The 124,407-nt window shown below is 45.4% G+C and overlaps 7 protein-coding genes and 1 pseudogene across 9 annotated transcripts; 1 reads left to right on the top strand and 7 right to left on the bottom strand.

The window, feature by feature from the left end:
* Positions 1 to 7,560: 7,560 nt before the first annotated feature.
* On the bottom strand, positions 7,561 to 24,167 carry LOC311109518 (neurobeachin-like protein 1; the record flags this gene model as incomplete). Its single annotated transcript, XM_084152437.1, has 5 exons — positions 23,924 to 24,167; positions 23,123 to 23,538; positions 13,783 to 13,874; positions 7,793 to 7,977; positions 7,561 to 7,565 (listed from the first exon to the last, which is right to left on the bottom strand). The coding sequence occupies exons 2-5, from the start codon at positions 23,171 to 23,173 to the stop codon at positions 7,561 to 7,563; spliced, it is 333 nt and encodes a 110-aa protein (XP_084008563.1). The 5' UTR covers positions 23,174 to 23,538; positions 23,924 to 24,167.
* A 1,597-nt stretch (positions 24,168 to 25,764) lies between these two features.
* On the bottom strand, positions 25,765 to 32,830 carry LOC311109519 (cyclic nucleotide-binding domain-containing protein 2-like; the record flags this gene model as incomplete). The annotated part of the gene is made up of 11 exons (XM_084152438.1): positions 25,765 to 25,987; positions 26,304 to 26,467; positions 26,769 to 26,886; positions 27,020 to 27,083; positions 27,372 to 27,453; positions 27,541 to 27,679; positions 27,926 to 28,077; positions 28,387 to 28,543; positions 31,250 to 31,413; positions 32,428 to 32,472; positions 32,648 to 32,830. The coding sequence occupies 11 exons, from the start codon at positions 32,828 to 32,830 to the stop codon at positions 25,828 to 25,830; spliced, it is 1,428 nt and encodes a 475-aa protein (XP_084008564.1). The 3' UTR covers positions 25,765 to 25,827.
* Positions 32,831 to 33,959: 1,129 nt separating this feature from the next.
* stradb (STE20 related adaptor beta) lies at positions 33,960 to 44,730 on the bottom strand (the record flags this gene model as incomplete). Its single annotated transcript, XM_084152828.1, is given in 11 exon segments — positions 33,960 to 35,529; positions 35,634 to 35,676; positions 35,979 to 36,226; positions 36,826 to 37,102; positions 37,516 to 37,639; positions 37,860 to 37,968; positions 38,972 to 39,093; positions 39,510 to 39,615; positions 42,854 to 42,934; positions 44,679 to 44,709; positions 44,711 to 44,730. Coding segments are annotated over 11 exon segments (1,332 nt in total). The 3' UTR covers positions 33,960 to 35,358.
* A 1,999-nt stretch (positions 44,731 to 46,729) lies between these two features.
* On the top strand, positions 46,730 to 111,426 carry trak2 (trafficking protein, kinesin binding 2). 2 transcript variants are annotated; one of them, XM_084152817.1, is made up of 18 exons: positions 46,730 to 46,842; positions 52,022 to 52,270; positions 54,580 to 54,771; positions 93,934 to 93,981; positions 94,482 to 94,558; positions 94,669 to 94,785; positions 95,572 to 95,781; positions 96,583 to 96,661; positions 96,799 to 96,929; positions 97,021 to 97,095; positions 99,484 to 99,621; positions 101,729 to 101,808; positions 102,196 to 102,369; positions 105,075 to 105,376; positions 106,359 to 106,553; positions 106,731 to 107,111; positions 107,516 to 107,615; positions 107,725 to 111,426. In XM_084152817.1, exons 2-18 carry the CDS (start codon positions 52,216 to 52,218, stop codon positions 108,554 to 108,556), a joined length of 3,186 nt encoding a protein of 1,061 aa, XP_084008943.1. In that variant the 5' UTR covers positions 46,730 to 46,842; positions 52,022 to 52,215; the 3' UTR covers positions 108,557 to 111,426. The 2 variants fall into 2 exon arrangements, with proteins under 2 accessions (XP_084008943.1, XP_084008944.1); XM_084152818.1 differs by lacking the exon at positions 93,934 to 93,981.
* LOC311109829 (E3 ubiquitin-protein ligase TRIM39-like) lies at positions 62,525 to 74,342 on the bottom strand. Its single transcript, XM_084152830.1, has 2 exons — positions 73,695 to 74,342; positions 62,525 to 63,419 (listed from the first exon to the last, which is right to left on the bottom strand). The coding sequence occupies exons 1-2, from the start codon at positions 74,103 to 74,105 to the stop codon at positions 62,550 to 62,552; spliced, it is 1,281 nt and encodes a 426-aa protein (XP_084008956.1). The 5' UTR covers positions 74,106 to 74,342; the 3' UTR covers positions 62,525 to 62,549.
* LOC311109828 (E3 ubiquitin-protein ligase TRIM39-like) lies at positions 86,345 to 87,653 on the bottom strand. The gene has a single exon (XM_084152829.1). It carries the CDS (start codon positions 87,624 to 87,626, stop codon positions 86,346 to 86,348), a length of 1,281 nt encoding a protein of 426 aa, XP_084008955.1. The 5' UTR covers positions 87,627 to 87,653; the 3' UTR covers position 86,345.
* On the bottom strand, positions 89,670 to 90,922 carry LOC311109772 (E3 ubiquitin-protein ligase TRIM39-like; annotated as a pseudogene). The gene has a single exon. The product of its transcript is annotated as an E3 ubiquitin-protein ligase TRIM39-like (transcript).
* On the bottom strand, positions 111,391 to 121,418 carry trim25l (tripartite motif containing 25, like). The gene is made up of 13 exons (XM_084152820.1): positions 120,651 to 121,418; positions 119,866 to 119,961; positions 119,432 to 119,665; positions 119,000 to 119,159; positions 118,646 to 118,681; positions 118,386 to 118,427; positions 117,936 to 117,986; positions 117,797 to 117,844; positions 117,631 to 117,678; positions 113,740 to 114,234; positions 113,218 to 113,325; positions 112,528 to 112,593; positions 111,391 to 112,230 (listed from the first exon to the last, which is right to left on the bottom strand). The coding sequence occupies exons 1-13, from the start codon at positions 121,311 to 121,313 to the stop codon at positions 111,656 to 111,658; spliced, it is 2,622 nt and encodes an 873-aa protein (XP_084008946.1). The 5' UTR covers positions 121,314 to 121,418; the 3' UTR covers positions 111,391 to 111,655.
* Positions 121,419 to 124,407: the final 2,989 nt, after the last annotated feature.

A 124,407-nucleotide genomic window follows, 5' to 3' on the forward strand; every position in this document is an offset into this window, starting at 1 on the left:
AGAGAGAGTCATGTCTGTCATAGTAGTGACAGATTCCAACAGAGAGAGAGAGAGAGTCATGTCTGTTATAGTAGTGACAGGTTCCAACAGAGAGAGAGAGAGAGTCATATCTGTTATAGTAGTGACAGGTTCCAACAGAGAGAGAGAGAGAGTCATGTCTGTTATAGTAGTGACAGCTTCCAACAGAGAGAGAGAGTCATGTCTGTCATAGTAGTGACAGATTCCAACAGAGAGAGAGAGAGAGTCATATCTGTTATAGTAGTGACAGGTTCCAACAGAGAGAGAGAGAGAGAGTCATGTCTGTTATAGTAGTGACAGGTTCCAACAGAGAGAGAGAGTCATGTCTGTCATAGTAGTGACAGGTTCCAACAGAGAGAGAGAGTCATGTCTGTTATAGTAGTGACAGGTTCCAACAGAGAGTCATGTCTGTTATAGTAGTGACAGGTTCCAACAGAGAGAGAGAGAGAGTCATGTCTGTTATAGTAGTGACAGGTTCCAACAGAGAGAGAGAGTCATGTCTGTCATAGTAGTGACAGGTTCCAACAGAGAGAGAGAGTCATGTATGTTATAGTAGTGACAGGTTCCAACAGAGAGAGAGAGAGAGTCATGTCTGTTATAGTAGTGACAGGTTCCAACAGAGAGAGAGAGAGTCATGTCTGTTATAGTAGTGACAGGTTCCAACAGAGAGAGAGAGAGTCATGTCTGTTATAGTAGTGACAGGTTCCAACAGAGATAGAAAGAGTCATATCTGTTATAGTAGTGACAGGTTCCAACAGAGAGAGAGAGAGAGTCATATCTGTTATAGTAGTGACAGGTTCCAACAGAGAGAGAGAGTCATATCTGTTATAGTAGTGACAGGTTCCAACAAAGAGAGAGTCATATCTGTTATAGTAGTGACAGGTTCCAACAGAGAGAGTCATGTCTGTTATAGTAGTGACAGGTTCCAACAAAGAGAGAGTCATGTCTGTTATAGTAGTGACAGGTTCCAACAGAGAGAGAGTCATATATGTTATAGTAGTGACAGGTTCCAACAGAGAGAGAGAGAGTCATATCTGTTATAGTAGTGACAGGTTCCAACAAAGAGAGTCATATATGTTATAGTAGTGACAGGTTCCAACAGAGAGAGAGAGTCATATCTGTTATAGTAGTGACAGGTTCCAACAGAGAGAGTCATGTCTGTTATAGTAGTGACAGGTTCCAACAAAGAGAGAGTCATATCTGTTATAGTAGTGACAGGTTCCAACAGAGAGAGAGAGAGTCATATCTGTTATAGTAGTGACAGGTTCCAACAGAGAGAGAGAGTCATGTCTGTTATAGTAGTGACAGGTTCCAACAAAGAGAGAGTCATGTCTGTTATAGTAGTGACAGGTTCCAACAGAGAGAGAGTCATGTCTGTTATAGTAGTGACAGGTTCCAACAGAGAGAGAGAGAGAGTCATGTCTGTTATAGTAGTGACAGGTTCCAACAAAGAGAGAGTCATATCTGTTATAGTAGTGACAGGTTCCAACAGAGAGAGAGAGTCATGTCTGTTATAGTAGTGACAGGTTCCAACAGAGAGAGAGAGAGAGTCATATCTGTTATAGTAGTGACAGGTTCCAACAAAGAGAGAGTCATATCTGTTATAGTAGTGACAGGTTCCAACAGAGAGAGAGTCATGTCTGTTATAGTAGTGACAGGTTCCAACAGAGAGAGAGAGAGAATCATGTCTGTTATAGTAGTGACAGGTTCCAACAAAGAGAGAGTCATATCTGTTATAGTAGTGACAGGTTCCAACAGAGAGAGAGAGAGAGTCATATCTGTTATAGTAGTGACAGGTTCCAACAAAGAGAGAGTCATATCTGTTATAGTAGTGACAGGTTCCAACAGAGAGAGAGAGAGAGTCATGTACGTTATAGTAGTGACAGGTTCCAACAGAGAGAGAGAGAGAGTCATATCTGTTATAGTAGTGACAGGTTCCAACAAAGAGAGAGTCATATCTGTTATAGTAGTGACAGGTTCCAACAGAGGGAGAGAGAGTCATGTCTGTTATAGTAGGGACAGGTTCCAACAGAGAGAGAGAGAGAGAGTCATATCTGTTATAGTAGTGACAGGTTCCAACAGAGAGAGAGAGAGTCATGTCTGTTATAGTATTGACAGGTTCCAACAGAGAGAGAGTCATATCTGTTATAGTAGTGACAGGTTCCAACAAAGAGAGAGTCATATCTGTTATAGTAGTGACAGGTTCCAACAGAGAGAGAGTCATGTCTGTTATAGTAGTGACAGGTTCCAACACAGAGAGAGAGAGAGTCATGTCTGTTATAGTAGTGACAGGTTCCAACAAAGAGAGAGTCATATCTGTTATAGTAGTGACAGGTTCCAACAGAGGGAGAGAGAGTCATGTCTGTTATAGTAGTGACAGGTTCCAACAGAGAGTCATATATGTTAGAGTAGTGACAGGTTCCAACAGAGAGAGAGAGAGAGTCATGTCTGTTATAGTAGTGACAGGTTCCAACAGAGGGAGAGAGTCATATCTGTTATAGTAGTGACAGGTTCCAACAGAGAGAGAGATAGTCATATTTGTTATAGTAGTGAAAGGTTCCAACAGAGAGAGAGAGAGTCATGTCTGTTATAGTAGTGACAGGTTCCAACAGAGAGTCATATCTGTTATAGTAGTGACAGGTTCCAACAGAGAGAGAGAGAGAGTCATGTCTGTTATAGTAGTGACAGGTTCCAACAGAGGGAGAGAGTCATATCTGTTATAGTAGTGACAGGTTCCAACAGAGAGAGAGATAGTCATATCTGTTATAGTAGTGACAGGTTCCAACAGAGAGAAAGAGAGTCATATCTGTTATAGTAGTGACAGGTTCCAACAGAGAGAGAGTCATATCTGTTATAGTAGTGACAGGATCCAACAGAGAGAGAGAGAGAGTCATATCTGTTATAGTAGTGACAGGTTCCAACAAAGAGAGAGTCATATCTGTTATAGTAGTGACAGGTTCCAACAGAGAGAGTCATATCTGTTATAGTAGTGACAGGTTTCAACAGAGAGAGAGTCATATCTGTTATAGTAGTGACAGGTTCCAACAGAGAGAGAGAGAGTCATATCTGTTATAGTAGTGACAGGTTCCAACAGAGAGAGAGAGAGAGTCATGTCTGTTATAGTAGTGACAGGTTCCAACAGAGAGAGTCATATCTGTTATAGTAGTGACAGGTTCTAACAGAGAGAGTCATATCTGTTATAGTAGTGACAGGTTCCAACAGAGAGAGAGAGAGTCATATCTGTTATAGTAGTGACAGGTTCCAACAGAGAGAGAGAGTCATGTCTGTTATAGTAGTGACAGGTTCCAACAGAGAGAGAGAGAGTCATATCTGTTAAAGTAGTGACAGGTTCCAACAGAGAGAGTCATATATGTTATAGTAGTGGCAGGTTCCAACAGAGAGAGAGTCATATCTGTTATAGTAGTGACAGGTTCCAACAGAGAGAGAGAGAGTCATATCTGTAATAGTAGTGACAGGTTCCAACAGAGAGAGAGAGTCATATATGTTATAGTAGTGACAGGATCCAACAGAGAGTCATATCTGTTATAGTAGTGACAGGTTCCAGCAGAGAGAGAGAGTCATGTCTGTTATAGTAGTGACAGGTTCCAACAGAGAGAGAGAGTCATGTCTGTTATAGTAGTGACAGGTTCCAACAAAGAGAGAGTCATATCTGTTATAGTAGTGATAGGTTCCAACAGAGAGAGAGAGAGTCATGTATGTTATAGTAGTGACAGGTTCCAACAGAGAGAGAGAGAGTCATATATGTTATAGTAGTGACAGGTTCCAACAAAGAGAGAGTCATATCTGTTATAGTAGTGACAGGTTCCAACAGAGGGAGAGAGAGTCATGTCTGTTATAGTAGTGACAGGTTCCAACAGAGAGAGAGAGAGAGTCATATCTGTTATAGTAGTGACAGGTTCCAACAGAGAGAGAGAGAGTCATGTCTGTTATAGTAGTGACAGGTTCCAACAGAGAGAGAGAGAGTCATATCTGTCATAGTAGTGACAGGTTCCAACAAAGAGAGAGTCATATCTGTTATAGTAGTGACAGGTTCCAACAGAGAGAGAGTCATGTCTGTTATAGTAGTGACAGGTTCCAACAGAGAGAGAGAGAGAGTCATGTCTGTTATAGTAGTGACAGGTTCCAACAAAGAGAGAGTCATATCTGTTATAGTAGTGACAAGTTCCAACAGAGAGAGAGAGAGTCATGTCTGTTATAGTAGTGACAGGTTCCAACAAAGAGAGAGTCATATCTGTTATAGTAGTGACAGGTTCCAACAGAGGGAGAGAGAGTCATGTCTGTTATAGTAGTGACAGGTTCCAACAGAGAGAGAGAGAGTCATGTCTGTTATAGTAGTGACAGGTTCCAACAGAGAGTCATATCTGTTATAGTAGTGACAGGTTCCAACATAGAGAGAGAGAGAGTCATGTCTGTTATAGTAGTGACAGGTTGCAACAGAGGGAGAGAGTCATATCTGTCATAGTAGTGACAGGTTCCAACAGAGAGAGAGAGTCATATCTGTTATAGTAGTGACAGGTTCCAACAGAGAGAGAGTCATATCTGTTATAGTAGTGACAGGATCCAACAGAGAGAGAGAGAGAGTCATATCTGTTATAGTAGTGACAGGTTCCAACAGAGAGAGTCATATCTGTTATAGTAGTGACAGGTTCCAACAGAGAGAGAGTCATATCTGTTATAGTAGTGACAGGTTCCAACAGAGAGAGAGAGAGAGAGAGTAATATCTGTTATAGTAGTGACAGGTTCAAACAGAGAGAGAGAGAGTCATGTCTGTTATAGTAGTGACAGGTTCCAACAGAGAGAGTCATATCTGTTATAGTAGTGACAGGTTCCAACAGAGAGAGAGTCATGTCTGTTATAGTAGTGACAGGTTCCAACAGAGAGAGTCATATCTGTTATAGTAGTGACAGGTTCCAACAGAGAGAGAGTCATGTCTGTTATAGTTGTGACAGGTTCCAACAGAGAGAGAGAGAGTCATATCTGTTATAGTAGTGACAGGTTCCAACAGAGAGAGTCATATCTGTTATAGTAGTGACAGGTTCCAACAGAGAGAGAGTCATATCTGTTATAGTAGTGACAGGTTCCAACAGAGAGAGAGAGAGTCATATCTGTAATAGTAGTGACAGGTTCCAACAGAGAGAGAGAGTCATATCTGTTATAGTAGTGACAGGATCCAACAGAGAGAGTCATATCTGTTATAGTAGTGACAGGTTCCAACACAGAGAGAGAGTCATGTCTGTTATAGTAGTGACAGGTTCCAACAGAGAGATTCATATCTGTTATAGTAGTGACAGGTTCCAACAGAGAGATAGAGAGTCATATCTGTTATAGTAGTGACAGGTTCCAACAGAGAGAGAGAGAGTCATATCTGTTATAGTAGTGACAGATTCCAACAGAGAGAGAGAGAGTCATATCTGTTATAGTAGTGACAGGTTCCAACAGAGAGAGAGAGAGTCATATCTGTTATAGTAGTGACAGGTTCCAACACAGAGAGAGAGAGTCATATCTGTTATAGTAGTGACAGGTTCCAACAGAGAGAGAGAGAGTCATATCTGTTATAGTAGTGACAGATTCCAACAGAGAGAGAGAGAGTCATATCTGTTATAGTAGTGACAGGTTCCAACAGAGAGAGAGAGAGTCATATCTGTTATAGTAGTGACAGGTTCCAACACAGAGAGAGTCATATCTGTTATAGTAGTGACAGGTTCCAACAGAGAGAGAGAGAGTCATATCTGTTATAGTAGTGACAGGTTCCAACAGAGAGAGAGAGAGAGTCATATCTGTTATAGTAGTGACAGGTTCCAACAGAGAGAGAGAGAGTCATATCTGTTATAGTAGTGACAGGTTCCAACAGAGAGAGAGAGTCATATCTGTTATAGTAGTGACAGGTTCCAACAGAGAGAGAGTCATATCTGTTATAGTAGTGACAGGTTCCAACAGAGAGAGAGAGTCATATCTGTTATAGTAGTGACAGGTTCCAACAGAGAGAGAGAGAGTAATGTCTGTTATAGTAGTGACAGGTTCCAACAGAGAGAGAGTCATATCTGTTATAGTAGTGACAGGTTCCAACAGAGAGAGAGAGTCATGTCTGTTATAGTAGTGACAGGTTCCAACAGAGAGAGAGAGTCATGTCTGTTATAGTAGTGACAGGTTCCAGAGAGAGAGAGTCATATCTGTTATAGTAGTGACAGGTTCCAACAGAGAGAGAGAGTCATGTATGTTATAGTAGTGACAGGTTCCAACAGAGAGTCATATCTGTTATAGTAGTGACAGGTTCCAACAGAGAGAGAGAGAGTCATTTCTGTTATAGTAGTGACAGGTTCCAACAGAGAGAGAGAGAGAGTCATATCTGTTATAGTAGTGACAGGTTCCAACAGAGAGTCATATCTGTTATAGTAGTGACAGGTTCCAACAGAGAGAGAGGGAGTCATATCTGTTATAGTAGTGACAGGTTCCAACAGAGAGAGAGAGAGTCATATCTGTAATAGTAGTGACAGGTTCCAACAGAGAGAGAGAGTCATGTCTGTTATAGTAGTGACAGGTTCCAACAGAGAGTCATATCTGTTATAGTAGTGACAGGTTCCAACAGAGAGAGAGAGAGTCATATCTGTTATAGTAGTGACAGGTTCCAACAGAGAGAGAGAGAGTCATATCTGTTATAGTAGTGACAGGTTCCAACAGAGAGAGAGAGAGTCATATATGTTATAGTAGTGACAGGTTCCAACAGAGAGAGAGAGAGTAATGTCTGTCATAGTAGTGACAGGTTCCAACAGAGAGAGAGAGTCATATCTGTTATAGTAGTGACAGGTTCCAACAGAGAGAGAGTCATATCTGTTATAGTAGTGACAGGTTCCAACAGAGAGAGAGAGAGTCATATCTGTTATAGTAGTGACAGGTTCCAACAGAGAGAGAGAGAGTCATGTCTGTTATAGTAGTGACAGGTTCCAACAGAGAGAGAGAGTCATATCTGTTATAGTAGTGACAGGTTCCAACAGAGAGAGAGAGAGAGTCATATCTGTTATAGTAGTGACAGGTTCCAACAGAGAGAGAGAGAGTCATATCTGTTATAGTAGTGACAGGTTCCAACAGAGAGAGTCATATCTGTTATAGTAGTGACAGGTTCCAACAGAGAGAGAGTCATGTCTGTTATAGTAGCTCATCATCCATCACTACAAAGCTGGATAAATGAGCTACATTTGACATTTAGACATCACTATTGATTTTCTGGTTCATTAAGAAAGCTAAACTAAGATATCTGTTTTTGGTTGTTGAGTCAATTAGACCATGCCCATTTCAAGGTTATCTTTTTTTAAATAAAAAGTTATTTCAGAATATGAAGGCAAGATAGCTCTCTAACTCATTGGTCCTGCTTTGTTGCATACCCCTAAGGGTCATGTTCATGACGGCACCATATAGAAGACTACAGACTGAAGCAGCCAGGGAGATACTTTCACTTGTTTTCGCTTTCTGTTGCAAATAACGTTCTATTGCGTGCCATCCTGAACCACCTGCCTACTCCTACTGCTAGGCTGCAGAAGGCCGTTTAAAACCAGGGGCACTAAGACCTGTCAACCTAGGCTAGAGTGGTTCCTATCCATAGACATTACCTATAAAAGTGGTCCAACCCACAGAATTACAAATGATTCAAATTCTGTGGTCCAACCACACACTCAACCACCTTAATATGGACAGACCGGGTTCACACAACCAGGCCTTGGTAGGTGGAGGGGCCAGACTCTGCTGTTCCTGGTCGTACAGACACACCACACACAGACCAACCTGCAGGCCACGATGAGGAACTTGACCAGCAGGAGGGCCAGGTTCTGCTGCTCCTGCTCCAGGCCGTCCGAGGCCTTCTGGACACACTGGAGCAGCTGGTGACGCAACACCTGCAGGATGTTGTCTGGCAGCAGGGTCATCACTGGAGGCACCTCCTCCAACCTGGGAGGGAGGGAGAGGGAGACACAGACAGACAGAGAATGAGAGAGAGACAGACAGAGACAGAGACAGAGACAGAGAGACAGAGAGAGACACAGAGAGACACAGAGAGACAAGAGAGAGACACAGAAAGAGAGACACAGAGAGAGAGACACAGAGAGACAGAGACCGAGAGAGAGAGACCGAGAGAGACCGAGAGAGAGAGAGACCGAGAGAGAGAGAGACCGAGAGAGAGAGAGACCGAGAGAGAGCGAGACCAGGAGAGAGAGAGACCGAGAGAGAGAGAGACCGAGAGAGACAGAGTTAGTGATGGTGGTGAAATAAGGGGAACACCAAAACATGCTCACCTCTCACCTGCATTCACACAAATACTATGCAAGCACACACAGGCAAATAAACCACCCAAACCTCTAAGGCATTCAGGTACATTACACACATCTACACTACATTCACACACATCTACCTCAGCAACACACCATGATGCCCTTAATACTAGTGTTTGCTAATAGGCTAATGTCATGAAACCTTCCACTGCACTGCTAACATCAGCGAACCTAGCTCTGTCTCTGTCCCCCTCTGTAGACTGAGCTCATCCTAGAGGAATGGGTTATTTTCCCAAGCAGAGCCCAGATGAGCATTCCCAAATCGGGGTAAGAGCGTATCGCTGGGAAAGCAGGACAGCTGCGGCAGAGGGGGGAGGTGGAGTGGGAAAGAGAGAGGGAGAGGTTGGAGTGGGAAAGAGAGAGAGAGAGAGGTTAGAGTGGGAAAGAGAGAGGTTGGAGTGGGAGAGAGAGAGAGAGAGGAGGGAGAGAAAGAGGCACAGGACCGAACAAACAAACAACCGTACTGGCGGATCTAATGGAAAGTAATCTGCTTTCACATTGGTCCGCACTACACGCTCTCCAATCCCACACACCACACAGCCTTACGTAACCATCATCTGACAGGACTGACTAGGCATGTCACTGGTCATGTGACCAGACCACAGCTGGGAGAGCAGTGTCTTTCTCTCTCTCTCAGATTCCGGAGCTGGTTATGCTTTTCTGTCATGCCTCTCATTTGCATCCAACATACTGTACATGTAGGTCCAGTTAGATTTGGCTGACATTGCAGTAAGTGTGTGTACAGCACACTCCAACACACACACACACTCCAGTGGCACAAATATCCTGGATTTGGTAGAGGGCCATACAGAGGTGTGGACTCAAATTTGATGACTTGAGAATCAACTTGATGGAAAATAAAATAACTTGAGACTTGACTTGGAGCATCAAGACTTGGGACTCGACTTTGACACTGATAACCGGGTTTAATGTTTTGTCACTCATTTTGTGGCACAGAGTCTCCGTGAATTACTCTCCACACAGCCCGAGACAGTATCCCACTTGCAAAAAAAACTGTTTGGCTAGTGAAACGCTCACTCGGACCTCTGATTGGATCAGCAAACTGTCAATCAACACAGGTCAGATGAGCTAGCGCAGTGAGAAGGTTTTGGGGGGGTTGCGAGAGTGAAACTGATAGGGAAAAATATATATTTTTCATACATATCTTAATAGGCTGCATACACCGAGTACACCAAACATTAGGAACACCTTCCTAATATTGAGCTGCACCCCCTTTTGCCCTCAGAACAGCCTCAATTCGTTGGGGCGTAGACTTTACAAGGTGTCGAAAGCGTTCCACAGGGATGCTGGCCCATGTTGACTCCAATACTTCCCACAGTTGTGTCAAATTGGCTGGATGTCCATTCTTGAAACACACAGGAAACTGTTGAGCGTGAAAAACCCAGCAGCGTTGCAGTTCTTGACACATTCAACCGGTGCACCCGGCACCTACTACCATACCCCGTTCAAAGGCACTTAAATATTTTGTCTTGCCCATTCACCCTCTGAATGGCACACATACACAATCCATGTCTCAATTGTCTCAAGGCTTAAAAATCCTTCTTTAACCTGTCTCCTCCCCTTTATTTACACTGATTGAAGTGGGATCATAGCTTTCACCTGGATTCACCTGGTCAGTCTGTCATGGAAAGAGGTGTTCCTAATGTTTTGTACACTCTGTGTTAACTACCGTTAAGCAATCTACATTGTAGAATAATAGTGAAGACATCAAAACTATGAAATAACATATGGAATCATGTAGTAACCAAAATAGTGTTAAACAAATCAAAATATATTTTATATTTGAGATTCTTCAAAGTAGCCACCCTTTGCCTTGATGACAGCTTTGCACACTCTTGGCATTCTCTCAACCAGCTTCATGAGGTAGTCACCAGGAATGCATTTCAATTAACAGGTGTGCCTTGTTAAAAGTTAATTTGTGGAATTTATTTCCTTCTTAATGCTTTTGAGCCAATCAGTTATGTTTTGACAAGGTACACAGAAGATAGCCCTATTTGGTAAAAGACCAAGTCCATATTATGGCAAGAACAGCTCAAATAAGCAAAGAGAAACGACAGTCCATCATTACTTTAAGACATGAAGGTCAGTCAATACGGTAAATGTCAAGAACTTTGAACGTTTCTTCAAGTGCAGTCGCAAAACCATCAAGCGCTATGATGAAACTAGCTCTCATGAGGACCGCCACAGGAAAGGAAGACCCAGAGTTACCTCTGCTGCAGAGGATAAGTTCATTAGAGTTACCAGCCTCAGAAATCGCAGCCCAAATAAAGGATTACTTTATACTATTCCAGGTATTCCTTAAAGAGGTAGGGTTTCAAGTGTCTCCGGAAGGTGGTCAGTGACTCCGCTGTCCTGGCGTCGTGGGGGAGCTTGTTCCACCATTGGGGTGCCAGATCAGCGAATAGCTTTGACTGGGCTGAGCGGGAACTGTGCTTCCGTAGAGGTAGGGGAGCTAGCAGGCCAGAGGTGGATGAACGTAGTGCCCTCGTTTGGGTGTAGGGTCTGATCAGAGCCTGAAGGTAAGGAGGTGCTGTTCCCCTCACAGCTCCGTAGGCAAGCACCATGGTCTTGTAGTAGATGCGAGCCTCAACTGGAAGCCAGTGGAGTGTGCGGAGGAGCGGGGTGACATGAGAGAACTTGGGAAGGTCGAACACCAGACGGGCTGCAGCGTTCTGGATAACTTGTAGGGGTTTAATGGCACAGGCAGGGAGCCCAGCCAACAGCGAGTTGCAGTAATCCAGACGGGAGATGACAAGTGCCTGGATTAGGACCTGTGCCGTTTTCTGTGTAAGGTAGGGTCGTACTCTCCACATCAACTGTTCAGAGGAGACTGCGTGAACCAGGCCTTCATGGTCGAATTGCTGCAAAGAAACCACTACTAAAGGACACCAATAAGAAAAAGAGACTTGCTTGGGCCAAGAAACACGAGCAATGGACATTAGACTGGTGGAAATATGTCCTTTGGTCTGATGAGTCCAAATTTGAGATTTTTGGTTCCAACCGCCGTGTCTTTGTGAGACGCAGAGTAGGTGAAAGGATTATCTCTGCATGTGTGGCTCCCACCGTGAAGCATGGAGGAGGAGGTGTGATGGTGTGGGGGTGCTTTACTAGTGACACTGTCTGTGATTTATTTTGAATTCATGGCACACTTAACCAGCATGGCTACCACAGTATTCTGCAGCGATACGCCGTCTGGTTTGCGCTTAGTGGGACTATCATTTGTTTTTCAACAGGACAATGACCCAACACACCTCCAGGCTGTGTAAGGGCTATTTGACCAAGGAGAGTGATGGAGTGCTGCATCAGATGACCTGGCCTCCACAATCACCCAACCTCAACCCAATTGAGATGGTTTGGGATGACTTGGACCGCAGAGTGAAGGAAAAGCAGCCAACAAGTGCTCAGCATATGTTGCAACTCCTTCAAGCCTGTTGGAAAAGCATTCCAGGTGAAGCTGGTTGAGAGAATTCCAAGAGTGTGCAAAGTAGTCATCAAGGCAAAGGGTGGCTACTTTGAAGAAACAAAGAAAATAGAGTTAAACAAATCAAAATATTTGTTGGTTACTACATGATTCCATATGTGTTATTTCATAGTTTTGATATCTTCACTATTATTCTACAATGTAGAAAATTGTAAAAATAAAGAAAAACCCTTGAATGGGTAGGTGTGTCCAAACGTTTGACTGGTACTGTATATATTTCAGTTAGGCCTAGTTTGTGTGGGTTATAATGCTATACCTCAGTGGTGGTATTGGCTATATGTTTAAAGTTAGCTCTAACATCACACTAACTTCAATACCTATGGGATGAAGATGTAACATATTCTAGCCAATTAATATTGATATTTGTGAGGAAGAAAAAGGTTACAGACAGATCATGCTTTCCATCCGATGCTGCAACCTCCGCTACATACAAGTAGGCCGTATGATCCTGCTGCATACAGGTAGGCCGTATGATCCTGCTGCATACAGGTAGGCCGTATGATCCTGCTTCATACACGTAGGCCATATGATCCTGCTGCATACAGGTAGGCCGTATGATCCTGCTGCATACAGGTAGGCCGTATGATCCTGCTGCATACAGGTAGGCCGTATGATCCTGCTTCATACAGGAAGGCCGTATGATCCTGCTTCATACACGTAGGCCGTATGATCCTGCTGCATACAGGTAGGCCGTATGATCCTGCTGCATACAGGTAGGCCGTATGATCCTGCTTCATACACGTAGGCCGTATGATCCTGCTTCATACACGTAGGCCGTATGATCCTGCTGCATACAGGTAGGCCGTATGATCCTGCTTCATACAGGTAGGCTGTATGATCCTGCTTCATACACATAGGCCGTATGATCCTGCTGCATACACGTAGGCCGTATGATCCTGCTGCATACAGGTAGGCCGTATGATCCTGCTTCATACACGTAGGCCGTATGATCCTGCTGCATACACGTAGGCCGTATGATCCTGCTACATACAGGTAGGTAGTATGATCATGCTACATACAGGTAGGCCGTATGATCCTGCTGCATACAGGTAGGCCGTATGATCCTGCTACATACAGGTAGGCCGTATGATACTGCTTCATACAGGTGGGCCGTATGATCCTGCTTCATACAGGTAGGCCGTATGATCCTGCTACATACAGGTGGGCCGTATGATCCTGCTTGCTCTGGACTCCAGAGAGGTGACAATGTGGCATATCATCCCTAGTTGATATTGACTGCTAACATTAATGACTTTCAGCTCAAAATGAAGGTGCAAAACGCAGTTTATTTATGTATCTTGCGTTTTGAATACACATCATCGTTTATTGCTGTAATGACAGGCTACATTTGTGCAGCGATTGTGCGTGCTTGCACGTGTGTGTGCGGGGGGGTCGCAAGCTTAGAACCACTACATTTTAGGGGTCACGTGTCAAAAAGTTTGAAAAGCACTGAGCTAGAGAACAGACTGTTGATATGCCGTACAGATCTAGGATCAGGTGCAGGGAGAGAGGATTGGCATTAATATGCAGCTCCAACAATGGTTTGGTGAATAGGAACCATTTACTCTGCAAGCTCACCAGCAATGGGGCTTCAAGCAACAGCTACTAGCATAGTCCTACTGCTCTTTTGGTATGTCAAAATCCACTGAAATTAATCATTAACATTTGGAATGTATTGTTCAAATGAATTATTACATCATCAAAATGTGTTCTAGACAAAATAATAAAAAGGTCTGTCTGGTAGCCTCAATAAATAGACGACGATTTGTAGTTGAACAAGTCATTGCATGTATAGAATGTTTTTATTTTACTTGACTTCAAAAAACGTGTGACTCGACATGACTTGCTCTTAGAATGCACGACTTGGACTCGACTTGAGACTTGGACCTTGTGACTTGGTCCCACCTCTGGGGCTATGCTTACCTGGAGGGTGGCTTCTCAAAGTCCACATCTAGACATCTCTCATAGGAGCCAATGAAGATCTCCAGCCACAGCTTCAGGTAGTCTGGGTCCCTCTGTCAGAGAGAGGGATGGAAGGACGGAATGAAGGAGGATGGAGAAGAGAGGAAAGGATGAGAAAGAAAGAAAACAATGAATGTAATCTTTGTTATTCAGTGGTTGTCATGTGAGAAGAGAGAGAGAGAACGATTCCACTAACTGTAGTATGTCAGGAGGGCCAGATACAGTAAACTCAGGTGTGTGTGTGTGTGTGTGTGTGTGTGTGTAATGAGGAGAGCACCTGTCTGGGAGAAATAAAAAAACAGGCTTCGCCACATTCTCTACTCCCGAGGGGAGTCACGAGCAGCTGCCATTCATACATTTCCTACATTCCTGGGAACAATGCAGAGAGCGAGAGGGCAGCAGCACTGTTCACAGACGACAGACAGCCAACATGTCACCCTCCCACTCTGAGAATGCCAGTCATCTCCACACCCTAGCTAGCCTAATCGCTTTATCTCTGCCCAGGGTGGGGAGGTAGAGAGGGAGGGAGGGAGGGAGGTAGAGAGGGAGGGAGGGAGGGAGGTAGGTAGGGAGGGAGGGAGGTAGGGCAGGGGAGTTCCGAGGCTTGCCTGACTGACACGGATTCAGGTCAAGGAGGACTGATATGAAAAAAGGCCCCAAGTATTATTGTTGAACCAGTAGGAGTGGTACTAATTAATACTGTTCTGTCAGACTAAGTGTTGTTCAATAAGGCAGTAGGCTATATTGTTTGGTAGGGCAGTACAGTGCTTAGTAGCATTTGTTTGGCAAAGCAGTGTTTCAACACTCCTGGGGTGAAGGCTATTCACCAGGAACCAAACGGTTTGGCAAAGCGGTGTTTTAACACGCCTGGGGTGAAGGCTATTCACCAGGAACCAAACGGTTTGGCAAAGCGGTGTTTCAACACGCCTGGGGTGAAGGCTATTCACCAGAAACCAAAAGGAAGCAAAACGGACCGAAACCAGAAGGGATTACCTGAACTTGTCCAATAATAAACTCTGGTTTTCATTGCCAAACGTGTTGTTACAGTGTGCACTAATGAATACTACCCCTGGCCCGTGGCATGTGCCTGGTCAGTCTGTCAGAGAGTAACACCCGTTTAAGGAGAAAACTCACCAGACAGATTGTCGGTCTGCACAGTACACAGTGTTCATTCGTTTGATGTCACTGCGGTGTGTTATAGTGACCACCCGCCGTTGGCGACTGACGGACGTCATTTTAGCCGGTTTCTACATGTAGAATCGGTTTGCAAATTACGGACGGCACTCTGTTCAGGGGTGCTAAGTACTCTCATTCGACAGACATTCAACAATCCTTCCAGTCTTTCCGTGCCTTTAGTCGATTTTCAAGTGACACTTTTGATGAAGTGGTTTTCCTGAGGAGGACGCCCAAAAGGGTGAGAGAAATCAGAAGGATGATGATATTCAGTTATAAAAAATATGGTAATTTACATGTATCTAGCCAATACTATTTAGAGCCCTATAAAATATACAGTAAGTTTGGTTAAGACACTAGAGCAGGATAGGATACGTCTAGGGAAGCCTCAGCCTGCTGCTTCTGTCTGCGTGTCACAATGGGAATGGTCCAGAACAGGAAAGTAAGCTCTCTGGAATTCCAAACGTGAGGTCATCAGAACAGCCAGTGACTTGACGGAGCGTTTGAGAGGGACTTGGATACAGAGTTCAGTACAAATGTCTGTTTGGGTGGGTGTATGTGTGTGTGCATATACTGGAATCAACATGGATGTACAACAAAAACATATGACGATCTTGTTCATTCTACTCTCACTGTGTGTGTGTGTGTGTGTGTGTGTGTTCGTGTTCCCTCCCTTTGAGTGTGTGAGCCAGAGCTTGTATGTGAACTAGCCCCAGTGTGCTCGGTCTCAGGGAGTGTGTGAGTGGTTAGAGAGAATGCCCTCTTTCACTGGGCAGCCGGGGAGTACAGATGTCCATTGAGGGCTCAGGGCTGGGCCAGGGAGGGCAGGGAGGGAGAGAGGGACACACCCTGGGCCTGCTTGCTGTGGCTCTGTTTATTTTAGGCACCACTGCTGACCCAACACCAAGCAACACTGGCTGGATGGAGTCAGATTAGAGTTCAACTTAACATCTGGGTAACAGCCGATTTAGTTATATATTTGAAACTGACAGACTTTTTAATGGTTTATGATATATTTCCTATTAGTGTGTTTTCTAATGGTCAGCTGGTTTGAGGGGATGGGTAATCTGGGTATCCTGTGCCGAACATGTGACCATCCATCATGATATCATGACCACCCCCTCAATTACTCTTAATAACACACAGCCCCATGGGACCTTCCCAACAGGGTGAATTGTGGGGTTTTATTAGTCAGCTGGTTTGTCAGGGGGTTAGACTATAACTTATGTAGTACCAAGCATGTGACCATTCCTCATGAAATCATGACCACCCCCTCGCTGACTCTTAATAACACACGACCCCGTAGGACCTCACTAGCCTGAGCCTACAGGGTTATCAACACGGACCGGTCAGCCAACAGCAAGCTTTTCTCAAGGAGATCCCATCGAGAGGTGAAGAGGGCGTTACGAGGGAGTTATATTGGTTCCTTTACGACCGACCCGGCACTGCCCTCCTCACCCTACCCCCACAAACGGCGTGGTTGGCATAGTGACCGAGTATGACTGCTAGAGGAAATGGTGAAGGCAGACTCAAAACCACAATATCTACTGTAGATGTCCCCTTCCTAACAGTTCATTGGTTTTACCACAATGTCTACTGTAGATGTCCCCTCCCTAACAGTTTCTGTTTTACCAAAATGTATATTGTAGATGTCCCCTCCCTAACAGTTTCTCTGTTTTACCACAATGTCTACTGTAGATGTCCCCTCCCTAACAGTTTTTCTGTTTTACCACAATGTCTACTGTAGATGTCCCCTCCCTAACAGTTTTTCTGTTTTACCACAACGTCTATTGTAGATGTCCCCTCCCTAACAGTTTTTCTGTTTTACCAATGTATTTTATGCCTTCATGGTCCGTCTACAGTCACCTTCTCCTCCCCATCAATCGCCACTATTCACTATCCTGGGATTGACTGTGATGTCACGGCACCAGTAGTATTTATAGTGCACACATGAAAGGGGATAAACCGTGAGGTGTGGTCGATATATAAACACTATGACATCACTGTTGTTGCTGGTGATATTTATAGCAGACAGTGAGAAAGGAGAGAGGAGAGAGAGCCTAGAGAGAGAGGAGAGAGCCGAGAGAGAGGAGAGAGCCTAGAGAGAGAGGAGAGAGCCTAGAGAGAGAGGAGAGCCGAGAGAGAAGAGAGCCGAGAGAGAGGAGAGAGGAGAGAGCCGAGAGAGAGGAGAGAGCCGAGAGAGAGGAGAGAGCCGAGAGAGAGGAGAGAGCCGAGAGAGAGAAGAGAGCCGAGAGAGAAGAGAGCCGAGAGAGGAGAGAGCCGAGAGAGCCGAGAGAGAGGAGAGAGCCGAGAGAGAGGAGAGAGCCGAGAGAGAGGAGAGAGCCGAGAGAGAGGAGAGAGGAGAGAGCTGAGAGAGGAGAGAGTCGAGAGAGAGGAGAGAGCCGAGAGAGGAGAGAGTCGAGAGAGAGGAGAGAGCCGAGAGAGAAGAGAGAGCCGAGAGAGAAGAGAGCCGAGAGAGAAGAGAGCCGAGAGAGAAGAGAGCCGAGAGAGGAGAGAGCCGAGAGAGGAGAGAGCCGAGAGAGAAGAGAGCCGAGAGAGAGAGGAGAGAGCTGAGAGAGAGAGGAGAGAGCAGAGAGAGAGGAGAGAGCCGAGAGAGAGGAGAGAGAGGAGAGAGCCGAGAGAGAGGAGAGAGGAGAGAGCCGAGAGAGAGGAGAGAGCCGAGAGAGAGGAGAGAGCCGAGAGAGAGGAGAGAGCAGAGAGAGAAGAGAGCCGAGAGAGAAGAGAGCCGAGAGAGAAGAGAGCCGAGAGAGAGGAGAGAGCTGAGAGCCGAGAGAGAGGAGAGAGCCGAGAGAGAGGAGAGAGCCGAGAGAGAGGAGAGAGCCGAGAGAGAGAAGAGAGGAGAGAGCCGAGAGAGAGAGGAGAGGAGAGAGCCGAGAGAGAGAGGAGAGAGAGAGGAGAAAGCCGAGAGAGAAGAAAGCCGAGAGAGAGCGGAGAGCCGAGAGAGAAGAGAGCCGAGAGAGAAGAGAGCCGAGAGAGAAGAGAGCCGAGAGAGAAGAGAGCCGAGAGAGAAGAGAGCCGAGAGAGAAGAGAGCCGAGAGAGAGGAGAGAGAGCCGAGAGAGAGGAGAGAGAGCCGAGAGAGAGGAGAGAGAGCCGAGAGAGAGGAGAGAGAGGAGAGAGAGCCGAGAGAGAGGAGAGAGAGCCGAGAGAGAGGAGAGAGCCGAGAGAGAGGAGAGAGAGCCGAGAGAGAGGAGAGAGCCGAGAGAGAGGAGAGAGAGCCGAGAGAGAGGAGAGAGCCGAGAGAGAGGAAAGCCGAGAGAGGAGAGAGCCGAAAATTAGACCCAACCAAATCATGAGAAAACAAAAAGAGAATTACTTGACACATTGGAAAGAATTAACAAAAAAACTGAGCAAACTAGAATGCTATTTGGCCCTAAACAGAGAGTACACAGTGGCAGAATACCTGACCACTGTGACTGACCCAAACTTAAGGAAAGCTTTGACTATGTACAGACTCAGTGAGCATAGCCTTGCTATTGAGAAAGGCCGCCGTAGGCAGACCTGGCTCTCAAGAGAAGAGAGGCTATGTGCACACTGCCCACAAAATGAGGTGGAAACTGAGCTGCACTTCCTGACAAATGTATGACCATATTAGAGACACATATTTCCCTCGGATTACAATTCGAAAAAAAAAAAAAAAAATTGATAAACTCCCATATCTATTGGGTGAAATACCACAGTGTGCCATCACAGCCGCAAGATTTGTGACCTGTTGCCACAAGAACAGGGCAACCAGTGAAGATCAAACACCATTGTAAATACAACCCATATTTATGTTTATTTATTTTCCCATTTGTACTTTAACTATTTGCACATTATTACAAACACTGTATATAGACATAATATGACATTTGAAATGTCTTTATTCTTTTGGAACTTCTGAGTGTAATGTTTACTGTTAATATTTATTGTTTATTTCACTTTTGTTTACTATTTACTTCACTTGCTTTGGCAATGTTAACATACGTTTCCCATGCCAATAAAGCCCTTAAATTGAATTGAAATTGAATTGAGAGAGGAGAGAGCAGAGAGAGAGAGAGAGAGAGGAGAGACGAGGTTTTGCATGGTAGTGTTTGGTGCCTCGCTGCCATTGTGGTGTTAACAATGCTGCTAACTCTACCAACTCTGGGACGATACTCCAGGCTGATGACAGTGACACACCACATAGACTGCTGGGTAAGAGGATCGTTATGTGACCGCCTCAGTGGTTGTCTGCTACATTTACATTTTAGTCATTTAGCAGACGCTCTTATCCAGAGCGACTTACAGTTAGTGCATACATTACTTATTATATATATATATATATATATATATATATATATATATATTATTTTTTTTCATACTGGCCCCCCATGGGAATCGAACCCACAACCCTGGCGTTGCAAACGCCATGCTCTATCAACTGAGCTACATCCCTGCCGGCCATTCCCTCCCCTACCCTAGACACTGGGCCAATTGTGCGCCGCCCCATGGGTCTCCCGGTCGCGGCCGGCTACGACAGAGCCTGGATTCGAACCAGGATCTCTAGTGGCACAGCTAGCACTGCGATGCAGTGCCTTAGACCACTGCGCCACTGCTACCTTTTAGCCGCACCATGAGCTGGAGTTAGAAGACTGGTGCTTTCCCAGTTAGGCCTAGTTAGCCTACACACAGAATTACAATAGCCAACACTTATGTATGGAGTGGGCTAGGCTAGTTAACTTTGGAGGAAAGAAACTCACAGGGGGTTGTGTTCATTATGCACCAAACAGATGAAAACTGACAAACAGGGAGGCAGGGACATCATGGATTCATCCAATAAGACCCCTCATTTTCGTTTTCCATTTTAAAACATTTTCGGTTATGTACCATAATGAACACGGCCCAGGTTTAGGCTTATTGCATATCTGACAGGGCTGTATTTAAGGATCACACATTCACCGACACTGAATTGAGCTGGAGGTGAATTAATAACTGTCAAAGCCTTGGATGTTTTACCATGACCTACAGCTACAGGAGAAACTAGTTCCTGACCGCAGCGCCACTACCCTCTTTAATTAGGCTGCTCAACCGTCAACAGTAGTAGGTAGGTGTGACTCCACCCCAGGGACCAGGGTGACTTACTGTGATGTCTTTGTCTGTCAACCTCTGGACCCGTAGTGTTGACAGCCCTGCCTGGGTTAATCATTATAGAGGTGAGTAACAGTTCAGTCACACTGATCGAACGGAAGTTAGAGAGACCACAGTGGTACTGGATATTTTAGCTAGGTAGCCTTGCCCGAGCCAGAACGGCCCACAGGGTAGGGGCCTATCATCTGTTTCTGTAGCGTGAGACAGCTTTAGGATTGAGCACCCAACCTTCCAATCTCAGGGCGGGACACTAAACACAAGGCCACGGAGTTGGTCATTTTAACTTAACTAAGCTCCTACTATTGTCCATATGCCATGCTGTGTTGGAGGTCAGTTATCTTTGGTACAATAGGGCATAATGAGTCTATCACTTAATGAGGTGTGACATCATTAACCTGCGACACTGAAGTTTATGGGGTCTTGAGGGCAAGTGAAGACAATGGGCAGCCTCACACAACAAACATTCCGGAGCCAATTTCGCTTACGTGACGGACTACAAGTTCCCCTTGCTCCTGATGTATCCTGGCAACCCTGACACACACAAGCACGCAAGCACACACTGAAGAGCCCCTGTGCCAGTGCTGACATTGCGGCTGCTCTGGGGGAGGTAAAGGTCCTTACAAATTATTTAAGCAATTTAGGCAAAGCCTCACGGGGTCTGTGGCCACATGCAGAGTGAAATATAGGCCTGCTGCTGTAGGAGATTGGGTCAGACAGTAGGCTATACATTCAATGCAAACACACTCCCCTAACAGAACAAAGACAATGTGTGTACTCTCCACAACGCCTGCCATTTAACAAGAGACTGAGAAGTGAGAGCAAGCAAGTGTGTGTTTACATACCACTTAAGGCGCCCGGATGCTTCCCAGAAGAAACAGTTCGGAAGAGTTCGTGGATCATTGTTTTTGTTTGTTTTGGACTTCGATAAGGTATTTTTTCGGTTGTTCAGGCACACTAAATGTTTTCTTGAGGCAAGCCGAAGTCAGTAGCCGAAGTCTACGCCCCTTTGTCGGTGATCGGTCAAGTCTGTTGTCATTCAACAAGAGACGACTCATTTTCATGCACAGTTTTCCATTGAGAAATACTGCACCAAACATCTTAGCTAGATGTATAATTAAGCGACTAATATCTCCTCTGCAAAATGTAAAAAATTAATGACAGATTTCTTGAGTTATTCTTAGATTAATTCTCACTACGGCGTCTCAAAATGGACAAACAGTACTATTTCCGCTTTTTTTCTCATTTTTCAAGTGTAGGTCCTTTAAAGGAGTATTGGAGCACACTCGTTCAGTTGGCCTAGCCGACCTCGGCTAGCCTCCAGCCAAACTGAAGCATGCTGATGCATTTACACACTGCTATGGAGTGAATATGAATTGATTTGTATTCAATGGCAATCTTAAAATTATGCCTCGCATGAGACCATGGGCATACTACAAAGGCATACATTTTACTCTCTGCGTTGTCGTAAGTAAGCATTTCACTGTTAGTCTACACTGAGTATACAAAACATTAGGAACACCTGCTCTTTCCATGACAGACTGACCAGGTGAAAACTATGAACCCTTATTGATGTATCTTGTTAAATCCACTTCAAATCAGTGTAGATGAAGGGGTGGAGACAGGTTAAAGAAGGATTTTTAAGCCTTGAGACATGGATTGTGTACGTGTGCCATTCTGAGGGTGAATGGGCAAGACAAAAGATTGAAGGGCCTTTGAACAGGGTATGGTAGTAGGTGCACCGGTGTGAGTGTGTCAAGAACTGCAACACTGCCGGGTTTTTCACACTCAACAGTTTCCCGAGTGTATCAAGAATGGTCCACCACTCAAAGGACATCCAGACAACTTGACAATTGTGGGAAGCATTGGAGTCAACATGGGCCAGCATCCCTGTGGAATGCTTTCGACACCTTGTAGTCCGTGCCCCGACAAATTGAGTCTGTTCTGAGGGCAAAAGGGGGTGCAACTCAATATTAGGAAAGTGTTCTTAATGTTTTGTACGCTCAGTGTACACCTGTTGTTTACGAAGCATGTGACAAACAAAATCTGCTTTGATACTAAACTAGCCTGGTCCCAGATCCTTTTGTGCTCTTGTCAACTCATGTTTGGCACCGCAATGAGTGAAAGGGAGTTGGCATGACAACACAAACAGACTGGCACTCAGGCAGGATAATACTACACTTGTGCCATAGCATTTCCTGCCCTGTGTTGTGTGAGAGAACAGGCTGGATCAAAAAGCTAATGCTTATGAGAGAGTTGTGCTTTTGAGAGGGATTAAAAAGGGAATGTGTTGACTGCAGCTGAGACTCACATGAGGAGAGGCTCAGGCACCAAGTTGCGATTAGTCACCCAGTGCAATGACAAACAGCTAAGCCAAGGCACTGTGGTCCTCTGTAGCTCAGCTGGTAGAGCACGGCGCTTGTAACGCCAGGGTAGTGGGTTCGATCCCCGGGACCACCCATACACAAAAATGTATGCACGCATGACTGTAAGTCGCTTTGGACAAAAGCGTCTGCTAAGTGGCATATTATTATTATTATTATTTATTATTATATTATTATATATTATTATAGTAGTGACTTGTGGGATGGTAACTCTGTAGCTACTACAGTCAATCAAGGGGGAAATAGGCCTAGCTAGGTTGCAATACGAAACAGAGTACCTATTGAATTGTATTATACCCTTGTACATACCACTAGACGTCACTCAACTAAAATCTAAATACCAGGAGACAGACTTTACATAATGCAGGACAGTCCAGCAGCTGTTACTGAGAATAGTGGAGGAAAAACAGGATGGCTTATAAATTCAAGCCCCATTACGTTTCATCATCACCCATTACGTCATCTCAATATACCCCAGCTATTGTAATAGCTTGGTTACTGTACAGTCCTGTCTTACTGACAGGACACCGAGTTCATGTTCAGAGATGGTCACAGATTCTAATGCATGTTTTATGTGACAAACAGATCAAGATAACGTTTTTTGTTGTTTTTTTTTTACCTTGTTGCAATATAGCATCCAGACCTCGTACAATCTTTCATTGGATGCCATTCTCCACGGCGCGTGGTGGGCTTCCAAACAGAGGTCACTTCTCCGGATTCCTCATATTGAGTAGCTAGCTAGATCTCCCCAGTCGGGTATTGCTCGTATACATTTGAGATGTTAAGTGAAATGTCACAATGAAAGACAACTTCCAAAAGAGTGAAAATACCTTCCTGTTTAGAAAGGAAAAACAAAATATTCAAATGTAATTCCAGTGGGGGTGTTTGTTGATATTGGAACTTCGTAAATCATTATTCCATTGTGAATTATGGATTCCCAAGGGTTCGCGTTTCCTGCTGTGGTGAGATTTCCACCGTCAAAGTCGCACTTCGTCCACTTCTCGGCTTGAGTCATATGCCACTGACTCTCCCCTTCTGTGGAAACCCACAAACAAGGTTAGCATGCAAAATACACAAGTTCGGTGGCGCCAGTTTATAAATAGCTAACAGCACTTGTTTATCAATACAACACCAGTAGGCTATGCCAGTGGTAACGTTAGCTGACTGTTTGATAGCTAGTTTAGCTTGCTGTAAACAAACCCTATCAATCAGCCATCATCAGCCCAGGCAAGTTCTGTTCAATTAGATCTCTGCCCTTCCTTGGTAAGAGAAGGACACAGCTGACGAAATAAAACACAACAAAGCTAGCTAACTTGCAAGCTAACTTGAGGTTTCAATATGCAGAAAAACGCTCGAGTTAGCTAACAAGTTGTAATTGTGAAGCAAGGTGGCTAAAATTAACTAGCATTATAGTTCTTACCTGATGTGTCAAAACATCGAAGCCTTTTTTTTCCTGTCTACTTCTCATTAGGTACAAACGACGAAACGAGTTTGTGAATTTGCTTGACCCAGCCCTAAAATGAAGACATTTAGAAATGTCGCCACATAAACAATGCAAACGCACGCATTACTAACGAAAAGGACTAAATGTTACAACCAGCCCATTCCTGTACACTGGGACAACTACAAACAACACTTGCGTTTAGTGCTGTGGTACTGCCGCTCGTGAAGCTGTCTAGAATGTGCGAAACGCGACCAACTACTTCCTGATGTCAACTTCTTCCATTTTCAAAGTAAACGTTCTCATTTATATATATATATATATATATATATATATATATATATAAACAAAACATAGGTAGAAGTGTATACTGATCAATAATAATGCTGGCAAAATAACTCACAAAACAAACAGATTAACACAAATGAATTTCTCTAAATAAAAAAGAACTGAACTGAATCCAAAATGGATTTGGCCTAAGTTAGCCTACTGTTTAGACAAAATACAGCCTACCAACATATGGGGATACTCTCCCATCAGAGCTTACAGACGACTGGCAAAGCCAGTAATAATAAAAACATATTGCTTGGGCTAAACCAGCTCCACATATAAGCAGGGGTGCACATAACTGAGTAGGCCCTATAACTCGGATCGCCTGAATTTAGTTTGGGGAAAAAACTTTTTATAAATGGGAAAAGTTAAACAATAAGTGATTTTCATAAAAACGGTGCTTTTATTTTGACATGTAAATCCGGAAGTCGAGATATTTGTATATCTTGATGTCGTCAATTGCCTTGCTAGCATAGGCTGAGTAAGGGGAGCCTCGAATATAATTCGATTTATTTGCCGGGCACAATATATATTTCGGAGGCAGAAGACATTCAGTTATACATGTATGTCTATGAAAGGAATTATTTCTGTATTTTTCTTAGGATGCAGAGTTTGCGACAGTCATCAACCCCTTTACGTTGCCGATGTGGAGCTCCTGGGTCGTTAGGGGTGGGTCTTGGTTGCGAGGGACCCGAGTTTACGTTTGGCTGTGATTGGTTTCTTTCAGCTGATCACCATGTTGTTATGCAGTTACCGCCTACTAGGGTAAAATTATAGGAGTTCCTCGGTCGTACATCATATGTTATAGCAATCTGTCAGGAGATGACGTTGTCGCCGATGTTGCACGAAACCATTGGTTGACGCATGCAACGTCTGAGCAGCGGAACGTGACCAATGATGTGGCTAGCTGATACTTAACATACCTATCCAGGCGTTGTAAGATCTAGCATGCATCAACAACACCTGGGAAGAGGATCACAGCCATAATTATGGCTAAACCCCCTGTCTATTTCTACAATTTCGCTTCTTAAGATCTGATTTTACACCTTACCTTAAGCACACTGCTAACCTTATGCCTAACCCTAACCTTAAATTAAGATGTTAAAAAAGCACATTTTTGTTTTCATGATTTTTTTTACAATATAGCCAATTTCGACTTTGTGGCTGTGTTAACTATTGACAATCGAGTTCCTCCAGCTTTTTCCTCACAGAGAGCAGTGGCAGAACGGTTAAAAGTATGTTTTCTCATGATCCACTCATGAGTAATTATACTTCAAAACCCTTCTACTTGAAAAAAGGTATTATGGTATGCAGATAATTTTATTTCTGCCTGATGTTAACTAAATGTTGCCGTGAAATAGTTTTTTTGTTGCCAGGTAGGCATGAGCCATAAGACTGAAAACAATGAAAAATGCAGCAAATGCTTAAACTTGAAGCATATTGATAAACCATGTCTATGTATTTATTCATCTCCACAGTTATTCCTTTATTTTATTATCTTTTGGCACTACCCTCTGCTTTGTCTGTTTCAGCCTGTTGATCCCGTGTCTGGTCTACTGGAGGGCCTGGCTGGGGCCACAGTGGCCTTGCTGCTTCTGGTTCTTGGGGCTCCTGATTGGGGCGACCCAGTGGGGGAACAGGTCCTGTACCACACTGTGTTTGTAGTCCTTCCAGCGGCTGTGTTCCAGGAACACAGTGCACAGCTCGTCGTCGCTACACAGGAAGACAACACAAAAGCTATCTTAATAATATATGCCATTTAGCAGACGTTCTTATCCAAAGCGACTTCCAGTAATGTGTACATTCCCCCTAGGTAGATCTGAGAGGATTAGATAGGTATAAGCAATACAGTGAAAGTTCCACCTTGCCCTCTGTGGATTGCTTGCCTTACACCTATCTAGTCCTGAGTCCTCTTAGATCTACACAAACACCTAGAGGGTAGGGGCCAGGGGTTGTTTCTGGTCCCCGTCTTTTCAATGAGGTGCATCAGTAAGGTCAGCCCATCTGCACTGGTATCCATAAGTGTCACCTTGGGTAGGTTTTCTGCAGGGCCTCCAGCTTCTTCATGGTGGTGTTGTCCACCAGCTCGTCAAAGCGAGTCTTCTCCACCCGCAGGATCTCCACGCTCTGGCTGACCAGAGTGAACCTGCGACAGTCTCTCTGCTTCGACGGCATCAGGTACTGGTTCAGACCCTGCATCACACCACACAGCAGACAGACACAACCATAGAGTTAGAAAACACTAGAGCAGGTTTTGATTGGTTCAGACCCTGCACCTCACCACACAGCAGATACACCGAACCATAGAGTTATAAATCACTAGAGGAAGAGATGAAGGAAGTGATTACAACTCTATGCACAGAACACAGCATGCCATGGATGTCATACTATCATGTCTTTACATGGTCATCCATGCTGAACACAAGGCATAAGCACCATACAGATTTCTTCCCATGCTTGATGTGGGTAAAGTCTGGACCATAGGGCTACGTACAAATGTGCTGCACTGATGAAGGGTGTCGATCAGGAAACAGGCGCTAGTGGGTAGATCTGCAGGAAGTCCTCTGGGAGGACGTGGAGGATTATTGAGGAGGACTTTGTGTTTTATGACACTGAGGAAGAGTAGAACAGACAGACACAACTTATCACCGGGCACCAAACTAACTGGATGGACACAGCTGAGATGCAGCGACGTCACTGATGTGTGGTACGTCCAGGTAAGTACACTGTGGCCAGTTACACTACCTTCCTGGTTGGTTTGTCAGCTCGCCTTTGAATCCATGTGTTGGCAAACATGTACCTCTGCTTACTGAGAGAGAGTGACAGGGAAAGAGAGAGAGAGAGATATAGAGAGAATGCTTTTAAAAAAATTGTCCTTCAACAAGTCATTGCGCAAATATTATAATCTTACTCAAAACTCAATATAAACAACAGACCATTTTTTAAATTAAAGTAAATTAAGTGTTACTCTGGTTGCTATAGGATACAGGGAAAATTGGGGTTGCCTAGAACTTAATGCTGAAATGTGAACTGTGTATATTGTATGCATATTTTGTGTGTCTTCATGTTACAGTATGATTATATTATGAACACATACCTGAGTCTGCATACTGTTTTAGGAGGCGTTGGTAGGCACTGCAGGAGGTAAGGTCCACCACCCTCAACACATCACATTGGCCCTGTAATGGAAGCATATCACCTCAAACATCTCTGCCTGCAACTACATTACCCATCATGCCCCACATGTACTGTAGGCCTACAGTTACCTTGCCAATGAAAATGATGTTGCCCATGTCGTTGGTGTCCTTGACGACCATGTGGCCGTAGCGAAATTGCTCAGCCTTGGAATGGTCAGCCATCTGTTCAATGAGAGAGTATGGCCAGGAGGACACTAGCTGGAGTGACCTGGGAGGGAAGGGACATGGTGTGAGTACCTGTGACTGAGAGTTACAAACTCCATTTGTAGTGGGAATTCAAGTAGGCTTCCGCGCTTCAGCAAGCAGCTGGGGTGCTCAACGAAGACAGGTTTGTAGCGGAAATTCAGGTAGGCCTTCGCTCTACAGTAGGAAAGTAGGAGCGGTGCTCAACAACAAATACAGGTTTGTAGCGGGTATATTCAGAAAGCGATAGTAAAACATCCTATTATCTCACCGGAAGAACCTGAAGCGATAATCAAACTCCCTCTTGAGCTCTACGTCCATCTTGTTAGCGAAGAAGTCTTCCTTGTCGACCACCATGAGCTCTGTCTCCTCCATGCACACCACAGTGGCATTCCTCCTCAGCGTTTTGATCAAGGCCACATCCTGACAGACACCAGTTACTAACCATTAATCATCAGAACAGTCAACCACACGATTGCTCCAGTAGCCTAGCTACGGTCAGGTTTGCTATTTCATGTGGTTGAAGCTACTCGTCTGCGTTGCCCATCAGGCTTTGAATGTATGTGAGGTATGAAGTTCGCAAGAACCCAGATATCTTTTGCCTAATCACTAAACAATATCACTACTGTTCTCACCACTACTACCTCCGCCATCACTACTTCTACTATTGATAATGATATTGCATCTTTAAAAAATTGCTTCTTACAAAAACGCATAATTGTGAGGCCTCACCCCGAAGCTCATGCCCTTCTTGATGAGGATGGGCTCCTTATCCACGAAGGCACTGCTACCGTCGTTGTCCTTGGTGACGGCCAATAGCCCAGAGAACACAAAGTAGAAGCTGTGTCCCCAGTGGCCCTTCTTAATGACTACTCTGCGACGCTCCAACCTGCAGGCATATCCGCGCCGGGGTGATTGGTAACTCTTTATTTGTTCTTTTATTAGGATCCTCATTAGCTGTTGTAAAAGCAGCAGCTACTCTTTATTAGGATCCTCATTAGCTGTTGTAAAAGCAGCATCTACTCTTCCTGAAGTCCACATAAAACATGAAACATGACATAATACAGAACATTAATAGACAAGAACAAACTTGCAAAGCATTATATTGCCTTATAAACATATTTGTAGCACCTTATGCAGCTGTGATAGGCCCATATTATGGCATTATGGCTTCTTGTGCGTTAATGCTTGTAGGCGACAACATATACTCCTGTGTCCGTGGGAACCAGGGCTATCGATCAACGCAAGCCATTTCGATCTACGGTATCCACAGATCGATTTATAAGCGGCATTGTCGGTCGGAACTGGTACCAGAACCACGCAGGTCCCCTAAACTAAAGGGCACTTCTATGAGGTTAATGCTTTATTGTACAGTTAAGTATAAAGCTCTATGACTGCATCAATGAAGTCCTATGAATGTTTATAAGGCAATATAACACTTCACAAGAAGAGTATTATAGCCTACCAGTAGGTCAATGGCAGCTATACATGCCAGCAAAGCACAGTATAGGCTAGTAAAACAAGTGTTGTGTATATTAGGCACTAAAAGAAACCAAATTGACTGAAACAGGGAGGGACTTCCTAGACATTTTCCGTTGCGTGCAGGGGTTCCCAAACGTTTTCTCTCAGGCCCCCCTTCCAGCATTGGGGAACATCCCCCCCCCCCCCCCCCCCCGTTCGTTGCCCGGGCGGTGTGTTTGGGATCATTGTCATGCTGAAAGACCCAGCCACGTTTCATCTTCAATGCCCTTGCTGATGGAAGGAGGTTTTCACTCAAAATCTCACGATACATGGCCCCATTCATTCTTTCCTTTACACGGATCAGTCGTCCTGGTCCCTTTGCAGAAAAACAGCCCCAAAGCATGATGTTTCCACCCCCATGCTTCACAGTAGGTATGGTGTTCTTTGGATGCAACTCAGCATTCTTTGTCCTCCAAACACGACGAGTTGAGTTTTTACCAAAAAGTTTCATCTGACCATATGACATTCTCCCAATCCTCTTCTGGATCATCCAAATGCACTCTAGCAAACTTCAGACGGGCCTGGACATGTACTGGCTTAAGCAGTGGGACACGTCTGGCACTGCAGGATTTGAGTCCCTGGCGGCGTAGTGTGTTACTGATGGTAGGCTTTGTTACTTTGGTCCCAGCTCTCTGCAGGTCATTCACTAGGTCCCCCCGTGTGGTTCTGGGATTTTTGCTCACCGTTATTGTGATCATTTTGACCCCACGGGGTGAGATCTTGCGTGGAGCCCCAGATCGAGGGAGATTATCAGTGGTCTTGTATGTCTTCCATTTCCTAATAATTGCTCCCACAGTTGATTTCTTCAAACCAAGCTGCTTACCTATTGCAGATTCAGTCTTCCCAGCCTGGTGCAGGTCTACAATTTTGTTTCTGGTGTCCTTTGACAGCTCTTTGGTCTTGGCCATAGTGGAGTTTGGAGTGTGACTGTTTGAGGTTGTGGACAGGTGTCTTTTATACTGATAACAAGTTCAAACAGGTGCCATTAATACAGGTAACGAGTGGAGGACAGAGGAGCCTCTTAAAGAAGAAGTTACAGGTCTGTGAGAGCCAGAAATCTTGCTTGTTTGTAGGTGACCAAATACTTATTTTCCACCATAATTTGCAAATAAATTCATTAAAAATCCTACAATGTGATTTTCTGGATTTTTTTCTCTCAATTTGTCTGTCATAGTTGACGTGTACCTATGATGAAAATTACAGGCCTCTCTCATCTTTTTAAGTGGGATAACTTGCACAATTGGTGGCTGACTAAATACTTTTTTCCCCCACTGTACATGTGGGTAGAGTTAAAGTGACTATGCATAAATAATTAATAGAGTAGCAGCAGCGTAAAAAGATGGGGTGGGGGTGGGGGGGCAGTGCAAATAGTCCGGGTAGCCATGATTAGCTGTTCAGGAGTCTTATGGCTTGGGGGTAGAAGCTGTTGAGAAGCCTTTTGGACCTAGACTTGGCGCTCTGGTACCGCTTACCGTGCGGTAACAGAGAGAACAGTCTATGACTAGGGTGGCTGGAGTCTTTGACAATTTTGAGGGCCTTCCTCTGACACCGCCTAGTATATAGGTCCTGGATGGCAGGAAGCTTGGCCCCAGTGATGTACTGGGCCGTACGCACTACCCTCTGTTCATGACACAAACTGTTCACACCCCTCTTGTTGGCGGAGAGAAATATTTGCAGGTTTAAAGCTTATTTCCTGCAATTCTACACATTTTGTCACGGGGTACAGATAACATTTAGCAGTTTTAAAGCTCATTTATTGTGTATTCATGTGATATTTGAGACTCGAACATTACTACAAAATCTACGGGCTTAAAAACGTTAGCTGACATGGGCTAGTTGATCTGGACATTTCTGAGAAGTTATAAATAGCTCTCTAAGGTATGCAATGACTGACATGACAAGAGGAAAACTGATAATGCACTACCCAATTTCAAAAGTGCACCTTGTGCATTCTACTCTTACAACTTTCAAGAGTAAGTTGAAAGCCGGACTGAGTTCCTTAAAATTGTTTAAATAATTTTGGGAACCACTACCCTAAGGAACCCAAGTAATTGACAGGGGATTGACCTCTAACCTCTGATAGCGAACCACCCTGGCCAGAAGGAGTTGCAGGGTTCCGCTGTAGCGACGGAACATGCTCACAGAGCTCAGCATGTTGTGAATCAGCAACACCTCCGACTCAGAACGCTCCTCCGGGCACTTCCGCATTATCTCCACCAGCAGGACAGGGATCCGGTCCTGGAATATTCCAGACATAACACACATGTATACAAGCACACGTACGCTCACACACATAGCATTCATGCACACAGACAGAGACACACACATAGGCAGACACACACACACACACCAAGGAGAACAACGTTCCTTACAGTCATAAACACAGTATGGTCATACCCAGCATTGGTAATCTAAATTCATACAGTGAATGTGCAAATAGTCAGGAATGATTCGCAAGGAAGGTGGATCTTTTTGAATATGAAAGTGGATGAAAAACAGATTTGGCTCATTAATCTATATGGTCAGGATCAGGATGATCCATCCTTCTAAAATATTTATACCAATTTATTGAACTTACAGGCAATAAATGATCAAATCGTTATGGTGGGAGACTATAACACAGTGTTCAGTACCTCAATGGACCGTAAAGGGAATCACTCTACAAACTACCATCAACGTGCCCTTAAGGAAATCACAAATATTATGGACACATTAGAAATAGTGCCCTGTAGCTCAGTTGGTAGAGCATGGCGCTTGCAATGCCAGGGTTGTGGGTTCGTTTCCCACGTGGGGCCAGTATGAAAATGTATGCACTCACTAACTGTAAGTCGCTCTGGATAAGAGCATCTGCTAAATGACTAAAATGTCAATGTAATATTTGGAGACTAAAACACCCTGACCTAGTGAGATATACATGGAGGAGACTTAATCAAGCTAGTCATCTTGACTACTTTCTTGTCTCTTTCTCTCTTGCAACAAAGGTTAAAAAAGTTTTAATAGGAGACAGAATGTGATCGGATCATCATCTAATTGGCCTTCACATAACTCTTATAGAATTTCCACGTGGACGGGGATATTGGAAATGTAATCAAAGTTTACTAGAGGACAATGCATTTTTAACTAAGACCAAATTATTTATAACTTAATTTTTCCGATACAATATAGGTTCACCAAATCCCCTTATTGTTTGGGATACCTAATATTCAATAAATAAACAAATTAAAAATTAAAAAAATCATACGGTCACGTTACCTCTTTCACTTTGAAGTGGTTCAGATCAAACACCAGATTTTTACCCTGCAAGAACAGAAATCAATGTTTACTTTCCAGTCTTTCTGGACATCAAAACTGTAGCTTCTTTCTAAATCTCCCATCAGGACCACTGCATAAACCCGTAGACCCGTTTGCCCAACAAAACACAGCACCTTATCACTTCCCCTTTACAGTACCATTCTCCTACACACACACACACCGTTCCCCCGGCCGGCTGGTTGGTGATGGTCTCCCGGAAGTTGAACTCCATGAATTGGCGATAGTTGGAACGGGACATGAAGTAGCGGCAAAGACGAGTCATCAGGATGACGCTGCGCACCGCCCACTTAAAGCCCAGCTTGCCCCGGCATGGAGCAGCCTGCACCGGGGCCGAGAATAACATCTCCGCTGCCTGCTGGAAATGTAAAACCGCCGATGGCTAGGGGAGGGAGGGAAGACCGGAGGGAGGGAGGGAGGGAGGGAAGACCGGAGGGAGGGAGGGAGGGAAGACCGGAGGGAGGGAGGGAGAGAAGAACGGAGAGAGAGAGAGAGAGAGAGAGAGGTCAATATATGGACCGTAAGGTCATTGGCATTGTCACTATATCTCCTCCTATACACACATGGTCAGAGGACACAGGTTGGACTGAACTATGAACTAGAGTTGTATACATAACAGTACATGCTGTTGATAAGGGGAGGAGTTTATGTGGCCAGATCTGAAGGCCTAAACGTGAACTAAGAGAGTCTATGGAGAGCCCTGTTACCATGGAGATACAACTAAGATGGTATCTATGCACATTACCACATCCTTGAGGTCCGTCTTGGCCTCCTTCGCAGCTGCTGGAAACAGAATGAGATGCTGATCAAATGAACTAATATCCCTCACCAGGACAAAATGATAGATTTTGTAGATGTAGATGGTCTCTTCTCCCCCCGGGGTGGATGTTTCTAAGCCACATTATTTTTGCAGATGTGAAAGAAGAAAGTATGTGGCTTTACCTTCCTCTGCTTTCTCTCCTGTCTCCATGGTCCAATGGCGTCAGGTGTTGTTTGTTTTTGAAATATGGACTCCACCCACTAGAGAGGTTCCTCTGTGACATCACATGGTGCATTCTATCATAGTCTCAGCCAGGACAGGTGTCTTCTGAATCCCCCTGTAGAAGGGCCAAGTCCCCCCAGTAGTATAGATACCCCAGGTGGACAACCACAACGCTAGTCCATATTCTATAGACTTTAGGCATAGTAGACTATTCAGTGATGTAGTCAGGAGTCAGATATTTGTTCATCCCCCTAAAGGTTAAGTGGATGTGGGGTAGGAGAACCTGATCCTAGATCTGTGGTTGGCGCAACTTCTACCTCAAGCGATGCAGTCCTAAACACATTATCGCCAAAACCAATCCCAACCTGACCTAAACGTTCAATAAGCCCTTATACAGCTTCTGTGTATTTAGGCTTCAACAGAGATTTCAGAAAGACAACCAAACAGAACTTCCAAAGACAATAAAAAAAAAGGGCCATTGTTTTAGAAAATGTATCATGAATATATTTATAACACTTCTATAAGGCTCATACAGCTATAACAGGTTTGATATGCACCAATACATCAAATGTCTCATACACAGAATCATCAATCACAGAATAATCCACATAAATGTATCATAAACAGTTCACAGATTTCATAAAAACGATTAAATTGAGGACCCTCCCATACGTTTATTATTACTACGTGTATAGGTTAGGTTGGCCACAAAGCACAGTATCGGTAGTGTTATAGTTCTTATTTGATCACAGGGATTTCACTGGTAATACAGGGGAGGGATAGCAGCCTGGCCAATCAGACGGACCGCTGAGCTCACGTTTAGCTTCACTTCGGAATGTGAGCTATCGCGAGATCAGGCTGGTATCACAATGCTAGAGGGATAACCATAGAACTTCCTCTAACACACTAGCTATTCTCGTACCTTCTCTCCTCACACACGTGTGTTTTAACACTTATATCCTTTTAAACTCCATAACAAATTATTATCTATTGCCTTCCTCTCCAACTACATAACATATTATTATCTATTGCCTTCCTCTCCAACTCCATAACATATTATTATCTATTGCCTCCCTCTCCAACTCCATAACATATTATTATCTATTGCCTTCCTCTCCAACTCCATAACATATTATTATCTAGTGCTTCCCTCTCCAACTCCATAACATATTATTATCTATTGCCTCCCTCTCCAACTCCATAACATATTATTATCTATTGCCTTCCTCTCCAACTCCATAACATATTATTATCTATTGCTTCCCTCTCCAACTCCATAACATATTATTATCTATTGCCTTCCTCTCCAACTCCATAACATATTATTATCTATTGCTTCCCTCTCCAACTCCATAACATCTTAATTGTATTATCTCCCTCTCCAAACCCTGACACATTATTATGTATGCCCCTTCACAGTCTAATAGCCTAAAATAGTTCACATTACATTTCGTAGTACGGTATTTTTCACTGGCATGGGGGTGTGTCCTGACTGTCCTGCAATGTCATTGGTTGTCATTGTCGTTGATTGGCAGCCACACCCATGGCACAGAGATCCTCATTGGATGATCCAGGCAGAGCAGCTCCATTAATCCCGCCCTCCTATTACAGCAGCTGGCCTATCTAAGGGGAAATGGCTCAGTTCTGCCTCCAGGACAAGAGTCATGACAATAAACATCAACCTGCTCCCTTATTTGAGTTTCAAAACAAACATATAAAAGCCTAGAAAACTAGTAGAAAGGCTCAGAGTGGTGGGTAGGACAAGTCCAATCAAAGCACAGTAGAAAGGTTTGGGCTCGCTGTTTTTGATCATTTTGATTGTCTTGAGTTAGGCTTGGTTGTCAGGTTTTGGGATGTGGGGGGCGGAGGTGGAGGGGGGGCAGGGAGGAGGATTAGGAGAAGTCCCACACCTCCTCTGTGGGGTCAGCGATGGGGGAGGTGGGGTGGTGGCAGGACGGGGTAGGGGAGCAGGAAACAGGGGGGTCATCGGGGCTGGAAGCTCCAAGGGGCACCGCGGGGTACATGAGACTGAGGAAGGAGTCCCGGGTATGATGCCTTTTCACCTGTCATACAGTCCACAGAAAAACACATGAATACGAAGTCAGCCATAACCAAACCCCAGAATGCAATCCAGTCCAAAACACAGCATTTTGATGATGAGACCTACCTGTTTGAAGAAGGCATGGGTCAACAGTGTAGAAGCAGAGGGTCTATGGAACACCACAACAGGACAAAGTCACACCATGCCTTAATGTCCCACAACACTGTCATATCTAGCAGCACTAGTCATCTCACATATTACATGCCTTTCAAAAATGATGGAAATTCAGACGGAACACAAGAACATTTCAAATTGTTCCTTGAATGAAAAACTTCAACTTCAAACGGAGGTGTGTAATGTCTGCTGCTCCTGTGTGTGTCTCCCCTGCGTTCGTTCGTGTGTGTGTTGGTGTGTGTGTGTGTGTGTGTGTGTGTGTTGCATTCGGTGTGTGTGCACGCGTGTACGTGTCACCTGCGGTCGGGCTGCTGTTGCAGACACAGCTGGACCAGGTTGTGCAGGGTGGCCGAGTGGTTCTTGGGGGCGGGGCTCTGAGGTCTCTCTGCAGTGGCGGTGCGAGTCAGGCTACCCGTGGCAACACTCTCCCCGATGCCAGAGTCCACCCCGGAGCGGGACACCTTCAGCCCCCCCAGCTCCCCCAGGGGGGAGGGGGCCACATCCAGCAGGCAGCAGTGGGAGCCACCCAGCTTCTGGAGAAGCATCTGGGTGGAGAGACACAGACATATGGAGCATGGACACAGTCACACACACACACAGTCACACACAGTCACACACAGTCACACACAGTCACACACACAGTCACACACACACACACACAGTCACACACACATAGTCACTCACACACACACACACACAGTCACACACACAGTCACACACAGTCACACACACACACACACACACACACACACACACACACACAGTCACACACACACACAGTCACACACTCACACACAGTCACACACACACACAGTCACACACACAGTCACACACACACACACAGTCACACACAGTCACACACAGTCACACACACACACAGTCACACACACACACAGTCACACACACACACACACAGTCACACACACACACCCACACACAGTCACACACACACACACACAGTCACACACACACACACAGTCACACACACAGTCACACACACACACACACACACACACACACAGTCACACACACACATGGAGAGATAGGGAGAAAAACAAGAGACTCTCACAGACTGAACTATGTTTTGTAATGTATGATAACAGCCCTAGCGTATGACATTGTGATGTATGTATGGCCCCAGTACCTGTGTAGGGGGCATGTCCTGGAAAGGCACCCTGCCACTGACCAGCTCACAGACTACTATCCCCAGACTGTAGATGTCTGACTTCACCCCGTAGCCATGCAGGTCCTGTCGTAGCAGCTCTGGGCTGAGCCAGGGTAGCAGGGCGGGGCTGTGGTGGGGCATGTCGAACACGGTCCTCACCTTCTTCCCATCCCGCATCATACTGTAAACGCTGTGCAGCCCCGAGAGGTAGACACGCCCCTCCCCAGACAGCAGGATGTGACTGGCCTTCACTCCCCTGAGAGAAAGAGGAGAGGAGGAGAGTTGTGGAAAAGAGCGTTCACTCTCGGCAAATCTTCAGGCTTCTACAGTCAACTAACTATTGATGATGCATTAGGTCGTTTTGACCAGCGGTGACCAACTGTCCCTGGCAGATACATGTTGAATCTGCTCCGAGCAACTATGTCCAACGGTGACCAACTGAGACTGCAAACTAGGCTGATTCTTTCAACAAATCAAATGAAATGTTATTGGTCACATGCGCCGAATACAACAGGTGTAGACTTTACCGTGAAATGCTTACTTACGAGCCCTTTCCCAACAATGCAGAGTTAAAAAGGAAGAAAGATGCGCTAAATAGGAAACATATAGTTACAGCCTTAAAACGGTCCATATCTCTCCCTTGTCCCATGGTGTTTTCTCCTCCCTCACCTGTGCACGTAGCCCATGCGGTGCAGGTACTGCAGAGCCTTCAGGACTCCGTGGAGGAGGTAAGCGATCAGGGACTCACTCATCCCATCAGGGAAGTACGTCCTCAGCAGGCTGTCTGCCGAACCTGGGACAGAGAGAGAGAGAGTAGGTAACTACCTGGTACCAAATGGTTCGTAATGTTGCTTACAAACATGCAATTCATGTTATTTCTGTACCGTAAAAAATAAAGTTCAACCAACTTATCTCTGAGAGAAGTAGCATGGACGAAGAGAGATGGGCGAGTAAGTGTGGGAGAGAGATGGTGAGAGGAAACGTGTGTTAGAAGATGCATGCAGTAGACTGACCGTAGCCCATGAGTGGTGTGAGGACCCAGAGCTGGCAGCAGGAGCTGAAGACCAGGCGAGAGGTCAGCAGGTTGGGGTGGCGGAACAGCCTGGAGAGAAGAACCTCATTCTGGGGACACAGCCAGCAAACATTAGGGTCACACAGCCAGGAAACACTGGGGTCACACAGCCAGCAAACATTAGGGTCACACAGCCAGGAAACACTGGGGTCACACAGCCAGGAAACACTGGGGTCACAGCCAGGAAACACTGGGGTCACACAGCCAGGCAACACTGGGGTCACACAGCCAGGAAACACTGGGGTCACACAGCCAGGAAACACTGGGGTCACACAGCCAGGAAACACTGGGGTCACACAGCCAGGAAACACTGGGGTCACACAGCCAGGAAACACTGGGGTCACACAGCCAGGAAACACTGGGGTCACAGCCAGGAAACACTGGGGTCACACAGCCAGGAAACACTGGGATCACAGCCAGGAAACACTGGGGTCACACAGCCAGGAAACACTGGGGTCACAGCCAGGAAACACTGGGGTCACAGCCAGGAAACACTGGGGTCACACAGCCAGGCAACACTGGGGTCACACAGCCAGGAAACACTGGGGTCACACAGCCAGGAAACACTGGGGTCACACAGCCAGGAAACACTGGGGTCACAGCCAGGAAACACTGGGGTCACACAGCCAGGCAACACTGGGGTCACACAGCCAGGCAACACTGGGGTCACACAGCCAGGAAACACTGGGGTCACACAGCCAAGAAACACTGGGGTCACAGCAAGGAAACACTGGGGTCACACAGCCAGGAAACACTGGGGGTCACACAGTCAGCCAGGTGGCTTGTACCACTGCCAAGTGCCAACAATGTTATTATGAACAATGACCTAAATGGTCACCGACCCTGGACCTAGAGAGCGCCAGTGCAGGTTTTTGTTCCAGCCCAACGCTAACTCATCTTATTCAAGTAATCAGCCGACTCAACTAAGAAATGGATTAGTTGAATCAGGTGTTTTGAATCAGTTGTGGCTGGAACAAAATATATATCTTATGACATGAACTTGCATTAAGAGACAAGGTGGGTCGTATCTGGACCTTTAATACAGTACCGCACCATCAGCTGTAGCAGCTCATCCTCAGTACACTCATCCAGGTTGGTGTTCTTGACTGCCACCAGCTGGCGGGAGGGGGTATGGCATGCCATGCGCACCTGGCTCAGGTTGTTGAAGCCCCTCCCTGTGAACATGGTTTGGTAATAAACATTAAGACGCGTAGAAAAACGTTCAACTCTGAAAATGCTTCACACTCAGGTATGGTTAGTATGGTCTTCAATAATACAGGGAGATTGTCAACTAGCCTTTTGAATTGGCCATTTTATTCAGCAGATGTGACAAAAGGCAATAGACTAAGCGTAGCATTAAATGTCCACAATACAAATGCTTTATACTCGGACTATGGGTAGCATGAGGCTTGGTCAGTGAAATTGTAAACTAACCTTTTGGATTAGCCATTCTATTCAACAGTAATGTGCTAAAAGGCAATATGCTTTGTATTTACCAGAGGAGATATTACTCTGCAGGCAAAAACTATGGAGTGAAATGACTTGTCTGGGTTGTAGTGATTGGTTGATTTGTGACCAATGGGATGCTCACCCAGTTCTGACAGCAGCTGGTAGTGGGCGGAGTTAGCAGAGAGCGCTGTGATGTCATCGCTGCCTGCACCACCCCCGGTGAAAGTGCATTCTGAGACATCAGAGCTCTGTGAAGAAACAAACACACACGTACTCACACACAACCCTGAAACGTATCAGCAGCACTTTTCATTAGATCACAGAAAATGTAGTAACAACATGGTAATAGTATGGATAGAGGTTGTAGTAGGTCACAATAATAAACGTATTTACCTAGATAACCCTTTAAGGGATAGTTCACCCAAATGAACTGTTTTCCTTACAATGTAAGCAGTCTACAAGTGCTATAGTATAGTATGGTATTTTTTACTAACATGAAATGGGTCCATATAGCAGAGAAGAGGAAGCAGAATGAGGGTGAGTGAGTGTTGCCTTTGAGCCTGAAGAGGTCAAAGTACTACGATGTTGTGGTGGTGATCTACCAGTGGCTGCCACAGGGGGGCACTGTGGTGTTAAACTACACAGGGTGATGATGGGGGTAGTTTCACTGGGGCCAGTGTTGGGGGAGGGAGAGGCTGTTGAGTACTTTGGTGTGTGTGTGTGTGTTTGAAATTTGATCATTTTACTCCAGTGCTAGCCTCTGGCTTCCTGTTAAGGCTAGGGCTGATTTCAAGGTTTTACTGCTAACCTACAAAGCATTACATGGGCTTGCTCCTACCTTTCTGGTTTGGTCCTGCCGTACATACCTACACGTACGCTACGGTCACAAGATGCAGGCCTCCTTATTGTCCATAGAATTTCTAAGCAAACAGCTGGAGGCAGGGCTTTCTCCTATAGAGCTCAATTTTTATGGAATGGTCTGCCTATCCACGTGAGAGACGCAGACTCGGTCTCGACCTTTAAGTCTTTACTGAAGACTAATCTCTTCAGTAGGTCCTATGATTGAGTGTAGTCTAGCCCAGGGGTGCGAAGGTGAACGGAAAGGCACTGGAGCGACGAACCGCCCTTGCTGTCTCTGCCTGGCCGGTTCCCGTCTCTCCATTTAGATTCTCTGCCTCTGATCCTATTACGGGGGCTGAGTCAAATCAAATCAAATCAAGTCACTGATTTACTGGTGCTTTCCATGCCGTCCCTAGGAGGGGTGCGTCACTTGAGTCACTGATGTGATCTTCCTGTCCGGTTTGTCGCCCCCTCGGGCTCGTGCGGTGGAGGAGATCTTCGTGGGCTATACTCAGCCTTGTCTCAGGGTAGTAGGTTGGTGTCTGTTGATATCCCTCTGGTGGTGTGGGGGCTGTGCTTTGGCAAAGTGGGTGGGGTTATATCCTGCCACAGTGTCTCCCGACCCCCCCTGTCTCAGCCTCCACTATCTATGCTGCAATAGTCTATGTGCCGGGGGGCTAGGGTCAGTCTGTTATATCTGGTGTTATTCTCCTGTCTTATCCGGTGTCCTGTGTGAATTTAAGTATGCTCCCTCTAATTCTCTCTCCCGCTCTCCCTCCCCTCCCGGAGGACCTGAGCCCTAGGACCATGCCTCAGGACTACCTGGCCTGATGACTCCTGGCTGTCTCCAGTCCACCTGGTCGTGCTGCTGCTCCAGTTTCAACTCTTCTGCCTGCGGCTATGGAACCCTGACCTGTTCACCGGACGTGCTACCTTGTCCCAGACCTGCTGTTTTCAACTCTCTCTCACTCTACCGCACCTGCAATTTCAACCTGTAAATGCCTTGCTATGAAAAGCCAAGTGACATTTACTCCTGATGTACTGACCTGTTGCAACCTCTACAACCACTGTGATTATTATATGACCCTGCTGGTCATCTATGAACGTTTGAACATCTTGGGAGAAAAATCTGGCCTTAATGGCCATGTACTGTTATAATCTCCACCTGGCACACCCAGAAGAGGACTGGCCACCCCTCAGAGCCTGGTTCCTCTCTAGGTTTCTTCCTAGGTTTCAGCCTTTCTAGGGAGTTTTTCTTAGCCACCGTGCTTCTACATCTGCATTGCTGCTATTTGGGGTTTTAGGCTGGGTTTCTGTATAGCACTTTGTCAGATGTAAAAATGGATTTATAAATACATTTGATTGATTGAAAATAAATCTGATTCAACGTAATATTTTAAACCTATCCAAAACCTTAACCCTTACCTCAACCATTCAGAATGAGTGCCTAAATAATGTTTTAACCCTATCCAAAACCTTAACCCTTAATCTTCTAAATTTGACGTTTGGAGCAATTTCAAAATTTGATATTTGGAGAAATTGAATGATACTGAGCAGGAGGAGTCAACCCATGGTGTAAAAAGCACTTTGAAATTTGACGTTTGGAGCAACTTCGAAATGTGACGTTTGGGAGAAACGTGGCTAAACGTCTAATTCTGCAGTGAGACTGTGAGAGCTTGTTGCGAGTCTAGACTACCTGTGTTGCTGGATGGAGTTGGGTTGGAGCGAGGGTCGGTTGGAGCGAGGATCGGTTGGAGCGAGGGTCGGTTGGAGCGAGGGTCGGTTGGAGCGAGGGTCGGTTGGAGCGAGGGTCGATGCAGACGCTCCTCTCTCTGTCTTTTTACCTCTTTCTCCTAAGTGTATCAGCCAATCAGACGGAATATTGATGACGATGTAAATCAAGTGTTAATCAAATGTTACACTGCTGTGGCAGTACCGTTGATATTTAAACTAGGTAGCTAGCTGCACACATTCGACCGGTGACCGGATCTCATGCATGTTTGGATACCGGGCACGCGCAATCTCAGTAGAGGGCAGACTGGGGAAAAAGGCGCAACTGGGCGAGCACGAGATCTGTACAGGGCTGACCAACAGGAGCAACCAACAGACGGAGTGGGGGTGGCGAACTCGACAATGTCACGACGACTTGCAGGCAATCGGTTCAGAACAACAATGACCAAAACTTTATACAAAAAAGATATACAGTATATATATACACACCACCACCCAAATGGGTACTTGGCGAGTGGGGTGGCAAAGGGGCATGTGCTGGGCACAGGTTGACTCCCATCTGTTCACGTGCCTGGGCGGGATGCTGTGGCAGTTAGCTCCAGGGTGAGCTGACACAGCAGCTATGAAAAAGGCTTGCTGCTGTGCTATATAGCATGAAGAGCTTTGTTTCACCTATAGGCTATGTAATGTTCTAGTGATCTGGTCAGTGGCTGGCAGCCCTATGATGTGGTAGGTTACACGCAGCTCTACCATCACATAGACAGGACCCGGAACTGTCCTATGTTGTCCTAGTGGTCCCTTTTGACCTCTGACCAGATACAAGAGAACTAGGCTGACCACACCATAAAGACAAGGCCGGGTGGGCTTCAGTTCTCCGATTGGATGCTAGCAGAGTGGACACAGCACTGTACTGACCAGGTATTGGTGGCTGATGTCCTCATACTGGTCCTCTATGCTGATTGGCTGGACCTGAGTGTGGGAGATGCAGGAGCAGTCCTGGGGAAGAGGGGAGGAGGGAGGAGGGGTGAGACATGCCCCCCAAGGAGAATAGAGGAGAGGAGTGAGACAGTCCAATAGGAGAGGAGGGAGGAGAGGAGTGAGACAGTCCAATAGGAGAGGAGGGAGGCGAGGAGTGAGACAGTCCAATAGGAGAGGAGGTAGGAGAGGAGTGAGAGTCCAATAGGAGAGGAGGGAGGAGTGAGACAGTCCAATAGGAGAAGAGGGAGGAGTGAGACAGTCCAATAGGAGAGGAGAGAGGAGTGAGACAGTCCAATAGGAGAGGAGGGAGGAGAGGAGTGAGACAGTCCAATAGGAGAGGAGGGAGGAGAGGAGTGAGACAGTCCAATAGGAGAGGAGGGAGGCGAGGAGTGAGACAGTCCAATAGGAGAGGAGAGAGGAGTGAGACAGTCCAATAGGAGAGGAGGGAGGAGAGGAGTGAGACAGTCCAATAGGAGAGGAGGTAGGAGAGGAGTGAGACAGTCCAATAGGAGAGGAGGGAGGAGTGAGACAGTCCAATAGGAGAGGAGGGAGGAGTGAGACAGTCCAATAGGGAAGGAGAGAGGAAAGGAGTGAGACAGTCCAATAGGCGAGGAGGGAGGAGAGGAGTGAGACAGTCCAATAGGAGAGGAGGTAGGAGAGGAGTGAGACAGTCCAATAGGGAAGGAGAGAGGAGAGGAGTGAGACAGTCCAATAGGAGAGGAGGGAGGAGAGGAGTGAGACAGTCCAATAAAAGAGGAGGTAGGAGAGGAGTGAGACAGTCCAATAGGAGAGGAGGGAGGAGTGAGACAGTCCAATAGGGAAGGAGAGAGGAGAGGAGTGAGACAGTCCAATAGGGAAGGAGAGAGGAGAGGAGTGAGACAGTCCAATAGGAGAAGAGGTAGGAGAGGAGTGAGACAGTCCAATAGGAGAGGAGGTAGGAGAGGAGTGAGACAGTCCAATAGGAGGAGGGAGGAGTGAGACAGTCCAATAGGAGAAGAGGGAGGAGTGAGACAGTCCAATAGGAGAGGAGGGATGAGAGGAGTGAGACAGTCCAATAGGAGAGGAGGTAGGAGAGGAGTGAGACAGTCCAATAAGAGAGGAGGGAGGAGAGGAGTGAGACAGTCCAATAGGAGAGGAGGGAGGAGAGGAGTGAGACAGTCCAATAGGAGAGGAGGGATGAGAGGAGTGAGACCGTCCAATAGGAGAGGAGGGAGGAGAGGAGTGAGACAGTCCAATAGGAGAGGAGGGATGAGAGGAGTGAGACCGTCCAATAGGAGAGGACAGGCATGCCATCATGCCCTTATAATGATAAAAGGAGGGACTTAGGACAACACTGAAGAGATACTTTTGGAGCATCAAGGGGGAGCCAATGTGGAAAACAACAGTGTTTGTTGAGGAAGACATGCAGTGCATGCCCATGAAGTGACTGCTACTTTAGAAAGAGACAGTTGAGATGGATGACAGGGTTAGCAGCAGATTGGTACCCATAATATAACCTACAGGGTAAGATAATGGCAATATGCATGGTTAATGAGATGGGCCTTATGAATGAACCCTGATAAATAAAGAATGAGTTCTAGGATTGGTGCATGGCTAGACCAATATGCTATGAGAGCGACACACTAGACACTTGGCGGAGACACTGGCTCATTAGATCATCATCCTCATCATCTTCCTCGACCCGGATGCGCTCTTTAGATAAATCATAGTCATGATCAGCTAAACATCAAAGCCATGCTGATCGAAATAAAGTATCCCTTACCAAGAAAGACATGGAGTTCTCTTCGTGGGGGTAGCGCTTCACGCGATGGCATTTATCCGCTCCACGACCACAGCACGCGCTGTACAATGAGAGCGAGAGAGAGAGAGAGAGAGAGAGAGAGAGAGAGTGAGAGAGAGAGCGATAGAGAGAGAGCGATAGAGAGAGAGAGAGAGAGAGAGAGAGAGATAGAGAGAGAGCGAGAGAGAGAGAGAATAAATAAATGGTAACATGAGAGGCGTAGTTAGGATTCCCCCTGAGTGACAGCCTCCTCCATGGGGCGCTCTGACCATACAGTTTACCTGGCTGTACTCTACCGGGCTCAGATTCCACTGCATAGGCATCTGACTTCATCACTCCATGCAAAACACTGCTCCACGTTCTTGAAAAACAAAATGATTTACATATTAAATAAGCAATAATAAAGGAAGCAGGGATTGCATTTTAACGGAGGTATCAAAATGTCTCGACAAAAATAACTATGCCAGTCGGTGACCACAAAATACTAAGATTAAAATACGCTTTACGTGACTGTTTGGAGCGCAATAGCCCGATTCACATCAGTATTCGTTACATTTTCGTGATACAGAATCATTGTAGCCACATCCGAATTGAAGCATCTGAAATGCATGTGGTCCATCGCTTTGGCTGTCGCTAAGTGCCTCGATGGATATTTTCTCCCCGTCTCTCTCCTGCCACAGCATGAATTGGAAGGGGACTTTGAGGACAGTGCGTCGTCGTGTCCCATTCTATGAGCGCGCGACCTAATGACGATTCCTTGGCCCCTGACCGTTATTGTTCTTGATGGGTCGTCGCTGCCATATACCCACCATTGTGAAAGCTTTAAGTCTACAACAGCCCTTATATAGTGACAGTTCTTGCCTGTTGTTGTTGGGGAATTATTTTGCTTTTGACCGATAGATATTCTATTGTATTGTATTCCAATCTATTCTGTTCTATTCTAGCTACTGACAGACACCCTACTGGGGGAAAAATGATTGAATCAACGTTGTTTCCACGTCATAAAAAAAAGATGTAATGGCGTTGAATCAGTGTAAAACTGATTGGATTTGCAAAAAGTCATCAACATGAGGCCATTTCTTGTTGATTTCACGTTAGTTGACAAATCAAAACGACGTTGAACTGATGTCTGTGCCCAGTGGGACGGGCCCAACACTGTAGCAGAGCGAGAGGTTGTACTTTTTGATTGTAACCTACACATTTGTTTAGTACATGTTTTCATATAATCATGTAATTTGTGGATGCAGGATTGCATATGACTGCAATGAGTTTCCAGACACTGAAAATCAGTTCATGAAATTGTCATTCCCAAACATAACAAAAGCAGGCTGGGTTTTTTAACCAACTTACTCTAACACTTTGTTCTGAATGCGAAACAAACTTGAACAAACAAAGCATGACATGAGGAAGCTTACAACTGGCAACTTAAACATTTATAATTTGGGAAAGTTAAGAGTTATGACAACGCAAAATATCACGTAATGTACAAGTTGCGCTTCCAGATATTGTTTCGATTGAAGATAATAACATATTTTCAAGATGCAATGGAATGTAAGAGAAATAGAAACAGATTACGATGCGCTAAACACACTGTTAAAACAAATGTATCTTGTTGAGAGTATGAAGTTTGAAATTTATAATTAATGGCAACAACATACTTCACCAATGTTTTTGCTCTCCTCCCAGATGATTTGACGTAATGACGTAGATACTAAACTTGTGGAAACTTGATAAAAGTTGGGATATGATTTTTATATATTTCATTTTCATCTGTGAACCGCACTGATTTATATCAGTACTTTTTTGCTATTTATTCCCTAATTCGTAGTACATTTCAGTCTTAATTCCATGTATATTAACTCTAATTTAAAAAAAATATGAATTGACAAAATAGATTTTAATAACAAATCCTTTTGTATTTAGTGTAAGACTTTTATTTAGAAACACGATTCAATACATATTGTCGCGTTATTCACACGTCACTTTTCATCCGCGCGCTATTTCATGACGTATGTACCCATCAACTCAACCAGTCTGCCCCATAATTTTCTCCCTGTCATCTACTGTTGCCATTATTTGAGATTTAGGATTGACGGGTCCACATGTACTCTGGGATTTTTTTTATGTGTTTAAAATACATCAAAAGGTAGGTTGATGTTAAATTATATATGGGAAAATCTGGATCATAAATTACCACATCGATGGGAGAAATCCTTGCCAAAGCCCGGATGGAAATCACGGATGTGCTACTGTACTACCTAGCTCGCTAGCTTTGCTATGTTAGCTTGTCAATTTAATCAGCTGTAGGCACTTATACTAGTCATCATCACTACCCCCCCCAAAATAAAAATGTCACTCTCCTCGGAACGAAATGATGAAATCGTGAGATTATAAATTTAGCGGGCGAAAACATACTTTTTGGGGATGTGCGCTCGCTATTGTCGGGTTGGTTCATTATGAAACAAGTCATTGCACTGTAGTCTTGTCAAATTGTTGCTTTGGTGCCGAGATCAATGAATATTTTTTTCAGTTGTCACTTCCTCCCATCGCAGTTTATACTTAAATCCATATATTACGCCACGGTTTTAATTATTAACCACATTCAGCGAGATGTTTTGTTGTTGTTGTTTATGACGAACACTCCACCGTGGTTACACTGTAGACCGCGAACACACCGAATATTATTCATACTGTTGATAAACCATCAATGTAGCTATCAATGTTTGACATTGACCTATGTTGACTGCTGCAGATTCCAAAGTCAAGAAGACTATATTAGAATTCCCTGTTTAGGATCACTTAAGTGTTATGACTGGGGATTTAAACATTTAGCTAATATTTCAACTTCACATCCAATCTTTTACTTGTTGGAGTTAAGTAGATAATATTTCCACCAATCATTGGTTAAGTTTGATTTATGAACACATTAATGCACAAATTCGAGACCGAATGACAATTAGCTAATTCCTTCTTCCCTCCTAGATGTGAATGTTTCTAATTTTTGTTGATATTTCAAGTGAAAATAAGACTACAGTTTCAAGTAAATAAGAAATATTCCCCTCAGGGTGAGTGTGCTTATGGACAGTTGTTCCACTAACTACTCAGGAGACCGTCCCAGAGCCGTTGTTATATGGGCCTGGTGTTGTGATGCAACTCCTGCTCAGACAGTCTGGTATTACATGCTCCTCATGACCCTCCTGACACCCAAACAGTCATGTGCAGAAGAGAGTCTGTTAGATGTGGTCTAGCTAATTGGAGATTGTTTCTTGGGAATTACACAGAGTCAGAGGAAGAGAGTTGTAGAAACTCCTTTCACTCTACTGAGCCGAGCTGTACTGCGCTGGCCTGGTTATGCATCCCTCATAGTTGCTAGAAAGGACACAGTGCGGTTCGGGTCGACACGATAGTATGAAAACTGTAAAAGTGGGTGAGAGAGAAAGAGAGGGTTGGGGCTAAGCAGTGGTGGGCTGGAGAGTCTCTTCAAGTCAGGTGGTCATAGAACTGCAGATGAGGCCTTAGTCCGGCCCTGTACACAAGATTAGATCACTTCCTTTTCTTCCCTCCATTCCTTCATAACTACAGGTAGGGGAAAGGATGGGAACAGTCTCAACCATGTTGCTTTGACCTGTCAAGCCCTTGTAGATAATTGACACTGAATGGATGGGAACAGTCTCCACCATGTTGCTTTGACCTGTCAAGCCCTTGTAGATAATTGACACTGAAGTGATGGGAACAGTCTCCACCATGTTGCTTTGACCTGTCAAGCCCTTGTAGATAATTGACACTGAATGGATGGGAACAGTCTCCACCATGTTGCTTTGACCTGTCAAGCCCTTGTAGATAATTGACACTGAAGTGATGGGAACAGTCTCCACCATGTTGCTTTGACCTGTCAAGCCCTTGTAGATCAGTGGTAGTGAATGACAGGATATGAGGAAGGGAAGCCATTGGGAAAGCCATCTCTTGGGAAATGCCTCTATGGTTTGACCTTTCACCTTATCAGGGAGAGGGTGATGGGGCTCTGATTCTTTTCCCTTCTCCCCGAAGTGTTTACTTGTTCACTGTCCCTCAGTTGTTAAAAGTATTGATTGCTTGGTGGTAGCATGGGGTAGAGGGGCTAGAATGAGCACCCAACTTGAAGAGAAGGATTTAGGCTAAACAAGGCCAGAGAATCTGTCTGCAGCCAGGGAGAGAGAAGGAAAGAACATCATGTCTCAGTTAGCTGCCTTGTCTCTTGTGTGTAGACACAAGACAGCATGTAGTGCATTGTACTGTCAACTCCAATTTGGTTTGCTGTTGCCCACTTGCACCTCCACCTTACTGCAACAGGGAAACCTTAGGTTTCATATCAGTACTTGTAGCTAACCACTGAAGTGCTGCTGTTGTGGTGGTGCCGTGGTGTACCAGTCTCACTGCTGGGTCAGCCTCTTGTTCCAACATGGAGGCTTATCCCTACTGACACCACTGAAACTAGGCCTGCTGCAGTACTGTGGGTATGGATGGATGTCATCTGATGATAAGTCCATTTGAAAAGGTTGCGTTAAACAGGCTTGGTTGGGCTGCTTCATCTCACAGCAGGACCTCTGGGTCCTATTCACTGGGAAAGGAAACAAACGGGCCAAAACGGAATTTGTCCAATAAGAAATGCTTGTTTGCAAAACGTTTTGATACGGTGTGCACTAATGAATACGACCCTGGTTGCTGAATGGGACATCTAGGCTATTTTGCATCTAGGCATACGTAGTTGACTCAAGCACATTCTCTATGACCATCACCCCTGAAATTGGAAATAGAGTGAATACAGTGAAAAGGAGAAAGAATGAATGGAAAAGATGAATGTCACTGTAATGATAATTCCCCTGAGGATGAGTGTGCAGAAGTGATGTTTTGGGGGTTTGTGAGGCTGACTGAGTTATCTTATGTAAGGAGTCTGAGCTGCCATTTTGCTGAGGGATACTCTCGCTCTCTTGCTCTGTCTGGGTTTCCCATGCAGAGGAATACTCTTTCTTTCCCATGCAGAGGAATACTCTTTCTCTCTCTCTTTCACATGCAGAGGGATATGCTCTCTTTTACATGCAGAGGGATACGCTTTCTTTCACACGCAGAGGGATATGCTCTCTTTCACATGCAGAGGGATATGCTCTCTTTCACATGCAGAGGGATATGCTCTCTGTCTCTCTCTTTCACATGCAGAGGGATGTGCTCTCTTTCACACGCAGAGGGATATGCTCTCTTTCACACGCAGAGGGATATGCTCTCTTTCACATGCAGAGGGATATGCTCTCTTTCACATGCAGAGGGATATGCTCTCTTTCACATGCAGAGGGATATGCTCTCTTTCACATGCAGAGGGATATGCTCTCTGTCTCTCTCTTTCACATGCAGAGGGATATGCTCTCTGTCTCTCTCTTTCACATGCAGAGGGATATGCTCTCTGTCTCTCTCTTTCACATGCAGAGATGTTACATCATCTTAGAAGACACTGCACTAGCCCTGACCCAGGATGAAGGTCTGGGACACGCTTGCACACAACACAACACAACACAACACAGTCCCTCACTCAGACGGAGATTCCTACTCTATTTTGACCTTGAAATGTTGTGGACAGCACTAGCACTACACTAGCCTCGCCCCGGGCCTAACACACCACACAGGTATGACACACTGGTCACTCTGTACCTTAGCTCTGCCTCCCAACTCCATGACACAGTCAGGAGCATTTTGCCTTTAAGACCGTGCTTGGCTTCTCGTGGGAAGCTGCCCCTTTAAGAACTCACATCCTGTCTTGTGTCATCCATTTAACACTGTAAGGTGTCTCTCAGTGTCAGCCAACAGGAAGGGGCTCCCCCCCCCCCCCCCCCCTCTAATGCTATGTGCCACATTTTTGTACATTCAACGAAAACACGTTTCTGTCTGCAGCTTGCCTGCCCGACAATAGGACTGTGCTTGGCATTTTAGCTGCTGGAGGAGGCTAGAAGTGGTCTCTATAGACTAGTGTTTTCACTAGGGCCCGCAGGAGGCTAGAAGTGGTCTCTATAGACTAGTGTTTTCACTAGGGCCCGCAGGAGGCTAGGAGTGGTCTCTATAGACTAGTGTTTTCACTAGGGCCCGCAGGAGGCTAGAAGTGGTCTCTATAGACTAGTGTTTTCACTAGGGCCCGCAGGAGGCTAGAAGTGGTCTCTATAGACTAGTGTTTTCACTAGGGCCCGCAGGAGGCTAGGAGTGGTCTCTATAAACTAGTGTTTTCACTAGGGCCCGCAGGAGGCTAGAAGTGGTCTCTATAAACTAGTGTTTTCACTAGGGCCTGCAGGAGGCTAGAAGTGGTCTCTATAAACTAGTGTTTTCACTAGGGCCTGCAGGAGGCTAGGAGTGGTCTCTATAGACTAGATTTTTGCCGTCTATGTTCTTATTGGACAGGCTAATATACACTGAGTGTACAAAACACCTCTTTCATTGCCACAGACTGACCAGGTGAATCCAGGTGAAAGCTATATGATCCGTTATTGATGTCACCTGTTAAATCCCCTTCAATCAGTGTAGATGAAGGGGAGGAGACAGGTTAAATAAGGATTTTTAAGCCTTGAGACAATTAAGACATGGATTATGTATGTGTGCCATTCAGAGGGTGAATGGGCAAGACAAAATATTTAAGTGCCTTTGAACAGGGTATGGTAGTATGTGCCAGGCGCACCGGTTTGTGTCAAGAACTGCAACGCTGCTGGGTTTTTCACACTCAACAGTGTTCCGTGTGTATCAAGAATGGTTCACCACCCAAAGGACATCCAGCCAAATTGACACAACTGTGGGAAGCATTGGAGTCAACATGGGCCAGCATCCCTGTGGAACGCTTTCGACACCTTGTAGAGTCCATGCCCCAACGAATTGAGGCTGTTCTGAGGGCAAAAGGGGGAGTGAACCTCAATATTAGGAGAGTGTCCTTAATGTTTTGTACACTCAGTGTATAGCCTACCTACTAGTAGTACCTCCTGTTTCACTTTTCTGGTTTGTTTCACTCTGTTCCAAAACGTTTCTCCCTACTGAACACTTCTCTGGTCTGTTTCACTCTGTTCCAAAACGTTTCTCCCTACTCAACACTCCGCTGGTCTGTTTCACTCTGTTCCAAAACGTTTCCCTACTGAACACTCCACTGGTCTGTTTCACTCTGTTCCAAAACGTTTCTCCCTACTGAACACTCCGCTGGTCTGTTTCACTCTGTTCCAAAACGTTTCTCCCTACTGAACACTCCACTGGTCTGTTTCACTCTGTTCCAAAACGTTTCTCCCTACTGAACACTCCGCTGGTCTGTTTCCTTTGTTTCTGCTAAGGGTTAGGGTGAAGCGGCCGATAGTGGAGAGTGTGTGTGTCTGACACCGCTGTCCTCTAGGCTCCCGGCCGCCTGCCCGCCTCAGGAGGGGGCAGGATGTGATGTCATAGCGGCGCTCCCTTCTTCTTCCTGTCCGGCGGTGTGTGTGTGAGCGTTGGAGGCTCCGCCCACACGGCGAGTGGACAAACAGGAGAGATGTTTGAGGTGAAACCCCGTGGCGTGGAGAAGAAGGGCGGAAGCACAGAGACTGGTGAGTGACGAGGAAGGGAGGAGAGGAGAGGAGGGGGCAGTAGACACTGGGGAGAGGAGGGGGCAGTAGACACTGGGGAGAGGAGGGGGCAGTAGACACTGGGGAGAGGAGGGGGCAGTAGACACGGGAGAGGAGAGGAGAGGAGAGGAGAGGAGAGGGCAGTAGACACTGAGGAGGGAGAGGAGAGGAGAGGAGAGGAGAGGAGGGGGCAGTAGACACTGAGGAGAGAGAGAGAGGAGAGGAGAGGGCAGTAGACACTGAGGAGAGAGAGAGAGGAGAGGAGAGGGCAGTAGACACTGAGGAGAGAGAGAGAGAGAGGAGAGGGGGGCAGTAGACACTAAGGAGAGAGGAGAGGGCAGTAGACACTAAGGAGAGAGGAGAGGAGAGGAGAGGGCAGTAGACACTGGGGAGAGGAGGGGGCAGTAGACACTGAGGAGAGAGAGAGGAGAGGAGGGGGCAGTAGACACTGAGGAGAGAGAGAGAGGAGAGGAGGGGGCAGTAGACACTGAGGAGAGAGAGAGAGGAGAGGAGAGGGCAGTAGACACTGAGGAGAGAGAGAGAGGAGAGGAGAGGGCAGTAGACACTGAGGAGAAGGAGAGAGAGAGGAGAGGAGGGGGCAGTAGACACTGAGGAGAGAGAGAGAGGAGAGGAGAGGGCAGTAGACACTGAGGAGAGAGAGAGAGGAGAGGAGAGGAGAGGGCAGTAGACACTGAGGAGAGAGAGAGGAGAGGGGGGCAGTAGACACTAAGGAGAGAGGAGAGGGCAGTAGACACTGAGGAGAGAGAGAGAGGAGAGGAGAGGAGAGGGCAGTAGACACTGAGGAGAGAGAGAGGAGAGGAGGGGGCAGTAGACACTGAGGAGAGAGAGAGAGGAGAGGAGAGGGCAGTAGACACTGAGGAGAGAGAGAGAGAGAGGAGAGGGCAGTAGACACTGAGGAGAGAGAGAGAGAGAGGAGAGGGCAGTAGACACTAAGGAGAGAGGAGAGGGCAGTAGACACTGAGGAGAGGAGGGGGCAGTAGACACTGGGGAGAGGAGGGGGCAGTAGACACTGGGGAGAGGAGGGGGCAGTAGACACTGGGGAGAGGAGGGGGCAGTAGACACTGGGGAGAGGAGGGGGCAGTAGACACTGGGGAGAGGAGGGGGCAGTAGACTGGGGAGAGGAGGGGGCAGTAGACACTGGGGAGAGGAGGGGAGAGGAGAGGAGAGGAGAGGAGAGGAGAGGAGAGGAGAGGAGAGGAGAGGAGAGGAGAGGAGAGGAGAGGAGAGGAGAGGAGAGGAGAGGAGAGGAGAGGGCAGTAGACACTGAGGAGGGAGGAGGGGGCAGTAGACACTGAGGAGAGAGAGGAGAGGAGAGGAGAGGAGAGGGCAGTAGACACTGAGGAGAGAGAGAGAGGAGAGGGGGGCAGTAGACACTAAGGAGAGAGGAGAGGAGAGGAGAGGGCAGTAGACACTGAGGAGAGAGAGAGAGAGGAGAGGAGAGGGCAGTAGACACTGAGGAGAGAGAGAGAGAGAGGAGAGGGCAGTAGACACTGAGGAGAGAGAGAGAGAGAGGAGAGGGGGGCATTAGACACTAAGGAGAGAGGAGAGGAGAGGAGAGGAGAGGAGAGGAGAGGAGAGGAGAGGAGAGGAGAGGAGAGGAGAGAGCAGTAGACACTAAGGAGAGAGGAGAGGGCAGTAGACACTGAGGAGAGGAGAGGAGAGGAGAGGAGGGGGGAGATGGAGAGAGGACAGGAGACTGCCGGAAAGGAGAGGGAGCCTTGCATGCTTGACTTGGCTCTCCTGAAAAAAACTGCACCCACACACCCTTCAAGGCCTGTTTGAGGATGGTGTGTGTGTGTGTGTGTGTTTTCCTGTCTGTCTACACAGTCATGAGGACTCGAGGCTCCTGCCAGCCCAGCTCAGCACACTAAACCACATAACCACTGAACCTGAAGACATTGTGTTATGCACCACCAGAGCCAAGGGAGCGCTTCAACTCTCTCTCTCTCTCTCTCTCTCTCACACGCACACACACACTCACTCTCCCTGCCGTACATACACATTCATGATTCACACACACACACTCATCCCCACTCTCAATTCAGCACTCAGTCTTCGCTCAGACAGAGGGTGTCTTAAGGCAGTGTTATAGAAATCAGCTTCAGCAATGAGTTGGTTGAGTCTATAGGGGGCGATGTGGGTAGATTCACTGTAGTAGTTACCGTATTCGTATGATGCCCCCCTCTGATCATCACTAGTACTGCACCCACTATTTTTATCATGCTATTTTGTTGCATGGATGATGCCAAGTAACTCCCCCTCTTCCCCAGATGACACCAGTACCAGCAGTAAGCAGTGTGGTGGTGGTAGGGAGTCTGGGTCGATGGGCTCCCAGGGTTCAGAGTCTCTGTACCTGTATGACAGTCAGGACTGGGTGATCTCTCCCAGCTGCTCCCCTGAAGAGGAGCCCTGCCCCACCGCCATCTCCCCCATGCTGGCCCAGGAGACCTTCAGATACATGAGTGAGTCACCGCCGTGTGTGTCAGTCTGTGGTTGTTAGGGTTGGGCAGTATACCGTATACCGGGGTATTTGGAAATACCCACGGGATGGTTTTCATTTACCGTCAATACCGTTGAAACTATTTCTTTGAAGTTTTTCAATATATTTTGAATATGTTGTAGCAAATGAAGTAAATGCCTGCAGTCAACTGGTGCAATACGTTAGGAGATAAAGAAGATTCCGTTCTTCATTTCACCTGTCACATTATTTAACATTATGAAGCTTACCGCAGTTCCCCAGAACAGCAGCTAGTCACGTGTTGGTTGTAAAGAGCACAACGGGACAAATCTATATCTATCGGTGAGTCTCTCTCTGTTGTGCGCACATGAGGTGATGAAGTTACTTGTATGCAATTCACTACTAAATGTTTGCCATCAGATATCTTCTAACTGTCTAAGATGTGCTGTACTCTCCAGCTGGGTAATTTGGTTACTTGTTAGTTCGCTAAGTGAGAGGCTTAATTTAATAAGGAGACGGGGGTGTTCGCTTTCTGACGTTTTTGAGAAGTCAGAGCTCTGGATAAGTTACCTGGACAGCCGCCATTTTGTTTCCCTGTGCCGTTTTCTCCCACTAGTGTTTTTTCCCCCTCGTCTCCGTCCTCCTCCCCCTTCTGCTCCATGTACACATGCTGCTCTTCCTTCAGACAAGCATGCGTCACAACTTTGTTCATTTCGCTCATTCACTTTAGCTTTTCAATGTCCACTCTCACCGAAAAAATGGCTACTAGCTGTACTTCTATAACTTTACGAGCTGAATTTGCCTGTCTTTGCAATTGGTTTGTTCGTTTGCGCATGTTAGCATTTAGCTAAAAGCGTCAATAAGAATTCACTATTACTTGTGCTACTTTTGTTAGCATTCTGGTAATGGACACCCAATGGGCTTTTTTGTGTTTTTAGTACCCCCTTGTGTGCTATGCCGGTAATACAGTAAATCCTGGGATGGCCACCCATTCCTAGTGGTTGTATGTTATTATCATACGAGAAAGAATGGGAATTGTGTTTGTGTGTGGGACTTTCTAGTTTCAGGGAAGAGGAGAAATCGGTGTGTGTGTTTTGTATCTGTGGTAAAAGTACCTTGCTCTCATCACTTCCTATGGTGTATTATCTGGTGGGACTGACAGGATAGTGTTATATTATTATCTGGTGGGACTGACAGGATAGTGTTATATTATCATCTGCTGGGACTGACAGGATAGTGTTATATTATTATCTGCTGGGACTGACAGGATAGTGTTATATTATTATCTGCTGGGACTGACAGGATAGTATTTTATTATTATCTGCTGGGACTGACAGGATAGTGTTATATTATCTGGTGGGACTGACAGGGTAGTATTTTATTATTATCTGCTGGGACTGACAGGATAGTGTTATATTATCTGGTGGGACTGACAGGGTAGTGTTATATGATGATGTGGTGGGACTGACAGGGCAGTGTTATATTATCTGCTGGGACTGACAGGGCAGTGTTATACTGTCCAGGCAGCAGATGGACAGTGGTGCTTGGTGAACGTGGTCATATGACAAGCTGTGTGTTGATCTCAGTGTAGCAGTCGGCTGTGTGTTGATCTCAGTGTAGCAGTCGGCTGTGTGTTGATCTCAGTGTAGCAGTCGGCTGTGTGTTGATCTCAGTGTAGCAGTCGGCTGTGTGTTGATCTCAGTGTAGCAGTCGGCTGTGTGTTGATCTCAGTGTAATAGTCGGCTGTGTGTTGATCTCAGTGTAATAGTCAGCTGTGTGTTGATCTCAGTGTAATAGTCAGCTGTGTGTTGATCTCAGTGTAATAGTCAGCTGTGTGTTGATCTCAGTGTAATAGTCAGCTGTGTGTTGATCTCAGTGTAATAGTCAGCTGTGTGTTGATCTCAGTGTAATAGTCAGCTGTGTGTTGATCTCAGTGTAATAGTCAGCTGTGTGTTGATCTCAGTGTAATAGTCAGCTGTGTGTTGATCTCAGTGTAATAGTCAGCTGTGTGTTGATCTCAGTGTAATCGTCAGCTGTGTGTTGATCTCAGTGTAATCGTCAGCTGTGTGTTGATCTCAGTGTAATCGTCAGCTGTGTGTTGATCTCAGTGTAATAGTCAGCTGTGTGTTGATCTCAGTGTAATAGTCGGCTGTGTGTTGATCTCAGTGTAGTAGTCAGCTGTGTGTTGATCTCAGTGTAGTAGTCAGCTGTGTGTTGATCTCAGTGTAGCAGTCGGCTGTGTGTTGATCTCAGTGTAATAGTCAGCTGTGTGTTGATCTCAGTGTAATAGTCAGCTGTGTGTTGATCTCAGTGTAATAGTCAGCTGTGTGTTGATCTCAGTGTAATCGTCAGCTGTGTGTTGATCTCAGTGTAATCGTCAGCTGTGTGTTGATCTCAGTGTAATCGTCAGCTGTGTGTTGATCTCAGTGTAATAGTCAGCTGTGTGTTGATCTCAGTGTAATAGTCAGCTGTGTGTTGATCTCAGTGTAATAGTCAGCTGTGTGTTGATCTCAGTGTAATAGTCAGCTGTGTGTTGATCTCAGTGTAATAGTCAGCTGTGTGTTGATCTCAGTGTAATAGTCAGCTGTGTGTTGATCTCAGTGTAATAGTCAGCTGTGTGTTGATCTCAGTGTAATAGTCAGCTGTGTGTTGATCTCAGTGTAGTAGTCAGTGTGTTTCTCCACCTCCCCTTGTTCTTTCTCCTGAGGTTTCTTCCATATGAGCGGCACAGAGACGTGTGCGTGCGGTGGCCTCAGTGGCTGTCCCTGGCAAGGACAGGGTGCATCTGAGTGCCAAGCCAGGGCCAGGCAGCGTCACGGGACAGACAGACAGAGAGAGAGGGAGGGACAGACAGAGGGCAAGAGGGGAGGGGAGAGAGCAAGAGGGAGAGCAGAAGGTTGAAAACGGCCATGCCGGTCTTTAACATTCACAATGAAGAGCTCTATGAGAATGTTGCTGTGGAAGGTGAGCCTTAAAGAAATATTTAGATGGTGTGTGTGTATCACTGTGTATCACTGTGTGTGTGTGTGTGTGTGTACGGATGTTTGTAGAACTGTGCAGCCGTTTGTCTTTATGTGTGTGCGGATGTACTCATAACTTTGCAGCAGAGTGTGTGTGTGAGTTGTAGCAGGCAGGAAATAATGTGCATATGTGACTGTTTACATTGAAACGTGTGGTATGTGGTTACGAGGAGACAGTCAAGCAGCTAACAGTACATTGCTACTCATTCTTGAACCCAGGCTGATCCGCTCCATAATGCAGTGATGTCATCTTCAAGTGCCAGTCAGTCTGTCAGCAACAGAGAACTGGCCCAGTACTCCTTCAGGTGCCAGTCAGTCTGTCAGCAACAGAGAGCTTGCTCAGTACTCTCTCTGGTTGTCATGTAATACACTCAGATCACGTATCACCATTGTCTTTGGAGAAATCAGTGAAGGGCATTGAACAACAGCAACGCTGTTATTGCGGATGTTATGGACTCTGAAATAAGAGGAACTGTTGTAGTGACTGTGTGTGCTGAAGTGTGTGTTGACTGTGTGTGCTGAAGTGTGTGTGTGTGAGTGACTGTGTGTTGGCATTGGCATGTACAGTATGTAATCATCCTACTGGGACAGTAAAGGGGTACAGTAAGGTTTAGGCGGTCAGTTTCTCTTGGCACAGCCCACAAAGTGTACTGCCTGGAGGGGGGTTCAGTGGGGCGTTCAGCCCCCGTTCAGATAAGGGCCAGTGGGACACTTGCTTCACTTCTCCCCAAGGGTAAATTAAGACCGCCATGCTATTATTAGAGCCCAGTGCAGCCAGTCAGACAGAAATGGCATGTCATATTTTAATGAGGCTCAATCCGGCGCCCCCTATCCCCACTGAATGGAACGCTCCAGAGACAAAGGGGATGAGAGGAGGGGTTGTGGATTGGAATGGAGTGAAGGAGTGTGTAAAGAGAGATAAAAGGGAGTTTTTAGGATGGGTAAAACAGATATGCCTCATGTGATTGATTCATTTATAGAGGAAGACTTAAGTCGATAGTAAGACTTTAGTTTTTTTTTTAACGTATTCTGTGTGTCTAGCATCAACTGGATGTTCCTAACTATCAGTCTTGATTGTTTTGATATAGCCTAGGCCTAGTTAGCTTTTATAGGCAGCATGATAAAGGGAAATTAGGTCAGTATCAAAGGTTGTTGGCATCCATCCAACATCTTCTGTCACTTAGAAACCCAGCGACCCAGAGCTAACTATGGCCACATGACTGACTCAACTTTTTTTGCGGCATTTCTCCTGCCATGTTCACCACTGAATTAAATGCCTGGTATTTTCATTAGACCCTGTAACAGTTTGAACACAAGCCCTGGTTTTTACAGCAAGTCGCTAGCTAGCCTAATGATATGAAGTTGTCGCACAACAGCAAGCAAGTAACCCTGTTGCTAACGTTACTGTTCGAACAGTGATAACTTCTAGTCCTACTAAATCACGTAACTAGCTAGATAAAGTTACGGCAGGCTGCAGATCTGTTTTCAAAGTTGTAACGTTACGATTAAATAGTCGTGATAGTTTTAAGGAGAACAAAAACTATTTACATTTGAACAACACTGCAGAAGCTGAGCTGTTCGCCATCATCTACGTTGTTTTGTTGTTTACTTGAAGAGATCTATCTATCAAAATTCTTCTAATGCATTAGCTGTGAAATTCCTGTATAGTGTGCAGCGAATTCTACTAGACGAAAAGCCGAAAGCAGTATAACATTCTGGCATTTAAAGCATACTCTGTTTTATATAATTCACATACTATAAAACGTAATATTTTCGCATACTGAGAATGCGTCATGCGCGATTGCGTTGTTTCCCGCTATTCGTTGATTTTGGTAGCACATCCCCATATTTAATTGATCAGCTGTAATGAGTAAGACATCCGGCCATTTAAAGTATACTCAATTTCCAAAATATCACACTATTAAACAGTATTTTTTCGCATACTCCAACGGCCTACTATTTAGGACGCAAGTATGGATATTTGGACACGGCCACTGATTCCCTTCCCTGTGATATTTAATCACCCCAACCCCCAGGAGTTTGCTGTGTTTTATTCACAGCATATGAATCATAAGCCCAATTTGTGCACTCCTTCACTCCTCCTCAAGGATCAAAGGCCGAACACACACTGTTGCACTAATATTGCTCCATAGTAATGGGAGAATCAGATTTGTGCTATTGTCATTCTGTGGGTGATCTATAGGCCTTCACTGGGCCTATCCCAGTCTTGACTGCTGACAGAGTAGTACTAGATTACACGTGGGGTAGGCTTATAGGATTCAGCACTAATACCAGTATGCCCCTCCGAAGACTGGCTTGGATCAGAGGACCTACTATGTAACTCTGAAGACTGGCCTAGATCAGAGGCCCTACTCTGTAACTCTGAAGACTGGCCTAGATCAGAGGACCTACTCTGTAACTCTGAAGACTGGCCTAGATCAGAGGCCCTACTCTGTAACTCTGAAGACTGGCCTAGATCAGAGGACCTACTCTGTAACTCTGAAGACTGGCCTAGATCAGAGGACCTACTCTGTAACTCCGAAGACTGGCTTGGATCAGAGGCCCTACTCTGTAACTCTGAAGACTGGCCTAGATCAGAGGCCCTACCCTGTAACTCTGAAGACTGGCCTAGATCAGAGGCCCTACCCTGTAACTCTGAAGACTGGCCTAGATCAGAGGCCCTACCCTGTAACTCTGAAGACTGGCCTAGATCAGAGGACCTACTCTGTAACTCTGAAGACTGGCCTAGATCAGAGGCCCTGCTCTGTAACTCTGAAGACTGGCCTAGATCAGAGGCCCTACTCTCCCAAGCGCTCTGATTCCCCTCTACTGCTTAGCTTTCGAATGTGAATCTGAAAATAGATTATGATATGATTATGAATAAATAATCAACTATTATGATTTTGAATTAAGAAATTACTCTGTAATACGGTACGTTTTTCAAAGCTAAGGAAAACCAGTTTTGTTTACATAACCTGTGATGACTGATGACCCCCGACCCTTAACCCTTGAACTCTAGACAGGAAGTGTCTGAAACAGAAATCTTAGCCAGAGAGGAAGAGGCGAAGCGAGCGGGTCCACTCCCGTGAAAATCTGTCCGTGCGGGAATACAGCGATAAGCAGACGGCCAGCCTTCCCGCCTTTGGGACGACTCCAATTGTTAGGGCGGAGACAAGACCATCCCGTCATTATATACAGTGTCTTTGCCTTAGCAGAGAGGTCGTCTCAGTCTGGCCACCAGTCTTTTTATTGAAGACAAAGGTTCAGACCGTTAATAAGTCACTGATTGGTCATTGCTCGCTCAGACGCTGTGTGGGTTTATGTGAAAGTGACAGTTGAGGCAAAATGGGGTGAATGCTATACTTAAATCTGAACTGGTTCTCAAGCAGATTAGTCAGAATGGCTCACCCCGTGTTCAAGAATGGCCTTTTTCCCTTTATTCAGATTACAACATCTCACTTTCGGTTATTTGAAAATGAAATCTTCTCCAAAATATCGCTATTTTTAAAACAAGCCATAAAAAGTTGGTTTGCAATTTCAGTTTAATTCACCAGAAAAGACGGAACAAATATTACAAGAAATATTATGGTTAAACTAAAATATACTAATTGATAAAAAAATTAAAAATATAATCTTTGTAAGTGATATAAATCAGACTGGTGGAGTTATGTCACAGCTAACAAAAATATATGGAAATGTCTGCTCTATCCAAAATTACAACCAGCTAATTGCAGCATTACCGAAAAAATGGAAGAGGCAAGTGGAAGGGGGTAAAGGTAAGGAACTTGTCTGTCGGCCCTGCATTAAAGACCATCATTGGTTAAAGAAAATTATGATAAATAAAGAAATACACCAGTTTCATTTCAGGATAAAAAGAAATGGACAACTGTGCCATACAGATTGCAAAATAGTTGGGAAGAGATTTTCGATGTACCGATTCCATGGCACATGGTTTATGAACTGATACACAAAACGACGCCAACTTCAAAACCTTAGAGTTTTTCAATTTAAATTAATAAACAAAATTCTTGCAACCAATAGAATGTTAGATATATGGGGGATACAACCATCCCAGCTCTGCAGAGTTTGCTGCGAAGAGACAGAATCATTAGATCATTTGTTTTGGTACTGTCCATATGTAGCTTGTTTTTGGTAATTGGTAATTGTAACATTTACCTGGAGTTAACTCTGCAAATGGCACTGCTGGGTGATTTGAAAAGTCATAGTCAATCAATCAATAATATAATAATTATCTTAGCAAAAATGTTTCTTTACTTTACAATCTGTAGAAACTATGAGAATAGAAAGGTTCAGAGCTTTTGTGAAACAGCACAGTTGAAAAATATATGGCAAATAGAAATCAAACTGGATGGTGGTCCTCTGTAGCTCAATTGGTAGAGCATGGCGCTTGTAACGCCAGGGTAGTGGGTTCGATCCCCGGGACCACCCAAAAGCGTCTGCTAAATGGCTTATTATTATTATTATATATGGGAGGGGTTGAGGGGAGCTGAAGGGTGGGACTAAAAATAACAAAAAAAACAAGATACATTGCAGTCATGCTTCAGATTACAATATCATATTGATGCGGTTTCTGGCATGATGTTAAACACCTATCCAGGTGTTGTGAAATGTAGTGTATGACTGCTTGGCAGACGCCCTGGAACGTGGCCCATTACTATCAACACTCTTTACAATTGCATGTGTTAGCCTAATTGTTATTTGCTCAATCAGATTGTCATCTGTTGCCTTATTGGACACCAATTCAGTCAGTGTGATTGACAGAAGAGATGACCAATGGGGCTTTGTTGGGACCCTCTGAATTATTACAGGGGTTCAAGTATGGATATAGTTTCTCAGTGAAGGTACAACCAGTGAAAGAGTAGATATGAGACCTGTTTTCTACATCATAAAAGGAGATCTGACCCTTCTCGTAATCCACAAACACCCCGACCTTCTGGGGTTTCTGGCTGAGGGAGAGGGGGATAGGGGGTGTGTCCTTGACCTCATACTTATTCTCACCCTTCATATACAGAGCCCAGAGTCCACCATCTGGGCTTTCAGCTGTTGGGCCCTTCCTGATGATGGACTCTCTGGCCACACCTAACACCCATTCAATTTTCCCCCTAACCTGAACCTCAAAATAGAATCTCCCTGAGGAGAAGCTCTCCTTTCCCAGGACAGCTAGACGTTGATCAAACCTCTTTGGGTTGTCAGGGATATTCCGCCATGTATTTCCATAGCGCACTTGTTTCCTGTCCTCAGACACAATGACCTTGGGGTGCGCTGTATCAGGATGCAAAGTCACATCCATTGACCACTGCTGGATCCTCCTCAGCTCAGCATTGCAGGACTTCTCGGTCTCTTTCAGAAGTGTCTCCTCCAGCTGAGACAGAGCTCTCCTCACAGTTCCTACATGCAGATCCCTGGGAACACTGATCTCAGACCAGTCCTTGATCGGGGATGGCGAGTTCTGGAGGAGGTGGAGGTGGTCCAGCTCAGTGCCTCTCCTCTGTAGCTCAGTGATTTCCTGCTCCAGCTCTTCAATGAGCCCTTCAGCCCGCCTCTCAGCTGCTTTCTGCTTCTCCTCAACCACTTCAATGAGCTCTGCCTGACTTCTCTCAATGGAGCGCACCAGAGCAGTGCAATGACTCCAACCAAATGCTTCCTGTAGTTGTTGATCAGTCTTTCACGTCGCTGTGGAGGAATTTTGGCCCACTCTTCCATGCAGAACTGCTTTAACTCAGTGTCGTGTGGGTTTTCAAGCATGAACTGCTTGTTTCAAGTCCTGCCACAACATCTCAATTGGGATTAGGTCTGGACTTTGACTAGGCCATTCCAAAACTTCCAATTTGTTGCTTTTTAGCAATTTTCATGTAGACTTGATTGTGTGTTTTGGATCATTGTCTTGCTGCATGACCCAGCTGCGCTTCAGCTTCAGCTCACAGACGGATGGTCTGACATTCTCCTGTAGAATTCTCTGATACAGAGCAGAATTCATGGATCCTTCTATTAAGGCAAGTTGTCCAGGTCCTGAGGCAGCAAAGCATCCCCAAACCATCACACCACCACCACCATGCTTGACCTTTGGTATGATGTTCTTACTGTGGAATGCAGAGTTTGGTTTTCGCCAGGCATTACTGGAACCATGTCGTCCAAAAAGTTATACTTTTGAATCATCTGTCCATAGAACGTTCTTCCAAGAGTCTTGATGATCATCCAGGTGCTTTTTGGCGAACTTGAGTCAACTTTTTGGACGAGATGGGTCCCATTTATGCCTGGCGAAAACCATTTCATAGCACTGTATGTGTATGTATATATATATATATAATGTGTGTGTGTGTGTATATGTGTATGTATGTATGTGTGTGTGTGTGTGTGTGTGTGTATATATATATATATATATATATATATATATATATATATATATATATACATACACAGTGGGGAGAACAAGTATTTGATACACTGCCGATTTTGCAGGTTTTCCTACTTACAAAGCATGTAGGATCATAGGTACACTTCAACTGTGAGAGACAGAATCTAAAACAAAAATCCAGAAAATCACATTGTATGATTTTTAAGTAATTTGCATTTTATTGCATGTCATAAGTATTTGATACATCAGAAAAGCAGAACTTAATATTTGGTACAGAAACCTTTGTTTGTAATTACAGTGATCATACGTTTCCTGTAGGTCTTGACCAGGTTTGCACACACTGCAGCAGGGATTTTGGCCCACTCCTCCATACAGACCTTCTCCAGATCCTTCAGGTTTCGGGGCTGTCGCTGGGCAATACGGACTTTCAGCTCCCTCCAAAGATTTTCTATTGGGTTCAGGTCTGGAGACTGGCTAGGCCACTCCAGGACCTTGAGATGCTTCTTACGGAGCCACTCCTTAGTTGCCCTGGCTGTGTGTTTCGGGTCGTTGTCATGCTGGAAGACCCAGCCACGACCCATCTTCAATGCTCTTACTGAGGGAAGGAGGTTGTTGGCCAAGATCTCGCGATACATGGCCCCATCCATCCTCCCCTCAATACGGTGCAGTCGTCCTGTCCCCTTTGCAGAAAAGTATCCCCAAAGAATGATGTTTCCACCTCCATGCTTCACGGTTGGGATGGTGTTATTGGGGTTGTACTCATCCTTCTTCTTCCTCCAACACGGCGAGTGGAGTTTAGACCAAAAAGCTCTATTTTTGTCTCATCAGACCACATGACCTTCTCCCATTCCTCCTCTGGATCATCCAGATGGTCATTGGCAAACTTCAGACGGGCCTGGACATGCGCTGGCTTGAGCAGGGGGGACCTTGCGTGCGCTGCAGGATTTTAATCCATGACGGCGTAGTGTGTTACTAATGGTTTTCTTTGAGACTGTGGTCCCAGCTCTCTTCAGGTCATTGACCAGGTCCTGCCGTGTAGTTCTGGGCTGATCCCTCACCTTCCTCATGATCATTGATGCCCCACGAGGTGAGATCTTGCATGGAGCCCCAGACTGAGGGTGATTGACCGTCATCTTGAACTTCTTCCATTTTCTAATAATTGCGCCAACAGTTGTTGCCTTCTCACCAAGCTGCTTGCCTATTGTCCTGTAGCCCATCCCAGCCTTGTGCACGTCTACAATTTTATCCCTGATGTCCTTACACAGCACTCTGGTCTTGGCCATTGTGGAGAGGTTGGAGTCTGTTTGATTGAGTGTGTGGACAGGTGTCTTTTTATACAGGTAAAGAGTTCAAACAGGTGCAGTTAATACAGATAATGAGTGGAGAACAGGAGGGCTTCTTAAAGAAAAACTAACAGGTCTGTGAGAGCAGGAATTCTTACGGGTTGGTAGGTGATCAAATATTTATGTCATGCAATAAAATGCAAATTAATTACTTAAAATTCATACAATGTGATTTTCTGGATTTTGTTTTAGATTCCGCCTCTCACAGTTGAAGTGTACCTATGATAAAAATTACAGACCTCTACATGCTTTGTAAGTAGGAAAACCTGCAAAATCGACAGTGTATCAAATACTTGTTCTATACACACAGTTGGGAAAAAAAGTATTTAGTCAGCCACCAATTGTGCAAGTTCTCCCACTTAAAAAGATGAGAGAGGCCTGTAATTTTCATCATAGGTACACGTCAACTATGACAGACAAATTGAGAAAAACAATTCCAGAAAATCACATTGTAGGATTTTTAATGAATTTATTTGCAAATTATGGTGGAAAATAAGTATTTGGTCACCTACAAACAAGCAAGATTTCTGGCTCTCACAGACCTGTAACTTATTCTTTAAGAGGCTCCTCTGTCCTCCACTCGTTACCTGTTTTAATGGCACCTGTTTGTACTTGTTATCAGTATATAAGACACCTGTCCACAACCTCAAACAGTCACACTCCAAATTCTACTATGGCCAAGACCAAAGAGCTGTCAAACGACACCAGAAACAAAATTGTAGACCTGCACCAGGCTGGGAAGACTGAATCTGCAATAGGTAAGCAGCTTGGTTTGAAGAAATCAACTGTGGGAGCAATTATTAGGAAATGGAAGACATACAAGACCACTGATAATCTCCCTCGATCTGGGGCTCCACACAAGATCTCACCCCGTGGGGTCAAAATGATCACAATAACGGTGAGCAAAAATCCCAGAACCACACGGGGGGACCTAGTGAATGACCTGCAGAGAGCTGGGACCAAAGTAACAAAGCCTACCATCAGTAACACACTACGCCGCCAGGGACTCAAATCCTGCAGTGCCAGACGTGTCCCCCTGCTTAAGCCAGTACATGTCCAGACCCGTCTGAAGTTTGCTAGAGTGCATTTGGATGATCCAGAAGAGGATTGAGAGAATGTCATATGGTCAGATGAAACCAAAATAGAACTTTTTGGTAAAAACTCAACTCGTCGTGTTTGGAGGACAAAGAATGCTGAGTTGCATCCAAAGAACACCATACCTACTGTGAAGCATGGGGGTGGAAACATTATGCTTTGGGGCTGTTTTTCTGCAAAGGGACCAGGACGACTGATCCGTGTAAAGGGAAGAATGAATTTTGAGATTTTGAGATTTTGAGTGAAAACCTCCTTCCATCAGCAAGGGCATTGAAGATGAAACGTGGCTGGGTCTTTCAGCGGGCAACGAAGGAGTGGCTTCGTAAGAAGCATTTCAAGGTCCTGGAGTGGCCTAGCCAGTCTCCAGATCTCAACCCCATAGAAAATCTTTGGAGAGAGTTGAAAGTCCGTGTTGCCCAGCGACAGCCCCAAAACATCACTGCTCTAGAGGAGATCTGCATGGAGGAATGGGCCAAAATACCAGCAACAGTGTGTGAAAACCTTGTGAAGACTTACAGAAAACATTTGACCTGTGTCATTGCCAACAAAGGGTATATAACAAAATATTGAGAGACTTTTGTTATTGACCAAATACTTATTTTCCACCATAATTTGCAAATAAATTCATTAAAAATCCTACAATGTGATCTTCTGGATTTTTTTTCTCATTTTGTCTGTCATAGTTAACGTGTACCTATGATGAAAATTGCAGGCCTCTCTCATCTTTTTAAGTGGGAGAACTTGCACAATTGGTGGCTGACTAAATACTTTTTTTCCCCACTGTACACTGCTAAAAAAAAAAAGGGAACACTTAAACAACACAATGTAACTCCAAGTCAATCACAATTCTGTGAAATCAAACTGTCCACTAAGGAAGCAACACTGATTGACAATAAATTTCACATGTTGTTGTGCAAATGGAATAGACAACAGGTGGAAATTATAGGCAATTAGCAAGACACCCCCAATAAAGGACTGGTTTTGCAGTTGGTGACCACAGACCACTTCTCAGTTCCTATGCTTCCTGGCTGATGTTTTGGTCACTTTTGAATGCTGGCGGTGCTTTCACTCTAGTGGTAGCATGAGACGGAGTCTACAACCCACACAAGTGGCTCAGGTAGTGCAGCTCATCCAGGATGGCACATCAATGCGAGCTGTGGCAAGAAGGTTTGCTGTGTCTGTCAGCGTAGTGTCCAGAGCATGGAGGCGCTACCAGGAGACAGGCCAGTACATCAGGAGACGTGGAGGAGGCCATAGGAGGGCAACAACCCAGCAGCAGGACTGCTACCTCCGCCTTTGTGTAAGGAGGAGCAGGAGGAGCACTGCCAGAGCCCTGCAAAATGACCTCCAGCAGGCCACAAATGTGCATGTGTCTGCTCAAACGGTCAGAAACAGACGCCATGAGGGTGGTATGAGGGCCCGACGTCCACAGGTGGGGGTTGTGCTTACAGCCAGAGGTAGCCTGACTGCCATTAGGTACCGAGATGAGATCCTCAGACCCCTTGTGAGACCATATGCTGGTGCGGTTGGCCCTGGGTTCCTCCTAATGCAAGACAATGCTAGACCTCATGTGGCTGGAGTGTGTTAGCAGTTCCTGCAAGAGGAAGGCATTGATGCTATGGACTAGCCCGCCCGTTCCCCAGACCTGAATCCAATTGAGCACATCTGGGACATCATGTCTCGCTCCATCCACCAACGCCACATTGCACCACAGACTGTCCAGGAGTTGGCGGATGCTTTAGTCCAGGTCTGGGAGGAGATCCCTCAGGAGACCATCCGCCACCTCATCAGGAGCATGCCCAGGCGTTGTAGGGAGGTCATACAGGCACGTGGAGGCCACACACACTACTGAGCCTCATTTTGACTTGTTTTAAGGACAGTACATCAAAGTTGGATCAGCCTGTAGTGTGGTTTTCCACTTTAATTTTGAGGGTGACTCCAAATCCAGACATCCATGGGTTGATAAATTTGATTTCCATCGATAATTTTTGTGTGATTTTGTTGTCAGCACATTCAACTATGTAAAGAAAAAAGTATTTAATAAGATTATTTCATTCATTCAGATCTAGGATGTGTTATTTAAGTGTTCCCTTTATTTTTTGGAGCAGTGTGTATATATATATATATATATATATATATATATGTGTATGTGTGTGTGTGTGTGTGAGGGGAAAAAAGTATTTGATCCCCTGCTGATTTTGTACGTTTGCCCACTGACAACGAAATGATCAGTCTATAATTTTAATGGTAGGTTTATTTGAACAGTGAGAGACAGAATAACAACAAAAAATCCAGAAAAACGCATGTCAAAAATGTTATAAATTGATTTGCATTTTAATGAGGAAAATAAGTATTTGACCCCCTCAATCAGAAAGATTTCTGGCTCCCAGGTGTATTTTATACAGGTAACGAGTTGCTCCTAATCTCAGCTTGTTACCTGTATAAAAGACACCTGTCCACAGAAGCAATCAATCAATCAGATTCCAAACTCTCCACCATGGCCAAGACCAAAGAGCTCTCCAAGGATGTCAGGGACAACATTGTAGACCTACACAAGGCTGGAATGGGTGACAAGACCATCGTCAAGCAGCTTGGTGAGAAGGTGACAACAGTTGGTGCGATTATTCGCAAATGGAAGAAACACAAAATAACTGTCAATCTCCCTCAGCCTGGGGCTCCATGCAAGATCTCACCTCGTGGAGTTGCAATGATCATGAGAACGGTGAGGAATCAGCCCAGAACTACACAGGAGGATCTTGTCAATGATCTCAAGGCAGCTGGGACCATAGTCACCAAGAAAACAATTGGTAACACACTACGCCGTGAAGGACTGAAATCCTGCAGCGCCCGCAAGGTCCCCCTGCTCAAGAAAGCACATATACAGGGCCGTCTGAAGTTTGCCAATGAACATCTGAATGATTCAGAGGAGAACTGGGTGAAGTGTTGTGGTCAGATGAGACCAAAATGGAGCTCTTTGGCATCAGCTCATCTCGCCGTGTTTGGAGGAGGAGGAATGCTGCCTATGACCCCAAGAACACCATCCCCACCGTCAAACATGGAGGTGGAAACATTTATGCTTTGGGGGTGTTTTTCTGCTAAGGGGACAGGACAACTTCACCGCATCAAAGGGACGATGGATGGGGTCATGTACCGTCAAATCTTGGGTAAGAACCTCTTTCCCTCAGCCAGGGCATTGAAAATGGGTCGTGGATGGGTATTCCAGCATGACAATGACCCAAAACACACGGCCAAGGCAACAAAGGAGTGGCTCAAGAAGAAGCACATTAAGGTCCTGGAGTGGCCTAGCCAGTCTCCAGACCTTAATCCCATAGAACATCTGTGGAGGGAGCTGAAGGTTCGAGTTGCCAAATGTCAGCCTCGAAACCTTAATGACTTGGAGAAGATCTGCAAAGAGGAGTGGAACAAAATCCCTCCTGAGATGTGTGCAAACCTGGTGGCCAACTACAAGAAACGTCTGACCTCTGTGATTGCCAAAAAAGTCGTTGCCACCAAGTACTAAGTCATGTTTTGCAGAGGGGTCAAATACTTATTTCCCTCATTAAAATGCAAATCAATTTATAACATTTTTGACATGCGTTTCTCTGGATTCTTTTGTTGTTATTCTGTCTCTCACTGTTCAAATAAACCTACCATTAAAATTATAGACTGATCATGTCTTTGTCAGTGGGCAAATGTACAAAATCAGCAGGGGATCAAATACTTTTTTCCCTCACTGTGTATATATATATATATACAGTGGGGAAAAAAAGTATTTAGTCAGCCACCAATTGTGCATGTTCTCCCACTTAAAAAGATGAGAGAGGCCTGTAATTTTCGTCATAGGTACACGTCAACTATGACAGACAAATTGAGAAAAACAATTCCAGAAAATCACATTGTAGGATTTTTAATGAATTTATTTGCAAATTATGGGGGAAAATAAGTATTTGGTCACCTAGAAACAAGCAAGATTTCTGGCTCTCACAGACCTGTAACTTCTTCTTTAAGAGGCTCCTCTGTCCTCCACTCGTTACCTGTATTAATGGCACCTGTTTGAACTTGTTATCAGTATAAAAGACACCTGTCCACAACCTCAAACAGTCACACTCCAAACTCCACTATGGCCAAGACCAAAGAGCTGTCAAAGGACACCAGAAACAAAATTGTAGACCTGCACCAGGCTGGGAAGACTGAATCTGCAATAGGTAAGCAGCTTGGTTTGAAGAAATCAACTGTGGGAGCAATTATTAGGAAATGGAAGACATACAAGACCACTGATAATCTCCCTCGATCTGGGGCTCCACGCAAGATCTCACCCCGTGGGGTCAAAATGATCACAAGAACGGTGAGCAAAAATCCCAGAACCACACAGGGGGACCTAGTGAATGACCTGCAGAGAGCTGGGACCAAAGTAACAAAGCCTAACATCAGTAACACACTACGCCGCCAGGGACTCAAATCCTGCAGTGCAAGACGTGTCCCCCTGCTTAAGCCAGTACATGTCCAGGCCCGTCTGAAGTTTGCTAGAGTGCATTTGGATGATCCAGAAGAGGATTGGGAGAATGTCATATGGTCAGATGAAACCAAAATATAACTTTTTGGTAAAAACTCAACTCGTCGTGTTTGGAGGACAAAGAATGCTGAGTTGCATCCAAAGAACACCATACCTACTGTGAAGCATGGGGGTGGAAACATCATGCTTTGGGGCTGTTTTTCTGCAAAGGGACCAGGACGACTGATCCGTGTAAAGGAAAGAATGAATGGGGCCATGTATCGTGAGATTTTGAGTGAAAACCTCCTTCCATCAGCAAGGGCATTGAAGATGAAACGTGGCTGGGTCTTTCAGCATGACAATGATCCCAAACACACCGCCCGGGCAACGAAGGAGTGGCTTCGTAAGAAGCATTTCAAGGTCCTGGAGTGGCCTAGCCAGTCTCCAGATCTCAACCCCATAGAAAATCTTTGGAGGGAGTTGAAAGTCCGTGTTGCCCAGCGACAGCCCCAAAACATCACTGCTCTAGAGGAGATCTGCATGGAGGAATGGGCCAAAATACCAGCAACAGTGTGTGAAAACCTTGTGAAGACTTACAGAAAACGTTTGACCTGTGTCATTGCCAACAAAGGGTATATAACAAAGCATTGACAAAACTTTTGTTATTGACCAAATACTTATTTTCCACCATCATTTGCAAATAAATTCATTAAAAATCCTACAATGTGATTTTCTGGATTTTTTTTTCTCATTTTGTCTGTCATAGTTGACGTGTACCTATGATGAAAATTACAGGCCTCTCTCATCTTTTTAAGTGGGAGAACTTGCACATTTGGTGGCTGACTAAATACTTTTTTCCCCCACTGTATATACATATCCTTTAAAAATAAATATTTCCCTTTATTACTTTCCAACCCCACCACCCCTTCCCTAATTGGAGTAAACTAGTGAACAACAATGCTTAGGCCTCTACTTCCAGTTTATACATACTATATGTATATTTAACCCTGGGTGCTGGAGAGGGAGGGAGAGAGGGAGCAGCCACATCTAGTGGTCAGTGTTGACCTCAGAAGCCACTGCTGCAGTAACTCCTCTGTTCCTCTGCCCTCTGAGAAGCATAACCCTCTACCTCTAACAGGATACTAATCTCCTTTTATACAAAACATTTAGCTGGATATTGTTATTGTCTTTATTGACCAAAACAAACAATAACATATTTATTCATTTGATTTATTACGTTGTATTTGACAGGGTTCACACACAATTAAAACATAAATCTCACAAGGAATTCGATGCATCTTGCTAGATTTAGCTAATTCAGTACAACATACTCCCAAATTAATCCAAACAAGGTCTCAACACTGTATTGAAAAATGAGAAAAATAAATAGGAAATCTGCTTGAAATCTGATGTACTGTAGATCAGATTTCAAGCATAATTCTCTGATTTAAAAGATGCACCAAAACCATATCAAACATCATGGTCCAGACAGGCTGCAAAAGAAGTCACGCTGCACAAATTAACCAATCGTTGAACGCCACATTAGATACATTGCAGTCATGCTTCAGATTACAATATCATATTGATGCGGTTTCTGGCATGATGTTAAACACCTATCCTGGTGTTGTGAAATTTGGTGTATGACTGCTTGGCAGACGCCCTGGAACGTGGCTCATTATTATCAACACTATTATCAACACTCTTTACAATTGCATGTCTTAGCCTAATTGTTATTTGCTCAATCAGATTAAGTAATCTGTTCCCTTATTGGACACCAATTCAGTCAGTGTGATTGACAGGCAAGATGACCAATGGGGCTGTGTTTGGACCCTCAGAATTATTACAGGGGTTCAAGTATGGATATAGTTTCTCAGTGAAGGTACAACCAGTGAAAGAGTAGATATGAGACCTGTTTTCTACATCATAAAAGGAGATCTGACCCTTCTCGTAATCCACAAACACCCCGACCTTACCATACTTATTCTCACCCGTCATATACAGAGCCCAGAGTCCACCATCTGGGCTTTCAGCTGTTGGGCCCTTCCTGATGATGGACTCTCTGGCCACACCTAACTCCCATTGAATTTTCCCCCTAACCTGAACTTCAAAGTAGAATCTCCCTGAGGAGAAGCCTTCCTTTCCCAGGACAGCTAGACGTTGATCAAACCTCTTTGGGTTGTCAGGGATATTCCGCTGTGTGCCTTGAAAGCTCACTTGCTTCCTGTTCTCCGACACAATGAGCATGGGGTGTTCTGTATCAAGATCCAGAGTCACATCCACTGACCACTGTCGTAAACTCCTCAGCTCAGCATTACACAACTTCTCCATCTCTTTCAGAAGTGTCTCCTCCAGCTGAGACAGAGCTCTCCTCACAGTTCCTACATGCAGATCCCTGGGAACACTGATCTCAGACCAGTACTTGATCGGGGATGGGGAGTTCTGGAGGAGGTGGAGGTGGTCCAGCTCAGTGCCTCTCCTCAGCAGCTCAGTGATTTCCTCCTCAACCACTTCAATGAGCCCTTCAGCCCGCCTCTCAGCTGCTTTCTGCTTCTCCTCAACCACTTCAATGAGCTCTGCCTGACTTCTCTCAATGGAGCGCACCAGAGCAGTGAAGATCTCCACACTTTCTGCTATCTCTCTCTCTGCATCTCTCTGGCTGAGCTCTACTGAGTATTTGATCTCCCTAACCTTCTGCAGTCGCTCCTGGATCATCTTCTGCACTTGTGCTACTTCTCCAGGCTTGGAAGATGACTCCTCTCCGTCTGTGACCTTCATCCTCTTAAAATGATCTGCAACATCTCTGAGTGTTGTGTTGGTTTTTGGTTCAGGTCTTCTGTTGAATGTCTCCTTACACAGTGGACACTGGCACAGGGCAGTGCTGTTCCAGTATCCGCTGATACAGGCCTTGCAGAAGTTGTGTCCACATGGAATAGAGACTGGCTCAGTGAACACATCCAGACAGATGGAGCACAGGAACTGTTCTTCAGACAGGACATTGCTGGAGGTGGACATTTCTGAAACATAATCAAAGACCCAAAGTTAGAAATGTAGCCGTCTTCATTTTAGAGTATTTTACTGCCCCCTGCTGTACTGGAATGTTTGTTCAGGAATATGATTTATTGGTGGATCCCTTCCACTGGCTTGGATGGAATTCTGTGATCCCTCCCTAACCCAGAGCAAGTCCCACCCAACTAGACTACTTTAAAATGCTGCATGCTATCACAGCCATTTGTATCTGTGATCAATCTGGGTTTCCCCCATTCTATCTGTGGAGCAACCAGTTCTATAAAAAAAAAAAGACTTCCTGGAATGAGTCAGCGTTGGACAGAAATTCAGTATTTGATTGCTAAATGTATCTTTAGATTGTAAGACGAGTGTTTGTAGCTCTACCAGAATATTATTTATTCAGTGTTCCACAGACAGACCATGCTTTTTACCCAGAGTAGGTAGAGAAACGATATCCAGGAGATGTGTAATTTGACCTACCCTTGCATATTATGGAGCACATGCACTAAATGTATCCACATTTGGAGAAGTAACTTTCAATTCTCACATTTATTCTCAATTCTCACATTTATACCATATATATTTGAACAAAGATCAAATAAATAACAGGTGAGAAACACCAGAAGTAATGTGATTATGGAGTAAAATCATCACCGGTGTCCAGGTTAATATCTTTCTTTCTCTACTCACCTGGGAGTGTTTCCCCTCTTGACAGAAGGTGGACTGAGTGTAGCTGTGTGTAGAGTGATGAGGAGCAGGAGACTTATGCAGTTTATACTTTCACTTTAACTAAATGTTATCTCTCAACTCCTCCCTGTTCTGCCCAGAACCCAACTGTTGCACTTTCTCTGTGCTTGGCTTAGTTTATTTGACCATTTTAAGTTTGTACAGGTAAGTGTAAACTAGCTGTGTGTGTGTGCGCGCACATTTGGTGTGTTCAAATCAAATCAAATCAAATCAAATTGTATTGGTCACATGCGCCGAATACAACAGGTGCAGACATTGCAGTGAAATGCTTACTTACAGCCCTTAACCAACAGTGCATTTATTTTAAACAAAAAAAGTAAGAATAAACAACAACAAAAAAAGTGTTGAGAAAAAAAGAGCAGAAGTAAAATAAAGTGACAGTAGGGAGGCTATATATACAGTAAAATAAAGTGACAGTAGGGAGGCTATATATACAGGGGGGTACCGTTGCAGAGTCAATGTGCGGGGGCACCGGCTAGTTGAGGTAGTTGAGGTAATATGTACATGTGGGTAGAGTTAAAGTGACTATGCATAAATACTTAACAGAGTAGCAGCAGCGTAAAAAGGATGGGGTGGGGGGGCAGTGCAAATAGTCCGGGTAGCCATGATTAGCTGTTCAGGAGTCTTATGGCTTGGGGGTAGAAGCTGTTGAGAAGTCTTTTGGACCTAGACTTGGCACTCCAGTCTATGACTAGGGTGGCTGGAGTCTTTGACAATTTTGAGGGCCTTCCTCTGACACCGCCTGGTATAGAGGTCCTGGATGGCAGGGAGCTTTGCCCCAGTGATGTACTGGGCCGTACGCACTACCCTCTGTAGTGCCTTGCGGTCAGAGGCCAAGCAGTTGCCATACCAGACGGTGATGCAACCAGTCAGGATGCTCTCGATGGTGCAGCTGTAGAATTTTTTGAGGATCTGAGGACCCATGCCAAATCTTTTTAGTCTCCTGAGGGGGAATAGGCTTTGTCGTGCCCTCTTCACGACTGTCTTGGTGTGTTTGGACCATGATAGTTCGTTGGTGATGTGGACACCAAGGAACTTGAAGCTCTCAACCTGTTCCACTACAGCCCCGTCGATGAGAATGGGGGCGTGCTCAGTCCTCTTTTTTTTCCTGTAGTCCACAATCATCTCCTTTGTCTTGATCACGTTGAGGGAGAGGTTGTCCTGGCACCACACGGCCAGATCTGTGACCTCCTCCCTATAGGCTGTCTCATCGTTGTCGGTGATCAGGCCTACCACTGTTGTGTCGTCGGCAAACTTAATGATGGTGTTGGAGTCGTGCCTGGCCATGCAGTCATGGGTGAACAGAGAGTACAGGAGGGGACTGAGCACGCACCCCTGAGGGGCCCCCGTGTTGAGGATCAGTGTGGCAGATGTGTTGTTACCTACCCTTACCACCTGGGGGCGGCCCGTCAGGAAGTCCAGGATCCAGTTGCAGAGGGAGGTGTTTAGTCCCAGGATCCTTAGCTTAGTGATGAGCTTAGAGGGCACTATGGTGTTGAATGCTGAGCTGTAGTCAATGAATAGCATTCTCACGTAGGTGTTCCTCTTGTCCAGGTGGGAAAGGGCAGTGTGGCGTGCGATAGAGATTGCATCATCTGTGGATCTGTTGGGGCGGTATGCAAATTGGAGTGGGTCTAGGGTTTCTGGGATTATGCTGTTGATGTGAGCCATGACCAGTCTTTCAAAGCACTTCATGGCTACAGACGTCAGTGCTACGGGTCGGTAGTCATTTAGGCAGGTTATCTTAGAGTTCTTGGGCACGGGGACTATGGTGGTCTGCTTGAAACATGTTGGTATTACAGACTCAGTCAGGGACATGTTGAAAATTTCATGTGAAGACACTTGCCAGTTGGTCAGCACATGCTCGGAGTACACGTCCTGGTAATCCGTCTGGCCCTGAGGCCTTGTGAATGTTGACCTGCTTAAAAGTCTTACTCACATCGGCCACGGAGAGCGTGATCACACAGTCATCCGGAACAGCTGGTGCTCTCATGCATGCCTCAGTGTTGCTTGCCTCGAAGCGAGCATAGAAGTGGTTTAGCTCGTCTGGTAGGCTTGTGTCACTGGGCAGCTCGCGGCTGTGCTTCCCTTTGTAGTCTGTAATAGTTTTCAAGCCCTGCCACATCCGACGAGCGTCAGAGCCAGTGTAGTATGATTCAATCTTAGACCTGTATTGACTCTTTGCCTGTTTGATGGTTCGTCGGAGGTCATAGCGGGATTTCTTATAAGCGTCCGGGTTAGAGTCCCGTTCCTTGAAAGCGGCAGCTCTACCCTTTAGCTCAGTGCGGATGTTTCCTGTAATCCATGGCTTCTGGTTGGGGTATGTACGTACGGTCACTGTGGGGACGACATCATCGATGCACTTATTGATGAAGCCAGTGACTGATGTGGTGTACTCCTCAATGCTGTCTGAAGAATCCCGGAACATGTTCCAGTCTGTGCTAGCAAAACAGTCCTGTAGCTTAGCATCTGCGTCATCTGACCACTTTTTTATTAACCGAATCACTGGTGCTTCCTGCTTCAGTTTTTGCTTATAAGCAGGAATCAGGAGGATAGAGTTATGGTCAGATTTGCCAAATGGAGGGCGAGGGAGAGCTTTGTATGCGTCTCTGTGTGTGGAGTAAAGGTGGTCTAGAGTTTTTTTTCCCCTCTGGTTGCACATTTAACATGCTGGTAGAAATTAGGTAGAACGGATTTAAGTTTCCCTGCATTAAAGTCCCCGGCCACTAGGAGCGCTGCATCTGGATGAGCGTTTTCCTGTTGATTAATGGCCTTGTACAACTCATTCAGTGCAATCTTAATGCCAGCATTGGTTTGTGGTGGTAAATAGACAGCTATGAAAAATATAGATGAAAACTCTCTTGGTAAATAGTGTGGTCTACAGCTTATCATAAGATACTCTACCTCAGGCGAGCAAAACCTCGAGACTTCCTTAGTATTTGATTTTGTGCACCAGCTGTTGTTTACAAATATACAGAGACCGCCACCCCTTGTCTTACCAGAGTCAGACGTTCTGTCCTGCCGATGTAGCGTATAGCCTGCTAGCTGAATGTTATCATTGTTGTCGTTCAGCCACGACTCCGTGAAACATAAGATATTACAGTTTTTAATGTCCCGTTGGTAGGATAACCGTAATCTTAAATCGTCCATTTTATTCTCAAAAGCTTGAACGTTGGCTAATAGGATTGATGGGAGAGGCAGTTTACTCGCTCGCCGTCGGATCCTTACAAGGCACCCGGATCTGCGTCCGCGATATCTCCGTCTCTTCCTCACGCGAATGACGGGGATCTGGGCCTTGTCGGGTGTCTGTAGGATATCCATCGCGACCGCCTCGTTGAAGAAAAAATCTTTGTCCAATGCGAGGTGAGTAATCGCTGTCCTGATATCCAGAAGCTCTTTTTGGTTATAAGAGACGATGGCAGAAACATTATGTACAAAATAAATTACAAATAACGCGGAAAAACACACATAATAGTACAATTGGTTAGAGGGCTGTAAAACGGCAGCCATCTTCTCCGGCGCTGTTCTCTGTTTGGTGTGTGCGTGCATGTTTTCGAGTCATGTATAAATGTATCAGAGCCCAGTGTTGGTCCAGTGAACGTGTCTGTTCCTTCCTGTGTCTCAGATGGCACTGGGGCCTGTGTGTGTGTGTATATATATATATATATATATACAGTGCTAAGAAAAAGTATTTGCCCCCTTTCTAATTTTCTCTACTTTTGCATATTTGTGATACTGAATGCTATCAGATCTTCAACCAAAACCTAATATTAGATAAAGGGAACATAAGTGAACAAATAACACAACAATTACATACTTATTTAATAAACAAAGTTATGCAACACCCAATTCCCCTGTGTGAAAAAGTAATTGCCACCTTACACTCAATAACTGGTTGTGCCACCTTTAGCTGCAATGACTCCAACCAAATGCTTCCTGTAGTTGTTGATCACTCTTCCACGTCACTGTGGAGGAATTTTGGCCCACTCTTCCATGCAGAACTGCTTTAACTCAGTGTCGTGTGGGTTTTCAAGCATGAACTGCTTGTTTCAAGTCCTGCCACAACATCTCAATTGGGATTAGGTCTGGACTTTGACTAGGCCATTCCAAAACTTCCAATTTGTTGCTTTTTAGCAATTTACATGTAGACTTGATTGTGTGTTTTGGATCATTGTCTTGCTGCATGACCCAGCTGTGCTTCAGCTTCAGCTCATAGACGGATGGTCTGACATTCTCATGTAGAATTCTCTGATACAGAGCAGAATTCATGGATCCTTCTATTAAGGCAAGTCGTCCAGGTCCTGAGGCAGCAAAGCATCCCCAAACCATCACACCACCACCACCATGTTTGACTTTTGGTATGATGTATATATATACAGTGGGGAGAACAAGTATTTGATACACTGCCGATTTTGCAGGTTTTCCTACTTACAAAGCATGTAGAGGTCTGTAATCCAGAAAATCACATTGTATGATTTTTAAGTAATTTGCATTTTATTGCATGTCATAAGTATTTGATACATCAGAAAAGCAGAACTTAATATTTGGTACAGAAACCTTTGTTTGCAATTACAGTGATCATACGTTTCCTGTAGGTCTTGACTAGGTTTGCACAAACTGCAGCAGGGATTTTGGCCCACTCCTCCATACAGACCTTCTCCAGATCCTTCAGGTTTTGGTGCTGTCGCTGGGCAATACGGACTTTCAGCTCCCTCCAAAGATGTTCTATTGGGTTCAGGTCTGGAGACTGGCTAGGCCACTCCAGGACATTGAGATGCTTCTTACGGAGCCACTCCTTAGTTGCCCTGGCTGTGTGTTTTGGGTCGTTGTCATGCTGGAAGACCCAGCCACGACCCATCTTCAATGCTCTTACTGAGGGAAGGAGGTTGTTGGCCAAGATCTCGCGATACATGGCCCCATCCATCCTCCCCTCAATACGGTGCAGTTTTCCTGTCCCCTTTGCAGAAAAGTATCCCCAAAGAATGATGTTTCCACCTCCATGCTTCACGGTTGGGATGGTGTTATTGGGGTTGTACTCATCCTTCTTCTTCCTCCAAACACGGCGAGTGGAGTTTAGACCAAAAAGCTCTATTTTTGTCTCATCAGACCACATGACCTTCTCCCATTCCTCCTCTGAATCATCCAGATGGTCATTGGCAAACTTCAGACGGGCCTGGACATGCGCTGGCTTGAGCAGGGGGACCTTGCGTGCGCTGCAGGATTTTAATCCATGACGGCGTAGTGTGTTACTAATAGTTTTCTTTGAGACTGTGGTCCCAGCTCTCTTCAGGTCATTGACCAGGTCCTGCCGTGTAGTTCTGGGCTGATCCCTCACCTTCCTCATGATCATTGATGCCCCACGAGGTGAGATCTTGCATGGAGCCCCAGACCGAGGGTGATTGACCGTCATCTTGAACTTCTTCCATTTTCTAATAATTGCGCCAACAGTTGTTGCCTTCTCACCAAGCTGCTTGCCTATTGTCCTGTAGCCCATCCCAGCCTTGTGCACGTCTACAATTTTATCCCTGATGTCCTTACACAGCTCTCTGGTCTTGGCCATTGTGGAGAGGTTGGAGTCTGTTTGATTGAGTGTGTGGACAGGTGTCTTTTTATACAGGTAAAGAGTTCAAACAGGTGCAGTTAATACAGGTAATGAGTGGAGAACAGGAGGGCTTCTTAAAGAAAAACTAACAGGTCTGTGAGAGCCGGAATTCTTACGGGTTGGTAGGTGATCAAATACTTATGTCATGCAATAAAATGCAAATTAATTACTTAAAAATCATACAATGTGATTTTCTGGATTTTGTTTTAGATTCAGTCTCTCACATTTGAAGTGTACCTATGATAAAAATTACAGACCTCTACATGCTTTGTAAGTAGGAAAACCTGCAAAATCGACAGTGTATCAAATAATTGTTCTCCCCACTGTGTATATATATATATATATATATATATATATATATATATATATATATATATATATATATATATATATATATATATATATATATATATATATATATATATATATATATATATATATACACACATACACACACATATACACACATATATAAAATAAGTATTTAGTCAGCCACCAATTGTTCAAGTTCTCCCACTTAAAAAGATGAGAGAGGCCTGCAATTTTCATCATAGGTACACGTCAACTATGACAGACAAATTGAGAGAAAAAAAATCCAGAAAATCACATTGTAGGATTTTTAATGAATTTATTTGCAAATTATGGTGGAAAATAAGTATTTGGTCACCTACAAACAAGCAAGATTTCTGGCTCTCACAGACCTGTAACTTCTTCTTTAAGAGGCTCCTCTGTCCTCCACTCGTTACCTGTTTTAATGGCACCTGTTTGTACTTGTTATCAGTATATAAGACACCTGTCCACAACCTCAAACAGGCACACTCCAAACTCCACTATGGCCAAGACCAAAGAGCTGTCAAAGGACACCAGAAACAAAATTGTAGACCTGCACCAGGCTGGGAAGACTGAATCTGCAATAGGTAAGCAGCTTGGATTGAAGAAATCAACTGTGGGAGCAATTATTAGGAAATGGAAGACATACAAGACCACTGATAATCTCCCTCGATCTGGGGCTCCACGCAAGATCTCACCCCGTGGGATCAAAATGATCACAATAACGGTGAGCAAAAATCCCAGAACCACACGGGGGGACCTAGTGAATGACCTGCAGAGAGCTGGGACCAAAGTAACAAAGCCTACCATCAGTAACACACTACGCGGCCAGGGACTCAAATCCTGCAGTGCCAGACGTGTCCCCCTGCTTAAGCCAGTACATGTCCAGACCCGTCTGAAGTTTGCTAGAGTGCATTTGGATGATCCAGAAGAGGATTGGGAGAATGTCATATGGTCAGATGAAACCAAAATAGAACTTTTTGGTAAAAACTCAACTCGTCGTGTTTGGAGGACAAAGAATGCTGAGTTGCATCCAAATAACACCATACCTACTGTGAAGCATGGGGGTGGAAACATCATGCTTTGGGGCTGTTTTTCTGCAAAGGGACCAGGACGACTGATCCGTGTAAAGGGAAGAATGAATGGGGCCATGTATCGTGAGATTTTGAGTGAAAACCTCCTTCCATCAGCAAGGGCATTGAAGATGAAACGTGGCTGGGTCTTTCAGCATGACAATGATCCCAAACACACCGCCCGGGCAACGAAGGAGTGGCTTCGTAAGAAGCATTTCAAGGTCCTGGAGTGGCCTAGCCAGTCTCCAGATCTCAACCCCATAGAAAATCTTTGGAGAGAGTTGAAAGTCTGTGTTGCCCAGCGACAGCCCCAAAACATCACTGCTCTAGAGGAGATCTGCATGGAGGAATGGGCCAAAATACCAGCAACAGTGTGTGAAAACCTTGTGAAGACTTACAGAAAACGTTTGACCTGTGTCATTGCCAACAAAGGGTATATAACAAAATATTGAGAGACTTTTGTTATTGACCAAATACTTATTTACCACCATAATTTGCAAATAAATTCATTAAAAATCCTACAATGTGATTTTCTGAAAAAAAAAATCTCATTTTGTCTGTCATAGTTGACGTGTACCTATGATGAAAATTGCAGGCCTCTCTCATCTTTTTAAGTGGGAGAACTTGCACAATTGGTGGCTGACTAAATACTTTTTTTCCCCACTGTACACTGCTCAAAAAAATAAAGGGAACACTTAAACAACACAATGTAACTCCAAGTCAATCACAATTCTGTGAAATCAAACTGTCCACTAAGGAAGCAACACTGATTGACAATAAATTTCACATGCTGTTGTGCAAATGGAATAGACAACAGGTGGAAATTATAGGCAATTAGCAAGACAACCCCAATAAAGGACTGGTTTTACAGTTGGTGACCACAGACCACTTCTCAGTTCCTATGCTTCCTGGCTGATGTTTTGGTCACTTTTGAATGCTGGCGGTGCTTTCACTCTAGTGGTAGCATGAGACGGAGTCTACAACCCACACAAGTGGCTCAGGTAGTGCAGCTCATCCAGGATGGCACATCAATGCGAGCTGTGGCAAGAAGGTTTGCTGTGTCTGTCAGCGTAGTGTCCAGAGCATGGAGGCGCTACCAGGAGACAGGCCAGTACATCAGGAGACGTGGAGGAGGCCATAGGAGGGCAACAACCCAGCAGCAGGACTGCTACCTCCGCCTTTGTGTAAGGAGGAGCAGGAGGAGCACTGCCAGAGCCCTGCAAAATGACCTCCAGCAGGCCACAAATGTGCATGTGTCTGCTCAAACGGTCAGAAACAGACGCCATGAGGGTGGTATGAGGGCCCGACGTCCACAGGTGGGGGTTGTGCTTACAGCCAGAGGTAGCCTGACTGCCATTAGGTACCGAGATGAGATCCTCAGACCCCTTGTGAGACCATATGCTGGTGCGGTTGGCCCTGGGTTCCTCCTAATGCAAGACAATGCTAGACCTCATGTGGCTGGAGTGTGTTAGCAGTTCCTGCAAGAGGAAGGCATTGATGCTATGGACTAGCCCGCCCGTTCCCCAGACCTGAATCCAATTGAGCACATCTGGGACATCATGTCTCGCTCCATCCACCAACGCCACGTTGCACCACAGACTGTCCAGGAGTTGGCGGATGCTTTAGTCCAGGTCTGGGAGGAGATCCCTCAGGAGACCATCCGCCACCTCATCAGGAGCATGCCCAGGCGTTGTAGGGAGGTCATACAGGCACGTGGAGGCCACACACACTACTGAGCCTCATTTTGACTTGTTTTAAGGACAGTACATCAAAGTTGGATCAGCCTGTAGTGTGGTTTTCCACTTTAATTTTGAGGGTGACTCCAAATCCAGACATCCATGGGTTGATAAATTTGATTTCCATTGATAATTTTTGTGTGATTTTGTTGTCAGCACATTCAACTATGTAAAGAAAAATGTATTTAATAAGATTATTTCATTCATTCAGACCTAGGATGTGTTATTTAAGTCTTCCCTTTATTTTTTGGAGCAGTGTATATATATATATGTGTGTGTGTGTGTGTGTGTGTGTGTGTGTGTGTGTGTGTGAGGGGGGGAAAAAAGTATTTGATCCCCTGCTGATTTTGTACGTTTGCCCACTGACAAAGAAATGATCAGTCTATAATTTTAATGGTAGGTTTATTTGAACAGTGAGAGACAGAATAACAACAAAAAATCCAGAAAAACGCATGTCAAAAATGTTATAAATTGATTTGCATTTTAATGAGGAAAATAAGTATTTGACCCCCTCAATCAGAAAGATTTCTGGCTCCCAGGTGTATTTTATACAGGTAACGAGTTGCTCCTAATCTCAGCTTGTTACCTGTATAAAAGACACCTGTCCACAGAAGCAATCAATCAATCAGATTCCAAACTCTCCACCATGGCCAAGACCAAAGAGCTCTCCAAGGATGTCAGGGACAACATTGTAGACCTACACAAGGCTGGAATGGGTGACAAGACCATCGCCAAGTAGCTTGGTGAGAAGGTGACAACAGTTGGTGCGATTATTCGCAAATGGAAGAAACACAAAATAACTGTCAATCTCCCTCGGCCTGGGGCTCCATGCAAGATCTCACCTCGTGGAGTTGCAATGATCATGAGAACGGTGAGGAATCAGCCCAGAACTACACGGGAGGATCTTGTCAATGATCTCAAGGCAGCTGGGACCATAGTCGCCAAGAAAACAATTGGTAACACACTACGCCGTGAAGGACTGAAATCCTGCAGCGCCCGCAAGGTCCCCCTGCTCAAGAAAGCACATATACAGGGCCGTCTGAAGTTTGCCAATGGTCAGATGAGACCAAAATGGAGCTCTTTGGCATCAGCTCAACTCGCCGTGTTTGGAGGAGGAGGAATGCTGCCTATGACCCCAAGAACACCATCCCCACCGTCAAACATGGAGGTGGAAACATTTATGCTTTTGGGGTGTTTTTCTGCTAAGGGGACAGGACAACTTCACCGCATCAAAGGGACGATGGATGGGGTCATGTACCGTCAAATCTTGGGTAAGAACCTCTTTCCCTCAGCCAGGGCATTGAAAATGGGTCGTGGATGGGTATTCCAGCATGACAATGACCCAAAACACACGGCCAAGGCAACAAAGGAGTGGCTCAAGAAGAAGCACATTAAGGTCCTGGAGTGGCCTAGCCAGTCTCCAGACCTTAATCCCATAGAAAATCTGTGGAGGGAGCTGAAGGTTCGAGTTGCCAAATGTCAGCCTCGAAACCTTAATGACTTGGAGAAGATCTGCAAAGAGGAGTGGAACAAAATCCCTCCTGAGATGTGTGCAAACCTGGTGGCCAACTACAAGAAACGTCTGACCTCTGTGATTGCCAAAAAGGTTGTTGCCACCAAGTACTAAGTCATGTTTTGCAGAGGGGTCAAATACTTATTTCCCTCATTAAAATGCAAATCAATTTATAACATTTTTGACATGCGTTTTTCTGGATTTTTTTGTTGTTATTCTGTCTCTCACTGTTCAAATAAACCTACCATTAAAAGTATAGACTGATCATGTCTTTGTCAGTGGGCAAACGTACAAAATCAGCAGGGGATCAAATACTTTTTTCCCTCACTGTATATATATATATATACATATCCTTTAAAAATAAATATTTCCCTTTATTACTTTCCAACCCCACCACCCCTTCCCTAATTGGAGTAAACTAGTGAACAACAATGCTTAGGCCTCTACTTCCAGTTTCTACATACTATATGTATATTTAACCCTGGGTGCTGGAGAGGGAGGGAGAGAGGGAGCAGCCACATCTAGTGGTCAGTGTTGACCTCAGAAGCCACTGCTGCAGTAACTCCTCTGCCCTCTGAGAAGCATAACCCTCTACCTCTAACAGGATACTAATCTCCTTTTATACAAAACATTTAGCTGGATATTGTTATTGTCTTTATTGACCAAAACAAACAATAACATATTTATTCATTTGATTTATTACGTTTTATTTGACAGGGTTCACACACAATTAAAACATAAATCTCACAAGGAATTCGATGCATCTTGCTAGATTTACCTAATTCAGTACAACATACTCCCAAATTAATCCAAACAAGGTCTCAACACTGTATTGAAAAATGAGAAAAATAAATGGGAAATCTGCTTGAAATCTGATGTACTGTAGATCAGATTTCAAGCATAATTCTCTGATTTAAAAGATGCACCAAAACCATATCAAACATCATGGTCCAGACAGGCTGCAAAAGAAGTCACGCTGCACAAATTAACCAATCGTTGAACGCCACGTTAGATACATTGCAGTCATGCTTCAGATTACAATATCATATTGATGCGGTTTCTGGCATGATGTTAAACACCTATCCAGGTGTTGTGAAATTTGGTGTATGACTGCTTGGCAGACGCCCTGGAACGTGGCTCATTATTATCAACACTATTATCAACACACTTTACAATTGCATGTCTTAGCCTAATTGTTATTTGCTCAATCAGATTAAGTTATCTGTTCCTTTATTGGACACCAATTCAGTCAGTGTGATTGACAGAAGAGATGACCAATGGGGCTTTGTTTGGACCCTCTGAATTATTACAGGGGTTCAAGTATGGATATAGTTTCTCAGTGAAGGTACAACCAGTGAAAGAGTAGATATGAGACCTGTTTTCTACATCATAAAACGAGATCTGACCCTTCTCGTAATCCACAAACACCCCCACCTTCTGGGGTTTCTGGCTGAGGGAGAGGGGGATAGGTGGGGTTTCCTTGACCTCATACTTATTCTCACCCTTCATATACAGAGCCCAGAGTCCACCATCTGGGCTTTTAGCTGTTGGGCCCTTCCTGATGATGGACTCTCTGACCACACCTAACACCCATTCAATTTTCCCCCTAACCTGAACTTCAAAGTAGAATCTCCCTGAGGAGAAGCCTTCCTTTCCCAGGACAGCAAAACGTGTACTAAACCTCTTTGGATTGTCAGGGATATTCCGCCGTTTGCCTTGAAAGCTCACTTGCTTCCTGTTCTCCGACACAATGAGCATGGGGTGTACTGTATCAAGATCCAGAGTCACATCCACTGACCACTGTCGTAAACTCCTCAGCTCAGCATTACACAACTTCTCCATCTCTTTCAGAAGTGTCTCCTCCAGCTGAGACAGAGCTCTCCTCACAGTTCCTACATGCAGATCCCTGGGAACACTGATCTCAGACCAGTCCTTGATTGGGGATGGGGAGTTCTGGAGGAGGTGGAGGTGGTCCAGCTCAGTGCCTCTCCTCAGCAGCTCAGTGATTTCCTCCTCAAACACTTCAATGAGCCCTTCAGCCCGCCTCTCAGCTGCTTTCTGCTTCTCCTCAACCACTTCAATGAGCTCTTCCTGACTTCTCTCAATGGAGCGCACCAGAGCAGTGAAGACCTCCACACTTTCTGCTATCTCTCTCTCTGCATCTCTCTGGCTGAGCTCTATTGAGTATTTGATCGCCTTAACCTTCTGCAGTCGCTCCTGGATCATCTGCTGCAATTGTGCTACTTCTCCAGGATTGGAAGATGACTCCTCTCCGTCTTTGACCTTCATCCTCTTAAAATGATCTGCAACATCTCTGAGTGTTGTGTTGGTTTTTGGTTCAGGTCTTCTGTTGAATGTCTCCTTACACAGTGGACACTGGCACAGGGCAGTGCTGTTCCAGTATCCGCTGATACAGGCCTTGCAGAAGTTGTGTCCACATGGAATAGAGACTGGCTCAGTGAACACATCCAGACAGATGGAGCACAGGAACTGCTCTTCAGACAAGACATTGCTGGAGGTGGACATTTCTGAAACATAATAGAAGATCCAAAGTTAGAAATGTAGCCGTCTTCATTTTAGAGTATTTTACTGCCACCTGCTGTACTGGAGTGTTTGTTCAGGAATATGATTTATTGGTGGATCCCTTCCACTGGCTTGGATGGAATTCTGTGATCCCTCCCGAAACCAGAGCAAGTCCCACTCAACTAGACTACTTTAAAATGCTGCATGCTATCACAGCCATTTGTATATGTGATCAATCTGGGTTTCCCCCATTCTATCTGTGGAGCAACCAGTTCTATAAAAAAAAAAAAGACTTCCTGGAATGAGTCAGCGTTGGACAGAAATTTACTATTTGATTACTAAATGTATCTTTAGATGGTAAGACGAGTGTTTGTAGCTCTACCAAAATATTATTGATTCAGTGTTCCACAGACAGACCATGCTTTTTACCCAGAGTAGGTAGAGAAACGATATCCAGGAGATGTGTAATTTGACCTACCCTTGCATATTATGGAGCACATGCACTAAATGTATCCACATTTGGAGAAGTAACTTTCAATTCTCACATTTATTCTCAATTCTCACATTTATACCAGATATATTTGAACAAAGATCAAATAAATAACAGGTGAGAAACACCAGATGTGATTATGGAGTAAAATCATCACCAGTGTCCAGGTTAATATCTTTCTTTCTCTACTCACCTGGGAGTGTTTCCCCTCTTGACAGAAGGTGGACTGAGTGTAGCTGTGTGTAGAGTGATGAGGAGCAGGAGACTTATGCAGTTTATACTTCCACTTTAGCTAAATGTTATCTCTCAACTCCTCCCTGTTCTGCCCAGAACCCAACTGTTGCACTTTCTCTGTGCTTGGCTTAGTTTATTTGACCATTTTAAGTTTGTACAGGTAAGTGTAAACTAGCTGTGTGTGTGTGTGCGCACATTTGGTGTGTTTGGTGTGTGCGTGCATGTTTTCGAGTCATGTATAAATGTATCAGAGCCCAGTGTTGGTCCAGTGAACGTGTTTGTTCCTTCCTGTGTCTCAGATGGCACTGGGGCCTGTGTGTGTGTGTATATATATATATATATATATATATATACAGTGCTATGAAAAAGTATTTGCCCCCTTTCTAATTTTCTCTACTTTTGCATATTGGTGATACTGAATGTTATCAGATCTTCAACCAAAACCTAATATTAGATAAAGGGAACATAAGTGAACAAATAACACAACAATTACATATTTATTTCATAAAAAAGTTATACAACACCCAATTCCCCTGTGTGAAAAAGTAATTTCCCCCTTACACTCAATAACTGGTTGTGCCACCTTTAGCTGCAATGACTCCAACCAAATGCTTCCTGTAGTTGTTGATCAGTCTTTCACGTCGCTGTGGAGGAATTTTGGCCCACTCTTCCATGCAGAACTGCTTTAACTCAGTGACGTGTGGGTTTTCAAGCATGAACTGCTCGTTTCAAGTCCTGCCACAACATCTCAATTGGAATTAGGTCTGGACTTTGACTAGGCCATTCCAAAACGTCCAATTTGTTGCTTTTTAGCCATTTTCATGTAGACTTGATTGTGTGTTTTGGATCATTGTCTTGCTGCATGACCCAGCTGCGCTTCAGCTTCAGCTCACAGACGGATGGTCTGACATTCTCCTGTAGAATTCTCTGATACAGAGCAGAATTCATGGTTCCTTCTATTAAGGCAAGTCGTCCAGGTCCTGAGGCAGCAAAGTATCCCCAAACCATCACACCACCACCACCATGCTTGACCTTTGGTATGATGTTCTTACTGTGGAATGCAGAGGTTGGTTTTTGCCAGGCATTACTGGAACCATGTCTTCCAAAAAGTTATACTTTTGAATCATCTGTCCATAGAACGTTCTTCCAAGAGTCTTGATGAACATCCAGGTGCTTTTTGGCAAACTTGAGTCAACTTGTTGGACGAGATGGGTCCCATTATTATCAACACTTTTATCAACACTCTTTACAATTGCATGTGTTAGCTTAATTGTTATTTGCTCAATCAGATTAAGTCATCTGTTGCCTTATTGGACACCAATTCAGTCAGTGTGATTGACAGGCAAGATGACCAATGGGGCTGTGTTTGGACCCTCTGAATTATTACAGGGGTTCAAGTATGGATATAGTTTCTCAGTGAAGGTACAACCAGTGAAAGAGTAGATATGAGACCTGTTTTCTACATCATAAAAGGAGATCTGACCCTTCTCGTAATCCACAAACACCCAGACCTTCTGGGTTTTCTGGCTGAGGGAGAGGGGGATAGGGGGGGTTTCCTTGACCACATACTTATTCTCACCCTTCATATACAGAGCCCAGAGTCCACCATCTGGGCTTTTAGCTGTTGGACCCTTCCTGATGATGGACTCTCTGGCCACTCCTAACACCCATTCAATTGTTCCCCCTAACCTGAATTTCAAAGTAGAATCTCCCTGAGGAGAAGCCTTCCTTTCCCAGGACAGCAAGAAGTGTACTAAACCTCTTTGGGTTGTCAGGGATATTCCGCCATGTATTTCCATAGCGTACTTGTTTCCTGTCCTCAGACACAATGACGTTGGGGTGCGCTGTATCAGGATCCAACGTCACATCCATTGACCACTGCTGGATTCTCCTCAGCACAGCATCGCAGGACTTCTCGGTCTCTTGATGAAGACTCTCCACCAGCTGAGACAGAGCTCTCCTCACAGTTCCTACATGCAGATCCCTGGGAACACTGATCTCAGACCAGTCCTTGATCGGGGATGGGGAGTTCTGGAGGAGGTGGAGGTGGTCCAGCTCAGTGCCTCTCCTCAGCAGCTCAGTGATTTCCTGCTCCAGCTCTTTAATGAGCCCTTCAGCCCGCCTCTCAGCTGCTTTCTGCTTCTCCTCAACCACTTCAATGAGCTCTTCCTGACTTCTCTCAATGGAGTCGCACCAGAACAGTGAAGACCTCCACACTTTCTGCTATCTCTCTCTCTGCATCTCTCTGGCTGAGCTCTACTGAGTATTTGATCTCCCTAACCTTCTGCAGTCGCTCCTGGATCATCTTCTGCACTTGTGCTACTTCTCCAGGCTTGGAAGATGACTCCTCTCCGTCTTTCACCTTCATCCTCTTAAAATGATCTGCAACATCTCTGAGTGTTGTGTTGGTTTTTGGTTCAGGTCTTCTGTTGAATGTCTCCTTACACAGTGGACACTGGCACAGGGCAGTGCTGTTCCAGTATCCGCTGATACAGGCCTTGCAGAAGTTGTGTCCACATGGAATAGAGACTGGCTCAGTGAACACAGTGGGGGGGGGGATGCACTGGTGTACCATATGTGACCAATATGGTTGGACATTAGAGCCCTGGTTGGCATAGAGTCAAGTCTACAAAACCTTGTGGATTTTATTCATAACGGATTGTAGTTTTGGGAACAGAAAATTTTATAGAGATCGGATGTTTCATCTATGAAAAAATGTGCTGAATGTCAACCCAGTTTCAAATATTGTAAGGAGATGTGTCCTTGTTCCTAGCAGATGTGATAGGACCTCTATGTGATCACATATGATCAGTAAGCGTTTTCCTTATCTGTCTGTGGAGCAACTATAACATAACAGGACTTCCTGGAATTAGCCAGAATTAGATAGAAATTCACTTTTTTATTTTTTATTTAACCAGGGAAGACCCATTGAGGTTAAAAACCTATTTTGCGAGGGCGACCTGGCAAAACAGGGAAATGGCAGCTTGTACATAAAATATTACATAAAAATACAAAATACACACAAAAGACAACATGTCATAAGTTACAGATACAATTGAAGATTAGAAACAACTGCAGATATCACAAACAGTGTTGTCGATTAGTCTTAAAAACAGGCAAGGACACCAACTCCCCTAACTTTAACATCTTTTGAAGCATGTTCCAGGATGAATACTACATGCATCTTTAGATGGTAAGACGAGTGTATGTACATGTAGTTCTACCAAAATGATATTGATTCAGTTTTCCACAGACGGAACATCCTTTTTATCCAGAGTAGTAAAAGAACATAAAGTACTTACTATGACTGGGATGTGGTTGTCCCACCGAGCTATCTTAAGATGAATGCACTAACTGTAAGTCACTCTGGATAAGAGCGTCTGCTAAATGACTTAAATGTATTCACATTTGGAGAAGTGACATTTAACATACTTGTAACATTGTCAATTAACAAATTATTCCAGATTAAAACAATAACAAATAAAAAGGTGAGAAACACAAAGCAATGTGATTATAGAGTAAATAATCACCAGTGTCCAGGTTAATATCTTTCTTTCTCTACTCACCTGGGAGTGTTTCCCCTCTTGACAGAAGGTGGACTGAGTGTAGCTGTGTGTAGAGTGATGAGGAGCAGGAGACTTATGCAGTTTATACTTCCACTTTCACAATCAAATACGATCAGTCAATCAAATCAAAGTTTATTAGGCACGTGCACACGGTATAGTGAAATGCTCACTAACTCTCCTCAACAATCCAGTACAATAACTATCATTCAAGAATCAAATGCCAAATACAAAAGTCCCAAAATAACAAGTAGTAATATAAAGTAGAAGAAAACAGTAATACTATGAGAAGTACACTACCGTTCAAAAGTTTGGGGTCACTTAGACATTTCCTTGTTTTCGAAAGAAAATCTATTTTTTTGTCCATTAAAATAAGATCAAATTGATCAGAAATACAGTGTAGATGTTGTAAATGGCTGTTATAGCTGGAAATGGCTGATTTTTAATGGAATATCTACATAGGTGAACAGAGGCCCATTTATCAGCAACCATCAGTCCTGAATTCCAATGCCATGTTGTGTTTGCTAATACAAGTTTATCATTTTAAAAGGCTAATTGATCATTAGAAAACCCTTTTGCAATTATGTTAGCACAGCTGAAAACTGTTGTGCTGATTTAAAGAAGCTTTGGTGGTGGTAAAGTGGGAGATTTGTACACGGTAAAAGGGATCTTGAAGAAGGAAGGCTATCACTCCATTTTGCAAAGCCATGCCATACCCTGTGGATGGCGCTTGATTGGAGCCAATTTCCTCCTACAACAGGACAATGACCCAAAGCACAGCTCCAAACTATGCAATAACTATTTAGGGAAGAAGCAGTCAGCTGGTATTCTGTCTATAATGGAGTGGCCAGCACAGTCACCGGATCTCAACCCTATTGAGCTGTTGTGGGAGCAGCTTGACTGTATGGTACGTAAGAAGTGCCCATCAAGCCAATCCAACTTGTGGGAGGTGCTTCAGGAAGCATGGGGTGAAATCTCTTCAGGTCTGCCAAAGGTCTGCAAGGCTGTAATTGCTGCAAATGGAGGATTCTTTGATGAAAGCAAAGTTTGAAGGACACAATTATTATTTATATTAAAAATCATAACCTTGTCAATGACTACATTTCCTATGCATTTTGGTATATTTCCTATTCAAACTAATTTCATGTATGTTTTCATGGAAAACAAGGACATTGCTAAGTGACCCCAAACTTTTGAACGGTAGTGTACGTACATACAGGACCTGATTTATCAAAATGGAGACTCTTTCATACAAGTAGTAAAGTGACTTGGTAAAGCAGCTTCAGTAAACAGCAGTTGAAGCCAATGGAGCAGTGCAGTAGCTTCTGTCTGCTGTGTTCTGTTGCTGCTGGTCTGCCCGTCATCTGTCCATCCAACCAGAGACGTTAGGCTAGGTACAATGACACTGACAAGACATGACATTGCAAATCTACTGTCCCTTCAATTTACAAGCTGAATTGTAATATACACGATGCATACATAGTATTACATACAATGATGTTTTAAATTGATGGTTACCAGGTTTACCTAATGTAAGGGGTCGGGCTGGGGTTGGAGGCCAGGGGTCAAGGTTGACCATAATAAATCAAATGGGTTGGTATCTCTCTACCCAGGGCCAGCTGGCAGCGCTGCTGGGGTTGTGTTGCAGTCCTGAGTCAGGTGCTGAACCCAAACAAACATTCATCCTCATCCCCCTAACCCTAGTTATCTGAAGTAGACACATGATATCTCCTGCTTCTGCTCTCTCTCTCTGTCTGTCTCTCTCTTTGTCTCTCTCTCTCTCTCCCTTTCTCTCTCTCTCTCTTTCTGTCTTACCCTTTCCCCTCTCTCTTTCTCACTATCTCGTTGTTTCTCTCCCTCTATCTCTCTATTGCTCGCTCTTGATTTCTAGGTATTTCTCTCCTAGGTTCTTTGTCTGCTCAGCTCATTCCCATCTTTCTTGCCATCTAACATCTTTCTCTCTCTCTCTTTATTCCCTCGTTCCCCTCCCTCTCCTCCGTTATCTCTCTTTCTCTTCCTCCAGCTTATCTTCCCCTGGATCCCTCTTCCTACTCTCACCCTGGCTCCCGAGGTAAAGTGCTTCCCTCTTTCTCTCTCTCCCTCTGCATCTTTCTCTGTGTATCCCTCCGTTGCTCCAGAGCGTGAGGGGGGGGGGCTTCAGTCCTCCAGTAGGCCCAGACGGTGCTCTCAAACCTGGATTAGACCATGTTGAGTGGCCCCCTGCAGCTCTGGAGTCCCTCTCTCGTTATAGCGTAGGACAGCAGACACTCACAAACTAAGTCTACTGCCACTAGCGAGCTTGTAGTGGCATCGAGGAGTGTGTGGAGGCATAGCTTATAGTGTCTTAGGCTGTTTCATAGGAAAGTTGGTGTGCTTGCATGTATTAGTATAGATGGTCTGTGTTTGTGCATGAACGTGTTGCTTATTGTGGTGTGTGTGTGTGTTTGTACAGTATACGTGTGTGTATGTATGCTGGAGTGTTTTCTTGTGCCCCTGCTAAAATTCAATTCTCCCTCGTTCTCGCCCTCTCTCTCTTTCGTTCTCTCTCTCTCTCTCGTTCTCTCTCTCCAGTCCTCAGTGCTGATAGGGTGGAGCAGATGACCAAGACCTACAATGACATTGAGGTTGTCACACATCTACTGGCTGAGGTGGGCTCTCATTGGTGCACTGTCTTTGACACATGGCGGTGATTGGTTGTCATTGATGATTGTGGCCGCGTGATTGGAGGACTGACTGTTGCGTGTCTCATTGGTTGCAGCGGGACCGGGACTTGGAGCTGGCCGCTCGGATTGGTCAGTCTCTGCTTCAGAGGAACCACCTGCTCCAGGAACGTAATGAGTCTGTGGAGGAACAGCTAGCACAGACCCTGGACCAGGTAACACACACTACTGTAAACACACACACACTACTGTAAACACACACACACTACTGTAAACACACACACACTACTGTAAACACACACACTACTGTAAACACACACACTACTGTAAACACACACTACTGTAAAAACACACACTCACACCCCCTCTGACCCACTCTCCCAGGTGTACCAGTTACACACCACACCCCCTCTGACCCCCTGTCCCAGGTGTACCAGTTACACACCACACCCCCTCTGACCCCCTGTCCCAGGTGTACCAGTTACACACCACACCCCCTCTGACCCCTTGTCCCAGGTGTACCAGTTACACACCACACCCCCTCTGACCCCCTGTCCCAGGTGTACCAGTTACACACCACACCCCCTCTGACCCCCCTGTCCCAGGTGTACCAGTTACACACCACACCCCCTCTGACCCCCTGTCCCAGGTGTACCAGTTACACACCACACCCCCTCTGACCCCCTGTCCCAGGTGTACCATTTACAAACCACACCCCCTCTGACCCCTTGTCCCAGGTGTACCAGTTACACACCACACCCCCTCTGACCCCCTGTCCCAGGTGTACCAGTTACACACCACACCCCCTCTGACCCCCTGTCCCAGGTGTACCAGTTACACACCACACCCCCTCTGACCCCCTGTCCCAGGTGTACCAGTTACACACCACACCCCCTCTGACCCCCTGTCCCAGGTGTACCAGTTACACACCACACCCCCTCTGACCCCCTGTCCCAGGTGTACCATTTACAAACCACACCCCCTCTGACCCCTTGTCCCAGGTGCACCAGCTACAACATGAGCTGGGGAAGAAGGATGAGTTGCTGCGGATGGTGGCCAGCGCTTCGGAGGAGAGTGAGACGGATTCCAGCTGCTCAACGCCGCTGCACCCCCGCCAACCCCTAGCGCCCGCTGCGGCCCTCAGCCAGCTGGAGGCCCTGCAGGGGAAAATGTCTGATCTGGAAGAGGAGAATCTGGCCCTACGCTCTGAGGTATAGCTGAAATGGCACCCTATTCCCTATATAGTGCACTACTTTTGACTAGGGCCCATAGGGTTAAGGTTAGGATCAACGGTAGGGTGATCTGATCCTAGATCTGTGGTCAGTGCCAATTCTACCTCGACCGTGCACTTTCTGTGGTCCAGCCTTTTTAATGTGCTACGAGGTAAGCCCTTCATAGTGTCCATCTGGTCTGACCAGGCCTGTCATCTGATAGTTCCTAACACCTCACTGTAAACCCTGTGGTCCGACCAGGCCTGTCATCTGTTAGTTCCTAACTCCTCACTGTAAACCCTGTGGTCCGACCAGGCCTGTCATCTGATAGTTCCTAACACCTCACTGTAAACCCTGTGGTCCGACCAGGCCTGTCATCTGATAGTTCCTAACTCCTCACTGTAAACCCTGTGGTCCGACCAGGCCTGTCATCTGATAGTTCCTAACACCTCACTGTAAACCCTGTGGTCCGACCAGGCCTGTCATCTGATAGTTCCTAACACCTCACTGTAAACCCTGTGGTCCGACCAGGCCTGTCATCTGATAGTTCCTAACACCTCACTGTAAACCCTGTGGTCCGACCAGGCCTGTCATCTGATAGTTCCTAACACCTCACTGTAAACCCTGTGGTCCGACCAGGCCTGTCATCTGATAGTTCCTAACTCCTCACTGTAAACCCTGTGGTCCGACCAGGCCTGTCATCTGATAGTTCCTAACACCTCACTGTAAACCCTGTGGTCCGACCAGGCCTGTCATCTGATAGTTCCTAACTCCTCACTGTAAACCCTGTGGTCCGACCAGGCCTGTCATCTGAAGAAGGAGACCATCACCTACGAGGAGAAAGAACATCAGCTGGTCAGCGACTGTGTCAAGGAGCTACGTGAGTCTCACACACACACACACACACACACACACACACACACACACACACACACACAAAAGGCATGAATCAGGTCAATTAACAATTAATTAGGTTATTGATCTCTAAGGATTAAAGAGCTGTGTGGGTGTGTTCAGGCGAGTCCAACAGTCAGATGGTGAACCTGACAGAGGAGCTGTCCCATAAGAATGAGGAGGTGATGAGACACCAGGAGGAGATTACCCAGCTCCTCTCCCAGATAGTAGAGCTCCAACACCGCGTCAAAGAGGTGACGGGGGGAAGGGGAGAGGAGTTTGTCATTGATGTTGTAGTACTAATTGTAGAGTAACAGTACTAATGAAGTCTGTGTGTGTCTCCAGTTGGCCCTGGAGAAAGAGGAACTGAGGATTCACCTACAGGCCTCTAAAGATGCCCAGAGATCACTCACTGCAGAGGTGAGTTGTCTAGCAATGAACACTTCATTGAACTCTGACTCCATAGAAGTGCCTTAAGGTGTGCCCTTATCCGGTACAACATTTCATAACTCTCCAACATCATTTGCACCACAGCTATATGTCAGAGCAGAACTGCAGCTGATAAGCAGTATGATATGGCCCTGAGTTGTAGTATTTTAAATATTATCTTGGGTTTGTTTTGTCATGTTGACACAAGCAGTGAATTTGTGTCCAAGGTTATTAGCTGCATCAAGGTTTAAGTAAAGTTAAGGTTAGGTGTTTATTACTGATGAATGAGTGTGTGTGGAATAGGGTTATGGAGTATAGGTATTTAACTATGTTGTGTTGTGTAGCTGAACTAGCTAGCAGTGGGTTAACTATGTTGTGTTGTTGTGTAGCTGAACCAGCTAGCAGTGGGTTAACTATGTTGTGTTGTATAGCTGAACTAGCTAGCAGTGGGTTAACTATGTTGTGTTGTATAGCTGAACCAGCTAGCAGTGGGTTAACTAAGTTGTGTTGTATAGCTGAACTAGCTAGCAGAGGGTTAACTATGTTGTGTTGTTGTGTAGCTGAACCAGCTAGCAGAGGGTTAACTATGTTGTGTTGTTGTGTAGCTGAACTAGCTAGCAGAGGGTTAACTATGTTGTGTTGTTGTGTAGCTGAACCAGCTAGCAGAGGTTTAACTATGTTGTGTTGTATAGCTGAACTAGCTAGCAGAGGGTTAACTATGTTGTGTTGTTGTGTAGCTGAACTAGCTAGCAGAGGGTTAACAATGTTGTGTTGTATAGCTGAACCAGCTAGCAGTGGGTTAACTATGTTGTGTTGTATAGCTGAACTAGCTAGCAGAGGGTTAACTATGTTGTGTTGTTGTGTAGCTGAACCAGATGGCAGTGGGTTAACTATGTTGTTGTTGTATAGCTGAACCAGCTAGCAGAGGGTTAACTATGTTGTGTTGTTGTATAGCTGAACCAGCTAGCAGTGGGTTAACTATGTTGTGTTGTATAGCTGAACTAGCTAGCAGAGGGTTAACTATGTTGTGTTGTTGTGTAGCTGAACCAGCTAGCAGAGGTTTAACTATGTTGTGTTGTATAGCTGAACCAGCTAGCAGTGGGTTAACTATGTTGTGTTGTATAGCTGAACTAGCTAGCAGTGGGTTAACTATGTTGTGTTGTATAGCTGAACTAGCTAGCAGTGGGTTAACTATGTTGTGTTGTATAGCTGAACCAGCTAGCAGTGGGTTAACTATGTTGTTGTTGTATAGCTGAACCAGCTAGCAGAGGGTTAACTATGTTGTGTTGTTGTGTAGCTGAACTAGCTAGCAGAGGGTTAACTATGTTGTGTTGTATAGCTGAACCAGCTAGCAGATGGTTAACTATGTTGTGTTGTATAGCTGAACTAGCTAGCAGAGGGTTAACTATGTTGTGTTGTTGTGTAGCTGAACCAGCTAGCAGAGGTTTAACTATGTTGTGTTGTGTTGTGTTGCTGAACTAGCTCGCAAAGGGTTAACTATGTTGTGTTGTGTTGCTGAACTAGCTAGCAGAGGGTTAGCTGTGTTGTGTTGCTGAACTAGCTAGCAGAGGGTTAACTGTGTTGTGTTATTGTGTAGCTGAACCAGCTAGCAGAGGTTTAACTATGTTGTGTTGTGTTGTGTTGCTGAACTAGCTCGCAAAGGGTTAACTATGTTGTGTTGTGTTGCTGAATTAGCTAGCAGAGGGTTAGCTGTGTTGTGTTGCTGAACTAGCTAGCAGGGGGTTAACTGTGTTGTGTTGCTGAGCCAGCTAGCAGTGGGTTAACTATGTTGTGTTGTATAGCTGAACTAGCTAGCAGTGGGTTAACTATGTTGTGTTGTATAGCTGAACTAGCTAGCAGAGGGTTAACTGTGTTGTGTTGCTGAGCCAGCTAGCAGAGGGTTAACTATGTTGTGTTGTATAGCTGAACCAGCTAGCAGAGGGTTAACTATAGTACCAGTCAAAAGTTTGGACACACCTACTCATTCAAGGGTTTTTCTTAATTTGTACTATATTCTATAATGTAGAATAATAGTGAAGACATCAAAACTATGAAATAACACATATGGAATCATGTAGTATTTTATATTTGAGATTCTTCAAAGTAGCCACCCTTTGCCTTGATGACAGCTTTGCACATTTAGTGAATCTGTTATTCAATGCTTTTGTATGGGCTAATAGCAGTAAAGCCAAAAATAATTGTTCATCAAATAATTTTAAAAAAATGTTTTGGGATACTTCAAGGTGTCTTCAAATTCTAAAATCAAATAGCAAAATGATCCTTGGTATGACCTTCTAAAAAACAATTCCATAAAGCTCCATATAGTTTAGGGGACCCACCCTCCCCCGGCTTATGGGTTAACTATGTTGTGTTGTGTAGCTGAACGAGCTAGCGGACCGTAATGTAGAGTGTGTGGGGATGCTACATGAGTCTCAGGAAGAGATCAAGGAGCTGCGCAGTAAGAACACTCCGTCTGCAGGCATGAGACGACACCTGCCATACGGACTCTTCCCCATGGTGAGATATATACCTGCTGTACTGTGTGGTTGTGTGTTTGTTTATGTGTGTGTGTGTGTGTGTGTGTGTGTGTGTGTGTGTGTGTGTGTGTGTGTGTGTGTGTGTGTGTGTGTGTGTGTGTGTGTGTGTGTTAGGGATGTAACGATTCACCGAAACACATCAGTCCCCGATTCAAATGTTTAAGATACAAGTGCGTCGGTCCGCGGACCACTAAGATCTTTTGCTCATATTATATTCTTTCTACCTTCAGAAAATACCTCTCATATTTTGTGACAACTGATACGTCCTCTCCTTCAGTGTCCAACTGCATGTAACTGTGTTGACCGTCATTGATCTACAAGTCATTTTGCATGCCGAACAACCCCAGGCAATATCATTAGCCTAGTCAAACTGCGCACTGTGCCCAGCTTTGCGTGCTGACCAACGTGAGGTAACATGCATTTCCACGTAACACGCTGGGGGCGATGAAACAACGGAGCCCCATTAATTTTCTATGGAGTGAAGTGGGTGGGGGGACCGTTGGAGTGAAGTGGGTGGGGGGACCGTTGGAGTGAAGTGGGTGGGGGGACCGTTGGGTGACGCGAGCATGGCTCGAGGAAGCGTGAACAGGGCGGGACCAAAAATGGGGAAAGCTGTACTTTTTGCAAATACTCCGCGACATCATGGCGCTATTGACCAATCTAAGCTCACTATAGTTTCCAACCTCTGCTGGATTGGCTGTTGATACCTAGCATCACCTGGCCTGCTTTCTAGCACCCACATGAGCTATCCAAATTATCATGTTATGTGGAAGTTGGGCAGTAGACTTTATCGCATTAGTGGAAACCTCAGGTCTGCCGGTTTTGACTAGCAGAAGTTACTTTTTGTAGCAGGTTAGGAGAATTAGCTAAAATTGTCCCCGACGCGACTAGAACATATCTAGCTACAAGCAGGCCTGCCTTGAGAACAGTCTTGGTTTCCACCAATGCAATGCTGCGCTGGGTAGGCGGCCTGTTACTATAGTTTTGGCAGTTTTGCTTTAAACAATCAGTGTGTATAATCAGGGTAAAGTTGATAATTAAAAAACGAGGAAATCAATCACTTTTGCGAGGTGCACTGCATGGCCGAAGCAAGGGGAGAAGAACACCCAATAAAAATTTTCAAATGGGTGAAATTCAAAGTTGTGCCATATATTCATTGGCTATGTCATAGCTAATTTGTAAACAATAAATATTGATACATTACTAGCTTAATCTGCAAAAATGTTGAGTTAATCAGTGGGTGATGGGGATTTCAGACCCAAAGTGGGGGGAAGAAAAAACAGGCTACATTGCCCACCTACCTCCCGAGTGGCGCAGTGGTCTAAGGCACTGCATCGCAGTGCTAGCTGTGCCACTAGAGATCCTGGTTCGAATCCAGGCTCTGTCGTAGCCGGCCGCGACCGGGAGACCCATGGGGCAGCGCGCAATTGGCCCTGTGTCGTCCAGGGTAGGGGAGGGAATGGCCGGCAGGGATGTAGCTCAGTTGGTAGAGCATGGCGTTTGCAACGCCAGGGTTGTGGGTTCGTATGAAAAAAATATAAAATAATGTGTGCACTCACTAACTGTAAGTCTCTCTGGATAAGAGCGTCTGCTAAATGACTAAAATGTCAATGTAAAATAGTGGTAGTGGGGGTGGTAGATGCCTACTCTCCTTTATGGCTCAGATCAGGTGCCTACATGGTACATACACCATAGACATACATCATTTACACACACACACACAGAGAGAGAGAGCGAGAAGTCAGCTCAGACTGATCCAGCTCAGAGAGGCCCAGCTCATGAGCTCCATCAACAGCAGATGTTTATTTAGAAAGGAAAATAAATGTGTTTATGCAACAAATGTTAGTGCACCGATTCGTTCTCTAATCAAACCCAATCATTTCAAACTAAAACGTATCGTTCCTGTATCGTATCGGAGCCCATGTATCTAGGTACCTATCGAATTATCTTTCAAGGGTAAGATGCACATCCCTAGTGTGTGTGTGTGTGTGTCAATGCCTATAAATGTGTGAATATGTGTGCGTGTGCCCAATAGTGTGTGTGTGTGTGTGTGTGTGCCTATTAATGAGTGTATGCCTGTGTCTCAGGACTCCCTGGCAGCAGAGATTGAGGGCACCATGAGGAGAGAGCTGAGTGTCGAGGACGAGGTGGCTTTCCAGGACCAAAAGTCAGTATGAAACACACACACACACACACACACACACACACACACACACACACACACACACACACACACACACACACACAAGAACAACAGCAATCAAAGCAGAAGCTCCCGTCCTCTAACTCCCCTCCTCTGGTCCTCTCCCTCCCCTCCTCTGGTCCTCTCCCTCCCCTCCTCTGGTCCTCTCCCTCCCCTCCTCTGGTCCTCTCCCTCCCCTCCTCTGGTCCTCTCCCTCCCCTCCTCTGGTCCTCTCCCTCTCCTCCTCCCCTCCTCTCTCCCTCTCCTCCTCCCCTCCCCTCCTCTCTCCCTCCCTCCCCTCCTCTCTCCCTCTAACTCCCCTCCTCTCGTCCTCACTCTCCCTCTCCTCCTCCCCTCTCTCCCCGTCCCCAGAGTTTCCCAGAAGAGGGTGTTCCAGACAGTACGTGTGGTCAACGAGTCGGTAGAGAGAGCTGCGGCGATGGCCACGCCCCCTATCCCCGGCTCGGGCATAGGCAGCTGCCTGGTGATGACGGCCCAGCCCTTCCAGTCCGCCCAGGGGATCGACCAATCACACGACGGCGCCAAGTGAGTTACCCTGGTTGAAGCCGATTTGTTAGACCTGCAGTCTAAAATTACGTGGTATTGAGTGACTGTAGTGGAATCATTGAGTCAGTGGCAAGTATTTGAGAGAATTTAAAGCATATTATTTGATATGATTTAATTCGAACATATTTCAGTGAATTTAGAGCCTATAGAGGAGTACATTTGTGACTGACCGGCTCGATTCGGTCTTATGTAGCAACATTTGAAATTGTGTTTTTTACATTGGATAAAAGTAGAGACTCAGAGCTAGAAAATGGTATATCATACACTACAGTTGAGGAACAATGGGATAGTAATTATTTTTTGAAAGTTGATAAACTTGTAACCTCAAAGCAATATTATTTGGCCCCGAGATGCAAAAACTCCCAAATGTAATGTCCCAAGAAGGAAGTTACCCTACCTAAATAATACAACGTTACATTTGAACTTAATTCATGAGGAGAGAGAATGCAGTCAACTAATAAAGCACACAGTGGACCATTTTGTGGTTCTGAAACGTAAAGCTGCAACCGCAGCGCAATCAATAGGAGGTGAACAGAACCTGGTGCTGAAAATATAGCTAACTTGTTATGCAAGTGTTGCACAGTAACAGATGGAGAAAACCTACACCAGTCGAGTAACAATAATCTTCATTTTAATTTGACTTTACAAACAACTTTTAAATAATGGTTTAAATTTTTTTATTATTAACTAGGCAAGTCAGTTACAATTTAATTGGAGTCTCTTTCTTCCGAGCCTAGGCCTATATAAAATAACTTAACTGGTGAGGTAGGCTATGAGGCTTAACAGCATCTTTCACAATAACACTATGTGGCCTAATAGAAGTGGGATTTTTTTATTTATTAGGCCTACTTACAATCGCAACTGGCCAGAAATGTAGCATCCTACATAAAACAATCATTGCAAGAAAAAGAAAAAGGCTATGTCTTTGTCTGAATGTCTTTATCTGGATAGCCTGCTCCTGTAATGACAGAATAAACAGTAAATACTGTCAGCTTGAGACCTAAATATCCCTGGATAAGCACTCGCAATAATGTTAGTATTTACTAAATATAGTAATATAGGCCACTAAGTTACTCACTCAATGGGAAAAGTTGCATTTTCCCTCGGACATGATCTTGTGGATGCCGCGTGAGATGGGTGTGATTTTGATGCGCAGGCAGTCCTCTATTGACTTATGTGAAAGCCGGTTCCTGTCTTGAGTCTATGTTGCGTTCATAGAGGAAAATGAGGACTTGCAGGTGTAAGTCGATCCAAACATTGTTAGCACATAAAATGCAAGTTTCTTTATTGTTCTGTATTCCTCTGAGCATGCCACCCGAAACGCACACAAGGATTCGGCGCTCCTGAGCGCATCCCTGATTTGGGTCTATGTCTGGAATTCAATCAGATTGTGTGCGGGGCGGACTGTGAGAGGATCACGGACAAACGCAATGATATCCTTGGGCATGCTTGTAGTCTTCAAATCTGGTGGAGAAGTTGTCCCTCAGCTGCTTGATGAAATCTTCCGTCACCTCTGTGACAATGCTGCGGCCTGGTCCCTCTGCCTGTCGTTTCTTCAGTGTGCTGAAGTGCAGTAGCCTTCCAGATAACCCAAAGTCCAAATCCAACAACTCAAGCTTCCTAGGAAAGGCCTTAAGGTTTTCCACCATATCCACGACTGTTTTACCTCTTTCTTGTAATTGCAGGTTTAACCCGTTTAAGTGACAGAATGTGTCAGCCAAAAAATCTGTGTGTAGCTTGGAGTTAACGCTTCAATGTTTCTGTGTCGGGCCTCTGTCTGGGAAGGATACTTTGAAAGGTCCATGCTTAGATTCATAATGACGTCTGAGATTTAATTCTTTGCAAACAGCGACATTTTTTCATTGCAAATAAGACACAGTGGCTTGGCATTGGGTGAATATGGTAAGATGAATGCATCTCTCTGTACATTATTCCCTGAAACTTTGATTTTCATTATCCACCTTTCTTTTGATACTTTTTGAGAGCAACATTTTCTCTTGCTATCAACCTAATTGTTCTGAACGAATGTCGACGTTAAATAAAGTAGAGTAACCTACAGTGAGCTACGTAGACCTGTTTTTCCCACCAATCAACGCACAGAGAAATAGACCAAATAATATTTGAATAGAGACATGGTGATTTTATGAGCGTAATCAGATCGAAATGATTATGTTATTGTCACTGAATTTATTATGTACTAATCGGATGTGTTAAAAATGTTTTATTTGTAGTTATTATATACTAATTATGTTCTGGCCCGCCGACTATTAGCTCAGATGTTGGCCCGAGGCCAAACCTAGTTGACGAACCCTGTTATAGACAGAAGTGTGCTACATGGCAGACCAATCTGAACTCATCTCTCGGCATGTCCAGCCAACTCATTATCTCAGCCAATCATGGCTAATGGGAAGGTTGCTGTCTTTTTCTGTGGCTAAACCAACTAGGCTCGTAATTTAACAATTGTATTCGTATTTACAGGTGGCATACAAGTTTGTTATTAAGCCACATGAAAGTTTGCATGTTCCAGAAGGCATTTCTGCCAAAAAAGTGCATTTAGATAAAAATAAGTTTACGTTCAAATGCCTCTCCTGTGAAGTAGTGACGCACGACATATGCCTAGTTTCCTGAAACGAGTCACTTTTGGGTAAGCATGTGTTTGTGTTGCGTGTCTGTCTTTGTAATAGGGAGGAGGTCCCACTCGGCAAGCCTGGCGCACCGGGAGGAAATGACCTTGTGTCGGCGCTGCACCGCCTCTCCCTGCGGCGACAGAACTTCCTGTGCGAGCGGCAGTTCTTCCAGGCGGAGCGCAGCAAGAAGCTGGAGGCCCTGGCCGGGGGGGTGGAGTCTGACGTGGAGGGGAGTGGCTACAGCTCACCAATGAGCAGTGTCATGTCATCCTTCACCAACCTATCAGAGTTCTCGGTCTCGTCCAGCTGTTTTAAGACCTTCCTCCCTGAGAAGCTGCAGATCGTCAAGCCCATGGAGGGTAAGGATACGTTCATGCTTTAAGTGTAGTCATGATAATGGCCAAGTTCCAGACTGTCTGATATCAGCCCTGCTGCACAAATTAACCAGTGATTGAATGCCACATCATCTACATTGCAGTCAGGCATCAGATTTCAGTATGTTAGGCTGCGTTTAGACAGGCAGCCCAATTATGATCTTGTTTTCACTACTTGGTCTTTTAAACAATCAGCTCTGAAAAATATCTGATGTGAAAAGATCTGATGTGATTGGACAAAAGACCAATTGGTGGGAAAAAGATCAGAATTGGGCTGCCTGTCTAAACGCAGCCTTAGAGATGTGGTTACTGAATGTAGGCGTCCAGGAATGCAGCCAATAGCTATGACATCTATCCAGGAGTTATTCCTGACCCAATAGCTATGACATCTATCCAGGAGTTATTCCTGACCCAATAGCTATGACATCTATCCAGGAGTTATTCCTGACCCAATAGCTATGACATCTATCCAGGAGTTATTCCTGACCCAATAGCTATGACGTCTATCCAGGAGTTATTCCTGACCCAATAGCTATGATGTCTATCCAGGAGTTATTCCTGACCCAATAGCTATGACGTCTATCCAGGAGTTATTCCTGACCCAGTAGCTATGACGTCTATCCAGGAGTTATTCCTGACCCAATAGCTATGACGTCTATCCAGGAGTTATTCCTGACCCAATAGCTATGACGTCTATCCAGGAGTTATTCCTGACCAGACGATGACCTTACTGTGATGTATATTATCATATCTGTATACTGGTACTCTTGTAATTAGGATGTTTAGTTGTGATGTAACACATTGATCCCTGACCTCTCTAGGCTATCTGAGACCAGAGTTTGAACCCAGTTGGTCACATTATGATATCTGTCAACTGTAACACTCCTAATTGTCATATGTGAATATTAGACTGTGAGTAATGCATTTGACGCCTGACCCCTTAACCTTTAACCTCTGACCCCTCTAGGCTCCCTGACTCTGCACCACTGGCAGCAGCTGGCCAAGCCCCACCTGGGCACCATCCTGGACCCCCACCCGGGCGTGGTCACCAAGGGCTTTCGGCCCCTCCCCCATGATGCTCTCACCGACGCCGTCTACCGCCTCACCGACCTGGAGGAAGACGAAGAGGGAGGTGATGAAGAACAGAAATATGACATGAGAGGTGCTTTTATTCACTATGTACATTTCACAAATGACTGACTGGGTAAATGTGCTACATAAGTACTATGTATTATTATTATTATTATGAAAGTAGTTTTTTGTAAACGATTGGTTAAAAATGATAATTTAGCAGTCTCACTAACAAAGGTTTTGGACTCTTCCTGAATTGTTCATTCAGGAAAGAGAGAGAAGGAAGGGACAGACGCCTGGGAGAAGGGAGAGGAAGAGGAGGAGGAGGAGGAAGGAGGGATCACCTTCAAGGTGCAGTGCTCGTCAACACCGGAAGAGAAGAGGGAGAGGAGGAGGGAGCTTTTGCCGTTGAACGGGCCACCGGTGTCTCCCGTGTCCCCCGTTTTCCTACCAGTACCAGGCTCTCCACAGCTCCCTCTAATCGCGGTCCCCTCTGACCTCTCTATGACCTCTAATGCCACCTGTGACATCATTAGGAGCCCGGCCCTCTTGGCTCCGCCCGTCACTGTAACATCCACTTCTCCTGTCCAATCCCAGAGCCAGACTGTCACCAGTCTCACCACCCCCACTACTACTTCATCCTCGTCAGGTAAGTACAAAAATAAAAATATTAACATTAAAAGTTTAACGCTAAAGCTGGAATCCTTAATGGTGAAACAGCCGTTTGCGATATTACAACGGCAAATAAGTTACTGCAACAACGGACACTGTTTTGCCCCTCTGACATAATGGCCCTCGCCATAGAAGAGCACAATATGTACTGCATTGTTTCACCTTGCTGCCTGACGCTCCGCAGCTCAGCAACAACAACCGTAACAACGTGTTGGAGCGGCCAGTGGTGCTGTTTGCCCTTACTTCTCAAAACAAATAATTGCTGTACAAATGTGTCAATATTTCTCTCCCAAGATAAGAAACTGAAAAGGGTAGTTATTGGAAGCCGTTGGTTTGTGTTGGTCTGTGATCTAAGTTGACGTGTGTGTTTTGTCTCTTCAGTTCATAACCCGGGGAAATGTCAGAGTTCAACGTTCTCCACCTACACCTTCACAACCTGCCGTATCCTGCACCCCTCTGACATCACCCAGGTCACCTCCAGGTACGCACACACACACACACTCATGACTATGAAGGCGATTGGTGTTGTGTGTTTGTGCTGTGGTGTATATGACATGGCTATGTGGGCTAACATTGTCTCTCTCTCTCAGTTCCCACTGTCAGTCTTCTGTCTCCGAGTACACCCCCAGCTCCATGCGGACAGGCCCCAGCACCCCGGTGACCCCCTGCAGGCTGAGCCTGGGGGTGGACTCCTTCCCCCCTCGCCGCCCCCCCGCCCCCTGTGGCCTGGCCAAGCTGGTCCTGGAGAAGGGCATCTCTGCTTCCCTCTCCACCGCCGATGCCCCCCCTCCCTCACACCCTAAAGCCCCCCTCCCCCAGCATCTCCTCCCCAACACGCCCCCCAACTCCCCGTCCCACTCGCCGGCCCCCTCGCCTGTGCCCTTTGAGTCCCGCGCCTCGGCGCCAGCCGCCTGTGACAACTTCCTGGCGTCGCGGCCGGCCGAGCTCTTCCTCCAGGACGTGTACGGGCTGAAGTTTGGCCGCGCCCATCGCCCCAACCTCCCCAGCCCCGACCCCGCCTCACATAGCCTCAGCCTTAGCCACGCCCCGAGAATCAAATCCAAAGCTAAACCCGCCTCCATCAACATAAACTTAGTCGAGAGGCTACGCCGGCTGGGATTGGTCAAGGTACTCCAGGGGACGGAGCCGTTGTCGGAGGGCCTGGGGCGCCAGGATTCGGCCACCTTCCTGGCCACGGGCGGAGGCAGCCTATTGGACGGCCTGCGGCGGAACCAGAGCCTCCCAGCTATGATTGGAGCGGTGCGGGGAAGTCCCTCCCACCATCTGGGCCAGGCCTCACCTCAACCACCCACCTCCCTAGCCATCGCCCCGCCCCCCTGGGGCAACCTGAAGGTGCAGCGCTCTGTCCGCTCTAGGCCCGCCTCCACTTCCCACGCCCCACCCCTTTCACTTAAACGCTGAAGAAGTGATGACACTACAGGGAGGCGGGGTTTGGAGGGAAGCTAAGACTGAACAGTACAATTTGGGCCCGCACCCTCTCTCCTTCTCCACCCCTCTTTTAGACTGATATTCGGAGGAGAAAAGGGCAACAAGTGGGGGGAAAAGTCCCTCCCCTTTTTATGAATTCTTCTTAAAAGCACAATATTGTTAAAAATTGAAACTTGTATTAATGCCACGGTGTGTGTGTGTGCCATTTTAAAAGGGCTTTATTAGCTGTTCCTAGCCTTGCCTGCCTTCCCTCTCCAGCCCTCTAGGGGGTGCTGTAGGTAGATGTTATCCCTGCTCTCTTCTGCTCTGCTCCTGCTACAGTAGTTATTCATCTGTGAGGCTCTGGACGCTCAAAAGATGGGAAGATGAAAAGAGGAAATAAGTAAGTTGTTGAGGGCTTGAGAATGTTAGAGGGATAGGGAAGAAGAAGAGAAGGAGAAGAAGAAGAAGAAGGTTAAAGGGGAAGTGGTAGAATGATCACTGTATGTATAAACAATGAACTTGACTTTGGTGTCAAGGAGAGGACGATAAAGGAGGTCAGAGATGAGGGAAGGAGAGAGAAGAGCAGTGTAAAGAGAAAGCTTGAGCCTCCAGAGCCTCACTGTCTAGGGGCTTGTTGTTCTGTAGTTTGAAGCAGTAGAGCCGTTTGTCATGTTATATACGCTAGCTAGACTCGCTACACCCCTTATCTTCTCTTAGGAACCAGGCTGGCGCCCATGCACCTTACTACTGCCAGCCCGTCGCTAGGGAACTACATTCTAGCCTTCCCAGTGTTACTACCAATACAGTGAACCTTTTGCTTTGCTGTCGTCAGGGGCAACTCTCTCTGTGCATTGCAATAGGCTACAACCAGTGTCTGAAATGCATGGCGTGTCCTGAAAACGACACGCTTCTTTACCTCCAGGTCCCAGCATGCACCTGGCCCTCTGGGGGTGGGTGGGGTAGTGGTCTGACTGACAGGTCCGAGGCTGCTCCTCCTCAGGTCTCATAAGGAAGAGGTTGTAACGCCTTAAAATAGTTGTTTAGTTCTGTTTGGGTGTTTTGGTTTAAAGACGTGTGTATTTTATTAGACGCTTAGTGGGATGGGTAGGTTTACCTGGTCCCAGATCTGTTTGTACTGTCTTGCCAGACCCCTATGGTCTTTGTCATGTTACAGCACAAACTGATCTGGGACCAGGCTAGGATGCAGCTGGGATGGACTATTCCTCAGCGGGGCTGTTTGGGCCTGTGCTGTTAAGAATCCTCTCCAGCGACTACTATGGTCTCCGTTTCCAGTCAATAACCTTGTAACCTTCCATCCCAAATCGATCACTAGGCCCTATGCACTTGTGGAGATCTGAGAGGACTTGATTGGTATAACCAATATGGTGAAATTCCACCTAGCCAATCAGAGGGCAAGGTAGATGTATTACCAAATTGCTTACACCTGTCAAATCCTGACAGACCTCCACAAGTGTATAGGGCTTAGGGGTCGATTTGGGATTGGGCTCTTATCTCAGGCCCATGGCGTGCTCAGGTCTGCGTTCATTGGGGAACACCATTGTGGAATGTTCCAGTATAAATATATGCAGAACAACTATGCCTCTGACATCAGGAATCACGTCAGCTCTATTCATGACATTTCTAACGTTCCACAACGTTTGCCTACTCAACATGGCCCTGGTTCAAGAGGTTTGGTCCCAAACAGGGAACCATCAGCATCCTAGGTAGAAGTGGGTGTACTATGTTTTAATCCAGGTTAGCGCCGAGTCTCATCTAATACATGGTTCACTACTACTGGGGGTTGTGGTCTTAAAGGTTATTCTATTCACTCAGCGGCCAGTAGAGGGCAACATGGTGTTGTGTGATATTGAACAGCTATGAGACTAAGGCAACTAGTACCTTCTCCTGTAAAGGCATTTATTTTCAATCTGAAAGGACTTGATAGGTATATGCGGTAGAGCCTAAGCAATATGGGGAAATTCCAGCTAGCCTATCAGAGGTCAAGGTCAAACAAATCCCATACTATTATTCCTGTCAGATCTACTGGAGTGTCTAGTTGGGAGGGGCTAGACTATAGCCTGGGTACCAGTCTGTGTTATCATTCCACATGTGTTCGCATGACACGGAGTACATGGAGTGGAATGCTAGCAAAACAGGTTCTGGATTTCAGGCTAGCTAGACTAGAGTGTGACCCTTTGACCCTGTGCCCTTTGACCCATACTTGACCCTCAGACATCCCTGCTATACCTATTTTCTTGCCGTTCGTCCGTCCGTCCAACTGACCTATCCCACTTATCATGAACTGCACTTTTTAACCTGATTTACGGATATCACTAGTTAGGAAATATTACTGACAAATATTAATATTAAGACTAGGTAATAGCATCAAATAAGTTATTTAGCATTTCATGTAGAAATTGGATTTTTTTTTGTGACTCCATTGTATGATGAACCATTGAAAAGGGAATCCAAGCTGTCGTGTTTTTATAACTATATCAGTGCAAACCAAAACTCCTGTCATTTTTAAATACAGTGAAATGCTTTGTGTTGGCTTGTGTGTGTTTTGTAATACCTATTACTTATGTAACGACGAGGAAAGAGCATCAGTTTTATACCAGGGTTTCTGCTATGTGGGAGGAGAGGGGTGAAGACTGTTCATTCTATTGAATATAGTTCTATGTCTCATACTGTTGGCTCTATTGAATCTAGCTGATGGGTGATGGTGGAGGTTCTTATGGGATCTGTGTAGTTGGAAGGGTTCATCATTCGTTTTAGACCTCGCGCCTCTCCTCGACGCTTCATAAAACACCCAAGATTATCATTTTGGTGCTTTTGTTTTAATAAAGGAAATGAAAAAATGATTTGGTTGTCTGTTTTATATTTGTCTTATAACTAATGGACTAGTGTACACACACACACACACACGTACACACACACACACACACACACACACACACACACACACTATTTCTCAGAAGTGCAGCACTTGGGCTATTTTGTAAATGTTTAGGAAACAAACAATGAAAGTTAAATGATTTCCTATAAAGCGGCGATAACAGATGGGGATCTATACAGAGGTTGTCGGTCTCATCACATGGGGCAGATCTTGATGCTGTCGGATGTCTGGCTGAACTGACCCAGACCAAAGTCCAACCCAACACCAACTCCACTACCCACTCCGAAGGCCGCGTACAGCGGCTGTGTAAAGTTAGCACGGAACGTGTGCAGGTGCGCCATGCTCTCTGCCACGCTATAGAACGCCAGGGTGCCTGCGGTGAGGTCCAGGAACAACCCCAGACGCGGCGAGTACGTCACCGGGATATCCCTCTTCTCATTGGCATGCATTGCCGTGCAACACGTATCCGACAGCTCCAGGCTCCATGATTGGGCGTTGTAGCCAAGCCCCACCCTGGCATCCGCCCCCTTCCTGCTCAGGGCTCCATAAGCTACGCCCATGGATGACCCCTTCCCCCGCCAATCCACCTCCCAGTAACAGCGCTGGGCGGACAGGGGGGCCTGGCACAGCACCTGGGTCCAGCCGTCGAAGCGTTGGGGGCAGTCTGGGTAGGGCTGCCCTGCCCCCTGTAGGGTGGCCTTGGTGTTACCCTCCGACAGGCTCAGACGCCGGTGGGCTGTCCTCATGTCTAGGGTCAGGGTACAGGCATCTGGGGGAAGGGAGAGTGGAGGGATGGATGAATAGTTATGGTATGGGGATAAGGTCTTTGCAGATTTGGTAGTCAGCTGTTTTTGCTGTATAATGAGCCTATTCCTTCCCTTTGGCCCTAACTTTCTGAAGTTTCCAGATCTGAAAGTTGGAATCAAAATGGTGGACGCTACACTGCTTATACCTACCCAGACCCTTCCGATCTGCAAACATGGAAGGCTGAGGGCCAAGGAGACAGGGTAGGGAGCTAACTGGAACAGCCTGCATTTGTATATATGTTAAGCTGTTCTATACTCACACTGCAGGAACTCCTCTCTGCTCCTGGGCTCTGGGGCCTGGATGCTGGAGATGTCTATCTCCCTCACTACAGGAGACAGAGGCAGCATGAGGGGAGAGGATCACAACCAGTGGTGGAAAAAGTACCCAGCTTGAATAAAAGTATACAGTAGATACCTTAATAGAAAGTTATACAAGTAAAAGTGAAAGTCACCCAGTAAAATACTACTTGTATTCTAAAAGTATTTAGTTCTAAATATACTTAAGTATCAAAACTAAAAGTATAAATCATTTCAAATTCCTTATATTAAGCCAAGCAGACAGTACCATTTCTTGTTTTAAACATTTACAGATAGCCAGGAGCCCACTCCAACACTCAGACATAATTTATAAAAGATGCAAATGTTTTTAGTGAGTCCGTCAGATCAGATCAAAAAAAATAAAATAACATTGTAAAGTGGTTATCCCACTGGCTATAAGGTGAATGCACCTATTTGTAAGTCGCTCTGGATAAGAGCGTCTGCTAAATGACGTAAATGTAATGTACAGCTACCCCAAAAAACTACTAAAGTAGTACTTTAAAGTATTTTTACTTAAGTACTTTACACCACTGATCACAACAAGGGTAACCATAAGTATAGGGCAATATGTTTTCCTCAGATGTAGAGAGGAAGAATTGGAGGATGAAGAAAAGGAATGAATGATGACTCACATGCAGGGAAAGCTGGCATCTGATTCATGATGGGGTCAGGGGTCGGCGGATCCAGGAAGAGGCTGGTATTCACTTCTGGTTGGGATTCAGTCAGAGCACCCATCTCCCCTGTCGAAACAGAAAGGCTAGTAAGACCAGGGTGTATGACCTCTGATGGGGTTAAAGGTCAAGGGTACATTATAAAGTGTCTACACTTGTGAAAGGCTAGTAAGACCAGGGTGTATGACCTCTGATGGGGTTAAAGGGTTGAGGGTCGGGACCATAGAGATAGATAGAGGACTCATCTTTGTATCTGTGCCATTTAAGAGTCTGTGACAGCATGGGCAGCGCCATTGAGGCAATCTCCATTTTCACGATTGGCTGATCCGTCCTGACGACCCGGTTGTACATGACTCCAGTGAAGTTGGAAGTCCCACCCAGTTGACTACGTTAAAATGGTGGAAGCCCTCAATGGTGCTGCCCATGCTAATACAGCCTTTTGGCCACTAGAGGCCTCTATCATTCTCTCTGGTAGGGACTCACATGGGTTAACTCCACCAGTGTTGTTGTTGACTGGTCCTGCTGCCGGTGTGGCACGTCGATGGGAGCGGAAGAGACTTGCTATGGAGCCCATCCGGCTGAAAGCTCCTGAGGCTGGGGTGGCTTGGGTAACAGCACGGGGGGTAGGGCTGGGGGTGGGTTCTGGTCTGGGTGTCTCTCTCCGGCTGGGAGTAGGGCTGGTTCTGGCTGGCTCTCTCCGGCTGGGAGTAGGGCTGGTTCTGGCTGGCTCTCTACGACTTGGAGTGGGGCTGGTTCTGGCTGGCTCTCTACGACTTGGAGTAGGGCTGGTTCTGGCTGGCTCTCTACGACTTGGAGTAGGGCTGGTTCTGGCTGGCTCTCTACGACTTGGAGTGGGGCTGGGGCTGGGGCTGCGTCTGCGCGTCTCTCTTCGGCTTTGGGTAGGGCTATTTCTGGCTGGCTGTCTCCGGCTCGGAGTGGGATTAGATCTGCCGCTTGGTCTGGGGGCTGCCTCTCTGGCTGTGGAGAGACGAGAGGTATTACTGGGTGAGCATGGCTTGGTGAGTCTAAAGGCGTCCGCATACATTGGTTCAGTTTGCTTCTAGCAGAACTCGGTCTGTTGAAATAACCTTTGCTTGAAGAACTTCAATATTACTGTTTTGTCCCGCTTGAGCCACCGTAGCAACAACATACCCAGTAACACTTCCTCAAAATAGAATAATAAAGATAAATCAAGAAATCTGTAATAAATGTTGACGTTTTTGCCGAGGAGGTCCTAGTCGTGCAATTTTACATCTAACTAAAATGTTTGGTGCAGTATTTCTCAAGTGAAAAAATTTGCATTAAAACTAGCCAACAAACAATCCCGTCCATAGCTCCCACTCCTACTAGGAGCAGTACCTGGTCCAGTAATACTGTTGACCAATCACTGACGAAGGGGCGTGGACTTCAGCTACCGAACATCGACTTGCCTCAATAAATTTTTTGGTGTGCACGAACAGCCCCAAAAAACTGCTGAAGACCAAAATGAACCAAAACGTCACAAAATGTAGTCATAATATATGCACAAACTGTTTCGACTGCGACGCATACAGTATGCTTCCCAGTCTAAACAGTTTACGACACATTTTTGTGACGTTTTGGTTCATTTTGGTGTTCGGCAGGGGTTTCCTTGGCTGTTTGCATACACTACATTTTTTCTAGATGCAAGTTGAAGTTCGGTAGCCGAAGTCTACGCCCCTTTGTCGGAGATTGGTCAACAGGACTACTCTTAGTAAGATTGGGAACTATGGACGGGATTCTTCAATTAAGTGTTTGTCGTTCAACGAGAGACGACTAGTTTTCATGCACATTTTTTCACTTGTGAAATACTGCACCAAACATCTTAGTTAGATGTGAAATTGTGCAACTAAGACCTCATTGGCAAACATTTCCACATTAATTACAGATTTCTTGATTTATCTTAGATTAATTCAGACTATTTTGAGGAAGTATTACTGGGTATGTGGTTGCTACGGTGCTTCAAGAGGGACAAACAATAGTAATATTGCCGCTTTTTCCTCATTTTTCAAGCGAAGGTCTTTAGGGAGTATGTGAGCACAGACGTTCACTTCGCCTAGACAAGTTTTGCTAGGAGCAAACCGAACCTACAGTGAGGGAAAAAAGTATTTAATCCCCTGCTGATTTTGTACGTTTGCCCACTGCCCAGAAATGATCAGTCTATAATTTTAATGGTAGGTTTATTTGAACAGTGAGAGACAGAATAACAACAAAAAAATCCAGAAAAGCGCATGTCAAAAATGTTATAAATTTATTTGCATTTTAATGAGGGAAATAAGTAATTGACCCCCTCTCAATCAGAAAGATTTCTGGCTCCCAGGTGTCTTTTATACAGGTAACGAGCTGAGATTAGGAGCACACTCTTAAAGGGAGTGCTCCTAATCTCAGTTTGTTACCTGTATAAAAGACACCTGTCCACAGAAGCAATCAATCAATCAGATTCCAAACTCTCCACCATGGCCAAGACCAAAGAGCTCTCCAAGGATGTCAGGGACAAGATTGTAGACCTACACAAGGCTGGAATGGGCTACAAGACCATCGCCAAGCAGCTTGGTGAGAAGGTGACAACAGTTGGTGCGATTATTCGCAAATGGAAGAAACACAAAAGAACTGTCAATCTCCCTCGGCCTGGGGCTCCATGCAAGATCTCACCTTGTGGAGTTGCAATGATCATGAGAACGGTGAGGAATCAGCCCAGAACTACACGGGAGGATCTTGTCAATGATCTCAAGGCAGCTGGGACCATAGTCACCAAGAAAACAATTGGTAACACACTACGCTGTGAAGGACTGAAATCCTGCAGCGCCCGCAAGGTCCCCCTGCTCAAGAAAGCATATATACAGGCCCGTCTGAAGTTTGCCAATGAACATCTGAATGATTCAGAGGAGAACTGGGTGAAAGTGTTGTGGTCAGATGAGACCAAAATCGAGCTCTTTGGCATCAACTCAACTCGCCGTGTTTGGAGGAGGAGGAATGCTGCCTATGACCCAAGAACACCATCCCCACCGTCAAACATGGAGGTGGAAACATTATGCTTTGGGGGTGTTTTTCTGCTAAGGGGACAGGACAACTTCACTGCATCAAAGGGACGATGGACGGGGCCATGTACCGTCAAATCTTGGGTGAGAACCTTCCCTCAGCCAGAGCATTGAAAATGGGTTGTGGATGGGAATTCCAGATTGACAATGACCCAAAACACACGGCCAGGGCAACAAAGGAGTGGCTCAAGAAGCAGGACATTAAGGTCCTGGAGTGGCCTAGCCAGTCTCCAGACCTTAATCCCATAGAAAATCTGTGGAGGGAGCTGAAGGTTCGAGTTGCCAAACGTCAGCCTCGAAACCTTAATGACTTGGAGAAGATCTGCAAAGAGGAGTGGGACAAAATCCTTCCTGAGATGTGTGCAAACCTGGTGGCCAACTACAAGAAACGTCTGACCTCTGTGATTGCCAAACGGGTTTTGCCACCAAGTACTAAGTCATGTTTTGCAGAGGGGTCAAATACTTATTTCCCTCATTAACATGCAAATCAATTGATAACATTTTTGACATGCGTTTTTCTGGATTTTTTTGTTGTTATTCTGTCTCTCACTGTTCAAATAAACCTACCATTACAATAATAGACTGATCATGTCTTTGTCAGTGGGCAAACGTACAAAATCAGCAGGCGATCAAATACTTTTTTCCCTCACTGTATATGTGTGTAGTGTATATTGATGTGTGTAGTGTATATTGATGTGTGTAGTGTATATTGAAGTGTATAGTGTATATTGATGTGTATAGTGTATATTGAAGTGTATAGTGTATATTGATGTGTATAGTGTATATTGAAGTGTATAGTGTATATTGATGTGTATATTGAAAATCAGCAGGGGATCAAATACTTTTTTCCCTCACTGTATGTATGCGGACGCCTTTATGATTGCATAGAGAATGAGTGGAAAAGAGAGGCGGTTGAATATGTTTCATACACTCTAATGATGACTGAATTTGTAGTATTGGTCAAGCCCACCTAGGGAGGTGGTCAGGTGATACATTCATGGAATTGATAACTGCAGTTATTCTTAAGAGGTTCATGATTTGACACAGTACTGATGGAGGAGACAGGAAGGAGGACCATACACAGATGATAAGGAAATGTTCCCCTTGTGAGGCAGGCCAACCTGTGGAACCAGTTATGTGATGACAGTTCACAAAGAAAATCTGGGCTTTTCTCTGTGTGTGTGTGTGCTACCTGGTTCTCTCTCCTCTCTCCTCGGCCGGTCTCTGTCAGCTAAAGGAAAGAGGTAGAAGAGAGTCTAAACCCCTTGCACGCATGCAAACACACACACACACGCAAACACACCCACAGACGTCTCACCTCGTGGTTCATCTCTGCTCCTAACATCCTGAGAGAGCAGGCCTACACCTACAGGAGACATGATTAAAGCTAGAATAGTTAGAAGACAATGTGTCATGATGTAATGTTTGATCCTGATCCTCATAGTGAGATTTGGGATGAAACTAGCCACATGACATCAACCTACCACGTGAGTTAGGACCTCGAACCGCCACGGAGACAGTCGGTGTGGGAGCTGAAACATACACATCATTATGTGTCATTCAATGACCTATCACAAACCACATGTTACAACCGATACAGGAAACAGTGGCTAGAGTACATACCTGCAGGACGGCTATTTGTTGTTGTTGTTTTGGATCCCAGACCAGAAAACACTGTGGAATAATGGAATAGTCATTGAAAAGGAAAATTCGCAACGCTCGCTCACCGCTAAAAACATATTGTTCTATTTAAACAATTATTAAAAGCTTGACGTTTTGGCCTTCATCAGTGGCCTTCATCAGGAAAAATACATAATTATTCCAGGTTATGTATTTCATATCCGAACTGCACAATGAATGATGATGACCAAGCACTCAACTACACAAGTCATAGACCAGCAGTAAAAGGAACAGACACTGAGTATAAAGCATCTCCACTGCGGAAATGAAATATTGCCTTTCGACACATTATTTGCTGTTGACTGAAATATCCAATTCAGATTAATTCACAATCTCACTGAATTATGAAAGACCAAGTCATGCTACCCATAAAGAACGGAGAAAACTACTCACAACTCATAAACCCTCCCGTCTTCTGTCCGCCATTTTTTTTGGCTATGATGGGGAAAAACAGTGCAGTGAGTAAGTACAGTCTGTCAATCGCCGATTTAAATGTTTATTGGTAATCGATGGCTTCTTGCTCTGGTCCAGGGCATTACGAGCAGGCTTGCTTATGCTGAGCCTTCTTCAAGAAGAGGAAGTTCAACTTCTTCAACAGGCCACACGTAACACCCTGGACCAGAGCTAGAGACATCCTCTGGACTAGAACTCGCCTTTGTCTCCTAAGGTGAACAGTGTTGTATCATTCACTGAAGAGAAGGATGAGAAATAACATTTTATTAACACATTGACATTGTACTGGTCCACTGATATCAGTCTATAACATAGTGCGGAAAAAATACTCTGTCTTTATAACGATGTTTATAGTGAACGAGGTAATGGTGATCTCTGCTAGTAGTGCCTTTTCTGTGTGTGTGTGTGTATAGTTTGTGTGTTATGTGTGTATAGTATGTGTGTGTGTGTGTATAGTGTGTGTTTGTATAGTATGTGTGTGTGTGTGTGTGTATAGTGTGTGTATAGTGTGTATGCGTGTGTGTATAGCATGCATGTCCTCCACTCTGACACACCTGTCTTGGTGATCTTGCCCAGTTCCACGTTGCACATGTCCTCCACCCTCTCCCGTAGGTTCAGGATGGCTTCACGTACAGGCTCAAACGTAGCCTCTGGATTGGCCACCACACACGGCAGATCATTACACTCAAACGGGCTGCACAGAGACTCACAGGTCTGGAGGGAGGGTGGGGGGGCACAGGAGGAGGAGGAGGAGAGGAGGATGGGGGTGGAAGAGGGCAGAGATGGAGAAAGGAAGACAGAAAGAGGAGAGGAGAGGAGAGGAGTCATTTAAGAAATGATCCCTTTTGTGATAAAAGCATGACTAGGGCTGTTTATTAACTATTGGCCCATCCCAGCCATTTCCAATACGGCCATCAACCAGCTGCATGCAGCCAAATTGGATCAAAAATTCATAAAAGGGTCACAGAAACAGAAAAGCGTCCTACCTCTAGGAAGTGGATGTTGTCTTCACAGCGGAACACCTCCTTCATGTCCTTGTCTCTCCTCTTCAGCTCAGAGATCTCGGCCTCCAGCTTGTCCACCACGTCCTGGGCCTCGCTTACTTTCTCCTGCCCAGCCTGGTTCATCACACCCTCCACCAGCTCCTGGAGCCTCTCCACCGAGCGCTGGAGCTCCGACAGCACCATCTCTGTGTCACCATGTACCCTGTCTGCTGAGCGCTGGGGACACAAACGCAGGTATACACACATACACACACAGGTACTGTATGGAGGTGCATAGAAAGGTACTCATTGAGGAACACAAACGCACACACACACACACACACACACACACACACACACACATACACACACACACACACGCACACACACACACACACTGGTGTGTTGTGGTGTGTGTGTGTGTCCTAAGCCCTTACCTTCGTTGCCTCCAGCATCTTCTTCATCTCTTTCAGCTCTCCTTCTCTTTCTTTCAGTCTCTGATGATTCTCTGTCTGCACCTCAGCCAGCTCTTTCTGCAAAATACAATACACAGTCACAGTCACTTAAACTGACTCCTGAATGGACTGGAATGCAGTCTGGAATGCTCACTGGCCCACAAAGACAACTACATAATCACCTAAGATATGGCACCACCTTACAGTGCACACACAGACACACACACACACACACACACACACACACACACACACACTTCTGATGAATCACCACAGCAAAGGCTGAATGAGAGGCAGTTTCTAGGTGTGGACAGATCAGCTGTGATGGGACATAGTCAGCCCAGCAACCTGTATGGATGTTTTGATTAGACTGTATTTAGATGTTTTTCCTTTGTGAGTCTGTACATGGTGTTGTGTCTGATTAATATAATAATAATAATAATAATAATATATGCCATTTAGTAAACGCTTTCATCCAAAGTGACTTACAGTCTTGTGTGAATACCATATGGGTGGCCCAAGCGGGAATCGAACTTTGGCTTTGCATGCAGTGCCATGCTCTACTCACAGAGCCACACAGGACCTGATTGGGTGTTGTTTTGTTGTAAAGGAAGTGTCATGAGTAACCTTGCCTGAGACCTGAAGACTTGCATTAGCTCCCAGAGCTAATGCCTAGCCTTTGGTTCAGCAGGATAACACAGTCTTGTGCCAGGCAGTTGATCACATTGGTGGGAGGATATGTGGTATGGTGGTGTCTGAGGGCTTACCTGTCTCTCCATGCGCTCTGCCTTGGTGGAGGTGGTCTCATGGTCCTTGTGCTGGTTACTGGTGCACAGCCAGCACACAAACATCTGGCACTGGCGACAGTAGAACTCCTGCAGGTACTTGTGCTCGGTACAGATCTTCTGCGCCAGCTTGGCCGTGGGTGCGATCAGCTCATGCTTTTTCAACGGCGCTTTCGTCTGATGCGGTTTCAGGTGGGCCTCGCAGTAGGACGCCATACACACCAGGCAAGACTTCACCGCAGCCCGCTGGTCGCCAGCGCCGTGGCACGTGTCACAGGGCACGGCCATGGCTGGCAGCTGGCTGGCAGCACCACCACGGGGACCTCCCTTGGCTCTACCCATGGTGTTGGCACGGTGGGCGCTCCGGATAGACTCCCTGGCGGAGGTGGTGAGGGCCCCCTTGCGGAGCTGCTCCACGGCCTCTGCCAGCATGGTGTTCCTGGATAAGGAGGGCTTGGGACAGAAGATCTGGCGGCACTGGGGGCAGCTGTAGACTCCGGGGGAGCGAGGGTCGTCCTTGCTCCAGTAGTCCTTGATGCAGCCCATGCAGTAGCTGTGGCCACACGGGATGGTGACTGGCTCATTGGGGAGGTCCAGGCACACAGGACAGTTGAACTGCTCCTCCGTCCATAGATTACCACTCATAGTGAGACCGCAGGTAGTAGAGGTGACTGTAAACTATTACAAAGAGAGACAGAGAAAGAGAGATATGTAGCTACAGAGCAGAGGCACACAGAGATGTGAGGTATAAGAGGCAGGTATGAGACTGTCCAGGGTGGCAGTCAGAGATGTGGTGATCTCATATGAGATTGACCTATGGTGTTGTCAGGATAAAAGGAAGACAGGTAGAAGGGCGGGGCTAGAGTCACGAAGCTGGTTTAGGGAGAAAAACAGGAAGGGGATGAGTTTCCTTGTGATGTCACATAGCTAGAATAGAAGGTCACCAGCATGATACAGTAACATAACAAAAAAGAAAGTCACATGCTTCCTTCCTAGAGTTAACCTAGAGTGGAATGGTCTAGGTATAATCAGCTGATACGGAATCAGCTGATTATACCTAGACCATTCCACTCTAGGTTAACTTTCTCTCTCTCTTTCTCTCTTTCTCTCCCTCCATCTCTTTCTCTAAAAAACAACACAGTGTGCGAAAACAGCCGCTAGGTGGAAGTGGTGATCTGACCAAGCCTGTCTTTAAACAGTGGAGGCCACAGGAGGCTGGTGGCACCTTAATAGGGGACGACAGGCTCGTGGTAATGGCTGGAGCGGAATCAGTGGAACGGTTTCAAATACACCAAACACATGGTTTCCTTGTGTTTGATTCCATTCCCTTTACTCCATCCCAGACATTGTTATGAGCCATCCTCCCCTCAGCGACCTACACTGGTAGAGGCCTACCATCCTCACTGTCTGTATGTATCATGTACTTTTGACCAATCAACCTTCCCTTCTATTGCTGTCTTGCTCCATAATATCCATCCATTGTTATAGCTTCTACCTCCACTGTAAGGTATGCAGTTTCATTCTCTTAATGCCAGGCCTAATTCAGTTCATTAGCATCTTAGCTGGGCGTTGTAGGTTTGGGTTATTAGCATACCTGTGAAAGGACAGATGCTGATAGGTGCTCAGGTCTCTGTCTGTGTGAGACTAGCTGTAATTGCCTTGTTAAAGTGTTGAGTTACAGGGTGCAGGAATGACCCATGTCTGTGTACTGTTAGAGAGTTGGAATAAAGAGGGATTGTGCTCACTGCTCAGCAGAGGGTGGGCTAATCCAGACAGGATTCTCTGTGTTTTAGTATTGGCTGCTCTCTGCTCAGCAGTGTGGGCTAATCTAGACAGGATTCTCTGTGTTTTAGTATTGGCTGCTCACTGCTCAGCAGAGTGTGGGCTAATCTAGACAGGATTCTCTGTGTTTTAGTATTGGCTGCTCACTGCTCAGCAGAGGGTGGGCTAATCTAGACAGGATTCTCTGTGTTTTAGTATTGGCTGCTCACTTCTCAGAAGAGGGTGGGCTAATCTAGACAGGATTCTCTGTGTTTTAGTATTGGCCGCTGATCACAGAGTGCTGAAATGGCTTGATCATCAACACAGTATCTTCACCCCCTACCTAGTACCTGCCAGTGGCTAGAAGTCTCTATAGTCTTGAAACATCACCTCACGTGTAGGCTATTTCCTTCTGGGTTTCCTTTCAGTACCACAGTCTGAGAGGGGTGAAGGCCTATGTAGTCCCGTGTAGCTCAGTTGGTAGAGCATGGCTTACAGCGCCAGGGTTGTGGGTTCGATTCCCACGGGGGACCAGTATGAAAAAAGTATTAAAATGTATGCACTCACTACTGTAAATCGCTCTGGATTACAGCGTCTGCTAAATTATGTAAATGTACTACGCAAACTCTTGGCTGTTGCATTTTAAGCGTAGTTTACCATTTTGCCCAGCAGAGGTCCCACTTCACTGAGATTATTGTAATAGTAATTTAATACTGTTGAATTAGAACGTTACGACCTCAGATCCCTTCACCAGCCTTAGAATGCTAATCACGGAGACCCTTGAATCCAATCAAAATGGAAAATTCACTTTGTATACGTTGTTTCAGTGAGACTGGAGATAAGAGCGGACATCTTGTGAAGGTCACAGAGAAGGGTAGGAGGGAGGAGAGTGGTTCCTTTATTGGGAGATGCGGAGAGGAGATACAGTATCCATGAATTAGTCTAATCTAATCAGACTGGCCACTACTCTCTGGATATCTTGCGTTCCTGCTGATCATTCTACACTGTGTTACTAACAGAGATATACAGGGGCTGTGTTCAGAAAGGGAGGAAACGTTTTGAAATGGTGTAACAAGCAGGGGCTACCTGAACTTGTCCAATAAGGACGCAGATTTTAGTTGCAAAATGTTTCCTACGGTGTGCCCTATTGAACACAACACAGGTCTCAGTAGGGGTTTTCTAACTGATGTTTGATTGGCTATGGAACTATCTTATTTTGTTGAATCATATTTCACGGGAAGCAATGATCATGTCCGATAGGTTTTATTGTGAGTGACAGACAGACAGACAGACAGACAGACAGACAGACAGACAGACAGGGTTTGGGTTCCATCTTGGGGCAGCACCTGTCAGGTGCCCTGTCTGTCAGTGTCACTGGGCGACGGCGATGACAGGGCGGACTGACTGTGACTGCTGGACCCACAATGCCCTCTGTGTCTGGCCTCCTCAGTGGTCTCTTTGTTCTGGGCCTGGTGGGTTGGCAAAGCTACAGACACAGAGACAGACTGAAAAACTCATCCCTAACACTCCTCTTTCTGACAGAAATGGCCTGTGTGTGTGTGTGTATGCCCATGTGTGTGTGTGTGTGTACGTGTGTATGTGTCCAGAGCCTAATGACACAATGAGTTCCAACATGTCATGCAGCAGAATGTAGGGCAACATAAGAAGCAGGAAGCAGTTTGTTCTGTATGATGTCATAGGTTGTGTTCCCTGTAACCTGTCCCTCCCTCATCATTGTCTTTGGCTGAATGTCACCTGGTTTAATCCTGTACTGTTTAGGTTAATGCTGCAATCTTTCCTGAAAATCTCAAACTAGCTAGAGAGACTATAGAGACACAGATACTATAGGTAGGATCATCAATCTTCTGGATTTCCAAGGACCACAACATTAAAGTTTCTTGTTGTGGTCGACAAAATAAAAAACGCTGATTGACATTTGTACTGTTCTGGGTAAGTGATTCAGAAAATGAAATCCCTC

This window comes from Coregonus lavaretus (genome assembly GCF_964263955.1).
Source record: "Coregonus lavaretus genome assembly, chromosome: 35".
Lineage (NCBI taxonomy): Eukaryota > Metazoa > Chordata > Actinopteri > Salmoniformes > Salmonidae > Coregonus > Coregonus lavaretus.

Coding starts and splice junctions, on each gene's coding strand:
- trak2 (XM_084152817.1), top strand. CDS start 52,216: ATGTTTGAGGTGAAACCCCGTGGCGTGGAGAAGAAGGGCGGAAGCACA. Junction 102,370..105,074: donor CAATCACACGACGGCGCCAA/GTGAGTTACCCT, acceptor TCTTTGTAATAG/GGAGGAGGTCCCACTCGGCA. Junction 107,616..107,724: donor ATCACCCAGGTCACCTCCAG/GTACGCACACAC, acceptor TCTCTCTCTCAG/TTCCCACTGTCAGTCTTCTG.
- LOC311109829 (XM_084152830.1), bottom strand. CDS start 74,105: ATGTCCACCTCCAGCAATGTCCTGTCTGAAGAACAGTTCCTGTGCTCC. Junction 63,420..73,694: donor TGGAGATCTTCACTGCTCTG/GTGCGCTCCATT, acceptor TGCACTGCTCTG/GTGCGCTCCATTGAGAGAAG.
- LOC311109828 (XM_084152829.1), bottom strand. CDS start 87,626: ATGTCCACCTCCAGCAATGTCTTGTCTGAAGAGCAGTTCCTGTGCTCC.
- trim25l (XM_084152820.1), bottom strand. CDS start 121,313: ATGAGTGGTAATCTATGGACGGAGGAGCAGTTCAACTGTCCTGTGTGC. Junction 117,987..118,385: donor GACGGGAGGGTTTATGAGTT/GTGAGTAGTTTT, acceptor ATTATTCCACAG/TGTTTTCTGGTCTGGGATCC. Junction 112,594..113,217: donor GATGCCAGCTTTCCCTGCAT/GTGAGTCATCAT, acceptor TGTCTCCTGTAG/TGAGGGAGATAGACATCTCC.